Source organism: Anomaloglossus baeobatrachus, chromosome 12 (genome assembly GCF_048569485.1).
Source record: "Anomaloglossus baeobatrachus isolate aAnoBae1 chromosome 12, aAnoBae1.hap1, whole genome shotgun sequence".
Classification (NCBI taxonomy): Eukaryota; Metazoa; Chordata; class Amphibia; order Anura; family Aromobatidae; genus Anomaloglossus; species Anomaloglossus baeobatrachus.
In genome coordinates this window covers 10,996,117-11,140,295 of record NC_134364.1, presented here as the reverse complement: position 1 = coordinate 11,140,295, position 144,179 = coordinate 10,996,117, and the positions used below count along the sequence as shown (strand labels likewise).

The window sequence follows — 144,179 nt, the reverse complement described above, 5'->3', positions numbered from 1 at the left end:
CTGAGTCCGTGGTCCAATACCCCCTGTTAGAGCCGAAACTACCTCTTTTTTTTTTATATGTGCTCTTTGCCTGTAATTACGTGCCCCATCTTTTGTCCAACAAAAAATCTTTCTTTTCATAATCCTTCTTGTCCCTCAGAAGAATTTTTCTCTTTTCCTATGTTTGATCTCAGTCTGCACGGTCACCAATCGTTTATCCAGCCTCTGACTAAACACATTCCAATCATCTGCTGACATCCGTGCCCGGGTGTCCTGCTTCAATGTGTCTAATTCAGTAACCAAAGCGGTATAATTATCTTTGTTTTTATCTAAAACTAAATGCAGTAATTTTTTAGAACACTCTAATTGAATGTTTTCCCACTGCACAGTAAACGTGGGGTCTTCCTGGAAATGGGAAAGTCTTTATAACACGGAGTCCACGTGGCACACGGTCACAATCAACATATGACTGCAGGGATTGAATAGTCCAAAACCATCTGACTTCTTTTTCCGCCAGAGTCTGTATCTGGAATTCCAGAGTTTTTACACCCAAAACTTCAGTGTCTTTTTTTAAAATTACAATCTCCGAAGAAGGAGCCAGCATCAGCACGTCCAGCTAACAAGCCCGTGGGAGTGGACGGTAAAACTCCACTGCTCTCCATATCCTCCATGACACAAGGTTTTATACAGGTAGGTATTTAGAAAACCGCTGATAGCACAAAAGTCCCGGTAACATCGAGCGGTGTGCAAACAAAGACTAGAAACAACGATGGTATGATATAACAAGAGAGGAAATTAAGTCCTGCACCACCGCAAATTACCTGCAGTATCGTCTGCGGTACCGCCTGTGCCTGTGTCTGGGTGGAGAGCCTGGAAGGTCCATTAATCCAAAAGCGGGGTGCTCGTCATAGAACAAAATCCATGGATGAAGGGTGAGAGTAAAGAGACCACACTCTTGTCCGCTTTTGCTATCTGTAGAGCAGCTGTCACTATGTGACTGGAGACTTGTTTTTCCTCACACAACACAAATTGTACTGAGAGAGCAGAGATTCATGAGAAACCTGGACAACCCTTGGAAGGGGTTGTCCAGGTTTCTCATGAATCTCTGCTCTCTCAGTACAATTTGTGTTGTGTGAGGAAAAACAAGTCTCCAGTCATAGTGACAGCTGCTCTACAGATCGCACTCTTGTCCATTTTTGCTGTCTCTTTACTCTCACCCTTCATCCATATAATTAAAGCGTCATCCACGAAACGCAGGTATTTTTTAATATGCTTTATATATGGATTTTTTTATATCCTATATTAGATCTTCCTCTACTGTTGCCAAAAATAAATTAGCTAAAGTGCTTGCAACTGGGGTCCCCATGGCCACTCTACTACGTTGCAAATACCAAGTATTACCAAAGTTGAAGGCATTATGGGTGAGTACCAGATGTAAAGCTTCTTCTATACATTTAATTTGAGCTGTTTTTTCCCTATTTGTACTAGTCTGTCCACTATGACCTCCACCGCAAATTGTTGTGGGATCCTAGTGAACAGACTTTCAATATCAAGGGATACCCACTTGAAAGATGTTTGCCATTCAAAATTGTCTAGATGATGGACTAAATCGTCCGTATCTTTTACATACGATGGAATACAGATTAACAACGGGTGTAGTAGCCAATCCAAGTATTTTGATAATGGTTCTGTAAAAGAACCGATCCCCGACACGATGGGTCGACCGGGTGGTGCTGTTATAGATTTATGAATCTTAGGGACCGTATACCAGTGTGGTTTGCTAGGAAATAATGGCAACAATTTCTCTGCTCTATTTTTGACAAAAAGCCTGAAGTCACTTGTCTATTAAAAAATCCACGTAATTTTTCTTTAAATTTTGAGGTGGGATCACTTTTTAATACCTGATGTCTGTATTACCCAGCTGTGTCTGTGCTTCAGTCAAATAATGTGTCTAGCAACACCGTAGCACCCCCTTTATCCGCTTTTGTGATGGTGAGATTTTCTAGTTGTTGGATTCTTTTCAAAGCTTTTAGCTCATTTTTAGATAATTTATCTGGTAAGGTTGGATATTTTAAAGAACGCATTTCTCTCATTACAATCTCTTGAAAGAGGTCTATATTATTACCCTGTGTTGTGGGGGAAAGATTTTATACCGCCTGTAAAACCAGCTGTTTTTTGTTGTGTATCACTATTTTTTTATTACTGAATACAGCGCTGTCTGCAGCACATTGCCTGTAATCTGCCTGTGCAGTGTATTCCTGCCGCACACTTGGCTCCGTTCTGCCCATATTTTGGGGAGAATAGATCGGGGGCTTTTGTGTCTAGAATAAAGGTTGTCATATTTGTACCGTACATTATCTCTCTATAGTGCACCTCCCCTTTTCCCTGCGGGATTGTGGGTGCATACTCCACAATGCCGCTGAAGCCATGGGCCTAAGGTGCAGTGTGATTAGGTTGATGATATAAGTGACCTGTTTATTATCCATCTATTTGATTGGCAAATGGCAAATTTCTAGTCATCAGTCCCTAAGAAGAAGTTTCCTTACGAATTGTTGAGCAATTTATTACAATAGTACAGATAAGAAAAATCAACAATTTCCAAAGATAAAAACAAGAAGAACCATAGTATACGGCCAAAATCAATCAATTTATTAGCAAATTTTATTAACCTAGACATATAACATACAGAATGCCAACAGGTATTGGGAGGACAGAGAATATTGCACACTATAATGGTAGATCAGAGTGATATCCAAGGATTAATAAATATAAAGTGAGACAGTGCTTGTAAACATCCAAGGAAAGTTCTTTATATACTCAGCCTGAATTGCAGCCTATGGAATTATAAAGTGCAAAAGTGCACGTTCTAGCAATGAACAAACAGCAGGGGGAGCCTAAACAATTGATTTATATAGAGATCCAGAGTAAGTGGATAATATAATTATGCAGAGCAATTTTAAAAGGATTCGGGCTACTGCAGTGTGCAAACATGCTGAAAAAGATAATAGCCGGCGGCAAAGCAGGGCACAACAGGCAAGGAAGATAAGAGATATTAAACAAAAAGGACAGAAGCAAGAAGGCACTGGTTGTATGCAAAAAATGTGTGTTTATTTAAACATCAAGAATATATACATGAGTAAAAAACAGTCATGAAATATTTAGAAAGTACAAGGGAATTATATATATATTCATAAATAGAAACTAGTCATGAAATATTTATAAATTGCAAGAAAGTTATGTAAAAATGAGGTAGCAGAAGATGGATGGACAATGAAAGGGTTACTAAGGAACGCAATGGTAAACCCCAAATACCAACCCTGTACCCTGCCAAAAGAGTAGAGGACTAGTCGTGGGTCAGAGAGGTGAAATTGCCAAAAGGGGAGGAGATGTGTAACCTCCCAAGAAAAAAACAAAAATTATAGAGCAGAAAGCTACTAAATAGTCATGGGTGACAATAAAAGATTGGCAAAACACCACTGAGCCAAGGAAATAGTCCTGGGGCACTTAAGGTGTAAAAGTAGCCGTGGAACATGGAGGTAGGACTGCATTAAAAAATGTGGTATCAGAAGCAACCCTGAAGATTGTATAAAAGCAGTCTTCAAGAGGGCGTGTGTAGTCGTGGATCACAAGAGTAAGGTAATATTAAAATATATAGTGACCAAACTGCACACGCTCACAGAGACGCCGTTAATATAATAGATATAGTCGTGGTTCAAGAGGGTTTGCAATGAAAACACAAGATATTATTAAAAGTATTATTAATATGCAGCCCACCAAGGAGTCAGAGGGTAATTCGCCGGTAAAAAGTAGTGTCTAACAGAAGAAAGAAATGAAGAGAAATTCAGGATAGTGAGGGAGGAAGGTAAAAAAGCAGAGGCACCAGTGTCGAACACAGCAGCAATGAAAAGTGGACAGCCCAGATACATAAACCTGTAATTACAGGGAATGCCAAAGGTAAAAAATGGGGAGGGAAGTAGTGCTGCTGTGTTGGGCAGTGGCGCGACCGCAAAAAAGTTAGCGTGGAATGTAAAGAAAATAAGGTGAAAGATGGTGTAGAAAATAGAAGTGCAGGAGTGCACAGTTAAACCGGAGGAATTATCTAAAGACTGGGAGGTGGAGAGGAGACTTCAACGTCCGTTTCGCATAGGCGCTTTTTCAAGAAGGTGATATGTTTGAGTGTGCTGGCGCCATATAAGTGTCCAGCACATGTGTATTGAATCATGATAATTTCCTAACCGCTGGTGCGCATGCGCCGGCGGCGGAGGCGGCCAGAGATCGGAGCGAGACAACAAAACCACCAGGTGTAGGGCGCATGCGCGGGAGAGCGGACGTCTCCCTAACTCCCGCGCATGCGCCCAAGGTGGGCAGCGTCAACCGACCGACCTCCAGCAATCAGCTTGCTGGCAGACGCGCGCGGTCATACAGTAAGAGTAAGACAATACATTGTATATGAAGCCTTAAAACATTGGGGCACAGAAACCACATTAATAACCAATAACGCCATATAATTTGTGATAACAACAATAGCAACCGGAGATGGATCCAATCTTTACAGAAATTCAAGGATCCACCAATGAGGAGGGGGTGATGATGAAAGAGTCATGAAAATGTCATGGCCGCAGATTGAGGAGAGGATGAAGTACCTAGATATGGATCATATACAAAATAAGAGAAAAAGGAAAATATTAACATGAGACAAATTTTAAAAACAGCAATTGCGTTCACAGCAATGGTGCAATATGATATACCAGGGCAGATGGTAAACAAAAATGTATGTAAAGAATTCAATGCATAATAATATGCAGTATTCATAAAAAAAATGTCCCAAAGGGGCCAGAAAAACAAACCAGATGCACTTGTGGGATTTAAAGAAAAGGAGAGTAACTGACCGTCTCATTTAGACCATGAGGGACCAAGGTGTTTAGGGAGACAATCCACTTGGACTCCCGTTGTGCGAGAGTCTTACGCAGATTGCCCCCCCGGATTCCCCCATGGACTATGTCAATTCCTCGAACCATTAGGAGCTTGGCATTACAAGCATGATACCTACGGAAGTGGCGGGGGAGTGTCTTAAGCAAAGAGACGTCCTCCACCGAAACAGCAGCACCAATGTCCCTGACGTGCTCCCTGACTCGAACCCGTAGTTCGCGAGAGGTCAGACCAACATAAATCAGGGAGCACGGGCAGGTGGCGTAATAAACAACATGCGTGGAGGCGCATGTGATGCACTGGTCGATGGAGAAAGTTCTCTTCCCCTCAGGACAGGAAAAAGAGGCCACTCGCAAAATATTAGGACATGCCGCACAATGACCGCATGGAAAACAACCTCTGAGAGGAGGGCCTCAGCCAAAGGGGTTAGAGCGGGGGGGGATGTAATGACTATCGACGAGAAGATCTCCCAGGTTCCTTGCCCGCCTGGCCGTTAAGAGGGGCCTCCTGGGCAGGAGATCGGCCAGTACCGGATCCGTGAATAGGACCGGCCAATGTCTGCCCAGGATATCCCTCATCGCGTCCCATTGGAAATTATAAGTACCAATAAATCTAATTTGGTGGTCTGTGGTTGGCCGACGTGGTTGATGGTGAAGAAGCTGATCTCTGGGGGTATTTTTAGCACGGAGATAGCCCTTCTTTATACACCTGTCGCTATACCCCCTCTCCTTAAACCTGCATCGGAGATCGGACGACTGGGATTCAAAGTTAGTAGAGGTGGAGCAGATCCGCTTCATCCTCAAAAAAAGGAAGATAAGAGATCTACAATTAAATGAGTGAATAGGCTTACAAGTAGCGCATATTACCTCTGTCCACACACCCACGCCTCCAACGCACGTTTCGTGACAACTTCTTCAACTCCAAAATGTGTAAAAAATAAATGTATTTTATAAGTATTTAAAAATGTTTGCCAGGATTTAGTTACAGAAAGGTAAAATAATATACTTGATTAGCTTACGTAAAAAGAGATTCTGTCAGTCCATATTAATCAATAGAAATCTTCATTCATCTTTCTTGAGTTCTTGAATGGCCTCATGCTGGAAGCCTGACAGCATATGTCTTCGTGGAGGGCTGCATGGATCCTGGGTCAGTTGGCGACGTGCAGGAGTGAGAGACCCCCTCCCTCGTGTCATGATATATATATCATATCAGCTGTCCAGACCATATAGGGTATTTCAGCTGAATGCATGTTACATATGATGCAATCACTAGAAGTTTCCAGATGGATAAATATACCATACTATGTCAGCACTTATGTATATTCAATATGGATACCTTCTTATTTATTCCTTATAAGAACTTATCAATAAGCTATGCCCTCCAACATAAACAGAACTGTGAACATATATAATATGTCCTACTATAAAATGTTAACTAAATATATTAATTTTAATGTTTTTACAATTCCCCCTTGAGGTGGGTAAATTATTAATAATAATAATAATAATAATAATAATAATAATAATAATATTAACCCCAAAAATTAATTAATACATCATTAAAATAACAGATCTTTTTCCCTTATTTGTCGATAATGGATTAATATCAATAATAATGATGAATAATAATCAATCTGCATTATTCATGTTGTATGTTCAACAATATAATAATGTGGATTCATATTATGGTAGGCCGTGACTGATAATCATATAAAATACATAATTATACTTTCCTAAACCTAAAAAGATGCAAAACGAATCCGGTCACCATATGATGTCCTCTGGGTTGATGATGTCTTCTTATCTCCGATGTAATCTGGCATAAACACAGTCTCTTAAAAATAAATCCTTTGATAAAAGATGAATGGTTACCAATTTAATACAGCCCCGTATTGCGTTTATCATTGTTAGATCAAGTCCATAAACTTTATTCTTTATTGCAAAGTCCATAGCCAATGTTGATAAACCACAGTTCTACACTTATGAAGAATAGCATAGGTCTTTGATGTCTGTGCAGTGTAATTTACATTAGTCACCTTTATCCTCCATGCTGCCTGTTGTCATTCTTTGGACAGGTGTTGAGACGTTCTTGGTTTCCTTGGAGCTGGAGATAGGTCTGATTCTTAAAAGTGAAATAGTTATGCGTTAGCACAAACTCAAGCAAGGTCAAGAGAAGCTCCACAAGAGGTTTGTCCAAATTGCTGTTATTCAGAAATCATGACGCAGCTTTTAGTCCATCCACAAGGCGTATTGACGTGTATAGACTCTCAATATCTGCAGTGACCATTATCATGTCATCCTGCAGATATATGTTGTCAAAGTTAGCGAGAGCTGCTGTAGTGTCCTTAATGTAGGATGGAAGACTAGACACAATGGGCTTAAGGTTATATTCTATAAGTTGGCACACACTTTCACATAGTCCACCATTGCCCGACACTATAGGTCTTCCTGGGGGGTCTAGCATATTCTTGTGTAATTTAGGTGTTAAATAGAAAGTTGGGAGTTTAGGTTTAACTGTAGTAATAGCATCGCAGATTTTCTTTAATAAGGGAATCCTTTCCGTGGCTTCTATTATCTCATTTAAATCCCGTTGGAATTTGGGTCATGGGTCACTATATAATTTTCTGTAGCACACCTGGTCAGAAAGTTGTCTAAAAGCCTGCTTCTAAAAGACACTTGGGCCAAATGACGAAGTTGCCCCCTTTGTCCGCAGGCTTAAAGACAACGTCCGACCAGGTTGCGAATTCTGCCAATGCTTTTCTCTCCAACATAGATGTATTGGATTTTGTCTTGTGAAAGTGTGGCAGTTTTTCAATTTCCATAGTCAGTTTTTACAAATATGTCCACTGCTGGGCATACATTCAGATTGGGAATTTGTTTTTATTTCAAGCCCAATATTGAAGGCAGTCCACTCACCATTTGATTCTGTTCTTCATTCGCTAAGCTTTCCAATATTTGGACAGCCTCCCTTTCTTCTCTAGTATCGAAGGTCACATCCAGTGTATCCGTCTTTTTTTTTCAAAATGGCGTTTGAAGACCAATTTTCTGGCAAACAAGTGAAGGTCCTTTACTGCTGTGAACCGGTCTAAGTGGGAGGATGGAGAGAAAGTCAAACCCCTCTGTAACACACCCTCCTGAATATCTGAAAGTACGTGACTGGATAAAATACCCTAGGCTGGTTCACAGCACCGGCATCCCTATTTTTTCCTTGCTGTTGTGGCCGACGTCCACCATTTCTGGTACGTATATATTTATAATTAGATGTCTCGGCTTCAGATGTATTTGTAGTAACACTAGAGACAGAAGATATGGATGCGGATGATGAGGACCTTGTTAGATTTTTCTTAAAGGGACCTTTCTTGAATTGCCATCTATAAATTCTGCTGGACTCGTAATCCTTTATATCTCTGATATTTTTTCTGTTTTTGCATGCATATTTCTTTTTCATATTTTTGGGCTTCATCATCCAATTCACTAGAGAACTGGGACAACTGTTCAGTTGTGAGTCCCTTCTGTAGATTGCTAAAAGAATCCATAATCATCTGATCCACTAACAAAATGGATTTATCTTGTTTCTCAGTAATCATAAATGACAGGGAGCATTGGGCGGCAGCCTCTTCCCATTTATTGGTTGAATGTCATCTAAATCAAAAGACGGATACACTTGGATACGTAACCCTCGAGGTACAATAAAAATAAGCTGCCCCCGCGCAGCATATTCCACACTTACCGTTCTGTGGCTAAGGGCTTATCCTTGATGACTGACCCCCTCAGCTCCAGGAATGCCATTAGCTGCTCCATCTGGGTGGGGGGGAGCTGGAGTGACGCCAGCTTTTGGAATGAGATGATGCTGTAGCTTACAAGCACTTTTCTTTTATTGCTCCGGGCTGCTTCTACTAAAGCTTTGCGCTGGGACTCCATGGCAAACTTCTGGCACTTTCTCTGCAGGTGTCGGGGGATCAACTTGCTCAGTGCAGCAAAATTTGCAAGAATTAGACAGTAAATCCAATATCCATTGTACAATTGCAATGAGAAATATTCTAGAAATGTGTAACATAAGAAATATCACAAATTGTGAGGGGGAAAAAAAACAGGGATTGCAAAAAGTTCACAAGAATGCACGATATTGAAAAAAGAAATTCTTTACACTGCAAGAAAATATATATATATATATATATATATATATATATATATATATCTATATATATCTCTCATGCTAATAAAGGGAAGTAATGATCTAGATAACTACATGTGGGAGAAGGCATAAATATATATATGAACAAACCTCAATGGGTTGTGGGATAACATGTATCACATGAAGCGATCTGTTGTGCTTGTCTAATGTTCAACACTCATAAAGAGCCTGGGATCAAAAGGATAATAAAAATAAGAAACATACATAAGGTCAAGATCTTATGGAGATACAATTCTGTGACTATGGAGGGATTCTTTGAACAAACCGTACATCAGTAAACGTTGGGTACATATATCTTGGCACCCTCCTACTAATGTTCATGTGAGCAAACACCTGAAATAGGACAAGAAGGTATGTCCATTAAACAGGGGGACTATTATGTTAGAAATTGTGAAGAATATACAAAAAAATGAAATATTTCTTACCCTGTGGGTGAAAATGGTAAGTTATAACCTTTTTGGTGCAGTCTACGTGACCTAAGTATATGATAAATGAGAGGTCAAGGGACAAAAAGCTGTCTCTAACAACACGTGCTCATTGCCATGTCCATACCTGCATAGGTGGTCCACGTGGTGTGGGTGTTTGGAGGTGCCCGGGAGTGACAGGTAATGTGTCCTGTGCAGCGTTTAAATAGTGCCTGAAAGGCGCGCCTAACATGACTGTTTCCTGGTTGTGATACGCAAGGTGGTGAGGCCTGGAGCGCATCAGGTGCATGCGCCGCCTTAGACCCGAACGGCGCATGCGCAGAAGGCAGCATCCACGCCTCGATAGGGGAGGTGATAACACAGCGTGTGACGCTTCTTGCGCATATGCCGCCTGGCCCCAGGCAGCGCACGCGCAGCAGGCATCACATAACTGTGCATTGTGGAGGGACAAACTATTGTGGTGACGGGCGGAACGCATCCCGCGCATGCGCCGCCCGTTAGTCCAAACGGCGCATGCGCAGAAAGCAAACCCCCTCCCCCCCCGCGCAGCGGCATAGTGATGCATGGTGTAGGTAACCAGGTGTGAGGGAGAACAAAATACAGTGAGTTAATAAGATCCTGTGGTGCCGGTGCCAGTTTGTCATCCAGGGCAGGTGTACGACCATGGGTTTGTGAATCTCTTAGGTGCCAAGCAGTGAGATTCAAGGTCAGATAGGAAGAGAAGCCTAGGGAAAAAAAGAGAAAATATTAAAATGATGTAAGAGAATTATATCACTAAACTAAAATTTTTAGATGTATACTTTTTTTTTTTTTTTTAGATATATAAAATTCTTTTGGTAATATAGCGACTTTACATTAGTGGTATGAGACAACAGCTTGTCACTGAAGATGTCATAGATCCTGTGGAAAAATAGAGGATAAGTAGCAAATGATAATTATGAAAGGGGTTTCAAGGGAAAACCTCGTATTCCCTGTTTAGGCCCCTTGGTTCAAGGGTCTTAAGGGTATGGATCCAGTATGCCTCCCTTTCCTTGAGCATCTGGATCCTATTGCCACCCCATCTCATAGGAGGTACATGTTCTATAACCTGATATCTTAGTTGTGCTATGGTGTGATTTTGGGTAATGAAATGATGGGGGATGGGAAGTAACGTTTGCTTGCAGCGGATGGTGGACTTGTGTTTGCTGATACGGTCTCGGATACGCTGGGTAGTCTCCCCAACATATCCGAGACCGCAAGGGCATTTGATCAAATATATCACAAATGTGGAATCACAGGTGAAGAATTCATGTATGGGGAAAATGTTTCCGGAATGGGGGTGGGTAAACGAGTCCCCACGGGTGAGATTATTACATTGTAAGCACCGCAAACAGGAAAAATGACCCTTTCTTGGGGTGCCAAGAAACGTCTGGCGTGGGAGAATTTTTCCTGAGCCTAAATCTGCTCGTACAAGATTGTCTTTCAGGTTTTTAGGTCTTTTGTTGCAGAATAGTGGGGGTACAGAGAATTCTTGTATGGAGAGATAAGCTGCTTTCAGTAAGGGCCAATGCTTAAAGATAATAATTTTAAGGGGCGAAAAAGGATATGTATAGACGCAACTAATTCTTGGGACCTCCTTTCTCCTTACCCCTGAGTTATGAGATGTACAGTTACCAGCTACATCAATGGGATACCCTCTGGAAATTTCTGGCTCATCTCCTGTGTTCTTTCTCTACGCTGTACTGGATCCGACACAATCCTGTGTACCCTCATGTGTTGGGAGATCGGTAATGATCTTAGTATGTGACAGGTGACAGCTTGAATAATGGAACAGATTATTTTTGTCCGTGGGCCTAACGTAAAGATCCGTGCTAATAAGGCCCTCAGGAGATATTTGCACCAATGTGTCCAGAAAATTGATGCTCTGTGTGTCCGAGTGCATCGTAAATGTTAGACCTGGTCTAATGTTGTTTAAATCATAGAAGAAGTGGGTTAAGGATTCAAGATTGCCCCGCCAAAATATGAAAACCTCATCGATGTATCTCTTCCACGTGATGGCATATTGAATCCATAGTGCATGGCAAAATACATGGGTTTCTTCAAAGTGTGCCATATACGTTGGCGTAAGGTGGCGCTAAAATAGATCCTATTGCGGTACCCCTCCTTTGAAGGAAGAATTGGTCCTGAAACAGGAAGAAGTTGTTCTCGAATACTAGCTGAAGTAAATCAATACAGCGTTTTGTGATGGGGAGTAGGAACTGTATTTTTTGAGGAGCCAGTCTGCCGCCAATAGACCATCGTGGTGCTCTATACTGGTGTACAGGCTGTTCTAAACCTCTAAACCTTCTAAACACCTAAAACAATTCTAGGCTAATATAATACGATGCCAATAATTATATTTTAGATAAAGACCATAAAAGATGAGGACATTAGATTTCAAAAAAGAAAGTAATTGAAGATTCAATTCAAACTATAGAGCAAATATGTAAGTGATGTATCATGTTATACTGAAAATCGTTCCAAAGATTCCATTGCCTAGAATACTGGGGAGTCAAAACTATATTTGAATTAGTAATTCTATTAGACTAGGAACTTTCTTCCATAAGATTTTTAATATTGGATAGTCACAAAAAATGAATTTTTCAACCGCCTCCGCAATTCCTCCAGCATAATGAAGCGTTGGTAGTATTGAATTGATGTAATCTTAATGGGGTATAATCCCAACGAGAGGGTAATTTATAATAGGTTTCCAGAAGAGAAGTGCAAATAGGAGGAGTTGCTTGCAGTGAAAATTGCCAATTATCCTCTGGAAATTGGGAGAAAGATATTCAGCCCCAATCTGTCATAGATTTGTTTTACAATATTTGTCGCTTACTAAATTTTATTTTTGTGCTCCAAATCAGTGTTACTAGGATTGCAGAGTAATGGGTCGACTCATGTTTCTATTTAAAGGATTTTTCTAAGGATGACTCTTAAGGACATGAGAATCTTGAATTCAGAGTCAGGAATCTTATGCTTTATTTTGATGTCAAAATAAGAAATACAAAAAAAAACCCCAAAGTTTGTTTTGCCATCTTGTGACCACTACGTTTTATTTTCCCATAAATGGAGCTGCGTGTGGGAGGTTTTGCTTTTTTATTTTTAGATCCCAATTTTATTGATCAAAACCATTTTTTGATAGAATCTAAATTGTAGTCAAAAAGGTGCATCCATTTATCCCTAATCATGGCACACCGCAATAATGTAATTTGTGAGCACTGTATCGCTACCTTCAGTTTTGGCTTAAGGTTATAAAAGTGGTTTGGCTTTTATTCCAGCCACAATAAATAAACCTTACCTAGAGGTCTCCCCTGTTTGTGCATGTTGAGGGGTTGCAGCGGCAGTCTTTTAAGCAGACCTGCTCAGGTTTTCGTCATTTGCATTGCTTGTTCTTACATATCCCTCCACATTTGCAGTAGAATATGGAGAAAAGAGCACACAAGCTTGGCATTATTACCAATTGCCAAAATACAGCCCCCGCAATTTATTAAAATTCAAAAATATACTGATGGGGACCTTAGATTGTGAGCCCCAGTGGGGACAGTATTGCTGATGTATGTAAAGCGCTGTGGAATTAATAGCGCTATATAAATGAATAAATTATTATGAGATGATCTGACAGCATGGAAAAGCCTTCCCCACCCCTAAAACAAAAAAAATCATTGTGAAGCATAACGATTGTGGATGTAGTTTTGTCTCCATACTTTGACATTGCCAGTCATCAGACCTCACACGTCCAGTGTATTCTATGCTCAGCCATACCTTGGACCCCTGAGTTAGGTGGCAATGGAGAGAACCCCTAAATAATCCAGCACACATGCCCATTCTATCCTAATCTGAAAGCACATTCAATAGCATTCGATCAGGGGTCCCCCCACTAAACACTTTTTTTGGGCCGTTTCACATTTCGGCTAGAGGTGCAGTTTTTGAGTCATCCACCACTACCAAAGGCTCATCTGGTGACAACAGTGGCTGATGCATACCACGCTGCTTGTATAATTTATAGAATTTGGAGCGTCCAATTCTTTGGATTAAATTTTGATTTCGTTTGGCTATTTTTCGTTTCCCTTTTGTCTCTAAGAAACCTTGAAGTATTGGTGGGTCTGGTGAGGATGTAGAGATATCTGGGAGATGACGTTTAGTTCCTGTAATGGTTGAATTTCAGCTTCTTTCAGGTGAAGATTGCTGGTGAGGGATTTTTAATTTTGGTCTTATTTATGCACTCTTTATCTATAAAGGAGTGCAAAGGCATAATTTTATGCAGTTTTGATAGACACAATTTAAGTGCTCTATAGTTATTTGGGATCAGATGCAGAATGGTAGTAGCTTTGCATAGTTTTGGAATAAGATTCATTTTTGTAGTTTTATGCCAGAGTTTGAGGGTTGTTGTGGTGAGAGGATTTGTAATGCTATTAGATTTGAATCTCTTGTATTAAAGATATGAAAGTGCGGCGCTCCTGGAAATAAAAATTCTTTGGTGCTTGGATAGGGTCCAACCCCAAATAAGAAAATTAATCCGGCACAAAATTGGTGTAAAAAAATTTTGCAAATTTATTTGGCAAGCAAAATGTGTGAAATAACGTTTCGGTCATTAGACCTTCTTCAAAATTCACACTAGAATATAAACCAAAAGAAACAATATTTCAAAAATGTCAAATTACATGGACCTATATCAGAAAATACATGCTCAAGTGTGAATAAACACAGTCACAATTGTTGCCAATCAAGCACAAACATAAAAACAACAAGACAAAAGAGCAAGTAAATGCATTTTTTTTTAGAAAGTTACATATATGTACAAGACCATCTGAAATACAGAACTTGCAATGTATAACAGACAACGGGAGACAGTCATCCCTCAAAATGGAGAAAAGGAAAAATACACTCTGTAGTGTCATAATCTGTAATAACAGCAACATCTGTAGTCAGAAGGAAAAAGCGGAAAGTATAAAGTTCAGAATCTATGAACTCTAGTACAGACGGTAACAAAACATAATTCCTTAAAGAAAACAAGAGGTAGAGCACAAAGCATCACTGGCATACAATGAAAAATGAAACCTATGAACTCACCAATGCTTGTAATCTGGATTGAATGTGCTGTATGGAAACTGCCTCTATGGGTCTCAGATGTGTGCGCTTTGCTCATGGCGGCTGACTGTTAAATAAACCGCTCAATCATCGGTGGGTGTAAATCAAACCAATTAACCCCGTAGTGTTACCTCCGGGACTCCCTGCCAGATATGATGTAACCATGCTGTGAGTGACATGTAAGTGAACGTGTAGGATCGGAATAACCATGGAAGCGCACTAATAATTTTATTCTAAACATAACAGAATTATGATACAGAATGCTATGAGTTTATGTGGAACAAATTGAATGTGAAAAATAATGCTTTTGAAACAGATATTAATGAACACTAAAGTGCCTGCTTTCCCTAAAATATTAAAACATTAGTTTTCACATTGGATAGGTATTGGGAAGAGGGGAAAAAACCTAACCCTAAGGGAGGGAGATAAAAAATAAAAGAAAAAAAGCAGTGCAATAAAGAAATGGGGAAAAAAAATAACCCACCCATTTAATGTGAATACATTTTTTTTTTTTTTTTTTAGAATAGTAATTGCTGATGACCTAAACCCATACGGTTTTTAGAAGAGGTATGAGTGTATGAATGTAAAACAAGTGAACATTAAGATACTGGCAGGTAAATATAAATTAAAATAAAATGTAGAAAATTATAAATAAATATAAAAGAAAAAATGTGCAGAATGAGGGGGAAAAAAGGCAAAAGGGCAGGAGGAGAAAAGTATTAATGAGGGACAGAGGTTATAGGGAATATATATACATATCGGCATTCTTCATGTCAGCAGTCATGGTTTTGGCTAAAAAAATAAAAAACATCAGTCAGTTCATGTTATAAAGGGGAGAAATTATAAACACACCCCCCCCCCCCCCCGCCCAACTTGTGTCAATCTCTATTCGTGTCCCTAGGTTCCAATGTTTGGAGCGTGAAGATCCAGAAGGCCTCTCTCCGTTTTATCATTCTATCACCCCCTTGTCTGTGAGAATGAACCTGTTCCAAGACTTGAAATCTTAGTTGGCTGTCATTATGTCCACACTTTTGGAAATGAAAAGGAATTGGGAGGGCCACGCTCTCGCATCTTATCGTAGATTTATGTTGAGAGATTCTATCTTTATGTGGGAGAAACCACCCAACCAGTCAAAGTAATCCACAAGGGCAGTTAATAATATAGACGACGAGTGACGTGTCACAAGTATAAAAGCCGTTAATAGGGTAACCTCGGCCACTGAGGATGCATTACATTATTGCCCTTTAATATATTTATATAAATAGGAGAACAGGAGTCAAAAAGTGCCAAAAAAGTGAATATAATTTTATTATTGACAATCATGAGTGTGCAACCAGCAAAAAAGAAGGTAAAAACACAAAGGGGTGTGAAAAAGCAAAATCAGGACCGCCAAACTGGATGGTATTAAAAAGTGGCCAGATACATGAACAAAGTATGCAGGGGAAATATCAAAGCGAATGTTTTAAGAGCAATACATATAAAGTGCATGTGCATAAATGCTTACAAATAACCCGCTCAGACACCCCCAAAGCATAAATAGTCCAATTCAATCATGTAAAAGGATAACATATACAGAGTAAAGTGGCCAGTGCATGATCCTGAGTATGCAAAGAGGCTCCCCCATACCCCACCAACGTACGTTTCGCCTATTTGAGCGCCGTGCTCAAGTTCGGCTTCCTCAGGGAGGGAGAAGGCAGCGCCCTGCTCGTTGCAGCCTAGGGGTTTATATTCTAGAATGCACAGTTACTTCCGCACGCGTCACATCCTCAAATGACGCGCGCGCACGCCAGCAGCGTCCCGATGGGGGCGGGCCAGCCGCCGGGCAGCAGCGCGCACGTGCGAGAGCGGGGACGCGTCATCCCGCTCCCGCGAGAGCGCGGCAGCCAAGACGGCAAGCGCGCCCACAGCAGGAGGAAACGGGCGTGCCGCGCGTACAGAGGTGTGTGACCATGTAAACATAGGACCCTAAAAAGAGAGAGAGGGGCGGCAGCCGAAGAAAACAGTAAGAATAATAATGATATAACAGGCAAATCCGGTGTCTTCATATACTTGATTGTAGTCAGATGTAAAAAGTAATGAGTCCAATCGCAGAAGAAAGGGAAGGCAGCAATCCAGAACAGGGAACTAAAAAATATATACATGAAAAACATGAGTTACTGGGTGCAGAAGATGTGTACGTTAGCTTAACAATGCAACAAGGCTGGGCATGGCATATAAGAGAGAGAGAGAGAGAGGGAAAGCACAACAGAAATAAAAAGATTAAAAACAATGAGAAATAAAAGCACACAAACCCTGAGAGATAAGAGATAAAAAAATAAAATCAATCCGGTGAGGATAAAAAGTCATGCATGTCAGAGAAACGGGGCAAAACTCATTGTTTCGTTGAGTCCCTTTGGGACCAGCATGTCCAGGCGGTGGATCCAACGTGCCTCACATTGGGCAAGTATCTTTTTAAGGTTACCACCCCTGGACCCGCTGCTCACCATGTCAATGCCCCGTACCTCCAACAATGCAGAATTACAGTTGTGATAGGTCTTAAAGTGCCGAGGCAGCGTTTTAAGCAATGTAATATCCGTAACCGATTTAGCTGCCTCAATGTCACGGACATGCTCCCTGATCCTGATGCGGAGCTCACGGGAAGTGAGCCCCACATAGATCAGGGAGCATGGGCACACAGCAAAGTACACCACGTGTGTGGAACCACACGTGATGTATTTTCTGATTTGGAATGTCTGAGCCCCATCAGACGAAAAGAATGTCGTGCTGCGAACCATGTTTCTACAGGCCATACATACAGTGGCAGCACTTATAACAACCCACAGTTGGGCCCCTGGAGCCAAATGGATTACGGGCAGGGGGGACGTAGTGACTAGCCACCAGAATGTCCTGTAAGTTTTTGGCACGGCGTGCTGCAACCAACGAAGTCCGTGGAAGGAAATTCGAGAGAACGGGATCCGAAAGAAGCACCGGCCAGTGCTTACTCAGGATCCCTCTCACAGTACTCCATTCATGGTTAAAAGTGCCAATGAAGCGCAATTCGGGCTCCGAAGGACCTTTTTGAGACTTGTATGAGAGCAACTGAGGTCTAGGGGTGTTCTGAGCACGGAAGTAACCCTTTTTTTATGGCTCGGTTGCTGTAGCCTCGGTCCCGGAAACGGCGCTGGAGATCGGCAGACTGTTGTTCAAAGGCATTGTCTGTCGAACAGATTCGCCTCATCCTGAGGAACTGGCCAGTCGGTACGGCCCGGATGGTGGAGGGGGTATGAGCAGAAGAAGCATGCAGCAGTGCGTTGACTGACGTTTCCTTCCTATGGACGTCGGTCTGAACAATCCGTTCAGAACCGACTGAGATTTTGATGTCCAGGAAGTCAACGCAACTGCTGCTATGCTTATGCGTCAATTTGATGTTAAAGGTATTATTGTTGAATTCCCCCATAAATGTCTCGAGCTGCTCCACAGTGCCCTGCCAAAAAATCAAAATATCATCGATATACCTTAGCCAGCACTGCACATGGGCGCCAGCCCCCGCACCTCAGTCACCAAAAACCAACCTCTCCCAGAAACCTAGGAAGAGGTTGGCGTACGAAGGCGCGCAGGCCGCGCCCATCGCAGTGCCGCGCCCCTGAAGGTAATACCAGTCATTGAAAACAAAAAAATTGTGGGTGAGGGCAAAGCGGAGCAGCTCAAGAATAAAGTCCCCCATCCTGCAGCAGCGACTGTCCATCCCCAGGAAAAAGCGAACCGCCGCCAAACCGTCCACATGTCGGATGCATGTGTACAGACTCTCCACATCGACAGTGACTATCAAAACATCGTCCTCCACAAAGATGACGTCAATCCTGTTAAGGACGTCCGTCGTGTCCTTAACATACGAGGGGAGTGTCTCAACCAAGGGTTTAAGGTAGAAATCAATTAACTTACAAATGGGTTCACACAACCCCTCGATGCCGGACAGGATGGGATGCCCCGGAGGATTGACGGGATCTTTGTGGATTTTGGGTAAAAAATACAGAGTCGGGATTTTAGGTGTCTTGTTGGAGAGTCCGTCACACATCCTCTGGTCTATAATGCCTTTCTCCAGCGCCGCCTGTAGGATACGGGTCAGCTCTTTGGAATATGCAGCAAGAGGGCTACTGTGAAGCCTCATATAGGTCTCCCTATCCCTCAGTTGTCTCATTGCCTCTTTTTCATATTTGTCCACTGCCCAGATCACGACGTTGCCCCCCTTGTCCGCCGCCTTAATGACAATATCCCTATAGGAACGAAGTTCCTCTAAAGCAGCCCGTTGCTTATGCGTGAGGTTGTCTCTAGTCCTTGTTGGAATTTTTTTGAAATCACTAGTGACCAACCTCACAAATATTTCTAATGCAGGGCAGAGGGACAAGGGGGGGAACCTGGTGGATCTGGGCAGTAGCGAGTCAGGAAACACACCTGTATGTGTAGATGTCTGTTCGCGTAGAAGGTCCTCAAGAGCCCGAAGCGCCTCTCTCTCCACAGGGTCCATAGGACTATCTGCCTCCGCACCCCTCTTTTGATGGAAACGCTTGAGGTACTTTTCGGGCGAAGAGGTTAATATCTTTTACTGCTGTAAAAAGATGAAAGCCATTAGTCGGTGAAAAAGATAATCCTTTGGAGAGGACCTCAGACTGGGCATCTGTGAGCACACGATCAGAAAGATTAACAATTTGGAGACGGTTGTCAACGTACTGGGGTTTTTTCCATGCAGAATGTTGTTTGCGACGATCTTTAACCCTGGCGCCGACACTCTCATCCACATCGAGTGTGCCACCAGATGCCTCAGACGAAGATCCTTCGCCAGAAGCGGAGCGTGCGGAGGGAGACCAGTCCCTAAGAGGCCCTGGGACGCGAACCACGACGTCCCCTGGAGAAGCCAGAGTGCCACCTGTAGGCACTGTGCGATACGTAGTCCGTAGTATCCCTGTTGAATTTCCGGAGTTTGTAGTCTTTGGTCTCTTTGGCCTTTAATATATTGCAGCACTGTGGGCAGTTTACTCAGGGAAAAGTTCCATTTTTGGGGGGTTTGGAAGAATGTCTAGACTGGTCTGCTAGAAACGGAGCCCATGTCCACTCTCACTAATTTATTTCCCAGATTTGGAGGATGTCAGAAGCAAGGCAAGAAGGGTGAACTAAATTCCTTGACATCAGTATAACCCCAGTGCAAAATGGTCCAGTGACTCCCAATTTCCATCCTTTTATGTATAAAATACATAAAGTATGTATAAAGGGCAATCGATCCCCCTTATTCGTTTTGGAGGAGGGCATATTGGTCATCTCTCTAAGCAAATCACTAGGGTAGCCTCTGGATCGAAATTTAGATTCCAGCTCCTGTAATCTCTTCTCCTTGTTGTCAGATTAGTTAACCATCCTCTCTATTGGAAGGAATTGTGACTTGGAGTGACTTTTTAGTAGCTTTGGGATGGTAGCTACTGTAAAGGAGCACATTGTTCCGGTCGGTAGGCTTGACAGACAAATCAGTTTGTAATCAAAGCTGTTATGAAAACATTTGGACTGGGTTTCAGTTTTGGGCTCCCTCTGGTGGCCAATGCTGGTAGTGGAGTTGGCTGGCTTGATAGAGGCCAGACAGCTGATGAGGATTGGAAGTCCGGTGGTTCTGACTGGCCTATATAACTGTGTAGTGTTCTCTTGTTCCTGGCCAGTGCTCAATGTTTCCTCCTGTGTTCTAGGACATCCTGAAGCCAGCCTAACCTTCTGTTTCTACCTGGACTCATTTCAGAAAAGTCTGGTCTCTGTACCTTGCTGGTTGCTTCCATTTACTTGTTTGCTGTTTAGGTACTAAGGCATATTTTCTGATTTTTCTTGTGTGGCGTCTGGGTGGAGTTGGATCATTCCCGGCTGGGATTGTCTGTGTACATTGCTTCATTTTCTGCAGTATATTTTGTTTTGTCATGCTTAATACTGATTTCAGTCCCTCCTCTATATTGGTGTTTTGCTTGGATCCCAGTAACACCATAGTACTGATATAGTGGGGGCAGAGTCCGTGTGGACTCAGTATTTTTCCATATCAGGCGTGTTGGTATTTTCTAGGGTTTTGCACGGCTGCAGACAGTGCTCTTTCCTATCCTTTCCTATGTAGATAGTTTGGGCCTCATCTTTGCTGAATCTGTTTTTCTTCCTGTGTATTGTTTTTCCTACATCACCGTAATCTTTATATGTGGGGGGCTATCTATATCTTTCGGGGACTGCTCCGAGGCAGATAAGCTTTTTCTTGTATTTCTTTCTGTAGGAATAATTAGTTCTCCGGCTGTGTCGAGGCGACCAGGTCATCGTAGGCACGTCCCACGGCTACTTCTAGTTGTGTGTCAGTGTGAGGTCTGCAGTCCGCTAAGATTCCAACCACTCTGGTGACACTCTGGGATTCCCAGTTTTTGTCCACTTTCTGATCCACCTCGGTCACTGAATCACAACAGAACCCCTATCGTCCTTCATAATAGTAGTGTCCAGGAAATTGATCTGATTAGAATTCTAATGGATAATAAACTTTAATTCAGACCAAATACTATTTCAGGACTGATGGAATTCCAGAAGCGAGTCCATGGACCCCATCGCAGTCATTCATTTCTGGGCGTAAAACATGTCCTGAAACATGAAGACATTTTCCATCACTTCTACCTTCAGAAAGTCCAAACCGCATTCTCTGACCCCTGCTGGAAAACCATTATGAAGTAAGATTTTGTACCGCTTCCAAACCCTTATGTGTGATAGAAGTATATAAACTAGTGACGTCCCATGTGACCAGAAATGCATGAGTTCGAACCTTATCTAGATCTTTAAGGACCCTCAAAATCCCCAGTGTCCAAGAAGGAGGCTGTGTTCCTAGTGAGAGGTGTTTAAAATTTTCTGAAGATGGCGAGGGGTGATTATATGGACTCAGTACCAGCTTACTATTGGTCTGCTGGGAGGATTGATTAATGACTTGTGTATCTTTTGCAGTATGTAAAATATGGGAATAATCGGATTGTCTTTTTGTAGAAATTCAGATGTATTTTTATCAATGATGCCTTGACTCAAATAATGTTCAAGAGATCCAATGAAACTTTTAATTTGCACATACAGGAGCAACATACCTCTCCAGGAGGGATGGTCAGGGACCCCAGTTGGCAACAAGAGGACCCGAGTGCTGTCTACGTAGTCCTTTACCATTGGGCGCTCCAGCTTCCTTCTGTGAAGTAGGGTAGCTCTATGAATGCCAACTGGGAATGCTGGGTTATCGTATAGAGGAGTCAGAAGTCCCGGAACAGAAAATAATTAAAATTTTACTGATCCCAGTCTCACAAACTTAATCAGATTTACTAAAAGGGCCGAGGGGGCACTCCAGCTCATCCCCCACTAAAGGAGAGGACCAGAGCCGCGCCACCGGGTCCAATTCCGATCTAACGAGTTCTAGGTCTACCCATTTCTTGTGGCCCCTTCCATGGAATAGGTCAAAGACACAGGTTCCTAAGGAGGCGAGGCTATAAAGGCGTAGATCCGGGAGGCTTGGTCCACCTGTCTCTCTAGTTCTGGTGAGTGTGATGTGCAAAATGCGGGGACGTTTGCCCAGCCAAATCTGCTGATCATGGTCTTTAGACGTGAGAAGTATGAGGCCGGCAGCTAAAGCAGGATGGTGTGGAAGACATATATAGTCATATTGTCATATGTGCAACGAGATGGCAGAACAAGCCGCCTAATGCACTGGAGAGGAGGTGGAGAAACCGATTTCTATTTCGGGGGCTCATCATAATCATGACATGAATAATAATTGTAGCAATAGTGATATTGAAAAAATCTCTCATATGCAAGGAGGTAAGGAAAAATGAGCACTCACCGTTTTTTTGCTGTGCGATGATAGAAGTGTTTTATTCAAGCTTGAAGATTACATGCTGTGGCAAATGGGGAGGGGGTGAGACAGGACAGCACGTTAGACGACGGCCGTTTCGCACCCTCGGGTGGTGCTTCGACGGGTCTAACAACCGCAGAATGTAACTGGTAATACAAATATCCAATCTAGCTGCAACAGCATTTTAGAAAAAACACAAATGGACAAGCAAGCATCAAAAGATATAAGTGGAAAAGAAGTTGCATGTATACTTATAATCATAAATGTTTGCATAAGACATGATCTTATTTTATATTTTTTCTTTTTTTTTATTTTTGATTTATTTTTCATCATTATCCACTTATATGTTTTGACCGAAATTGAATTAAAGTTTATGTGTTAACCTCTAAGCAGAGAGAGAATAAGGAAGAGAAAAGGACTTGTATAATAGGGAGGAATTTCTAGGGGTACAGAGGAGGGGGGGGGGGGGGGAATAAGAGTCCTTATTTTTTGTTATGACCGGATATTATAATTCAATATGGAAGAATATGGTATTTTCCATAATTTTTGTGAATGTTTTGGATTTTTATTTTATATTTTTTTGATGGGGGACAAATATAAGCTAGCCCGATCAAGTCTGGGCTCTCTAGTGTTCAGCCAGCTGTAGATATTTCATTTAATCACACCTTGTCCAAAACTTTATATTCACAACTTTCAACTACAACTACCACAACTTGGCATCAGAGTACCTGGCCAGGAAAGAAGTGATTCAATACGAATTAATAATTCATAGAAAATATTTTATTCATAATTGCATAACAGAATGGTATAAGCAAAAGAGCCACCTGGGGGGCACATGGTTCAACAGAATATATATATACTGGAATATCAATTACAATCCAACAATCTATATATGAAAAAAGGGAATTTCAATGTTAGGCCATAACAAAATTATACATCAGATGGGGACACAATATTACACTATGATAATTAGGCCCAACAAGTCACCATATCCGTTAATCGACCATGAAAATAGCTTGTAAACTCTAGCCATCACAGCATGTCACCCTCCTAGTATATAAGTGATATAAGCATATAATTTTTGCCAGCAGGCATCACCATGCATATATATATCACCTGGCCATATGCCTTATTAGCTTGAATATCCAGAGACGTGACACACAACTGTGATGGCCCCAAATTCAAACCCCCCTCTCATAACTATCAACCATCAAGATTAATTCTAGATACAGACTGTAACATAGGCCATTATGGTGTATACAGAAAGGCCCCATAAACATGCATATAATGCAGGCCCACAATTTGATTTAAATCTTCTCCCTATGCATATATATCACTATGGACACCTGGCACTCAGGCTATGTGCCTTGTTAATCACTCCTCCCATACCATATGTCCACCTGTGCATCAACTATCATTAATATATAGCGTTCCAGGCTTTCCAGCTAACATTAAGCTCGATGCAGCATGGTGGACATATTGTGATAGGGAAACGGCATATTAACCAGTGCAGTATGCATCAAACATCCATTACTCCGTACCTATTTACAATATCAATCCATTGCAAGACACATTCGCCTGTATAAAGTGGCAGATGTCCATATTCCTTGATTGTGGATAAAGTACTTACATTATAAGATGACCATCAAACCATGCGTCCCACCTCCCCTGACATACGTTTCGCCGCTGCTTTATCAAAGGGGGCGTGTCAGGGTGGGGAAACGTCTGTGCTTAAATAGTTTTACCCAGCCAATGGAGAACCGTTCACGTTGATTCAATCCTATCTTCCATGACATCACTTCCGATATCGTGTAGGCGCATGACCGTGTTGCCGCCTCCCTCCATAAGGGACTTCCGGACTGCGCGCGCCGACCCGCAAGCGTGTCACGCTCTGGGTCACATGATGCTCGCCGATCCGGAAGTCCGAGGAGCGGACAACCACGCATGCGCACAACCGGACCAGCTGTCATACAATGCATGCAGTATCAATTTTGGGACAGATCGCGATTAATTACAAACTCAAGTTTATAGAATAAATACTGCAGCATAAATACTGTATTACTAATCCTAATCCATACCTTATAAACCGGCCCTACTAATATTCATCCTAATTATACACATCTGCCAATTATATATGCTTAATAACTTGTTTATATAGAAAATGTTTAAATAACAAAGACATACCAAAATCATATAACATTTATCATGTCAGTGAACATATTCAAACACGTCCGCAAGAGTGAATAAAGAATACCAATACTATTATATGCACAAAGTTGTAAAACATGCATTCATCCATAAATAATAATATATCCACTCTTGTTCATATTTATTCTTCTCCTTTCTTGCGTTGGTATCTTCACTTTATTTCCGTCTGCATGATCACAAACATGGTCTCATCAGTTGGTATGTTCATATGTAATTTTTACATCTCATTTATGGTCCTATGGCTGAGAAAAGTTAAATAGAATTATTAATCAAAAAAACCCACACTAAAAACATATCCCACCCATAAAAACAAACCACGAGACAAAGAGCACCTCCGATCTTACTCAAATGTCAACATCCAACCTCCCTACCAAATTGACTAATTTCACTCAACATTAAGATGTCAAATATACAGTGATCTCACTACCCTGATTATAAATAATCCAATTCTACATATCTGGAACGAACCGACACCACCACAAAAATTGCATCATATTACTTCACTGCCCTACAAAAAGGACCCAAAACCATTGTTTTCATTCAGCCCTTGAGGAGCCATGGAACCAAGACAATATATCAATTTACATTCTAGCCTCGCCAAAGCAAGGCCAAGATCACCTCCTCTGGGTCCCAAATTAATCTGGTCGATAACCCGAAACTTTAAACCTCTTGGGTTACATCCATGTGCTAAATAGAAATGACGCGGTATCGTTTTTAAAGTAGATATGTCCTTAACTGCCCGTGCATTGCGGATGTCTTTTAAGATGTTCAAGGGCACGGACTTTAAACTCTCGCGTTGTCAAGCCTATGTAAATTTTTTCACATGGGCATTCGGCTTGGTATATAATACCAGTAGAAGAACAATTCAGGATCTTTCTTATTTTATATGTTCTGGATCCATCATAATTTTTAAACACCTTAGTTTTGGTGCAATTGCCGCATGACTTACAAAGGCCACATGGATAAAATCCATTGAGGGGGTCATCAACCTGAAATTTTTTTCCTTGAGAGTCCCTTTCATAATGGCTGTGAACAAGTACCTGTGACAGCTCCTTTTTTAATATTGGATCTGTCAGTAGTACCATCCAATGTTTGTCAATAATAGATCTCAACTCGTTCCATCTTGACTTATACGTGGTAATGACCCTTGATGCTGACTCGTTCACTTTCCCTTGTTTAACTTTAGTACCATAGAGTAAATCATCGCGATTACTTTTCAGAGCCTTATTATAACTGCTTTTGATGTTCCGACGGCTATACCCACGTTCCACAAACCTACATGCTATGTCCCCAGCTTGTTTCTTAAAGCTCTCTATTGTAGAGCATAGCCTACGAGCTCTCAAAAATTGGCCCCCCGGTATTCCGCGTATAGTCGCAGGTAAATGAGACTAGGAGGCATGTAATAAAGAGTTCGTAGCCGTAGGTTTGCGGTACATGTCAGTAATAACCCCATTATAGCCAATACTGATCATAATATCTAGGAATTCTAATGCTGTACCACTTTTATATGTCAGTTTGATGTTAAGATCGTTGGTATTTAGATCCACCATGAATCTATCCAACTCCTGACTAGTACCCATCCATAAGAACCACACGTCATCTATGTAACGCATCCACTCCTGAACCTTTGACACTGCTGGTAAATTTTCTCCCAAAAATGTCGTTCCCAAAATCCCAAAAACAAATTAGCATAAGAGGGGGCACATGAGGCCCCCATCGCCGTTCCTTGTTGCTGTAAAAAATTTTTTTATTAAAAACGAAAAAGTTGTGACGTAAAACAAAATCCACCAGTGTCAATAGAAGTTCAGCAGTGGATGCGTTCAGATTACTGGCCCGAAGATACCACTCCACTGCCCTAAGGCCGTCTCTGTGGCGAATCGAGGTGTATAACGATTCCACGTCTGCCGTCACCATGATCACTCCCTCATCAATGTGTATGTTGCTAATTCTCCGAAGGGCAGATGTTGTGTCCTTCAAATAGGAAGGCAAGGTCGCCACAATGGGTTTGAGGAAGTGATCAATAGTGACGGAGACGAGTTCACAAAGGCTCCCATTACCTGATATTATGGGCCTACCTGGAGGGTCAGTGGGGTTTTTATGTATCTTCGGGATAAGATACATCGTAGGTAAACGTGGGTGTAATTTTTTAACTGAGTCCAAAAACTTTTTAGGTATCAGACCACCTTCAAAGGCTCTTTCCAAAATATCCACCAATTTATTCTGATATTGACTGGTAGGATTATACGGGAGAGGTTTATAACAGTTGGTATCACTTAATACGTTGTATGCCTGTTTCTCATATAGATCAGAAGGCCAGCCTACGAGGTTTCCACCTTTTTGTCGGCGGGCTTGAATACAATCCCCCGTAGCTGGCCCAGATCTTTCAATGCCTTATTTTCTTCAGATGTCAAATTAGGCTTAATAGAGAAGTTCTTGAATGGCATCTGTTCTATATCATGAGTGACAAGTTTTGTAAAAACCTCTACCGCCGGGCAGAGTGAAAGTGATGGAAAATTCTTAGATTTACCCCATAGATGCACTGGAAATTTGGTAACTTCAGCATCCTCACTTTCCTTAGCCAAAGATTCCAAAACCTCCAGTGCCTCTTTCTCAGCCACCGTACCAAATATCTCACCACCGCTAGATCTAGAATGTAAACGGCGAAGTATCAATTTACGTGAAAATAAATGAATATCTTTGATGGCAACAAACTTATCAAGGGGCTGAGATGGGGAAAAGGTAAGACCCCTCTCCAAAACATTAAGTTGTATTGGTGTCAATTCCGAAAGATTAATTACCTTATATTGGTTACGTTTCTTGTATCTCTCACTCGGGTCCTTAAAGATGTCATGATACTTGTTTCCTCCCTTCTGTTTGGCTCTTGTTCTCTGAAAAATATCGCTTGCGTCCTCCATGTCACTGGAGGAAGCATAACTTTCTGATACCGATGAATTATTATTCCCAGGCCGATTTTGCAACGCTCTTGCTTTCGGTGGTACATTGCCTTTCAATTGCCATTTATATATTTTATTATTCTCGAAATCTGCCAAATCTCTATTTCTTCATTTTACTTTCTCTATCTCTTGCTCCCATTTGTCGAGCTCTTGTTCCACTTCACTCATATATTTATTGAGTTGGTCAAGAGCCATATCTTTTTTAATATTTTTCCATTATGACCTCAATCTCATCATCAATCTTTTTTTAGAGATAAGAGGTTATTATCAATTACTATCTGAATAAATTCCAGGGAGCAAGCCTCAGTAGCTTTCTTCCACCTATCAACCAGGGTCTCGTTGTGTAGATCAAATGATGGATATGTTTGTATCCTGAGACCACGTGGGATGATTCTCTGGGAATAATAATTAGTCAATGACGTTTTATTCCACCATAATTTGACCTTTTTATGGAGTAAATTTTTATGTTGTCTTTTGTGCTCTTTATTGTCTGTGGATTTTTCCATAACGACAGAAGGGGCTCCCTGCTTAAACAATTCTGATGCCTTGGATAGCCAAAGTTTCCTTGGCCTTAAAATCCATAGCGCTATATGATTGGACACTCTGTTTATCTAAACAGAAACAACAGTTAATCACAACTTGTCCAAAACTTTATATTCACAACTTTCAACTACAACTACCACAACTTGGCATCAGAGTACCTGGCCAAGAAAGAAGTGATTCAATACGAATTATTAATAATTCATAGAAAATATTTTATTCATAATAATTGCATAACAGAATGGTATAAGCAAAAGAGCCACCTGGGGGGCACATGGTTCAACAGAATATATATACTGGAATATCTATTACAATCCAACAATCTATATATGAAAAAAGGGAATTTCAATGTTAGGCCATAACAAAATTATACATCAGATGGGGACACAATATTACACTATGATAATTAGGCCCAAGTCACCATATCCGTTAATCGACCATGAAAATAGACTGTAAACTCTAGCCATCACAGCATGTGTCACCCTCCTAGTATATAAGTGATATAAGCATATAATTTTTGCCAGCAGGCATCACCATGCATATATATATCACCTGGCCATATGCCTTATTAGCTTGAATATCCAGAGACGTGACACACAACTGTGATGGCCCCAAAATCAAACCCCCCTCTCATAACTATCAACCATCAAGATTAATTCTAGATACAGACTGTAACATAGGCCATTATGGTGTATACAGAAAGGCCCCATAAACATGCATATAATGCAGGCCCACAATTTGATTTAAATCTTCTCCCTATGCATATATCACTATGGACACCTGGCACTCAGGCTATGTGCCTTGTTAATCACTCCTCCCATACCATATGTCCACCTATGCATCAACTATCATTAATATATAGCGTTCCAGGCTTTCCAGCTAACATTAAGCTCGATGCAGCATGGTGGACATATTGTGATAGGGAAACGGCATATTATTTTATATACCAATATAGATGACTTAAAGTAGAAATTTTTAGCAAAACCAGAGTATGACTACTTTAAAATTAGAATGTTTTATTTATCAAAAATCACTTACAAACACGTATAATTAAAAAGGGGTGTTTTGAGAAAGGGAGGAAAAAACTTCCCTAACCTGACCCTTCCTCAATGACGGGGGTCGGCGTCCTAAAGTGAAGACGCCCCCGTTCCACGACGGCTTAACCCTAGTTAGTCCCTCCCTCAAGGGTTAGAAGTATCCCCTAATAGATGGAATCAACCCCAACACTGGTAACACCACAGTGAGGAAGAGGTGCTCAGTCCACAGTAGCTAATTTGTCTGTATCACTACTTGGGTGAGTGAGGGTGGGGTCTAGGGATATCGTCATATATTAGGAGTCCATGTGCTCAGTATAAAGGATAGAAATGAGAGTCACATAGATTATGACCATAATATACTTTTGTCAATTATAGACACAGTTCAGATTAGTGCAACGGGTGCCCAATAAGGGCATGATTCATATTGGATATATGAAAGTTCAAGAAATGCCCGACGCGTTTCGCCCTTGTCAATGTTCAGGGACTCATCAGGGGCTTTCCAACATATTCTTGAACGAAGTGTCCACTTTTGAACAATTCTATGACAAACACAACAAATTGAACCTATATTAGTAACAATGTCCAATGATCAAATACAGCAACCTATGTAGGGACTGAACACCAATACTAACCAGTAGTGGTACAGATTGTTCACTTCAGGCGGGTATAAGGAGATAATACACTGTCTACCCAGCTGGTCAATCATGAGGCTAGTCAGGATAGCTTGTGCACCTATGTAGATAGATACATTATCAGTTAAGGCCAAGCCAGTTTGCTAAATATATGTGCGATAACACAACCATACATACTGCAGACAGTACCTTGTCTTAATGCAGGTGCCTGTCTCACTCAGTTAAAGAATCTGTATAGTCAAAACTGGACCCTGATAAGAGGTTAAAACAGGGTTTTATATACTGCCTTAGATTTTTCAAAACACACATGGATTCAAAACATCAGTGTTAAAATACCTGAAATATCAGATCCATCATGGAATGTACGTTACGTTGCTCAGGATCAAGGCTGTGGCATAAGGCTGAATACCTCTAGTCCAAAATAGAACCAGTTCCACTGCATAAAATATACAATAGTATAGGTAACTCCAATTAGTCTCAGGAAAGGGAGGAGCCTGCTTGATGTATTATAGTAAAAAACGTGCTGCAATACCTTAAATATATCCGTCAGAGTAATTATCCTCCACTGGTCACCTATGTTGCCGACGGCCTTGAGAGGCTTATACAGCCACCAATATCAAGATAAATATCCACAACAGTCCCTGAATTAGAGAGGGGCATATTTAGACAATATGTCTCACTATACATCCCTCCTCGTTCCCATACATAACGGAGCACATACCTATTAGCTGTCCCCCCGTGTGGCCAGGAGTTACCGTAATAGATGACAGCCAACCTATAAGCAAATATATGCATATCAGCCTCCATTAGGCACACATTACTTCAGTTGCTAGTCAGGGGATGTAGTGCTCCTACCTTAAACAGGTCCGTCTGGGGAGAACCAATGTGGCGTCCAGTGATCGCTGACATAATGTAGCTATGCCGGCTATTTAAACATGTTTGGCGCCATCAAGACGGAAAACCGGAAGTGACGTCGCACAACTTTTTCCAGCCTCCCAGGACGTGTGGAAATGCTCACATCACGTCCGGTCAGGTGATCGGATGGCGTGCGCCCGAGATTCACCTCCCCAGGACCGACTAACATAAATTCCTGGGTGTTAAGAAGTTACACAAAGTGTATACGCATGCGCAGTCCAGTGCTGACGAGTAGTGCTGTCGGCACATCATAGCGCTTGCGTGGCCATAAGATGTGGTAAAGCTATATAGGCTAAACTTGCCATACGCTCACGTAAGGGGTAACAGAGCGTGAAACAGGGGACCATAGAGAATCTTTATGTGACAAGGTATCGCCATTAGAACAGTCAGGGGGCGGTGCCTATACCTGAAATTAAAGGGGAGGTTTTTAACCAAAGTTAAAACCATGCCTGGTGCAAACAGTAATGAACCCATGTAGGCAACTGGTTATAAGAACATTGGACATAGTTATTGCCACCCAGTCACGGATGAATAGTGTAGAAAATTATAAGGATAATTTGTTATTGCTCAAAGATGGCACATAGCGGACCTATGTATGCAATACAATGATAAGATATACACATTGCCAGTAAATTCATTACCGCAACTGCTGACCCCTCTTTGGTTTTTGTGGGTCTAATTATTTATCTGGAAGGTCTACTACAGACACAGTATTCCTAAAAATAATGACTAGGTAACAGTTTGTTACTGGATAAAGGGCGTAAAGCTTATTTCATTTAGGCCATCAGGATGTACAGAGTCCATCCAAAAAATCCATCTCGCCTCTCTTTGCAACAAAAGAACATCCCAGTCGCCTTTCCTCTCAGGTTCCGGTACCGTCTCTATGGATTTAAAGAGGGCACCTTCCATTTTACCTGCATGATGCTGATTAATATGCCGTGCTATTGGTGTATCACGTTGGTTACGAACGTCACCAACGTGTTCACCAATACGTACTCGAAATTGTCTCTTGGTTTTGCCAATATAGTTTTTTGGACAGCCACAGCTGAGGAGATAGATAACGCCTTGGGTCCGACAATTGGCAAAATTTCTGTTAGAGTATGTTCTTCCTGTTTTAGCACTTTGAAATGTGTTGGATGGGGAGATAAATTTGCAGAACTTACAGGCCCCACATCGAAAGGTGCCATTATTACGTGACCTAAGCCATGCGCTACCGTGCATCTCCGGTGGCACATAATGGCTTTTGACCACACTATCCCTCAGGTTGCGGCCTTTGCGGAACGTAACTGATGGGTAGGGGAGAATGTTATCCTTCAGGTCTGGGTCTTGTTTTAAAATACCCCAGTACTTTCTGAGGATTTTCATTACTTGGTTGTTTTGGTCGTCAAAAGTACCCACTAGTCTAGTCATCCCTTTTGTTTCCTTCGATGTCTTGTTGTTTAACAATTCGTGTCTATCCCTAGCTGCTGCAAAATTAAAAGCCTTATGGACAACATTTCTGGGGTATCCCCTATCGAGAAACCTTTTAGTCAGTTGTCCGGCCTGTCGCCTGAATTCCTGGTTATCTGAACAATTCCTACGAATACGTAGGAATTGACCCTTGGGAATGCCTCTTTTTAAATTTTCCGGATGGTGACTGTCCCAGTGAAGAAAACTATTGGTGGCACTAGGTTTTCTATACAGAGTAGTCTGCAGAGTACCATCTGCATCCTTTTTGATAAAAATGTCCAAAAACGCAAGTTTGTCGCCCCCTATTTCGTAAGTGAATTTGAGACCTATTTGGTTCGTATTAAGATCTTCCACAAATTTTTTAAAAGATTGAACACTGCCGTCCCAGATAACCAGTATGTCGTCTATATACCTGCCCCAGAAAAAAATCCGGGAGCAGTGGCTATCCCCATCATCCTTGAAGACGACAGTATTCTCCCACCAGCCCAGGAGCAAATTAGCATATGTGGGGGCACACGGGCTCCCCATTGCTGTGCCCCTGAGCTGGTGGTAGAATCTAGAGTTAAACATGAATGCGTTTTTGGTAAGGATAAACTGCAGAAGTTCTCCAATAAACTTATGTGCCACCATTTGGTTCCCACGCATACTGAGAAAATAATCTACCGCTTCCAACCCTTTGTCGTGAGGAATACTCGTGTAAAGGGACTCAACATCAATTGAGGTGAGTATCATATTTTGTTCAAGGGTGATGTCCTCTATTTTTGCCATCAAATCCAAGGTGTCACGTATATATGACGGCAGGCTGGTGACAAAGGATCTCAATATCTGGTCTACATATGTGCTACTGTTCTGAGTTAAAGAGTCAATTCCGGATACTATTGGTCTCCCCTTGATAGGGTTGGTTCCTTTGTGTATCTTAGGGATGGCATAAAATGTAGCTAGTTTGGGATGGCGCGGTAACAAGAAATCATACTCATTAGCCGAAATGAGTTTCTTTTGTTTTGCCATGTCTAATATTTGTTTAAGCTGCAAATAGTACTGGGGGGTAGGGTCTCCTGAAAGTAGTTCATATGAATTATGATCTTTTAATAGTTGGGTACACATGCCTACGTAGGTCTCTCGGTCAAGGATCACAATGTTTCCCCCTTTGTCTGAGGGTTTGATTACTATGTTAGTATTGTTTTCTAGGTCTCGTATGGCTTCCCTCTCATCTATAGTGACATTAGGTATTGTCGCGTGCCTTTTGGGATGAATCATTTTTATCTCATCTGTAACGATATTACAAAACAGATCGAGATTGGCATAGTCACCCAGGGGAGGTGCTTTTTTACTTTTCTTTTTTAGGGTGGAAAAAGGACCCTCACCTATATTACATGTGCCTTCATTTTCAAGTTCAATGAGAATGTCAATGTCTTCCAACATCTCCAAAGGTACCCCTAGTTGCTGACTCCTCTTTTTATTCTCTACCGCAAAGTGTTTCCTCCATTTCAGCTTTCTTATGAATAAATGGACGTCTTTTACCCAACTAAACGAATCAAAACGTGTGGTGGGTATGAAGGATAGCCCTGCTCTAAGTACTTTTTCTTCGTTGGTTGAGAGGGTATAAATTGATTAACTATTTGCAGCTCAAATTCACGATTAGTGGTGAGAGTGTTTATTTGGGTCTCATATCCACCCCACTTCGGAGGTTGTAATGGTTGGTTCTGCCTTGTTCTAAAAAAGAGGAGGAAGTTAAGGAACCAGAGTAAGAAGGTGAAGATGCTGATGGTGCGTATGATCTTACTGCATTCCCATCGTTCTGGTATCTTGTGTTCTGGTATCCATAACCTCTTCCTCGTCTCCAATTTCCTTGACCTCTCCATCGTCTCCTCTGTTGGTGTCTATATTCCCCGGGGTGATATGACCTTGAGTCTGTGTCAGATCTTTCACCGTCAGTTGACGATATTTCTGCTACAGGGGTGGTCTTAGTCAGAAAGCTGTAAGCCTGTCTGTCTCTGAAGTCTGCCAGGTCCCTGGCAAACCTCTTGTGCTTTCTGTCTTTAAGTGTGGTACGATATTTTTCCACTGATGTCTTTAAAGAAAGTTCCCTAGTCTTGAAATCACCCTCAGTTTTAGATTTGAGTGTCTCGTTAATTTGTTCTTGTAATTTCAAAGAAGTTCGTTCAAGTGTCAGCTTCTCCTCATCCCTTTAAAAGGGTCATAAAGCGGAGTGAGGATGCAATAGATTCCTCCTCCCACTTTCTGAGGAGCTCAGGGGACTTACACCTATCTGCAGGGACTAATTGAATTCGGAGTCCTCTAGGTACCACCTTCTGCTGTATGTAGTTGTCCAATGACTGTACCTCCCACCAAGACTTAATATTAGCTTTATATAGTTGATACAGCTGTTCAAATTTAGTTTTGAGTGAGGTCACTTTATTCACAGACTCATCAGCAGATGTTTCGGAAAAGGCATATTAACCAGTGCAGTATGCATCAAACATCCATTACTCCGTACCCATTTACAATATCAATCCATTGCAAGACACATTCACCTGTATAAAGTGGCAGATGTCCATATTCCTTGATTGTGGATAAAGTACTTACATTATAAGATGACCATCAAACCATGCGTCCCACCTCCCCTGACGTACGTTTCGCCGCTGCTTTATCAAAGGGGGCGTGTCAGGGTGGGGAAACGTCTGTGCTTAAATAGTTTTACCCAGCCAATGGAGAACCGTTCACGTTGATTCAATCCTATCTTCCATGACATCACTTCCGGTATTGTGTAGGCGCATAACCGTGTTGCCGCCTCCCTCCATAAGGGACTTCCGGACTGCGCGCGAGCCGCTACATACCGTGTTAACCACTGAGCCGCCATATACTGCTTTTTACCGCAGAGCCGCTACATACTGTTAACCACTGAGCCGCCATATAGTGTGTAAAGCAATGTTAACACTCACCAGGATGGTGCTGGATCTGTGAGCGGATGCTGGCAATAAGGTTGCTTGACCTGTACCTTAGATCTGCCAGTTTTTTTCTGATTTGGGTACTAGACCGCTGCACCCCAAATTTTCGGCACAGGCCCCGACTGATCCTCCTCAGCACTGCCTGCTTGTGGCGGACTGGATGATCCTGGTGTTCTGCACAGTAATAATCCCGGCTGTCCACCATTCTAATCAAATATCTCACTTCGGCCTCCCCCCCCCCCCCCCCCCACGATGTAGATCTGCTTCTGGACGCCATAGCAGGACTAGGCCGCAGCCACAACATTGAACCCGCCCGCCACAAATGAGACAGCCAATAGCATTGGATCGGCGACGTAAGTGACGCAACTGCGCCCCCTTTCCTCCCCCCCCAAACACGCAGTAGCGGAGACGCATCTGCGTTGCCGTTCTCTGATATGTGGTCACTGATGCGCTGTGAATGAATGACCTGGTCACAACATAAAGGGAACAAAGTAATACTGCTGCCAAAGCTGCATGCAGCTCTGGATTTTTTCAGCGTCCCCATTAAAGTCACAACTGCGTTCTTTGTTGATCTATACCATGCACATTAATAGGCACACTACATGGTAGCACATTATTTAAAACAATACATGACAGCACATTAGTTTGCACACTACACGGCAGCACATTAGCTAGCACAATCAATGGTTGCACAGTTGTTATCACACTTCATGGCGGCACTTTGCTTTGCACAAGTTGTAGATGCCACCAGCCTATTGCCCCGACTAAAGCCTGCTTCACGCTTCAATACATCTTCCAATCCGTCGTCTGGGTCAAGTTGGAATATGTGACGCACATCCGGCATCGTTAGTGACGTATTTGCGTGTGACACCTACGTGCGATCAAGATTAAACGCAAATACGTTGATCGCATACACGATCCTCTTACGCTAGGTGCATGAGAAAGGGGACTGTCACACTGTCTAGTGCTGCAGCCAGCTGTGGGACGCCCGTTCTACATCTTCTTTGGTTTACCAGAGACTCAGTGACTTAATCAGGAGTACCAAAGCACCGCACAACACCGCAGCACTGCGACCACCACCATCTCTCCCCGCAACTGTGCCCCGGGACACAACGCCCCTAGCCACGGAGGGGTTAACACCAAAGCTGTGCCCCAACCACGCTTCCGTAAGCACGCCACCTTCAACGCAGTGGTGGTGTCCACCTTCACCCCACACCGTGGGTGGCGTCACGGACATTATCCCCAACAACTATCCCCTTTTCACTGTCTGTCAAGGAGCGCCGCTCGAGTCCCCGGATCCGGCCCACCTTTCCAGCCAGTGGGGCGGTACATAAAGCGGGCTTTCGTTGGCCTGATAATAACTCTCTGCTGAATTTGTAAAGTCAAGACGCAAGTTTAAAGCAATAACAAATTTTATTAACATTCATAAAAATGTATTCTAACAATTATAATAATAAAGATTCTAACTTAAAAGGGTCATCTTTAAAACAAGGGGCAGATCATGGCCTGGAGGGAGAATAGAGTTGGGACATAAAAGATGGAGCATTCATGGGATACTGGGGGGGGCGTTTGGTGCTGGAAAGGCATATTGTGGAAAGGTGTAGTCACATGCCTCATCTGAGGTGTACTGTACAGTGCCTGTGGGATTTCCACCCGAGTAGAGACAGCAGATGTATCGTTTAGTTCCCCGACTGCTGCCTTACTCAGAGCCTCAAAAATAACCCTCTCGCAGTGGACCCTTTGTGCGGCATCCACCTTGCTGAGTCTGTCTGCTGTAAAGGTTGCAAATGTGTCCGTGACAGCGGTCTTTTGCACAGTTAACATTTCCTTTGCCAAAGTCAACAGATCCGCAGATGTCGTTGGGGTTGCCTTTCTTTTAGAAGCTTTACGTTGCCTTGGTTCTGCTGAGTCCTCAATTGCCTCCTCCCTCGCATCAGCAGTAGTGGGTCTGTCCTCAGTTGTCGTTAAATCAGGCTGTGGGTGCTGCAGGAACAGAAAATCAATGTTAAAGTTGAAATAATTCATATTATAATATGAAATGTCATAAATGGGGGTAAAATATTATAGGAGTGTACTTATCTGTACTGGAAGGGATCATTTATGTAAACTGCAGAATAAATTTGGCGCAAAAATAGTTAATATTCGTTATTCGACTATGGCATGTACATATAAAGTTGTAATGCTATTTACTGAGAAGCAAACAAGGTACTTACATCTACAACAGGGGAATCCCTCCGGTGCTCTGGATCCAGGTTGGGCTGCAATGAACGTTGCGCTCGTCGAGGTAGCTCCTGGTCCCTGGTAAATTCCATCAGTTCAAAGTACCATAGTGACGGCACATAGACATCTTCAGTTCCTGCCCCAGACTTCGTGGACTTCTCCACCTTGTTCAGCTCCTTTCTGTACACAGTCCGGAGCCCCTGGATTTTTTTTCTTGACTATGGCCTCTGTGACCACCTGGCCTTCGCTGTGCTGTTGGAAGAAGGCTACTAATTGAGCATAGGCCTCCCTTTTTTTAATTTTGTTGCTGTATTCCGCAGATTTGATTCTCCAAAGGCATGGGAGCGAACGATATAAAGCGATCAATTCTCGAATGAATTCCTCGCTATTATAATTCGGCCTCTGAAATAAATACAAGCAAAAAGTTAGCATATATGTTACATTTCGTTAAAGTAAAAAATACCGTTTGAACACCAGTAGTGCTTGTTGGACAAAGCAGAAACCATAACATGGCCGCTCGCTCCCATGAAATTGCAGCTCCCATAAAATGGCCACCCGCATGAAATGTTCGCCCACATGAAATGGCCGCCAGTAAATAGGACATATAGAAGAACGCCACAATACGTGTTTGCACATGCAAGTATGAGGACAGATAGAAGAAAGGCACTCTAAATGATACTATAGGTCTTGGCACATGAAACCCACATAAAATGGCCGCTCCCCTAAAATGTCCAACCGCATTAAATGTCCGCCCACATGAAATGTCCGCCCACATGACACGCCCGCTTAAAAATCCAAGTTCACCTATTTTATCTGTGGCAGTAGCAGAGATACAAAATGGCCACTGATGCATGTATGAGGACATATAGAAGAACGCCACTATAACACATGCAAGTATGAACACGTATAGTATAGCGCCCCTGTTAATGATACTTTAGGTGTCAAAAAAAGGTTGAAATACTGTAATTAAAAATAAATCCTTGCCCTATAAATTAAAATGGAAGTATGTTAGAGACCTCCAAAAGAAGCTTACCATGTCCAAGGAATACAGCGGTCTGAAGAATAAACTCCGGGTGGAGTCGCTACTGCGATCCCAAAAACACCACGCAACCAAGACCAGACGAACCGGGGACGGATGAATCCGGTGAGATCGCAACTGCGATCCAAAACTCGCCACGGAGAAGAAACGAACCAGGCAGGGGACGAAAGAATCCGGGTGGAGTCGCAGCTACGATGCTGAAAGCAAGATGCCAGCAGGAACAAAGGATGACTGAAGTGCTATGTTTGTCGCCTTTATTGAATCGGGTGGAGTCACAACTACGATCCGAAAGGTAAACACGTCCAATCGACACGCAGTAGCGGCAATTAATCGCAACAGAGGGGGCGCGGAAAAGGGATGATGAAGTTGTCACCGTTATTGAATCCGGGTGGAGTCTCAACTACGATCCAAATCTGAACTACAGGGTTTGGAAAAGGTGACGCACAATGCACGCCTACAAAACATGACAGCACAGTAGTTAGCACACTATATGACAGCACATCAGTTATCACACTATATGACGGCACATCAGTTATCACACTATATGACGGCACATCAGTTATCACACTATATGACAGCACATCAGTTATCACACTATATGACGGCACATCAGTTATCACACTATATGACAGCACATCAGTTATCACACTATATGACGGCACATCAGTTATCACACTATATGACGGCACATCAGTTAGCACACTATATGACGGCACATCAGTTAGCACACTATATGACGGCACATCAGTTAGCACACTATATGACGGCACATCAGTTATCACACTATATGACAGCACATCAGTTATCACACTACATGGCGGCACATCAGTTAGCACACTATATGGCGGCACATTGCTTTTCAAAAGACATGACAGCACATCAGTTAGCACACTATATGACGGCACATCAGTTATCACACTACATGACAGCACATCAGTTATCACACTACATGACAGCACATCAGTTAGCACACTACATGGCGGCACATCAGTTAGCACACTATATGGCGGCACATTGCTTTTCAAAATACATGACAGCACATGTTAGCACACTACATGGTGGCACATTGCTTTTCAAAAGACATGACAGCACATCAGTTAGCACACTACATGGCGGCACATCAGTTTGCAAACTACATGACAGCACATCAGTTAGCACACTACATGGCGGCACATCAGTTATCACACTACATGACAGCACATCAGTTATCACACTACATGACAGCACATCAGTTATCACACTACATGACAGCACATCAGTTATCACACTACATGACAGCACATCAGTTATCACACTACATGACAGCACATCAGTTATCACACTACATGACAGCACATCAGTTATCACACTACATGACAGCACATCAGTTATCACACTACATGACAGCACATCAGTTAGCACACTACATGGCGGCACATCAGTTAGCACACTATATGGCGGCACATTGCCTTTCAAAATACATGACAGCACATCTGTTAGCACACTACATGGCGGCACATTGCTTTTTAAAAAAAACATGGCAGCACATTATTTGGGACACTAAATGGGCAGCTAAAAACATTGCAGTACATCAGTTAGCATAGTACATGACAACACTTTTTTTAGTTAGCACAATACATTTCACCTTTATTTAATCCGGGTTGACTATGATACGGGTGGAGTCACAACTACGATCCCACCTACAACGCATTAGCGGCTACCAATCGGAACTGAAGGGTGTGGAAAAGGTGACCGATAATGCACGCCTATTGTGTCTGAGTTCCTTGTCGTCAATGAGGTCGTTTGTAGGTGTCACACACAGCTATGTGCCCTGCCCAGCAGGACATCGCCTTTGAAGAAATGGCCTGGACCATTGAGCTACGATTAGCGACCTCACAGCAGGGGCCTGATCGCTAGTAGGTGTCACACATAACGAGATCGCTAGGGAGATCGCAACTGCGTCACCAAAACCGTGACTCACCAGCGATTTCGCTAGCGATCTCGTTATGTGTGACTGGGCCTTTAGTCACTGAGCACTGGACCTTATCTGGTTAATATTTGTTTAAGCTGATGCTAGGGGGAAAAGGGAGGTGTATGCCTGCAACTCTAGTTCTCTTTATGCAGTTGCTGCAGGTCTGACCCTGTTAATTTACGGGGTTCCTCTAGCCTCAGGCACCCCACAGCCCCCACCACCACCCATGCACGTAGCTGTCTGTCTCAAACAATGGTGCTGAAGGAGAGCTTTGTTCTTTGAACCTCCTCTTCTGGTATCTGCTCCTCAGTGTCACAAACAAGCTCTGCAGGACAGCGTTTCCCTGCTTCCAGTCACCAGCTCCAGGACTCAATCACATACGGTAGATAAGTCACCACAGGGGGGAGGATTGTTTGCAGTGGTGCTGCAGGTGATAAGGCCCTGTCGGCTATGGCCTCAGCAGCCGCTCACTAGCAGAAATCCCTGAGACAGTGACTCCTGGGCAGTTCAGGGAGATGAGAGGGGTCAGGAGAATGCTCTGTTTACCTCTGAGGGAGGAGGTTTGCTGGGAGCTATTGTGTCTGGGCAGCGCTTTCCTCCAGGCCGAGGCTTCCGCTTGTGGACTAGGCCGCAACTTCTACTCTCCACAGCCCCAGGGCTTGCTGCACAGAGGGTCCCTCAATGCTGGGGTCACCGGAGGACAGCTCCCACCGCTGGGTGAGCTTTAAAATGCCTTCGGATTTTTTCACTTTTTAGCAGAGCTCTCCAGCCTCACGTCTGCTCCTTGCTCCAGTCAGGCCACGCCCCCCTCCAGATCATTTTTATCGTTCAAGCCCAAAGGGCCCATAGCATGGTATTTTATAATAGAATGTGCTTCCCTTTGGAGAAGTAATTTATGGGTGTCTCCACCCCTTGCTAGTGTTTGAACCAGCTCTAAACCAGCAAATCTAAGTAAGTTGCAATCCGCATTGTGCGTTTCTTTCATATGGTTTATTAATTTTGTGGCACCTATCCCTGAAGAAATTGAATTACGATGCTCTCTAAAGCGAACAAATAGTGGTCTAATTGTCTTTCCAATATAGTACTGTCCACATGGACAAAAGATCATAGACCACCATTTTTGTTTTGCATGTGACTGTTTTGTGGTGTGCCAAACATCACCTATTCTAAATGCCTTATCTGTAATGTGAAATCGGCAGAACGAGCAACTGCCGCATTTATGGTTTCCCACTGGTCCCATACGATGTAGCCAAGTGTTAGGGGGAATATAGTGTCTCGGGCGGGGAGGGGACGCTGCGCTCACCCACTGCTCGGGTCCGGCGCTTGCTACTGCTTGCTTGCTGGCTGCTCGGTGGCTCAAGCGGAGGACCAAATCCCGGGGACTTGAGCGGCGCTCCTCGCCCGTGAGTGAAAAGGGGATTGGTTTTGGGGATTTATTTTCCGTGACGCCACCCACGGTTGTGGTGAGGTTGTGACACCACCGCTGCTCTGGACGGGGATCCCGGGAGCGATGACAGGGAGCAGCTTGGATGTTGGTTTCTTCCCCTCCGTGGGTAGGGGGATTGGTTGTCCCAGGGCCCGGTGAGGGAGGTATGCGTGGCAGGTGGGTAACGGGACCTGGTGAGGTGCAGGGTCGCGGGGCCAGCGCGGTGCCGCACGGCACGGTAGTACTCACTCACTCAGCCAATGATGAATGCAAAGTCCTTGGTAAAACACACGGCTGGATGGACGAGGCCCACTGACTGCTGCGGTGGTTTCTGCTCCCGGAAGGTTGATGGGACCCGTCTTTCCCTGCACCTTTAGAACGTTGTTGGTACTGATGGCTTCCCACCGGTAACCCGCTCCCCAGCTCGGATGGATGCTGAGGGAGCCCCTTTTGCCCGCAGGCTCTGGCCCTGGGAACTGTAGCCTTGGCGGTGACTGTTTCCCTTCACGGTTTGAGCTGTTGCCTTCTATCGGGTCTTGACTGCTGGGAAACCCTGGAGGTTCCCTTCGCTAACGGATTTGACCTTTCTAACGGCGACTCCTAGCCTGGTCGGGGTCCGTAGGCCCTGCCGAACGGTGCTGGCTTCTCTTTGTTTCCCGATCCAATACCGGCGGGCCACCGCCCTTCCCCGGTCCTTACGGTTCACTCCAATCGGCCTTTCCTGCAGACGGTCACCACCGTCTGCCAACCTTGCTGTTTGTGCCCGGGCCACGCACCCGGACATGGTCAGACAGTTGCTCCTTTGCTACTTCTCCAAAATACACTCCTCTCCCTTTCCCTCTTGGAACTTAACTCTAAACTGCACTGAACTTCCTCTTCCTGCCTCCAGGACTGTGAACTCCTTGGTGGGCGGAGACCAACCGCCTGGCTCCACCCCCCTGGTGTGGACATCAGCCCCTGGAGGAAGGCAGCAAGGATTTTGTCTGGCTTAGATGTGCCTAGCCGGGGTGCGGGGTGTGATGTTGTTGTTGTTCCTGTGATGCCCTGGCTTGTCCAGGGCACCACATTAGCGTTTGACAGGCAGATCCCCTATATTTCTTGTGCGTCTGTATGTAATTAAAGGCTTGTTATTTGCTATAACAGCTAATTCTTTTTCCTTTTCAATGATGTGCCAATTTTTGTTAATAGATCTAATTATTCTGTCCATTGGACCGTATTTAAAGCTGAAAACAAAATGCTCTTGATTTTTATTACAAAGTTTTTGACTACCTTTATTATCAAAAGATGTTTTTCTAGATTTTTTCTGAAGGATTTTTTCTTCAGCCCGTTTTTGTGTGCCATTTATTTCTGCGGGAGAATAACCTCGCTCTTGAAACCTCTGAGCTCATTCAGCTAATTTGGTCACATCATTGTTTATTCTGTATACTCTTAAAAATTGGCTAAAAGGTACGGATTTTAACACGTGTGCAGGGTGTGCACTGTTGTGATGCAATAACATATTGACCGCTGTGGGCTTTCTATATAGTTCCCTTGTTATTTTACCTTCACATACAGACAACTTTACATCAAGAAATTCGATGCTCTGGTCTCCAAATAAATGAAAAACATGTTCTATTTGTTGAATTTAAATGAGACAAATGACTTCAGGCTATCCCCATCCCATATAATTAAAGCGTCATCCACGAAACGCAGGTATTTTTTAATATGCTTTATATATGGATTTTTTATATCCTATATTAGATCTTCCTCTACTGTTGCCAAAAATAAATTAGCTAAAGTGCTTGCAACTGGGGTCCCCATGGCCACTCCACTACGTTGCAAATACCAAGTATTACCAAAGTTGAAGGCATTATGGGCGAGTACCAGATGTAAAGCTTCTTCTATACATTTAATTTGAGCTGTTTTTTTCCCTATTTTTACTACTCTGTCCACTATGACCTCCACCGCTAATTGTTGTGGGATCCTAGTGAACAGACTTTCAATATCAAGGGATACCCACTTGAAAGATGTTTGCCATTCAAAATTGTCTAGATGATGGACTAAATCATCCGTATCTTTTACATACGATGGAATACAGATTAACAATGGGTGTAGTAGCCAATCCAAGTATTTTGATAATGGTTCTGTAAAAGAACCGATCCCCGACACGATGGGTCGACCGGGTGGTGCTGTTATAGATTTATGAATCTTAGGGACCGTATACCAGTGTGGTTTGCTAGGAAATAATGGCAACAATTTCTCTGCTCTATTTTTTTGACAAAAAGCCTGAAGTCACTTGTCTATTAAAAAATCCACGTAATTTTTCTTTAAATTTTGAGGTGGGATCACTTTTTAATACCTGATGTCTGTATTACCCAGCTGTGTCTGTGCTTCAGTCAAATAATGTGTCTAGAAACACCGTAGCACCCCCTTTATCCGCTTTTCTGATGGTGAGATTTTCTAGTTGTTGGATTCTTTTCAAAGCTTTTAGCTCATTTTTAGATACATTATCTGGTAAGGTTGGATATTTTAAAGAACGCATTTCTCTCATTACAATCTCTTGAAAGAGGTCTATATTATTACCCTGTGTTGTGGGGGAAAGATTTTATACCGCCTGTAAAACCAGCTGTTTTTTGTTGTGTATCACTATTTTTTTTATTACTGAATACAGCGCTGTCTGCAGCACATTGCCTGTAATCTGCCTGTGCAGTATATTCCTGCCGCACACTTGGCTCCGTTCTGCCCATATTTTCGGGAGAATAGATCGGGGGCTTTTGTGTCTAGAATAAAGGTTGTCATATTTGTACCGTACATTATCTCTCTATAGTGCACCTCCCCTTTTCCCTGCGGGATTGTGGGTGCATACTCAACAATGCCGCTGAAGCCATGGGCCTAAGGTGCAGTGTGATTAGGTTGATGATTGTTACTGTCAGTATTTTGTATTAGTGACTGTAATCATTTTATATGAATACAGGACATTATTTTGTATTACTGTAATAAGTTTGTATACATACAGTAAATATTTTTGGGTTGTGGAACGAATTGTCTTCACTTCAATTATTTCCTATGGGAAAATTCGCTTTGATAGGAGTAACTTGGTTTAAGAGCTCCCGGAACTAATTATGCTCCTAATGCACTGTATATACAGACAGAAATACAGAAAACCCTGAGGAACTCACCGGACTGTCTCTGCCGCCTCTGCCGTTAAATCAGGATTGAAGGGAAAAAGATCACATTCACCTCTGTGCATTAAACTCCACCCCTGCACAGTAATCTCCGCCCATGCAGTGCTTGCCCCTGTGCAGTGAACTCTTCCCCCGCACAGTAATTTCCGTTTACAAGCTGCTTGCCTTTTTGCAATAAAAGCTACCCCCGCGCAGCATATTCCACACTTACCGTTCCGTGGCTAAGGGCTTATTCTTGATGACGGACCCCCTCAGCTCCAGGAATGCCATTAGCTGCTCCATCTGGGCGGGGTGGGGGGGGGGGGAGCTGGAGTGACGCCAGCTCTTGGAATGAGATGATGCTGTAGCTTATTAGCACTTTTTTATTGCTCCGGGCTTCTTCTACTAAAGCTTTGCGCTCTGACTCGTTCGCATTCTTCTGGCACTTTCTCTGCAGGTGTCGGGGAATATATTCCTGCTCTGTGCATCAAAATTTGCAAGAATTAGACAGTAAATCCAATATGCACATAAATAAATTCTCAAAAGTATTCGGCTAAAATGTTACTTTATTAAGCAAAATTTGACATACAAAAATGCAAACATAGACAGTTTAAAACACAAATACAATCCTGCTGTTTACCAGAAGGTAGCAGGTTATTCAATCATAAACATGAACATGACCGTATATACCAACAGTGTGGCATTAAGATTGTATTTATTTATTGAGATTATAGGGTCATGTTCATAAATTTGCACTTGCAACCGAACATTTATAATTAGCTTAGGACTAGATGTGGTCCAATATGGTCACATAGAAGATAGCAATTTATTAAAGCACATATAGATCTTATATGGTGTATACTAGAAATACACATAAAGTGCTGAACTTGTGACCACAGTTTGCCGGTTTAGAACATGCAATGCTAATCTTGCTACCTTTCAGGTGTGAATAAAAGCATTTAGCATAGTGCATAAAGGCATCAATTGCATATACCAACCTACAAGCATAGAAAGTGTCCAATGAAGGGTTAATGCAACTTACACGGAGAGTAATCCAGCCACGTCTGGTCACCTCAACATATGTTTCAACAATGATATCTTCATTAGGAGGTGTGGTTAGAATGTTTAACACGTAGGTATATAAAGAACTTGTTTACCAATCATAATCGAGTGGAAAACACGTGTCTATCAAAACAGCTGTGACCGATCAAAACATTAAGATAAGTTTGGGAGTGAGGGTGACGTCAGTATACCTGGCTACTACCTCTTTCATAGCCAATTAATAGCACTGATAAATGTTGCGCTCCACCAGCGCTAGCAAATGGAGCGCACACGTGACACACGGGGCTGTACACTGCGGTCATGTGAGCGGATGTAACGGCGCATGCACATTGTGCCGTGCTCCGACAACAAAGGTTTTCAGGCCCAGGACCGTCGGAGAGACGTGTCTCCCGTTGCTATGCAACAGGCCAGCGCATCTACCCCTGCTGCGCCGGAGCCCTGCACCTCCCGGAGGACAAACACAAGGCGATGCGCTCACAGCGAGTGTATAAAAAGGCAAATAGCTATTGAAATAAGGCATAGATTTAATAAATATGCAAAGATACAGATTGTTGTCCATTCTTTAGAGAAATAGCTTAAAATAGATATTATAAAAATACAAATACATAGTCATACATCAAATTTAGAGGACTGAATACTTGTTACAATTCTGCCGCTCCCGGTGTCTACATAGTTATACTCGACCTTTGCTTTCTGAGTATCAGACACTTTCATTTCTGTTTTCCTCCGTCAGCCATGGCGTCTGCTGATCTGAGTGACGAGCTGCTCTGCTCCATCTGTTTATCTATTTTTAAGGATCCTGTAATGCTGAGATGTGGACACAACTTCTGCCGGGTCTGTATTGATCGTGCGCTGGATACACAGGACGGGTCTGGAGTTTATTCCTGTCCTGAATGCAGAGAAGAGTTTCAGGAGCGGCCGGCGCTGATGAGGAACTTGTTCTTTCTGAGTAACCAGGAAACGTTCTGCGATATGAAGATACAAGAGGAGATCACCGGGATCTGCTGCACTTACTGTGTGGACTCTCCTGTACCTGCTGTTAGATCCTGTCTACACTGTGAGGCTTCTCTGTGTGAGAAACATCTGAGGGCTCACAGCAAATCACCAGAACACGTCTTATCTGATCCCAGCACTTCTCTGGAGAAAAGCAAATGTTCTGTCCATAAGAAGATCCTGGTGTATTACTGCACTGAGGACGAGGCTTGTATCTGTATTTACTGTTCAGCAGGGGAACATCAGGGACATCGGGTGCAGATGCTGGATGAAGCCTATGAAAGGAAGAAAGATGAACTGTAACCTGTGTGTAACCAGCACAGAAGAGGAGCAGAATCATCCAGAAACAGCAGAGAGATTCCAGTGTAATCAGGTGATGAGCAGGAGGGGATTTACCTCAGGACGTCATTACTGGGATGTGGACGGCAGTAGATCAGGGGTCTGGATGGTGGGGATGTGTTATCCCAGTATAGTCAGGAGGGGAGATCGGTCACTGATTGGAGATAATAACAAGTCCTAGAGTTTGTTGAGATATAATAATCAGTATTTTGTGATACATGATGGTAAAGTGATCCAGTTACCTAGTTCACAGACTAAAAACTCCTTAATTTAAAAATTATCAATTTTTATTAACAAAAGCATTTAAAAACACTTCCACATTATATAGAAAATATTCATTGGTGCCATACAAAGATTCCAACATATATCCCCCTTATTATTCTAGTCCTATGTGTTACCCCAATTAAGGAGCAAGAACAAATGTCAGTAAGGCGCAATATAAAAATATATCCCTAAACAGTCCAATAGTCAAGGGTCCTACAGTCAAGATCCCTAAAGGCAGCACTTTTACCCTAAATTAGTCAGTTCTGCACTGAGATATAATTCCATATATACTGCCACTTCCTATATTAGTGAGGAGGCTGTCAACCTTCTACCCCTAATTGACCCGACGCGTTTCCCCTTCAAATAGAAGGTTCTTCAGGGGTCATCAAAAAGTAGTATAGAAAAATACAATTAATTTATACATTATACTCCAATCATACAGTGAATACAGACATAGTTTTTGTAATCTCCCCAAACAGAGTACATCAAACAAATGATCTTCAGATTGTACAAATGACTATTATAGTCTCCTCTGGTGCTGTCGTATCTTTAGTCTCCAAGAATTGCCAGGTAACACAGAGTTCCACAAAATATTAGCGTGGATATTACCGAACAGAGAATTCCCGTTATAGAAATATTTTTCAAATTTTTGTCATCTCATTCGGGACAATGCTGTATATTCAAGATGAATGATGATGTCACCTGAAAAATTAAAAGAATTTTGTGTCCCAAACAGTTCATATTTTCAGGTGTAATTACCATCAGGAATCTCACAGTCAATAATCATGGCAGAAGGAGATACAGATCTCCGGAGGGTGCATAGGAGGAGAATAACACATAGAGGTCCATCAACTCAAAGCCAGAAACACCTATGTGCCCATATAATCAAAAATACCTATTAAAAACATGCCCATTCATAATTCCCCTTCAGCAAGCTTTTTCCTTTTCAGTGTCCGTGTAGATAAATGGACTAGAGTCCTATGGAATATGGTGCTGCATATATCTCTAAAGTCAAAACATACCCCTCAGGTTGCAATTGGCATGTCCTGGTCCAAATAAGTTTAAAACTCTGCATGATGAAAGGTGAATGAAGAGTCCATCACAATACATTCACAGCTCTATAGTACATGTCAGCAGTTAGAATATCTCAATGAAGCCTGTTACTCACATATACCAGCATGTAGTTGGGGCTCCCTGTGCTGTTCAGAGCGTGCCCAGCCTCTGCAAAATCCACGTGGAGACAGCGTTCACTTCCTACTTCCTCCAGTTACAAGTCATATGCTCTGAAGGGGCCAATCAATGCTACCCTCCACTGGAGATCCGCCCATCAACCAGAATGACACACTCCTCGTGTTCATCTACTCGCATATTGCTGCCTCAGAGTCCATGTCACATGCTCACAGAGGACCAGTCACAGCCGTCCCAGTTGCTAATCTGTTTACATAGCAGGGTAAAAAGCACGCTGTTTCTCCTCATTGAGAAAATCACTATAGCCTGGTTGTGTATCACCCCCACCCCCAATCACATGCCATAATAGGCCAATTAGGGTGGACAGCTCTGGGAAAACTGCCCACAAATCAAACACAACACAGGTCCCGTCCATCAATGATTCCAGGACTCAGCATAGAGCAGTGATCTGGGTGAAGATTCAGGCGCAGCCAACAAGCTGTGATCACAGCGCTTCCAGTTCTATTCAGCCAGTCAGCACAAAATAAATCATCTATACAAAATTGTTTCCTTTTTATTTTGTTTTTTTTTATAAAAATCATTACATTTAATAGTGAACCACTGGATCAAAAATTAGATATAATTGCAGAGCCATGTAATATTCACTAGATCATGAATATAACAGAGCTGTTTAATATTAACCGCTGGGCCATGCATAATATAGAGCAATCCATTCAATATTACCCGCTGGGCTTTTCAATATAGTCCGCTGGACCATACATATTCCAGAGCTATATCAGTATTATTCACTGGACCATGTAAATTGCAGAGCAGTTTATTTAATATTTCACTACTGGACCATGCGTATTGATGGCAATTTATTTAATATTATCCCCTAAAGCCATTTATTTACTATTGTCCGCTGGACCATGATTATTAAGGGTTATTCATTCAATATTGTACGCTGGACTAAGTATTAAATAAATTGTTCTTTGATATACAATCTGCTGGACCATGTATAGTACAGTGAGGGGCTGCTGACTTATATTGAATATAGTTTATTTTTGAAAAAACCTAATCCTACAGAAATCCCCATAACAAAGGGGATCTTCCAAGGAAATGGACATTCAAAGATAGGGTGATGGAACATGGGAATATAACATAATCCATGGCCAAATATTCATAAACCCAAAATCCTTATGGAATAATAGGGACAGAACAGACCTGGTTTAGAACTGGGACTTTATAAAATTAACCAGGCTAACGGGGAGGCCCAAAGTGGTCTCAAGCAGGAAATTACAAAAAACATCCAAAGTTGAGTTGTTCATTTAACCCGTTTGGGTTTACAGTTTTTAGTCTGTGAATCCACCTTGCCTCCTTCTGTAATAGTAAGCGATCCCAATCACCGCCTCTCATCCTCTGATCGACTACTTCGATCATATGAAACTTGCAAGCTCTATTATCGCCTTCATGAAACGTCCTTACATGGCGTGAGATGGGAGTGTCCCTCTCATTCCTAATATCTCCTAAGTGCTCCCCTATTCTTTTCCTGAACTCCCTTTTTGTTTTCCCTATATATTCTATATTACAAGAACAAACAAATCTATAAATGACCCCTACTGTTTTGCAGTTTGCAAAATGCCTGATGTCATAAACTTGTCCTGTCACTGAGCTCATAAAGCTTCTACCCAATTGTATGAAGGCGCAAAAAGAACATTTCCCGCACCTAAAGCTATCTTTGCTCCTGTTCTCCAGCCATGTCGTGTTCTTAACTGCCCCATGCTCGCTATGTATGAGTTGATCCTTTAAGGACCTCCCTTTCTTGTATGTTATTGCTGGAGTTGCTGGAATAATGTCATGTAGTATTGGGTCTGCCGTAAGTATTCCCCAATGTTTTATTAAAATCTTGCGCACTTCCTCTGCCCGATTATCAAATCTACCTATTATCCGTGTGATCCCCTCCTCCTCTCTTTTCCTGACATTCAAGAGTGTTTCCCTAGATTTTAATTCTGCAGACTTGAATGCTTCACTTAGGATATCCCTGGGGTAACCTCGTGCTGAGAATCTATCCCTCAATTCTGAGGCTTGTTTATAGAACGTCATATCTTGTGAACAATTTCTGCGAACTCTCAGGTATTGTCCTCTGGGTATACCTCGTTTCAGGTTAAAGGGATGGTGGCTATCCCAGTGTAGGAGGCTATTAGATGCTGTAGGTTTACGAAATATGCTTGTCTGTAGTTGTCCTATATCATCTTTAGTTATAGCAAGATCCAAAAAATGTATACTCTTTCTATTATATTCCGATGTGAACCTTTAAATCTTAATCATTACAGTTAATCTCTGACACAAACCTACAAAAGGAGTCCTCGTCACCTGACCAGAATACCAGGATGTCATCGATAAAACGATACCAAGATATGATATCATTCCACCACAGTTGTTCCTCTCCTCCAAAGATGACGGTATCCTCCCACCAGCCCAGGAAAAGGTTAGCGTATGTGGGGGCCACTGGGATCCCCATAGCCGTACCCCTGGTCTGGTGGTGGTACCGCCCCTTAAACATGAAATAGTTATGCGTCAAGATAAATTTCAGAAGGGAAAGTATAAAATCATTATGTGGTTTGAACTGTATACCCCTCGAGTTCAAAAAGTGTTCCACAGCAATCTGACCCCAGTTGTGGGTTAACGAACTGTAGAGCGCTTCTACATCGATAGATGCTAATAGTACTCCATCTCCTAAAGTAACCCCATCTATCTTTCCAAGCAGATCCATGGTGTCTCTTAGGTAAGAGGGAAGGGAGAGGACGAAATTGCGCAAGACTTTATCCACATAAATACTACTGTTCTGGGATAGAGAATCTACCCCAGATACTATTGGACGCCCCTTAGTGGGTCCATCCCTTTGTGTACTTTAGGTAGACAGTAGAACACTGGCACAACTGGATGTAAGGTACTCATAAAATCATTCTCATTCTTGGATATAAGCTTATTATCCAAGGCATGCTTCAGGATAACATCTAGATCTTTTTTAAAAATTCTTGTTGGATCATTGGGAAGGATCACATATGTCTTTTTGTCACTTAGTAGATCAGTGCACATTTTCTTATAGATATCGTGACTTAGGATAACTAGGTTGCCACCCTTATCCGATGGTTTCAGGATGAGATTTTTATTCTGCGAAAGGTTCTCCAAAACCCTCCTTTCCTCAAATGTCAGATTATCATGTCGTTTATTTATGGGGTTTACTTTCTCTAGATCTTTTGTGACTAACTCTAAAAATATATCAACACTAGAGGTATCTGTTTAAAGGTGGCATCCGTGTACTCCTAGGCCTCAATTCAGTAAAGGGTCCTTCTCCACTTGGTCTTGTATTTTCCTCTAAAAGGTCATTCAGAACCCTCAAACTGGGGAGGTCCTCCTCTGATATTCCCAGGGCTTCACATTCTTTCCTATCATGTAACCTAAAAAAACGTTTCCATTTAATTTTTCTGCAAAATAAATTGATATCCTTGGTCCATTCAAAACTATCATATCTATTTGTTGGAACAAAGGATAACCCTTTATTTAGAACAGTAGTCTCTAATGATGTTAAATGATGAGAGGTCAGGTTAATAATCTTACTATCCCTAATCATTTCCTCACTCGCTGTGTGGGACGATTTCTCAGATCGTACTCGTACGGGGGTCTTCCCTGTTCCAAAAAAGAGGGAGTATTGTATGAGAATGATGAGGATGCTCCAGAATTCCATTGTTTTTGTCCTTTTCCCCATTTTCCTTTCCCTTGTCTTTGTTTTCTAGGTTCAAAGGCAATAGAGTTAGGAATACGACGTATACTAATTCCCCTATTCCCAACTATAGAGGGGTTTCTATCAGTCTGACGTGTCAATGTCTGAGGAAGAGGCCTCAGTAAGCACCTCTTTGCTGTTCTCACCCAAAAATGGGTAGGCTCTTTTTTCCCTAAAATCACTGAAATCCCTGCTAAACTGTTTTTGTTTTCTCTCCCTCAGAGAAGATTGAAATTTCTCAATAGTAAATTGTAGGGTGGCTTCCTTTCTATTAAAATCAGGGTCGTAACTGATCCAGTTACCTAACAAGATCTCCAGTGATAGTCAGGATCTGTCTGGATTATGGGGCCGGGCAGTTGTCCTTTTATGAGCTGTGTGACCCCATCAGACACTTACGCACCTTCACTGCCGTCTTCTCCGAGCCCCTTCATGCTGTATTATGTGTAAGTGATGGTTCTATAAAGATATTAGGGGGAAGCAGCAGCAGGAAGAAACCATCACAATATAAGAAACTGGTGATAAAGAATATAACAGTGAAATGATGTTACTGTTGCTGATTATCTGATGCTAATATATCCTCCTGATCATATATCTATACACTGCTTATAATTCCCTCTCAGTTACTAGAAGACATTTTTATACCTTTGTTCTCTTCTTCTACAATGGAATCTCTGATAATATTTTCTTCAGTTTTCCTCTATAAATGAGGCGACTAGTAAAGGTCCGATCGGCTTTTTTCTTGTCATCTTTGGAAATTGTTGAGCAATTTATTACAATAGTACAGATAAGAAAAATCAACAATTCGGTGCAGTGCAGCAAAATTTGCAAGAATTAGACAGTAAATCCAATATCCATTGTATAATTGCAATGAGAAATATTCTAGAAATGTGTAACATAAGAAATATCACAAATTGTGAGGGGAAAAAAACAGGGATTGGGGGGGGCGGAGCCGGACATGGCTGAGTGAGGACGCTACTTGCTAGAGCTCCTCTAAATAATCCCCCATAGAACCGGTTTATTAGCCACAATGGGCAAATCTGCAGTAAAAAAGAACAAGCCCGGTAAGCCCAGCACCTCGGGGAAGCCTCCTGCACCCCAGGGCACCATCGGGGCCTATTTAACACGCTCCCGGGAGCCTGAGACCGGCTCACTGCCACAGAAAGAGCTGCGGCCTACAGGGCCTGAAAGAAGCCCTGCCACAGCGCCAATGAGGGCAGCAATCCAGGGGACCCAGAGAAGGGGTGAGGAGATGGAGATCCCCCGTGGCCCGGGAGGACCCTCCGATAGTCCAACGGCAGCGGCAGGAGCTGATGTACCCCCCGCAACTGGGACGGCATTACCTCCAGCGGCGCCATTCCAAGATGGCGGCCGCGATCCTGGGACGCTAGCAGGCAGCCTAGGGCTGGAGGACAGGTTTCCCGCGGCAGCGACCCTACCTGCATCACCCTCCGTTGTGCCTCCGCTGCGTCCGGGCGGCTCCGGCGACATGCCTGCAGCCGTACATCGTGAAGCTGGGAGTGCGGCGTGCGGGAGCGGGACGCATGGGTGCTCGGGCCCAGGAGATGACTCACCGCTGCGAGCCCGAGCACTGAAGAAGCAGATGACACAGGGAGAAGCTGCAGCTCTGACACCACCGCTCGTGTCCACACAAGCAAGCGCAGGGACCAGAGGTGAGGAGGGAGCAGCAGTAAACCCTGCGGGCCGGCTGTACTACAGGAATCAGGTACAGGGCCCACAGTTAGACCTGGGGAGCGGAGTGCACTCTAGTGGGGGGAACAACACCCCCAGTCACTCACCAAGAGCTACACAATCCTCAGGGGGAGCAGGCATTGGAGGAGGGCCACCTACATCTCAGATGGCTACCAATGAGCCCTGGGGGACACCTCAGAGAGAGGCGCATTCACCAGATACCTGGTCCACTGGGTCCTCTTGGGCTGAGAGTCCGACAGCCACCGTCAGGGACCTAGATAGGGGCCCATTAATCCCTGTGAATGGGGGACCCAGAATACTGGGGGCACCCCCAATACATCTCACATCTGCACCACAAGTATGGGACGGCATCAAAAATCCCCAGAACACGCAGACGCTGACATATGGACCGGCCCTTCAGGACTCTTTTTACGCATACCCAAATATGTTTCACGCGGCCGCCTCAATGGGCGACGAGCGCCCGGCATCTCTGGCAGACCTACGGTCCCTGTTACAAGCAATCCCCACCAAGAGTGACATTGCAGCTCTAGCTAATCAAGTAGTGGCGGAGTGCAAACAAGAATTTATTCAGCTACGACAAGATCTCTCTTCACTTACTCACAGGGTAGATACCCTGACAGAGCAACAATCTGATTCTCAGGTATCTATCCGATCTATCCAAGAAACTGCTGAAAACCAATCTAAGCAACTATTTGCCCTTCAGCAGCATGTGGATGACCTAGAGAACAGAAACAGACGAAACAATCTGCGGATTAGAGGTCTTCCGGAATCTATTGCTGCCCCTGATATCCCTGCTGCTCTTCGTTCCATCTTCAACAATTTGTTAAAGAGGCCACCGGGAGCTCCCCTTGAACTTGATAGAGCCCATAGAGCTCTACGCCCTCCGGATCCGGATGACTCCCGCCCAAGAGATATCGTATGCAGAGTACACTTTTTTGCTGTAAAAGAGGCCATTCTACAGGCAGCCAGGAGAAAACAGAACTTATCATACAATGGCTCTACCTTTCGCATAATGCCTGACCTCTCACGACACACTCTGGCCCAACGTGCGACTCTTAAACCCCTCCTTGATGTCTTGAAAGAGAGAGGTCTGCCATTCCGGTGGGGATTTCCGTTTTCCCTATCGGTACAGAAGGACTCCCGATGGATGACCCTGCGTTCTCCAGAGGACCTCCCGGCTTTTATCAAGAGTCTGAATCTGCCTGCAATGTCTATTGCAGCCTGGCCGACTACACTACTCCAGCCGTGGGTGCCCAGGGGACGGCCTACCTCCTCTAGACCACCTCCACCTACTGAGTCCAGCAAGGGGTTGCCTCCGAGAGGAGAACGGGGTCGCAGGGCGGGCCGCCCGCGTTAGCTGATCCCGAGGAAACCAAAGGCTGGCAACACCTGTATGACTTATACCTCTTACAGTAATGAGGCTCACGTGGCTTCCACATGATACCCTCCAGTCTATTCATAGCCCGTATCCCATAAGAATTTATTTCCTTTACCGGTGTCTATGGTTATCCATAATGTTTTTTCTTTCTTAGTATATATGGAGCTCTGCTCGGATATGTCGGACTTCCTTTCTCCCCAAATAGATTGGGATCCTCTGTCCTGCCTAGATGAGGCGGATATGTTCCCTAGGAACGTTTGTTCGGATTCAGTTAACTATGATAGGCTTTTTTTTTTGCCTGTTGTTGTTCTTCTTGTTTTTTTCTCTTTCTTCCTTTTTTTCCCACTACCTCTTACTTTCCTCAAGTCTCCCCTTCTCCATATCTTCGGCGGCCGGGCTGAACGTGTCCGATTCTCTTTCTTAAATATCTCTAATGACTTATTCTCTTATAGATGGCGGACTTAACCATCGCTTCTTTCAATGCCAGGGGCCTCAATGTTCCGGAGAAAAGGACACAGATATTGTATCATCTTCATAAACAGAAGGTGAGAATAGCGTGTTTACAGGAGACACACTTTAAACAAGGACATGCCCCTATTCTTAAAAATAAATATTACCGGACATGGGTATCCTCGGATAACCCTGACTCCAGCTCAAAAGGTGTGGCAATAGCCATCCATAAATCCCTCCCACATCAAATCATAAAGTGCACGACAGATAGTCTTGGCAGATACATTATTCTCTCACTGAGGGTGGGGACCCACATCTTCACGATAATTAACGCGTACGCCCCAAATCAAAAACAGGATAGTTTTATTTCCCGCCTGATCAGTACCGCGATCCCCCTGATACAAGGTACGGTGATTTTATGTGGGGACCTTAATATCACCCTGGACCCTACTTTAGACAACTCAAAAGGGAAATCCAGTATTGCATACACCACTATATCAAACGAATTAAAAAAGCTTTACTACGCATGCAGCTGTTCGACACCTGGAGAATACAACACCCATCGGACAGAGACTACAGTTTCTATTCCCACACCCAGGATTCATATAGCCGTCTTGATTACATACTGGTACAACATAGCGCGCTCCCTTGGGTCCAACACACGAGAATGGATAATATATTATGGTCAGACCATGCGCCGGTATATTGCACGATTGAGATCCCCTCCCTTACGGCTCCTAGGGGGTCGTGGCGTCTGAACGAGTCATTGCTACTGGATGAGCTTTGCGTTTCGGATATCCAGACCTCCATTGCAAGATTCATGGAGGACCACTCAGTAGATGACACAGCCCCCACGTATAAGTGGGAGGCACTGAAATGTGTCCTACGTGGCATTTTTATTAAGCATGGGTCTCGAATCAAGAAAGAGAAAGCCCAAGACATAGTAAAAGCTCTCCATAGGGTATCTGAGCTGGAGCTCATCCACAAGCAAGCTTTATCGGCCACGAACTTACGGGCACTCCTACAGGCTAGATTCGAGGTTAAGAAACTGCTTGATTCCTCATATCAGCGTTTGATACAGGTAGGGAAGGGGAAGTTTTATGAGTTTGGGGATAAACCCGGCAGGTTGTTAGCAAACGCGTTGAGGGAGGGCAGAGCTCACACCCTCATTCCCTGCATCAAGAACTCACGCGACGAATTACTTTACGCCACCCCAGACATCTCAAATACCTTTCATGACTATTATTCCAAGTTGTATAATCTACCTGTCGAGCCCCATAGACCGAGTGATGTAAATCCCTCAATGCCCTCACCTTTTAGATGTCCCGACAGTTCTATAATAGACAACCTGGAAAGTCCATTTTTACTGGAAGATTTATTGGCAGTGATTCGCGATACCCCGGGCAATAAGTGTCCTGGCCCTGACGGGTTCCCCGCCAAATTTTATAAATCCTTCTCGGAACAATTAGCGCCTCTAATGCTCCTTTCCTTCAATTCAATCTCGGACTCAGTCCCCTTTCCGCCCCACTCCACCACAGCTCATATTTCCCTAATTCAAAAGCCCGGAAAAGATCCCATGACATGTAGCAGTTATAGACCAATATCACTACTTAACGTAGATTTACAAATTTATGCCAAGCTTTTGGCAAACAGACTTAGCCCCTTGCTCCCTAACTTGATCCACCTTGATCAGGTTGGATTTGTCCCAGGTAGAGAGGCAAGGGACAATACCATAAAAACCCTGGATTTAATCCAACATGCACACAATAAAAAGCTGCCCATGATGTTACTGTCTTTGGATGCTGAGAAGGCTTTCGACAGAGTCTCCTGGCAGTCGTTATCACAGACCCTAGACCATATAGGCCTGGGGCCAGTTTTCTCGTCTAAAATTATGGCGTTATATCACTCCCCGACTGCTCTCCTTAGGATTAATGGCACTCTGACGAAACCCTTCTCCATCCGAAACGGGACACGACAGGGTTGCCCCTTGTCACCGTTACTATATGTATTAGTCATGGAACACTTGTTGTCAGCCATCCGGGCTAACCCAGACATAAGGGGAATTAGGATTGCCAATCAGGAGCATAAATGCGCTGCTTTCGCCGACGATCTTCTGGTATATTTAAGTAGCCCCACCACATCCCTCCCGTCCTTAATGTTGGAACTAAACCGGTTTAGTAAGTGGTCCAATTTTAAAATTAATTTTGATAAATCAGAGGCCCTAAATATCTCCTTGCCCCAATCGACTGTAAATGTTATAAAACCAAACTTCCCCTTTAGATGGCCACCCCATGGTAGCATCGGATACTTAGGCATCAAGATTCCATCTGACCTATCCAGACTCTTTCAATTAAACTACCAGAGTTTTCTGTCACGGCTCGAGGGGGATCTGACTCGGTGGCATGGGGGCACTCTTTCATGGTTTGGCAGGATCAGTGCACTCAGGATGACGGCCCTCCCGAGATTGCTATATTTGCTGCAGACGGCCCCGGTCTATATACCGGCAACCTATTGGGCCAAGATGCAGCGCATGTTCGGTAGATTTGTCTGGTCTGGAAGACGCCCTCGTATTGGAAGTGGCGTCTTGACTAGGACCAAAGGTGCAGGAGGAACGGGGCTGCCCGATTGTAGGCGATACTACTTGGCGGCAGCTCATGCCAGGGTTTTGGATCTTCTACATAATTCTAGCTCTAAACTGTGGGTTAGCCTGGCACAAGAAATATGCCCCTTATCAATTCCGACCCTGCCGTGGACCTGGCCACTCCTCACCAAACATAAGATTGAGATGTCTTATAGCACCAAGCAGACTCTGAAAACGGTGCACTCTGGGCCGTCACGTAATCTCCTGATCCAACCTAGAGGGCCCCTTATGCCACTGACGGACAACCCGGAGTTTCTGCCGGGGGCATCATCCAACAATTTTCTAGGAAGCACGAAATTGAACCCCTTGAGGCTAAATCGAGTGATTCCGAGGGGGTCCATTATCCCACTTCAGGAGATAGTAGAGAGTTGTAATTTTAAACTACGTTTTCATTTTGAATATGCCCAACTCAAGCACTTCTTGACTTCCCAAGATACTATCATGACTCACCCCTCACCCCAAACCCCTTTTGAAAATCTATGCACTGGTTCCTCTAATACGCGCCATGCTATATCAAGGGTGTACAAGCTTCTGACGAGTACAGTAGAGGCGTCGCCTCCTCGCTTCTGTAAAGCTTGGGAGTTAGAGCTCAACCAACCGATTACCGGGAGCCAATGGGAACGTTGTTATCGCCTGACCCACAGGTCCGTGATTGCCACTAGGATGCAGGAAACTAGCTATAAAATACTTTCCAGGTGGTACAGGGTTCCGGCGTCTCTACACGCGTGGTGCCCCGAAATACCTGACTCTTGCTGGCGATGTGGAGCCTCGGGAGGCACCATGTACCACATCTGGTGGCACTGCCCGAGCCTGTCGGTCTTTTGGAGCAAGGTACTGGCAGCCATACGGGGGGCCACAGGAATTGTGGTCCCCAGTCGCCCGGAGGCAGTTTTACTGTATATCTTTGACGTATCAGAAAAGGTTTTTAGGAAATCGATCCTAGGCCACCTTCTCCAGGCCGCCAAGACCGTGATTCCTCGGCGGTGGAAAGATCCTAACCCCCCGACGGTAGATGAGTGGATAACAGAGGTAAATGTTATTCACCGCATGGAAATGGTGATGGCCCAATCTCGAGGGCAGACGGTGGAAACGGCCTCCAAGTGGTTCCAATGGGACTCCTTCTTGTCTAGTAAAACACTTCTTGAACTACTTTAACCTCCGGACGGGGGGCACTCTGGCCTTTTCTTTTCCAGATAGTTCACACCGCACTTTTGACAAATTTTCAGCTCAACGGACATTGCATCAGTCCCGGTCGCCTCACTCTGCTTTCTATTCTCTCCCTTCTCTGCACTACCCCTATTTCTCTAGACTCTGTGACTTCCTCTTGTTTGAATATCTTCTCCTTGATTTATCGTTTTATTGTTTTGTTTTTTTTTAAGTGATTATCTATGTTCCATTTATACCATCCATAGAATGTTGCGAAGCCGGCGAAGGCTTGGTTTAGCATTAACTTCTGATCTGTTTCATTTGCAATAGTATGGATGTATGTTCTAATTTTGTATTTCCTGGAAAATTAATAAAATCTTAAATTGGAAAAAAAAACAGGGATTGCAAAAAAGTTCACAAGAATGCACGATATTAAAAAAAAATTCTTTCAACTGCAAGAAAATTTATATATATATATAATATATACACACACATCATGCTAATAAAGGGAAGTAATGATATAGATAACTAAATGTGGGAGAAGGCATAAATATATATGAACAAACCTCAATGGGTTGTGGGATAACATGTATCACATGAAGCGATCTGTTGTGCTTGTCTAATGTTCAACACTCATAAAGAGCCTGGGATCAAAAAGGATAATAAAAATAAGAAACATACATAAGGTCAAGATCTTATGGAGATACAATTCTGTGACTATGGAGGGATTCTTTGAACAAACCGTACATCAGTAAACGTTGGGTACATATATCTTGGCACCCTCATACTAATGTTCATGTGAGCAAACACCTAAAATAGGACAAGAAGGTATGTCCATTAAACAGGAGGACTATTATGTTAGAAATTGTGAAGAATATACAAAAAAATGAGATTTCTTACCCTGTGGGTGAAAATGGTAAGTTATAACCTTTGGTGCAGTCTACGTGACCTAAGTATATGATAAATAAGAGGTCAAGGGACAAAAAGCTGTCTCTAACATGTGCTCATTGCCATGTCCATACCTGCATAGGTGGTTCACGTGGTGTGGGTGTCTGGAGGTGCCCGGGAGTGACAGGTAATGTGTCCTGTGCAGCGTTTAAATAGTGCCTGAAAGGCGCGCCTAACATGACTGTTTCCTGGTTGTGATACGCAAGGTGGTGAGGCCTGGAGCGCATCACGTGCATGCGCCGCCTGAGACGAGCGGCGCATGCGCAGAAGGCAGCATCCACGCCTCGATAGGGGAGGTGATAACACAGCATGTGACGCTTCTTGCGCATATGCCGCCTGGCCCCAGGCAGCGCACGTGCAGCAGGCATCACATAACTGCGCATTGTGGAGGGACAAAGTATTGTGGTGACGGGCGGAACGCATCCCGCGCATGCGCCTTTCGATGGTCCAAGCGGCGCATGCGCAGAAAGCAAACACCCCCCCCCCCCCCGCGCGTGTCGGCATAGTGATGCATGGTGTAGGTAACCAGGTGTGAGGGAGAACAAAATACAGTGAGTTAATAAGATCCTGTGGTGCCGGTGCCAGTTTGTCATCCAGGGCTGGTGTACGACTATGGGTTTGTGAATCTCTTAGGTGCCAGGCAGTGAGATTCAAGGTCAGATAGGAAGAGAAGCCTAGGGAAAAAAAGAGAAAATATTAAAATGATGTAAGAGAATTATATCACTAAACTAAAATAATTTTTAGATATATACATTTTTTTTTTAGATAGATATATAAAATTCATTTGGTAATATAGCGACTTTACATTTAGTGGTATGAGACAACAGCTTGTCACTGAAGATGTCATAGATCCTGTGGAAAAATAGAGGATAAGAAGTAGCAAATAATAATTATGATGGGGGTTTCAAGGGAAAACCTCGTGTTCCCTGTTTAGGCCCCTTGGTTCAAGGGTCTTAAGGGTATGGATCCAGTAAGACTCCCTTTACTTGAGCTTCTGGATCCTATTGCCACCCTGTCTCATAGGAGGTACATGTTCTATAACCTGATGTCTTAGTTGTGCTATGGTGTGATGTTGGGTAATGAAATGATGGGGGATGGGAAGTAACGTTTGCTTGCAGCAGATGGTGGACTTGTGTTTGCTGATACGGTCTCGGATATGCTGGGTAGTGTCCCCAAAATATCCAAGACTGCAAGGGCATTTGATCAAATATATGACAAATGTGGAATCACAGGTGAAGAATTCATATATGGGGAAAATTTTTCCGGAGAGGGGGTGGGAAAACGAGTCCCCACGGGTGAGATTATTACATTGTAAGCACCGCAAACAGGAAAAATGACCCTTTCTTGGGGTGCCAAGAAACGTCTGGCGTGGGAGAATTTTTCCTGAGCCTAAATCTGCTTGTACAAGATTCTTTCAGGTTTTTAGGTCTTTTGTTGCAGAATAGTGGGGGTACAGAGAATTCTTGTATGGAGGGATAAGCTGCTTTCAGTAAGGGCCAATGCTTAAAGATAATAATCTTAAGGGGCGAAAAAGGATGATATGTATTGACGCAACTAATAATTGGGACCTCCTTTCTCCTTACCCCTGAGTTATGAGATGTACAGTTACCAGCTACATCAATGGGATACCCTCTGGAAATTTCTGGCTCATCTCCTGTGTTCTTACTCTACGCTGTACTGGATCCGACACAATCCTGTGTACCCTCATGTGTTGGGAGATCAGTAATGATTTTAGTATGTGACAGGTGACAGCTTGAATAATGTAACAGCTTATTTTTGTCCGTGGGCTTAACGTAAAGATCCCTGCTAAGAAGGCCCTCGGGAGATATTTGCACCAATGTGTCCAGAAAATTGATGCTCTGTGTGTCCGAGTGCATCGTAAATGTTAGACCTGGTCTAATGTTTAAATCATGGAAGAACTGGGTTAAGGATTCAAGGTTGCCCCGCCAAAATATGAAAAAATAATCGATGTATCTAATTCACGTGATGGCGTATTGAATCCATAGTGGATGGAAAAATATATGGGTTTCTTCAAAGTGTGCCATATACGCGTTGGCGTAAGGTGGCGCTAAATTAGATCCTATTACGGTACCCCTCATTTGAAGGAAGAATTGGTCCTGAAACAGGAAGTTGTTCTCGAGTAGTAGCTGAAGTAAATCAATAAAGAGTTTTGTGATGGGGAGTAGGAGCTGTATTTTTTGAGGAGCCAGTCTGCCGCCAATAGACCATCGTGGTGCTCTATACTGGTGTACAGGCTGTTCTAAATCTCTAAACCTTCTAAACCTAAAACAACTCTAGACTAATAGAATACTATGCCAATAATTATATTCTATATAAAAGACCATAAAAGATGAGGACATTATATTTCTAAAAAGAAAGTAATTGGAGAAGATTCAATTCAAGCTATAGAGCAAATATGTAAGTGATGTATCATGTTATACTGAAAATCGTTCCAAAGATTCCATTGCCTATAATACTGGGGGGGAGGGGGGGATTGTTCAGCGTTGCGTGATATTTTAGTTTTCAAACTCATGTTGGGCTATAGAATTAATTTGGGAAATGTTTGGAGGGAGGGGATTATTCCATTGGGCTGCAATTAATGATTTAGTGGTAAGGAAAATATGAATAAGAGAATGAAAGGATGGATCTAATAGGTCTAAATCTAATGAAAGGAGGGCCAATTGGGAGAGTCAAAACTATATTGGAATTAGTAATTCTATTAGACTAGGAACTTCCTTCCATAAGATTTTTAATATTGGATAGTCCCAAAAAATGAAATTTTTCAACCGCCTCCGCAATTCCTCCAGCATAATGAAGCGTTGGTAGTATTGAATTGATGTAATCTTAATGGGGTATAATCCCAACGAGAGGGTAATTTATAATAGGTTTCCAGAAGAGAAGTGCAAATAGGAGGAGTTGCTTGCAGTGAAAATTGCCAATTATCCTCTGGAAATTGGGGGAAAGATATTCAGCCACAATCTGTCATAGATTTGTTTTATAATATTTGTCGCTTACTAAATTTATTTTTGTGCTCCAAATCAGTGTTACTAGGATTGCAGAGTAATGGGTCGACTCATGTTTCTATTTAAAGGATTTTTCTAAGGATGACTCTTAAGGACATGAGAATCTTGAATTCAGAGTCAGGAATCTTATGCTTTATTTTGATGTCAAAATAAGAAAAAACAACAAAAAGTTTTGTTTTGCCATCTTGTGACCACTACGTTTTATTTTCCCATAAATGGAGCTGCGTGTGGCAGGTTTTGCTTTTTTATTTTTATGTCACAATTTTATTGATCGAAACCATTTTTTGATAGAATCTAAATTTTAGTCAAAAAGGTGCAGCCATTTATCCCTAATCATGGCACACCGCAATAATGTGATTTGTGAGCACTGTATCGCTACCTTCAGTTTTGGCTTAAGGTTATAAAAGTGGTTTGGCTTTTATTCCAGCCACAATAAATAAACCTTTCCAGGAAAGGAGAAAATACGAGTTTTTATAGTGCAAGCAATACATAATTTATTAGTGACTATGGTGACAGAGACTTGAAAGGGTTAATATGAAAATTTAAAAGACCGGATCAAACAAGGCATTAAATGCACCTGATAAAATAAGCCCAATATATCCACAATGAATGTCCCTCCGTTTACAACGTATTTATACTTTAGAAGCAATAGTGCAACCAATAGAACATACATAAATGTACTCAGGTATAATACAGAGAGAACAATAATAAAACACTAATGGAAGATGACTATATCAGGGCTAGTGGCAAGTCCAAGGGTATATAGCCAAGGCATATCACTATGTTGCTATAATTCATGGTAAGTCCAGGGTTTTTGCAAGTATAGTGTGAAGATCATGCCAAGGCAAGAATCATACCCTTTGTTTGCCAAAACAACGTTCCGATGGCAGGTGCTGAATTACAACTTTGGTCCGGAGAGGAGGCCCCAAGACTGCCCGACGTACGTTTCGATGAGGATATTCAATCTTCTTCGGGGGATGGGATGCCATGAAGTGCGTACCAGAAGTGCCGGTATTTAAATGGTGGCGGTAATTTTCCGAACCCGGAAATCACATAATGGCGCATGCGCAGATCCATCCGAGAAGTCTCGCGCGATGTACTGCCGTCACGCTATATCGCGCATGCGCGGGAGCGGGGACGCATCACCATAGCTCCCGCGCATGCGCGAAGCACAAGACTGTAGCGACAATCGCGGAGACAAGGCAGAGGATCAGGGCATGCGCGCATGAAAGCCGGGAATGGATACAACATACAAACATGTAACACTAAGAGTGACAAGAATTGCAGTGAGCGCCTGGCACAATGTGAAGTTAAATGGATCCTCACATTGAACACCATGGTCCCTAAGGGACTCAATGAGTCCATTAGCTACACTCCCTTTTTATAATATAGCTATCATTGTCATCATTAAAATTTATACTTTATTTCTTTTGCTTTTCATTCTAATTAGCTTTGATCTCCTCCGAGTGACCACCCTTTGCCTCACTGCAATTCTTGTCACTGTTAGTGTGATTTTTATTCTTTTAATTGTTCTTGTGGTCCCACTATTCTAATGCTGGTTTTATCTGGTCCTCTTTCCATATAGGCATCCTATTCACCTAACGATGTTACTTTGGACCCTTTTGGAAAACGCTTTCATGCGGTAGTCTGAATACTTTAATGCACATGCACCTTTTGCATGTTGTATCCATTCCCGGCTTTCATGCGCGCATGCCCGGGTCCTCTGCCTTGTCTCCGCGATTGTCGCTGCCGTCTTGTGCTTCGCGCATGCGCGGGAGCTATGGTGACGCGTCTCCGCTCCCGCGCATGCGCGAGATAGCGTGACTGCGGTACATCGCGCGAGACTTCTCGGATGGATCTGCGCATGCGCCATTATGTGATTTCCGGGTTCGGAAAATTACCGCCACCATTTAAATACCGGCACTTCTGGTACGCACTTCATGGCATCCCATCCCCTGAAGATTATTGAATATCCTCATCGAAACGTACGTCGGGCAGTCTTGGGGCCTCCTCTCCGGACCAAAGTTGTAATTCAGCACCTGCCATCGGAACGTTGTTTTGGCAAACAAAGGGTATGATTCTTGCCTTGGCATGATCTTCACACTATACTTGCAAAAACCCTGGACTTACCATGAATTATAGCAACATAGTGATATGCCTTGGCTATATACCCTTGGACTTGCCACTAGCCCTCATATAGTCATCTTCCATTAGTGTTTTATTATTGTTCTCTCTGTATTATACCTGAGTACATTTATGTATGTTCTATTGGTTGCACTATTGCTTCTAAAGTATAAATACGTTGTAAACGGAGGGACATTCATTGTGGATATATTGGGCTTATTTTATCAGGTGCATTTAATGCCTTGTTTGATCCGGTCTTTTAAATTTTCATATTAACCCTTTCAAGTCTGTCACCATAGTCACTAATAAATTATGTATTGCTTGCACTATAAAAACTCGTATTTTCTCCTTTCCTGGATATGATCAGGAGTTTGTGCTACCCGTGTGGTTCCTGGGTATACAGGGACGCTGGGCATATTTCTAGTATGGTTTTCTGGAAATTTGTTATAACAATAAATAAACCTTACCTAGAGGTCTCTCCTGTTGGTGCATGTTGAGGGGTTGCAACGACAGTCTTTTAAGCAGACCTGCTCAGGTTTTCGTCAGTTGCATTGCTTGTTCTTCCATATCCCTCCACATTTGCAGTAGAATATGGAGAAAAGAGCACACAAGCTTGGCATTACCAATTGCCAAAATACAGCCCCCGCAATTTATTAAAATTCAAAAATATACTGATAGGGACCTTAGATTGTGAGCCCCAGTGGGGACAGTATTGCTGATGTATGTAAAGCGCTGTGGAATTAATAGCGCTATATTAATGAATAAATTATTATGAGATGATCTGACAGCATGGAAAAGCCTCCCCCCACCCCTAAAACAAACAAAAAAAAAATCATTGTGAAGCATAACGATTGTGGATGTAGTTTTGTCTCCATACTTTCACATTGCCAGTCATCAGACCTCACACGTCCAGTGTATTCTATGCAAAGCCATACCTTGGACCCCTGAGTTAGGTGGCAATGGAGAGAACCCCTAAATAATCCAGCACACATGCCCATTCTATCCTAATCTGAAAGCACATTCAATAGCATTCGATCAGGGGTCCCCCCACTAAACACTTTTTTTGGCCCGTTTCACATTTCGGCTAGAGGTGCAGTTTTTGAGTCATCCACCACTACCAAAGGCTCATCTGGTGATAACAGTGGCTGATGCATATCACGCTGCTTGTATAATTTATAGAATTTGGAGCGTCCAATTCTTTGGATTAAATTTTGATTTCGTTTGGCTATTTTTCGTTTCCCTTTTGTCTCTAAGAAACCTTGAAGTATTGGTGGGTCTGGTGAGGATGTAGAGATATCTGGGAGATGATGTTTAGTTCCTGTAATGGTTGAATTTCAGCTTCTTTCAGGTGAAGATTGCTGGTGAGTGATTTTAATTTTGGTCTTATTTATGCGCTCTTTATCTATAAAGGAGTGCAAAGGCATAATTTTATGCAGTTTTGATAAACATTTTAAGTGCTCTATAGTTATTTGGGATCAGATGCAGAATGGTAGTAGCTTTGCATAGTTTTGGAATAAGATTCATTTTTGTAGTTTTATGCCAGAGTTTGAGGGTTGTTGTTGTTGTGGTGAGAGGATTTGTAATGCTATTAGATTTGAATCTCTTGTATTAAAGATATGAAAGTGCAGCGCTCCTGGAAATTAAAATTCTTTGGTGCTTGGATAGGGTCCAACCCCAAATAATAAGAAAATTAATCCGGCACAAAATTGGCGTAAAAAAAATTTGCAAATTTATTTGACAAGCAAAATGTGTGAAATAACGTTTCGGTCATTAGACTGTTATGGACAAGATTATGAATTATGAGTATATAAGAGTTACATGGAGATATCCATAAAGAACAAGATTTAAGATGCTGTTTCAGACTGTGTACCCCACCTAGTTCTGCATTTGGACATAAGACTCAGACAGTCTGGGCTATTCTTGTGACAAGTGAATCATGCTGACATTGCTTAATATAAATGAGGAACCAAGCACATTACAGTAAATTGTATATCACAGAATAAGCTGTTCTACTTTATCCAATAGGAGACGTGTTACGTATTCTTGGCACCTAGCCAAGAAGCCGGTTATATATATCTGTACAAACTTCCGGAATAAAGGAGTCTTACTTTCTATTCATATCAGAGTACGTCTCTCTGGTGTGTGTGAAAGAGTGTGTTTATGCATGCTACCACAAGTGACTCATAATTTGGACTGCAGACAGTTTAAGAGGGATGCATGACTGAATGGCATCAACCTAAATTAAGGCCTTATCATTTGGCGCCCAACGAACCTTAGGACTGAGCTCTGGATGGCGGACGGCCGTGCTGACACCTTCAGTCGAAAGGCAACTACGCGAGAGGTGGAGAATAGATGCGCACTCCAGCTGCAGGTGAGAACATTTGTATAATCTCACCTTGCAACCTCATGCGTGTACTTGCATTTCGAAGGGGGGGGTTGGGCTGTCCCAGTCTAGACACCTAATGACCGCCATCTCGCATGAGATAAGCCGTCCTAAGAGATCTCACACAAAGGTGGTCAGGTTCACCTTAAGCTGTCTGTAATGTAATTCTAAATCACATGAAATGTAATGTGGTTTGAGGTTTTGTCTGCTCGTTGGAGAAAAGCAGAAGTTCTATGTTTTATTTTTCTCTGACTTAACTGCAGGGGAAAATGAGGAAGTTGTTATATACGCTGGATATATGGATATATATGGTTATATCTGCAGGTGAGATCAGCCACCTGGATGGTGTATATAGTGTCCTTATTATGTCATTGTGTTGACCTGTGTCTACCTGTTGAAATGTCTGTCTATTTGCAGCAGGTGGAGTACTTGCTGGTATCGCTCTAATCACTGTGTTTGCAGCAAGGCTGGCTGCAAAAAGAGGAAGTTCTATGTGCTTTGTTCGTACTTGCTGGTTTACGCAAAAAGAGGAAGTTGTGTCACGGGAAGGTACTTTGATATATTGAAGCCGTTTCTTATAAAAAAAAAAAAAAAAAAACCCTCTGAAGCTGTACTTTAAAGTATGCTGTTTGTGTATACTGTGAGATACACTGGTGTGTAACGTGTCCGGTCGATAGTCAGTAATTGAGAAGACTGAAGGCTAGGTACCGAGTTACGGTAAGCGCCCTGACTGTATCCTGGTGCGTCTTCCACAGAGAGGAGACGATAGGGGGATTGGTTTTGGCCGGTACAGCGTCATGGTAAGAGACCCTGACTGTATCCGGTGGAATTTGATGTTCTCCGCGATCCTAGGTAGGAGCAACATTGGCAGAATCCCTTGACTTTGGTTTTAAACAGTATTATTGATGTTCTGGACGGACCGTTCAAACAAGGTGTATATAGTGTGAACAGAGGTTACTAGTACATGAAGTAAGAGATAGTGAGGGTGAATTTAGTTTCTATCACCCATGTGACACTTCTTCCTGGTAGGACAACCCGTTTGTGTTGTGGTTTGTGGACTGAGGTAGAAATTCTGTGTATTCTGTGGATGTGTATAGTCGCTGGTCCAGGAGAGAAAAGTGGATTACGGCAGATCAGACATCCAGGTTGACGTGTTAGTTTAGGGAGTTTACCCTTTGAATATGGGGTCTAATCAGTCCACACCTGTCAAGTTAACGGCAGAAGAATTAGTAAGCGAACGAGAAGGAAGGAAGTATGTTAAAAATATGAAGTCGCTCTTGAAGGTGGCAGGAATCACTGCCAAAAAAGGGAGATTAGAGGAGCAGGAATGGAAAGATGTTTTGTTAAATAAGCGAGGGATCTTGAAAGATAAAGATCTCCTTATGGATGCTGAGGCATGGTATAGAACGTCAAAAGATGTTAGGAAATTGGCATGGAAAGAGGAATGGGATGGAGATAGTAGATATTTCTATATTGCACCAGATCAGAAAATGGCACCTCAGGAAGTGGCCAAGCCCATTAGGAAACAACGCCTCCATCCTCATAAGTCGTCCCCAGAGGGTTGGACTTGTGTAGTTTGTCCCCCTGCCCACCAAACGCCCTCCTTAGCCTGCCCAGACGTCATTTCAGGTCGGGCCGCACCTAGTTCCCTTTTCCAGCCATCTTCAGTCCCAAGGCCACTGGCCTATTTGTTGCTGGAGCAACAGAAGACACCGAGGGGGGGGGGGGTCAGGAAGATGACAATGATTTAACAATGATCCACCCCACCACCAACACTGTCCCTAGTAGAGGTAAACCACAGGTGCTGTCCTTATTTGAGGACGTCAGGCCACACATGGCATCGCACCATTATTCCGATAGTCTCAGACAAGAACGCCTTAAATATGTGACATGGAAGCCTCAAGAGGCTGCAGTCCTTGCGAAGGAACACTGAAATATATACACCTATGAGTGACGTGTCATCAATAATTGATGTTTGATACCTTGGACCTGATCTTCGGGGATAGAAGATTTGAAAGGGGGGGGTTGTCTATGTACAGGTGCAGTGTTAAGGAAAAAGTGGGTGAAAGAGCCCTGACTGTTACCTGGTACGGTTTTCATGCTAAGCAGTGAGTTGAACGTTGTATGCGTACTCACTGGTCTTGTTTTAGTGGATGTCAATGTATTCTTACCTAGAATTGAATACATTGGGGAAGACCCCTAAACTTTGGTCTTAATCGGAATTATTGAGTATTCGATAGACCGTTCTCATGGAGGTGTATGTATATCGTGAATTCTCTCCCTAACATAATATCTCATATATAGTTTAACCTGAAAGATGTTTTCACCCAAATTAAAGCTGGGAATTCTTTCTGGCCAGTAATGGAGCCAGGTTTGCGGGTTTACAGTGAGGGTGTATGTACCTTATCACCCAAGTGACACTGGAAGATATTTTATGTATAATGTACGCAGTTTTTGGTGTATAACACCGTAGGGTTGAAATTGGGAAAAAAAAATAAAAAGAAGGAAGTGTTAGTTTCTATTTCAGTGTCCTGTGAATATACGTATGTTGAAATAGAGAATTCTCCAAAGGGGGGAGATTAGATGAGAATTGATGAGTAATTCTGAATCTAGCAACTACACTATGTGTATTTTACCTGTCTGTGAAAATAAGAAACATTAAGCTGAATAATAGGGTGGACTTGTGTGCTGTCTGTGGAGCACTGGGTCCACATAAGCCCATCCCAGTATTTCTTGTTCTGAATGTAGATTTCTTTCTGTCACTCAGTGTTTTGCTCAGCCCTGGGTGGGGTATGGTATGGGGATAGTTTTGCTCAGCCCTGGGTGGGGTATGGTATGGGGATAGTTATCAGGGTCTGACAGGGGATAGGGATACGGTGGAGGCTCGGCCCTGACCACCATCAGGTCTACCGTCGAGATGAGGGCGAGTACAGGGTCCCTAGTTACAGGGTCAGCCCAGGGGTCCCTATATAATCCATATTCCCAGTGACAGATTGAATACCTCCTGAATGTAGATGTCACAATACATGTCACTCCCTCCCAGGACTCTTCAGACGCCATTTTTGGCCAACACCTACTTCCTCTTTTAGCGGCTGTTTCTTATCGGTAATTATTTTCAGTGGACGTTTTAACTCAGACACTACATAGTTCATCTTCAGACGCCATTTTAGTCCAGCCGACACCCAGTTCCCCATTTTTGTTTCAGCAGCTACAGCCACTGCTCTGTTTATTGCTGACATAGCAGGGACTGCAGAGGGGGGATATAGGGACCTGAAACACACACTCCGTTTTTGGTCATATATGGAGTAGTTCCCAATCGTGTTCCCACTCATGAGGTTATTGCTGATAGTCCTGTGGAAACTTTTCCCTTCACTTTTGCATGTTTGTTTTTGCTGTATCTAGTATACAGTTTTGTAGACCATATAGACTGCTCACTATTAGTCCTGGTGGACAGTGAATATTTTTCTGCCTATGGCAGTTGCTGCTTAGCCTAGTTTTGAGATATTTTCACTTGTATGTTATCCTGCCTGGTATCTTGCACAAGAGTTCCCTGATAGAGCGGGTGGAGGTTCATGTGGTCCCAAGGGGACATTGATCATCAGGAGTTGACATATATTAGAGTTTTCGTTGGCAGCACCCAGTAATCCTTTGTGTCTAAGTTTGCAGGGTCTGACAGGAGAGAGGGATACGCTGGAGGCTCGGCCCTGACCACCATCAGGTCTACCGTCGGGATGAGAGAGTGCAGGGCCTCCAGTTACAGGGTCAGCACAGGAGAGGTAGAGTAGATAAGCTCCACTGTTTTTTTTTACTAGTTGTGTATACGTAGTCAGGGGGTGCTGCTTGCTAGTTTCCAAACACTCTTGTGCTTTTCTCTTTCCCCGGGATTTAGGGGATCTTAGTTTTTAGAATTTCAGTGTTCTCCTGACCCCAAGCTACACTCATTGCTCTTTCTTACAAACCTAGGTATAGTCCTTTTTGTATCAGGTCTCCGAGAGCCCATATGCAAACTACAGCTGGTAACACCTGAGTTAGTCAGTCATCAGAAGAGTATCATCACGTCATCTCCAGCCCAGAAGTCATTCTACATGTTTGCCATGGAAGAAGATAGCAGTCCTTTGAGCACTACTCAGCCAGATTGAACACCTACCTAAAGCACCAGTTGAAGATCAGTGCCCGTATGACATCACTGCTCCCTGACAAAGTCACCATCTCCCGGTGTGCGGTCCTTAATCCTGCTGAACTTCTCCCTCTTCCAAGGGGGGAGTGTCCCACCTCTGACACCTGGGTGGAAGAGGTAGTCGACTCTGGCATAGCTGAAACTCTGGATTCGATACCGTGACGGATACATCTTTGATATCTGTGGTATAAGATTCCCAAAGGATGATGTATTCAGTCGCACAGGAAAATCTTTCGGAATCCTATCATCGGTCACATTAAAGATGAGCTTTCCAGCAGATTGATAGACAAATCCAGCGGTATTAAATAGATAATCAGAGATTGCAAAATACACCATGAGATTATGGTCATCTGGTATGGACAGAGGCTGTGGTGAGAATGGTGGGGGGGTGCGCTTAGACTGCTCAAAAAATTCTCCCTTCAGCTGTACATCCAGATAATCCGCGCTCACAATTGGAGGTCCCGTCAAAGAGTAATCAATAGAGGCAACATCATCAATTTTAGAAGTAACTGGCAGACTTCTTAATACTGGCTCCAGTTGATTTTTAACTGCGTCATTAACTTGTGAACAAATCATATTTTGCATATAGTCTCTTAAGGATGATGCGATTTTGTCATCAAACAGGTTAATGAGCCAATCAAGTCCGCCAGAAAAATGTACTTGCGTATCTGCAATGTTGGCACTGCAATCAGATGAAGATACTGTTGGTCGACCAGAACCATCGCTTCCTAAACTCAGGCCCACAGAAACTGAGATTCCCAGGACCTTTAACTCAGTCACCATCAGACGATATGAACAGATAACGTACTCCCCATCTTCCATGTACTTCAATGTAGGCTCCAGAGATAGTTTCAGGCCAACATTGGGAAGAAGAGTGACTTGTGAACTAGGCAACTGGAAATTGGTTATCACCATACTATTGATGTTGTACTTTACATTTCCCAGAACTCCAACACTGTACGATCCTGAATAATCCGGCAGCCGAATAGTCGAGAGCTTCTGTTGTAGAACAATAATCCCTTGTTGACGGGAATAATCCAGCCCTTTCTGGGTGATTCTCACAACCAAACCAGGATTAACCGAGTCTGTTGCTCCAAGAATTACCATAAAGAGAGCCAAGGTTAATGCGTAGCTCGGTGCCATCTTCAATACATGTAATCTTGGCAGTAACTAAATAGCTGCTGTAAATGCAAGGGGGGAGTGTCCCACCTCTGACACCTTGGTGGAAGAGGTAGTCGACTCTGGCATAGCTGAAACTCTGGATTCGATACAGTGACGGATACATCTTTGGACCCTGACTTAACCCCTTTGCGGATGGATCAAGATGTGCATCAAGAAGACGGTTCCACATGGGTATGGTGCTGGTAGCAGAAGACGCTGTGCTGATAGAGCAGTCGCTACCCGCATGCCTGTCTGTGAAGAAGCAGATGTATGTGCTCTCGCTGAAGCCTGCAAGATGGCAGCCAGCATCTACTCTGTATGGAAGACAAGAGACTTGATCACTGCCAATGGAACTGTAAGCCGCCATGAGGCCATAGAAGAACAGATGGAAGCTTTACTATTGCCAGACAGTCGCGGTGAGCAGGGTTGAGGCCTACATTGGAGGAGTCAAGGGAAGCAGTAAGAAGTGTCCTCACTGACAGAACATCCAAAGAAGCCCCAAGACCACTTACCAGAGAAACAGTCAGTCAATCTGTGCTTTTTGAATGACCCCGATGTGAAGAAGAAAGGAAAGATGGAAAGTCTTGAGAAAACGTTGTCCTGACCCTACAAGAGCAAGTCTCAGAAGAAGAAGACGACTGAGATAGGGTGCAGCTGTGGGCTCCCGGAGACCATAGAAAGTGGCTAGTGACCTGCTTTCACTGCCAGCCAAAGAGATATGGCAGGCCTTAGACACAGAACTGACTCTACACACCCCATACCAGCCACAGAATAGAGGGAAGGTTGGGAAGATGGGGCAGTGTAGAAGGCAAGGGCAAGAGTCTTCCCCTTGAATTGTTCAGTGTCAGACACACCCCAGCAGGGACCACTAGGTTGAGACCCTATGAAATCCTGTTTAGAAGTAGCCTCAGATACTTCAACTAAGCTTGTTGTTTGTTTAAACATTTGCCTAATACACGTTTTTGAGTTTTCTCCTCCAGATCCAACCAGATCTAGATTTTCCTCTTTTCCTTTTCTCTCTCTCTCCTCTTTTCCTCTCTCTTTTCTCAATCTTTCTCTCTTCCTCACTTCTCAATCTTTCTCTCTCTCTTTCTCTCGCTCCTCTAACTCTTTTTCTTTCGGACGAAGATCCATGCATTCCACTACAAAGAGAGGTCTCTCTGGTGTGTGTGAAAGAGTGTGGTTATGCATGCTACCACAAGTGACTCATAATTTGGACTGCAGACAGTTTAAGAGGGATGCATGACTGAATGGCATCAACCTAAATTAAGGCCTTATCATATAGGCATCCTATTCACCTAACGATGTTACTTTGGACCCTTTTGGAAAACTCTGGAAATTTGTTATAATAATAAATAAACCTTACCTAGAGGTCTCTCCTGTTGGTGCATGTTGAGGGGTTGCAACGACAGTCTTTTAAGCAGACCTGCTCAGGTTTTCGTCAGTTGCATTGCTTGTTCTTCCATATCCCTCCACATTTGCAGTAGAATATGGAGAAAAGAGCACACAAGCTTGGCATTATTACCAATTGCCAAAATACAGCCCCCGCAATTTATTAAAATTCAAAAATATACTGATAGGGACCTTAGATTGTGAGCCCCAGTGGGGACAGTATTGCTGATGTATGTAAAGCGCTGTGGAATTAATAGCGCTATATAAATGAATAAATTATTATGAGATGATCTGACAGCATGGAAAAGCCTCCCCCCCACCCCTAAAGCAGACAAAAAAAATCATTGTGAAGCATAACGATTGTGGATGTAGGTTTGTCTCCATACTTTGACATTGCCAGTCAGCAGACCTCACACGTCCAGTGTATTCTATGCTCAGCCATACCTTGGACCCCTGAGTTGGGTGGCAATGGAGAGAACCCCTAAATAATCCAGCACACATGCCCATTCTATCCTAATCTGAAAGCACATTCAATAGCATTCGATCAGGGGTCACCCCCACTAAACACTTTTTTTGGGCCGTTTCACATTTCGGCTAGAGGTGCAGTTTTTGAGTCATCCACCACTACCAAAGGCTCATCTGGTGATAACAGTGGCTGATGCATACCACGCTGCTTGTATAATTTATAGAATTTGGAGCGTCCAATTCTTTGGATTAAATTTTGATTTCGTTTGGCTATTTTTCGTTTCCCTTTTGTCTCTAAGAAACCTTGAAGTATTGGTGGGTCTGGTGAGGATGTAGAGATATCTGGGAGATGACGTTTAGTTCCTGTAATGGTTGAATTTCAGCTTCTTTCAGGTGAAGATTGCTGGTGAGTGATTTTTTAATTTTGGTCTTATTTATGCGCTATTTATCTATAAAGGAGTGCAAAGGCATAATTTTATGCAGTTTTGATAGACACAATTTAAGTGCTCTATAGTTATTTGGGATCAGATGCAGAATGGTAGTAGCTTTGCATAGTTTTGGAATAAGATTCATTTTTGTAGTTTTATGCCAGAGTTTGAGGGTTGTTGTTGTGCTGAGAGGATTTGTAATGCGATTAAATTTGAATCTCTTGTATTAAAGATATGAAAGTGCAGCGCTCCTGGAAATTAAAATTCTTTGGTGCTTGGATAGGGTCCAACCCCAAATAATAAGAAAATTAATCCGGCACAAAATTGGCGTAAAAAAAATTTGCAAATTAATTTGGCAAGCAAAATGTGTGAAATGACGTTTCGGTCATTAGACCTTCTTCAAAATTCACACTAGAATATAAACAAAAAGAAACAATATTTCAAAAATGTCAAATTACATGGACCTATATCAGAAAATACATGCTCAAGTGTGAATAAACATAATGGTCACAATTGTTGCCAATCAAGCACAAACATAAAAACAACAAGACAAAAGAGCAAGTAAATGCATTTTTTAGAATGTTACATATATGTGCAAGACCATCTGAAATACAGATAACTTGCAATGTATAACAGACAACGGGAGACAGTCATCCCTCAAAATGGAGAAAAGGAAAAATATACTCTGTAGTGTCATAATCTGTAATAACAGCAACATCTGTAGTCAGAAGGAAAAAGGGGAAAGTATAAAGTTCAGAATCTATGAACTCTAGAACAGACGGTAACAAAACATAATTCCTTAAAGAAAACAAAAGAGGTAGAGCACAAAGCATCACTGGTATACAATAAAAAATGAAACCTATGAACTCACCAATGCTTGTAATCTGGATTGAATGTGCTGTATGGAAACTGCCTCTATGGGTCTCGGATGTGTGCGCTTTGCTCATGGCGGCTGACTGCTAAATAAACCGCTCAATCATCGGTGGGTGGGTGTAAATCAAACCAATTAACCCCGTAGTGTACCTCCAGGACTCCCTGCCAGATATGATGTAACCATGCTGTGAGTGACATGTAAGTGAACGTGTAGGATCGGAAATACCGTGAAAGCGCATGAATAATTTTATTCTAAACATACCAGAATTATGACACAATGCTATGAGTTTATGTGGGACAAATTGAATGTGAAAAATGCTTTTGAAACATCTATTAATGAACACTAAAGTGCCTGCCTTCCCTAAAATGATATTAAAACATTAGTGTTCACATTGGATAGGTATTGGGAAGAGGGGAAAAAACCTAACCCCAAGGGAGGGAGATAAAAAATTAAAAAAAAGCAGTGCAATAAAGAAATGGGGAAAAAAAATAACCCACCCATTTAATGTGAATGTTTTTTTTTTTTAGTAAAGTAATTGATGATTATCTAAATTGGAATTGGAAAAATTATAAATCCCCCCCCCCCCCAACTTGTGTCAATCTCTATTCGTGTCCCTAGGTTCCAAAGTTTGGAGCGTGAAGATCCAGAAGGCCTCTCTCCGTTTTATCATTCTGACGATCACCCCCTTGTCTGTGAGAATGGACGTGTTCCAAGACTTGAAATCTTAGTTGGCTGTCATTATGTCCACACTTATGGAAATGAAAAGGAATTGGGAGGGCCACTCTCTCACATCTTATCATAGATTTATGCTGAGAGATTCTATCTTTATGGGGGAGAAACAACCCAACCAGTCAAAGTAATCCACAAGGGCAGTTAATAATATAGACGACGAGTGACGTGTCACAAGTATAAAAGCCGTTAATAGGGTAACCTCGGCCACTATGAAGATGCATTACTTTATTGCCCTTTAATATATTGCAGCACTGTGGGCAGTTTACACAGGGAAAAGTTCCATTTTTGGGGGGTTTGGAAGAATGTCTGGACTGGTAGGCTCAGTTTCTAGCAGATGTCCACTCTCACTAATTAATTTCCCAGATTTGGAGGATGTCAGAAGCAAGGCAAGAAGGGTGAACTAAATTCCTTGACATCAGTGTAACCCCAGTGCAAAATGGTCCAGTGACTCCTAATTTCCATCCTATTATGTATAATATACGTAAAGTATGTATAAAGGGCAATCTATCCCCCTTATTCGTTTTGGAGGAGGGCATATTGGTCATCTCTCTCCTAAGCAAATCACTAGGGTAGCCTCTGGATCGAAATTTAGATTCCAGCTCCTGTAATCTCTTCTCCTTGTTGTCAGATTGGCTAACCATCCTCTCTATTGGAAGGAATTGTGACTTGGAGTGACTTTTTTTTAGTAGCTTTGGGATGGTAGCTACTGTAAAGGAGCACATTGTTCCGGTCGGTAAGCTTGACAGACAAATCAGTTTGTAATCAAAGCTGTTGTGAAAACATTTGGACTGGGTTTCAGATTTGGGCTCCCTCTGGTGGCCAATGCTGGTAGTGGAGTTGGCTGGCTTGATAGAGGCCAGACAGCTGATGAGGATTGGAAGTCAGGTGGTTCTGACTGGTCTATATAACTGTGTAGTGTTCTCTTGTTCCTGGCCAGTGCTCAATGTTTCCTCCTGTGTTCTAGGACATCCTGAAGCCAGCCCAACCTTCTGTTATTACCTGGACTCATTTCAGAAAAGTCTGGTCTTGGTACCTAAACAGCAAACAAGTAAATGGAAGCAACCAGCAATGTACAAAGGCATATTTTCTGATTTTTCTTGTGTGGCATCTAGGTGGAGTTGGATCATTCCCGGCTGGGATTGTCTGTGTACCTTGCTTCATTTTCTGCAGTATATTTTGTTTTGTCATGCTTGGTACTGATTTCAGTCCCTCCTCTATATTAGTGTTTTGCTTGGATCCTAGTAACACATAGTACTGATATAGTGGGGGCAGAGTCCGTGTGGACTCAGTATTTTTCCATATCAGGCGTGTTGGTATTTTCTAGGGTTTTGCACGGCTGCAGACAGTGCTCTTTCCTATCCTTTCCTATATAGATAGTTTGGGCCTCATCTTTGCTGAATCTGTTTTCTTCCTGTGTATTGTGTTTTTCCTACATCACCGTAATCTTTATATGTGGGGGGCTATCTATATCTTTGGGGGACTGCTCTGAGGCAGATTAGCTTTTTCTTGTATTTCTTTCTGTAGGAATAATTAGTTCTCCGGCTGTGTCGAGGCGACCAGGTCATCGTAGGCACGTCCCACGGCTACTTCTAGTTGTGTGTCAGTGTGAGGTCTGCAGTCCGCTAAGATTCCAACCACTTTGGTGACACTCTGGGATTCCCAGTTTTTGTCCTTTTTTTCTGATCCTCCTCGGTCACTCAATCACAACAGAACCCCTATCGTCCTTCATAATAGTAGTGTCCAGAAAATTGATCTGATTAGAATCCTAATGGATAATCTGTAATTCAGACCAAATACTATTTAAGGACTGATGGAATTCCAGAGGCGAGTCCAAAGTGCCTCCCCCCCCCCCCATACGCAGAATGTCCTCTATAAATCTCTTCCAGCATAAACTGTACTGTTGAAATAAATTATTCGTATAAATGAACTGTTCCTCAAATTATGGCATATAGCTATTAGCGTAGGGGGGCGCAACATAGGACCCCATCAGTCATTCGTTTCTGGGCATAAAACATGTCCTGAAACATGAAGACATTTTCCATCAGTACTACCTTCAGAAAGTCCAAACGGCATTCTCTGACCCCTGCTGTTAAACCATTATGAAGTAAGATTTTGTACCGCTTCCAAACCCTTACTATGTGTGATAGCAGTATATAAACTAGTGACGTCCCATGCGACCAGAAATGCATGAGTTGGAACCTTATCTAGATCTTTAAGGACCCTCAAAATCCCCAGTGTCCAAGAAGGAGGCTGTGTTCCTAGTGAGAGGTGTTAAAATTTTCTCAAGATGGTGAGGGGTGATAATATGGACTCAGTACCAGCTACTATTGGTCTGCCGGGAGGATGGATTAATGACTTGTGTATCTTTGGCAGTATGTAAAATATGGGAATAATCGGATTGTTTTTTTGTAGAAATTCAGATGTATTTTTATCAATGATGCCTTGACTCAAATAATGTTCAAGAGATCCAATGACACTTTTAATTTGCACATACAGGAGCCACATACCTCTCCGGGAGGGATGGTCAGGGACCCCAGTTGGCAACAAGAGGACCCGAGTGCTGTCTACGTAGTCCTTTACCATTGGGTGCTCCAGCTTCCTTCTGTGAAGTAGGGTAGCTCTATGAATGCCAACTGGGAATGCTGGGTTATCGTATAGAGGAGTCAGAAGTCCCGGAACAGAAAAGAATTAAAATTTTACTGATCCCGGTCTCACAAACTTAATCAGATTTACTAAAAGGGCCGAGGGGGCACTCCTGCTCATCCCCACTAAAGGAGAGGACCAGAGCCGTGCCACTGGGTCCTGTTCCGATCTAACGAGTTCTAGGTCTACCCATTTCTTGTGGCCCCTTCCGTGGAATATGTCCAAGACACGGTTCCCAAGGAGACAAGGCTATAAAGGCGTAGATCCGGGAGGCTTGTTCAATTTGTCTCTCTAGTTCTGGTGAGTGTGATGTACAAAATGCGGGGATGTTTGCCCAGCCAAATCTGCTGATCATGGTCTTCAGACGTGAGAAGTATGAGGCCGGCAGCTAAAGCGGGATGGTGTGGAAGACATATATAAAGTCATATTGTCATATGTGCAACGAGATGGCAGAACAAGCCGCCTAATGCACTGGAGAGGAGGTGGAGAAACCGATTTCTATTTCGGGGGCTCATCATAATCATGACATGAATAATAATTGTAGCAATAGTGATATTGAAAAAATCTCTCATATGCAAGGAGGTAAGGAAAAATGAGCACTCACCGATTTTTGCTGTGCGATGATAGAATTTTTATTCAAGCTTGAAGATTACATGCTGCGGCAAACGGGGAGGGGGTGAGACAGGACAGCACGTTAGACGACGGCCGTTTCACACCCTCGGGTGGTGCTTCGACGGGTCTAACACCCGCAGAACATAACTGGTAATACAAATATCCAATCTAGCTGCAACAGCATTTTAGAAAAAACACAAATAGACAAGCAAGCATCAAAAGATATAAGTGGAAAAGAAGTTGCATGTATACTTATAATCATAAATGTTTGCATAAGACATTATGATCTTATTTTATATTTTTTATTTTTTATTTTTGTTTTTGATTTATTTTTAATCATTATCCACTTATGTGTTGACCGAAATTGAATTGAAGTTTATGTATTAACCTCTAAGCAGAGAGAGAATAAGGAAGAGAAAAGGACTTGTATAATAGGGAGGAATTTCTAGGGGTACAGAGAAGGGGGGGGGGGGGGAAGAAGAGTCCTTATTTTTTGTTATGACCGGATATTATAATTCAATATGGAAGAATATGGTAATTTCCATAATTGTTGTGAAATTTTTGGATTTTTATTTATTTTTTTTTGATGATGGGGGACAATCATAAGCTAGCCCGATCAAGTCTGGGCTCTCTAGTGTTGAGCCAGGTGTAGATATTTCGCCTGCTGCTCTGTTTATCTTTATAATTATCGTTTATTTGACTCTTCCCTTCCTCTGTTACTCTTTAACTTCTTTAATTTTTTGTTTAATACTGCTTTTACATAAGTTTTATATTTTAGCATTTTTTCCATTTTTTTCTATTTTTTTTTTTTACCTAACCTATGTTATGACAGGACTAAATGGAGGCAACGTATAGAAGTATCAGAAACGCAGAAAGGAGCCGGATTAAGTACTTGCATATAAAATTCCCTGTACTCTGGATTATTTCAAAACTGCGTTTTGTCTCTCTCCTGAAGTGTCCATTTAATATGAATATTCCTTGTCAATAATTAAGTAGGGACAAAAGAGACTCTATTGAAGTATGTGCCTTATTCCTTTGATCGTGACATACTGGTTATTTTTTAATATAATGCCCAGTAACTCTGATGGATAACAGGAGAGAGGAAAAGAGCAGAGGAACTAAGGCATGAAGACAGAGACCCAGACTTATGAAAAGGAGAAGCAGAGGTGGGCAAAATTTAAAAAGCACATCTGTGATCTCATTCTCATGGTAAAAAGGTGGTACAGAATATATTAATCTATGGGCAAAAATTGCAGTGTAAATTTTTAAAAAAACCATGAACTTTTTTTTTTTTTATTAAACAAACCTTTATATTTTATTCTCAGTTGAACATGGGCATGGCTTGGGGGCCGGTTATAAAAATACGGCCATGTCACTGCGGTCATTAAGGCCTAGGGGACCCATGGCTTTAGTTTCAATTATTAATCGAGATTTTTTTTGCAATAGCAACTTGTGAGTGTCTCCTCATTTCCTGAGGGGGACACCTTCAAAATGCCTGCAAATCTAAGAGCCTCTGGGTTCCCTGCATGATGTTCCCTTACATGCTGAATTAATCGAGGGGAGCCGTTCCCGGAGTGGATGGATTTAAAGTGTTCGCGGAAGCGCACATACAGACAACGGATAGTTTTTCCGATGTAGAAGAGTAGGCAGGGGCAGAAAATAACATACACTACGCTCTTTGTCTTACAGGATATGAAATCCTCTACAGTGAGTGTGATGTCTCAGATTTGTTAATATATTATCAGTAAGGTGAAGGGGGCAGAATTTACAGTTACCGCACTTGAAATTTCCTACTAATGGGGTTTTATTCAACCAAGTGGTTTTTTCCTCCTCCCATCTGTTCTGTACTAAAATGTCGCCCAGGTTCTTACTACTTTTATAGGTGATGAGGGGGCCTAAAGCGACCCAGTCTTTCAGGTCTGGGTCATTTTCCAAGACATGCCAATGTCGTCTTATACCGGCTTTTATATGTTTGTCTAAGGGACCAAATTTAAAACAAAATAAAAATTTCTTACTGTTGCTATTTTTTTGACTATTTTTCCTCGTTAGGTCAACTGTAAGGGTTTTATAGTGTCTGATCTAATTTTCTTACTTTCAGATTTCAAAAGGGTACGTGACTTGGCGGTCTCAATAATGGAGGAGGGATATCCTGTGTCTTTTAGGTGGTTTTCAAGATCTGAGAACTGTTTGTCCCGAATTTGATTATTATTGATCCGATCTGTGTGCAAGAATTGGCTGAAAGGTAATGATCTTTTTGAGTGAGGGGGTGAAAGCTGTTGAAATGTAGCAAGGTGTTTTTTGCTGTTGATTTCCTAAAGACTTCCCTAGTTGAGACACCCATTGTGTAGGGTTAGTTTTACGTCCAGAAATTCAAGTTCACTACCCCCAAAAAACGCTAGTAAATCTCATATTGTATGTGTTGTAAGTGTTGAGATGGGTTACAAAATTATTGAACTCCAACTCGGATCCATCCCACACTATAAAAATGTCATCAACATATCTAAGGGATTTCTTGATATGTTTTAGAAAGGGGTTCTGCAAATCGTAAATCATTGTTTTCCATGGCCGCCAAAAATTTCCAAAAACGCATGCTACGGGGGTCCCCCATAGCGGTACCACCGCATTGTTTGTACCATTGTGTGCCGAATTTAAAGGTATTGTTTTTTAGAACGAGAAGGTGCTTCCTCGAAAAAATTGATGGTTTTATGTTCTATATGTAGCATGGATAGTAAATCCCGTATTGTTTTTACACCTTGATCCTGTGGGATCCTGGTGTACAGGCTCTTTTATGTCAATAGATGTAAGATGGAAATTTTCCTGACACTCAAATGTGTCCAGTACATCTACAAACATATTGGTGTCCCTAATAAAAGCCGGAATATCTTTCAATATGGGATTCAGTAACCAGTCTAGATATCGTGAAATTGGTTCAAAAACAGAATTAATACCGGAAACTATAGGCCAGCCTGAAGGTACAGTTTTATTTTTGTGAATCTTCGGTATGCAGCACCAGTGCGGTGAGGTTGGATGCGAGGGGAGTAATTTTTCAGCCTCCTTCTCAGAAAAGAAACCTTCTGTGACTTTTCTTATGCAAAAAAATGCGCAATTTTTCTTTGTCTACATGTAGGGTCAAACAATAATTTTGTGTATGTAGAGGTGTCGGACAGTTGTTTGTTAGCCTCCGCCAAGTACATAACTTTTGGCCATATGACCATCCCGCCTCCTATATCGGGGTCTTTGGAAGATTACATCATCTTATGATTTGATGGTTTTTAGAGCATTTTTTTTCAGCTGCGGTTAAGTTTTGAGGAGCCTCATGATATATTAGGGCTTTCATATCACGCTTAACCAAATTCTGAAAAAGATCAATGGTATTCCCTGGTGCGACAGGGGGGCAAAAATTAGATTTTTTTTTTTCCCGCCAGAGAACAGAACCTCTGGGGCTGGTGTATCCTGTGTTACACTTGTCAGAAATGTCAGCATTTGCTAATTCTAACAGCAAGGCGTCATCTTTACTGGAACCTAAAGCATTATCGGCTTGAAAACAGCCGAGGGGTCCGATGGCTATGGGGACATTACTGGTGTTTTATTTTTGTTCTGGGATTTTTTCCTTGCTGTTGTGGAATTTTGCCAAATGCATCTTTTGGCAACCTTTAAATAAATCAAAGTCACAAAAACTGAATTTTTCAGGGACACAGAAATTAAGTCCTTTGTTAAGGAGCGACAGAATATTTTCATCAAGAAAGATGGGTGGAGAGATTCCAAACTGTTCTTTTTTAAAACTGTTTTCTTCTTCTAGTCCCTCCATGACACTTGTTTTTCCCTGCCGGAGCAAGAGTAACTTGGTTTAAGAGCTCCTGGAACCAATTATGCTCCTAATGCACTGTATATACAAACAATAGAAATACAGAAAACCCTGAGGAACTCACCGGACTGTCTCTGCCGCCTCTGCCGTTAAATCAGGACTGAAGGGAAAAAGATCACATTCACCTCTATGGTGCTAACAAAAAAAAGCCCATAGTGTATAATGTATCACCAGAAGGAGAAGACCTCGCATCACCTCCTGTCATAGGTGCTCAGGAGAAAAATATATAACAGTCAATGGAGATTAACTCCGACACACTATTAATTTCCAATAGAAAGAAGGAACGCAGTAGTTGGATAAAAAATCCCTTTCTTTTATTTTGTTAGTGTCACACGTGAAAAAAGTGCTGTACAATTGTCCGCCGGGTGTCGACATTTCGGCTAACAAGCCTTCATCAGGTCGGACAGACTTAACCTTAAACTGGAATCATAATCAGGTGAGTATGATAGTAGCTGTGAGATCACATAAGGAGACTACCTGTATAGGGTCCCTGGGGGTGCCGGCATATAAGATCACATCCTATAGAGGTATAATTGGCGGAGGGAAAGAGTCTTGGCAATCGTGTGTGTCTCCTGTTAGAAGTGGCTGTTGAACCTTAGGAATGTAGTAGCTACTTCAAAGGGACATTAGGGTCCAGGGTTCAGGCTTTGGATTCAGGACAAGGGCTCGGCTATAGTTGTAGCTGTAGTCTCTATGTTGTGGCTAGGATGTAGGTTCACTGGCTGAAGGACATACTGTGGGTATGCATAAAGCGTGTGGAACTTGGGTCCAGGGTTCACGCTCACAGTCAGGGTAATATGCCTGATGATTGCTTCAGTTACATGACAAGAACCTGTGGTGCCGCAGAGCCAAATCGTGTGTCCTCTGCGGCACCACAGGTTCTTGTCATGTAACTGAAGCAATCATCAGGCATATTACCCTGACTGTGAGCGTGAACCCTGGACCCAAGTTCCACACGCTTTATGCATACCCACAGTATGTCCTTCAGCCAGTGAACCTACATCCTAGCCACAACATAGAGACTACAGCTACAACTATAGCCGAGCCCTTGTCCTGAATCCAAAGCCTGAACCCTGGACCCTAATGTCCCTTTGAAGTAGCTACTACATTCCTAAGGTACAACAGCCACTTCTAACAGGAGACACACACGATTGCCAAGACTCTTTCCCTCCGCCAATTATACCTCTATAGGATGTGATCTTATATGCCGGCACCCCCAGGGACCCTATACAGGTAGTCTCCTTATGTGATCTCACAGCTACTATCATACTCACCTGATTATGATTCCAGTTTAAGGTTAAGTCTGTCCGACCTGATGAAGGCTTGTTAGCCGAAACGTCGACACCCGGCGGACAATTGTACAGCACTTTTTTCACGTGTGACACTAACAAAATAAAAGAAAGGGATTTTTTATCCAACTACTGCGTTCCTTCTTTCTATTGGAAATTAATAGTGTGCCGGAGTTAATCTCCATTGACTATAATGTATCACCATCAGCCATAAAGTGAAGGGCAGAATACTGAGGGAGAGTTCAGAGGAAAACCAAAAAATCCCATCTCCATGTGTTTGGGGATTCACTGGACTCTTCAAAGATCTGCCCCCCCCTGAATTCTTATTGGGGGGTATGACAGTTACAGCTTCATCTTTTAGAGGAAAGTGTCCTGTATAACTTGTGCGGTACCCCAATAACCCAGACGCCAATGTACATCACACAGATTGTGCCCACCCATCTGAGCGCTGCATTGGAGTTGAAAAGGCCACGAAAGGCCAATATCACTCACTGGAAAGTGTGTAACCCCAAATCTGAAGAATCGCCCCAATTTCTCAACTCAGCAATCAACTGCGTATCTTTCTGAATGAAGGATCTCCGCCAAAAAAGAAAAACCGTACTGCTGGCTGCCCACCCCGCACAGTAAACGCCACATGCCTGCGGTAAACTCCGCCCATGCAGTGCCCGCCCCTGTGCAGTAAACTCTTCCCCCGCACAGTAATTTCCACCCACAAGCTGCTTGCCTTTTTGCAATAAAAGCTGCCCCCACCCAGCATATTCCACACTTACCGTTCCGTGGCTAATTGCTTATCCTTGATGATTGACCCCCTCAGCTCCAGGAATGCCATTAGCTGCTCCATCTGGGCGGGGGGGGGGGGGGAGCTGGAGCGACGCCAGCTCTTTGAAGCAACAGGAGAAAATTGCTGAAAAGCTACAGCGTGATCTCATTCCGTCGTCTTCTACCACAGCGGTGATCTCGGACTCCTCGGCATACTTCCGGCACCACCTTCGCAGGTGCTGGGGAAGATATTCCTGCTCCGTGCAGCAGTTTTTGCATACCAGGAAGGATCTCATTTTTCAATTTGACAATAAATGAAGTTAACTGTAATAATCAGGCCTGGCTCTACTATATAAATAAGTAGGTGCTCTGAAAAACAAATGTCCAATAGATAGAAAAAATCTGGCACACTAATAAAGATATTCTCAAAAAGATTCTTTTTAGACTATTTTAATTCAATTGTGTTATTCTTGGGAGGATATCAAAATAAACAAATGTTCAAAGTCCAACGTTACGACCACAATCTTTGGTCTTTTTCAAGGACTTTAACATACAGGAAAAGTAAAAAACTAGAATTACAGACAGTAAATCCAATATCCATTGTACAATCGCAATGAGAAATATTCTAGAAATATGTGTAACATAAGAAATATCACAAATTGTGAGGGGAAGAAACAGGGATTGCAAAGAGTTCACAATAATGCACGATATTGAAAAAAGCAATTCTTTAAAATGCAAGAATAAAATGTGTGTGTGTATGTTATGTATGTATGTATGTATGTATGTATGTATGTATGCATGCATGTGTGTGTATATAGTTGTCGCGGGCGGAGGAGGGGACACCGCGCTCTCCCACTGCTCGGGTCTGGCTGCTGCTGCGGCCTCTGCTGCTCGGTGGCTCGAGCGATGGGCCGGATCCCGGGGACTCGAGCGGCGCTCCTCGCCCGTGAGTGAAAAAGGGATTGGTTTTGGGGATTTATTGTCCGTGACGCCACCCATGGTTGTGGTGATTGTGTGGACACCACCGCTGCTCTGTATGGGGATCCCGGGAGCGGTGACAGGGAGCAGCTTTGTTGTTATTTCTCCCCTCCGTGGGTAGGGGGTTGGTTGTCCTGGGGCCCGGTGATGGGGCAGGGATGGATGGCAGGCCAGGTGTGGGGCCTGGTGAGGTGCAGGGTTGCGGGGGCAGCGCTGTGCCGCACGGCTCGGTGGTACTCACTCAGCCTGAGACGTTGACACAGTTCTCGGTAAAACACACGGCTGGAAAGACTGTTCCCACGGACGGCTGCTGTTGCTTTTCCCCGGTAGTTAACGGTGACGGTCTCTGTCCCTGCACCTAATGAAATGTTGGTAGCGATGGGTTCCCACCGGTAACCCGCTCCCCGGCTTGGATATGGGCCGGAGGAGCCCCTCCTTTGCCCGCAGGCGCTGGCCCTGAGTAACTGGTGCCTTGGCGGTGGCGGTGTCTCTCTCCTACGGTTGGACTGTTGCCTTCAATCGGGACTTAGTTGTTGGGAGACCCAGAGGTCCCCTTCACTGACTGATTTAGCAAATTCACGGCGACTCCTAGCCTTGCCGGGATCCGAAAGGCCCCTGCCAATGGTGCTGGCTTCTCTTCGTATACCGCTCCGGTACCGCCGGGCCACCACCCGTCCACGGTCCTTTCAGCAACCTCCGATCAGCCTCTCCTGCAAACGGTCACCGCCGTCTGCTGACCTTGCTGTCTCAGTCCGGGGCACGCACCCGGACCAACTTCAGGCTTCCTCAACTGTCACTCTCTTCCACCTTAACTCCTCTCTCTTGCTCCTCTACCACTCACTTCAACTTCACTAACTGTTCTGCCTGGTTTTCCCGCCTCCAGGACTGTGAACTCGGTGGGCGGAGCCAACCGCCTGGCCCACCCCCTGGTGTGGACATCAGCCCCTGGAGGAAGGCAACAAGGATTTTTGGGTAGCTTCGGTGTACCTATCCGGGGTGTAGGGTGTGGTGGTGTCATGACCTGTGACCCCTGGCTTGCCCATGGCGTCACATATATGTATAATATGTATAATATATATATTATATGTATACACCATGCTACTAAAGGGAGGTAATGATCTAGATAACTACATGTGGGACGAGGCATAAATATATATGTGAACAAACCTCAATGGGTTGTGGGATAACATGTATCACATGAAGCGATCTGTTGTGCTTGTCTAATGTTCAACACTCATAAAGAGCCTGGGATCAAAAAGGATAATAAAAATAAGAAACCTACATAAGGTCAAGATCTTATGGATATACAATTCTGTGACTATGGAGGTATTCTTTGTACAAACCGTACATCAAAAAACGTTGGGTACATATATCTTGGCACCCTCCTACTAATGTTCAGAGTGTGAATGATCCTCTTATCCACTCTGTAATAAAGCTGTATGACAAATGACATGGATTTCAGTGCTTGGAAGCAGTGCATAAGGTGAAAACATGTAATGTCGTGTTACACAAAAAGGTAAATGCTACCATTTACGTACTCAGTCCAGTTAAAGAACCGTAGTGCCACCAGGGCCGTTCTTATGATAATTGAACTAAAGGTTAATTACACCCTAAGGCACTGACAGATCTCTGTGAAATCTGTAGACTCCAATTTGTATAGCCTGTAATCTAATGTCATTGATACAATGCAAAAAGCCAAGTTCTATATTACCAACTGACATGTGTGTGGAAGTAAGGTAATCGCCTGTTAATGGATAGGGGTATACCTATTTGCTTATGGGAGACCCCAGTCAAGTTAATGTGAGCAAACACCTGAAATAGGACAAGAAGGTATGTCCATTAATTAAACAGGGGGACTATGATGTTAGAAATTGTGAAGAATATAGAAAAAATGAGATTTCTTACCCTGTGGGTGAAAATGATAAGGTATACCCTTTGGTGCAGTCTACGTGACCTAAGTATATGATAAATAAGAGGTTAGGGGACAAAAAGCGGTCTCTAACACGTGCTCATTGCCATGTCCATACCTGCATAGGTGGTTCACGTGGTGTGGGTGTCTGGAGGTGCCCGGGAGTGACAGGTAATGTGTCCTGTGCAGCGTTTAAATAATGCCTGAAAGGCGCGCCTAACATGACTGTTTCCTGGTTGTGATGCGCAAGGTGGTGAGGCCTGGAGCGCATAACGCGCATGCGCCGCCTGAGACACGAGCGGCGTATGCGCAGAAGGCAGCATCCACGCCTCGCTAGGGGAGGTGATAACACAGCGTGTGACGCTTCTTGCACATGCGCTGCCCGGCCCCAGGCAGCGCACGCGCAGCAGGCATCAGATACACTGTGCATTGTGGAGGGACAAAGAGTATTGCGGTGACGGGCAGAACGCATCCCGCGCATGCGCCGCCCGATGGTCCAGGCGGCGCATGCACAGAAGGCAAACCCCCCCCCGCACGTTGGCATAGTGATGCATGGTGTAGGTAACCAGGTGTGAGAGAGAACAAAATACAGTGAGTTAATAAGATCCTGTGGTGCCGGTGCCAGTTTGTAATCCAGGGCTGGTGTACGACTATGGGTTTGTGAATCTCTTAGGTGCCAGGCAGGGAGGTTCAAGGTCAGATAGGAAGAGAAGCCTAGGGGAAAAAAAGAAAATATTAAAATGATGTAAGAGAATTATATCATGAAATTAAAATTTTTAGATATATAAAAAATTCTTTTGGTAATATAGCGACTTTACATTAGTGGTATGAGACAACAGCTTGTCACTGAAGATGTCATAGATCCTGTGGAAAAATAGAGGATAAGTAGCAAATGATAATTATGATAGGGGTTTCAAGGGAAAACCTCGTATTCCCTGTTTAGGCCCCTTGGTTCAAGGGTCTTAAGGGTATGGATCCAGTATGCCTCCCTTTCCTTGAGCATCTGGATCCTATTGCCACCCTGTCTCATAGGAGGTACATGTTCTATAACTTTATGTCTTAGTTGTGCTATGGTGTGATTTTGGGTAATGAAATGATGGGGGATGGGAAGTAACGTTTGCTTGCAGCGGATGGTGGACTTGTGTTTGCTGATACGGTCTCGGATATGCTGGGTAGTCTCCCCAACATATCCGAGACCGCAAGGGCATTTGATCAAATATATGACAAATGTGGAATCACAGGTGAAGAATTCGTGTATGGGGAAAATTTTTCCGGAATGGGGGTGGGTAAACGAGTCCCCATGGGTGAGATTATTACATTGTAAGCACCGCAAACAGGGAAAATGACCCTTTCTTGGGGTGCCAAGAATTGTCTGGCGTGGGAGAATTTTTCCTGAGCCTATTTCTGCTCGTACAAGATTCTTTCAGGTTTTTAGGTCTTTTGTTGCAGAATAGTGGGGGTACAGAGAATTCTTGTATGGAGGGATAAGCTGCTTTCAGTAAGGGCCAATGCTTAAAGATAATAATCTTAAGGGGCGAAAAAGGATGATATGTATTGACGCAACTAATAATTGGGACCTCCTTTCTCCTTACCCCTGAGTTATGAGATGTACAGTTACCAGCTACATCAATGAGATACCCTCTGGAAATTTCTTGCTCATCTCCTGTGTTTTTGCCCTATGCTGTACTGGATCCGACACAATCCTGCGTATCCTCATGTGTTGGGAGATGGGTAATGATCTCTTAGTATGTGATGGGTGGCAGCTTGAATAATGTAACAGATTATTTTTGTCCGTGGGCTTAACGTAAAGATCCGTGCTAAGAAGGCCCTCAGGAGATATTTGAACCAATGTGTCCAGAAAATGGATGCTCTGTGTGTCCGAGTGCGTCATAAATGTTAGACCTGGTCTAATGTTGTTTAAATCATGGAAGAACTGGGTTAAGGATTCAAGGTTGCCCCGCCAAAATATGAAAACATCTTCGATGTATCTCTTCCACGTGATGGCGTATTGAATCCATAGTGGATGGCAAAATACATGGGTTTCTTCAAAGTGTGCCATATACGCGTTGGCGTAAGGTGGCGCTAAATTAGATCCTATTGTGGTACCCCTTCTTTGAAGGAAGAATTGGTCCTGAAACAGGAAGAAGTTCTCGAGTACTAGCTGAAGTAAAGCAATACAGAGAGTTTTGTGATGGGGAGTAGGAACTGTATTTTTTGAGGAGCCAGTCTGCCGCCAATAGACCATCGTGGTGCTCTATACTGGTGTACAGGCTGTTCTAAATCTCTAAACCTTCTAAACCTAAAACAATTCTAGACTAATAGAATACTATGCCAATAATTATATTTTATATAAAGACCATAAAAGATGAGGACATTATATTTCTAAAAAGAAAGTAATTGGAGAAGATTCAATTCAAACTATAGAGCAAATATGTAAGTGATGTATCATGTTATACTTTGAAATCTTTAAAACTATTTTCACCATTGCCAATACTTGGGGGGGGGGGGGGGGGAATTGTTTAGCGTTGCGTGATATTTTTCAAACTCATTATGTTGGGCTATTGAATTAATTTGGGAAATGTTTGGAGGGAGGGGATTATTCCATTGGGCTGCAATTAATGATTTAGTGGTAAGGAAAGTATGAATAAGAGAATGAAAGGATGGATCTAATAGGTCTAAATCTAATGAAAGGAGGGCCAATTGGGAGAGTGAAAACTATATTGGAATTAGTAATTCTATTAGACTAGGAACTTCCATAAGATTTTTAATATTGGATAGTCACAAAAAATGAAATTTTTCAACCACCTCCGCAATTCCTCCAGCATAATGAAGCGTTGGTAGTATTGAATTGATGTAATCTTAATGGGGTATAATCCCAACGAGAGGGTAATTTATAATAGGTTTCCAGAAGAGAAGTGCAAATAGGAGGATTTGCTTGCAGTGAAAATTGCCAATTATCCTCTGGAAATTGGGGGAAAGATATTCAGCCCCAATCTGTCAGATTTGTTTTACAATATTTGTCGCTTACTAAATTTTATTTTTGTGCTCCAAATCAGTATTACTGGGATTGCAGAGTAATGGCTCGACTCATGTTTCTATTTAAAGGATTTTTCTAAGGATGACTCTGAATTCAAGATTCTCATGTCCTTAAGAGTCAGGAATCTTTTATGTTTTATTTTGATGTCAAAATAAGAAACAACAAAAACCGAGTTTGTTTTGCCATCTTGTGACCACTACGTTTTTTATTTTCCCATAACTGGAGCTGCGTGTGGGAGGTTTTGCTTTTTTATTTTTATATCACAATTTTATTGATTGTAACCATTTTTTGATAGAATCTAAATTGTACTCACTTTACCTGGCACCCACAAGCTTGTGCCCTAACAAGGGCAGACCACAGCTAACCCTCACTTAATACCCCTATACCGTTCCTAGCCTTGTCCCGACGTGTTTCATCGTGTAGGAATCATCAGGGGACTCCGGTATTGTGGTACAGGTCAGAGGTCCTATGCCCAAGCTCCCAAAAAACACATTGGAACCAGAGCATCAAAAAAAGAGGGTATTTAATAGGTGGCAATCAAACCACATAAGGGCCAATCATTAAACTCACCAATGGTGATCCAGGACTCCAGGCGGATCCAATGCATGTAATCAGTGCCATAAACAAGTTAGATAATAAAGTCTCCCCACGTGTCAGATGCTTAGTCAAAGTAAATTCACACTGGGTTAGACACGCTAGAGAGCGTGGATAGGCACATAAGGAGGAGAGCCTCCACAGCCAAAGTGCACCCAGGTCCCGGTTCGAGACACAGATCAACACCATGACAACACGCCATCATATCAAAATCATGCAAAAAACTTGCACAAAAAATCTGCCACCATGACTCCCACAGCAACCAGAGGCATCCAAATGTATTTATATATATCCCACGGAGTGAACCGCTACACAAGATTATTATGACGAAGCCATATGTTTGTTCTCTCTCATTATTATAATAAATGGACCATGCAAAACACAAAATGGGGAGAACTAAAATGTGCAGTTATGATAGTAGTCTGGTTCCTAAACCACCACGATTTTATTAAGACCCATAAGGGACTATAAGCGTATTATAATTCTATTCAGTTATACATTCTTTAGAGAGAGTTCAATCCTTGCCTGAATAATACAGAGGTATACTTGGATTCAAGCTCCAGATATGAGGACAGATCAATTCATTATTCATCCTTCATGAACTATAGGGTTACAATTTCCATATATGTGAATTTAAGGTTATCGTTGGCAAGTAATTGCCCCCCCGGTTTCAGATAAAACTGGCGTATTGGAGGTGTTCATTCAGTCCTTTCGGAGAGGAAGTACCCAGTGAAGATCCATTTGGTCTCTTGTTGGAGTATCCGCCTGTCCCAGTTGCCCCCCCTCTTTGGTTTAGGGACTACATCAATGCCTATAAAGCGAATAACAGTGGGGTCTCCACCATGCTTCATCCAAACATGTCTAGCTAAGGGTTTATCCCTTTTATGCTCAATGTCGCCAAGATGGTCTCCCACTCTGCGTCTAAATTCGCGAATGGTCTTGCCCACGTACTCAAGACCACATTTACATGTATCCTTGTAGATTACTCCCGGAGTACGGCAATTAATAAAATGGCGTATTTCAAAGTTCTTATTAAGCACGTTACTCTTAAATGTGTTTCCAACCTCCAAGTAAGGACATGCTATACATTTCGGACATTAGAAGCAGCCTTTTATCTCCCTGGACAGCCAATTAGACTCTTGCTGTCTCTCAAAGTGGCTGTGTACCAGCCTGTCGCCCAGGGATTTCCCTTTCTTGTAGGTGATTGCTGGTCGCACAGGTAGAAGGGACCCCACATCTTTATCAATAAGAAGAATGGGCCAATGGCATTCCAAGATCTTACGGACCTCAGTGGCACAGTTATCAAATGTTGTGATGAATCGAGAGATGCTGTCCTGATCAGACGGCCTGTCCCGGTTCTGCAACAACTCCACTCTAGGGACACTCTTAGCCTCATTATAGGCCTTTCTCAAGATCTCCTTAGGGTAACCCCTGTCTTTGAGACCCAAATTGAGAGAGCTTTGTGACAAATTCAAACACCCGCTTATCAGAGAAGTTCCTCCGTAACCGGAGGAACTGTCCTTTCGGGATCCCCCTCCTCAAATGGAAGGGATGGCTGCTCTCCCATCTGAGGAGGAGAGAGTGGCCGTGGGTTTGTGAAAGGTGGATGTGGAAATATCGCCATTCCTTTTCTTTTGGATAAAAATATCCAAGAAAGGAAGGCGATCCTCCTCAATCTCGTACGTAAATTTGAGGCCGATGTCATTTTGATCTAGGCCCGCTCCATAGTTCAATCCTGGAACCTGTCCATACCACAAGTATGTCATCTATTAAACCTAAAATACTACCCAGAAAGAACAAACGAGATGCATTGAAGTATATAAATTTTATTGTATTTAAAAAAATATTTTTTAGTTTTTTAAAATTATCATTAAAAGGTAGTACAGCAGAATAAAGTGCAAAAAAGAGGGTGCCAAGGATAGACACCATTAAAGTATACAGAAGGAAACTGTCAATTCATAAACCTGATAACATTAATTCATGACAACATATCATATATTCCAATACAAAGTTTTTACACAAAAGAGGATACAGGTTATAGTATATGCTTGGCAACTGTGATAAGATGGTATTAATCAAGCAGGGACGTTCAAAGTGACTTCATATTGTAAAGAGCTTTAAAATAAAGCCCATATTGATCAGATAACGATAACATCAAGGAACATGCCTGCCTACAGGAATAGCATACACAGTGCCAAATTGAATTATAGCCTCACCATTCACACCCTGACTCGTTTCGCCCTGGCTTTCTCCAAGGGCGCATGGAATATAATGATCAGTATGGGGTATTTATAATGCCAAAATAACAATCAATTGAACTGGGAAATAGATAGGATTAAAAGATAAACCAATCAACATGCATTGAATACGTTTTAGGGTATTATCATTGGTGCTTTTGAAAGATGCGGACCATATTAGCATAGATAATAAACTCACCGCAGGTGAGCTTTATAAATGAGCTAAGCCTCAGCCTTCAGAAAATCCAGAAAGCCGGAAATGAAAGTGACGGTGTAAGGATAAAATATATCCCTGTGATTGAAAAAAGGTTCCATTTCAAAGGAAGTGACATGTGAAAGGTTGCACAAACTAAATGAGCGCTCTGCGCATGTGTGTAGCAACTAGAAATGGTGTCCCCGCTTATCATTAAGATTCCGGAAAACCGGAAATGACGAAGAGGGGAAACATTTACATTGAGAACGTAATTTTGGAACGCAAATGCGCTCCACAAGACGGAAGTGACATGTAAGTGTACAAGTGAAACTAAAAATAGAGTCCCCAATACCATCATTAAGGTTCCGTAAAACCGGAAATGACAGAATGGGGACATTCACACGAAAAGCGCAATTGTGGAGCGCAGATGCGCCCCACCAAACAGAGGTGAAACTTAAGAATACAGGTGGAACATGAGAATACTCCACCTGTACAAAAATGTGATAGGAAAGAAACCACATTTTCGGCTTTTTTTATAAAAACTGTGGCGTCTTAATGTAGTAAAATACTGTTGTATTATACACAAATACAAAGAAATTCAGAGCATTAATGTATAAATATATGCTTAGTCCATACAAGAAAATAAACACCAATGCACAGAAAAATTCATGGGGCTAGCTAAAATCAATATACAATAAATGAATAATATTGCATAGTGTTCAATGATGCTTATCAATGTAAATATAAATATGAAAATAAAAAAATATATATATATATATCATGTTGGCATTGGCATCATGTTGCCAATTATCAATAGTCTTTCAATTTATTAATAAATTACAGAACACGTCAAACTGTTTTTTGAGGCTTTATAGGCATATCTTTTGTTTTTCTTGACATTGCTACATACTTTAGTGTCTATGCCATTTTCCAGTAACTTTATTCATGAAGGAGGGGCCTTCATAATGTATTGTTTGGGGTTTTATTGTATATTTAATCATTCGTAAAAGTGAAAACAGGACAGCAGCATCTCAACTCTAAGGGTATGTTCACACGCTGCTTCTTCAAAGATGTCAATCGCTGACTGGTCACCCACTGAGGGGGGGGAATTTTGTGCTTTTATTTTTCAGATCCGTAAAGGGACCTTTTACCCTGAAGATTGGGGTCAGGGACACCAATACTCTCCAGTAAGCGGACAGAAGCTTGTGGGTGCCAGGTAAAGTGAGTTTCCCTAGGGACGTGTAGGGTCAGTAACGACATGAAAATTGGAGGACCCACACAGAGGAAACTCTGATGCACCCCAAGCTACTTGACATGGGTGAGATTGTTTCAATTTATTCTCATCTATACCACACAATACTATACTGTCAATCTCTCCTTTGATGACCTGTATACAATAGCCGCGGGGTTCGTGGTGGCAGCGGGTGAGTTGTGCAGCAGAACGGTGCAGTGAGGTGTTTTGTTTTGTTTGTGTTTTTTTTTTTTTTTTTTTTTTTTTTTTTTTTTTGTTTTTTTTAAACCTTCAGATTTTGTTTTAAAACCACTCTATTAATTATCAGAAAATTTTGACTTTTCTGGAATAGTTTGGCCTTATGATGATGAAGGAAATATTTTATTTACAGCTTTTTTGAAAACAAAACATATATGCAAAAAAACCACCATATCTATCCTTACCTAATTACCCCTCTAATCTCTTGACCTTATAACTTCACCACATGCCTCCATTTCAGGAACTTCCACACTCCTTCGGCCACATCCTCTCCATCTTTTCTTATCCCACAGGTACACAGTATACATTTTATCTAGTATCATCTTCAGACATCAAGCCACAGACACACTTTTCCTCCTAAATACATACAAGTTTCTAACATCCCATAGGACTTCCTTTATTATGGCTAGCATAAGGAATAGAATTCTTTTGCTTTTGCATACACACTCAGTCCAAACATAGCCACACGAAACGACAAGTCCCATCCCCTTCCACACATCACGAGCCACCCCACAATTCCAGAACAAGTGCACAATACTCGCTGCCCGCACACTCCTCTCTTGGACACAGCTCACTCCGCACCACACCCCTGTACTTATAGAATTCTCTCACTGGTATTGCCCAATGCCGTGGCGGCACCAGGGCGGCAGCGGCAGCAGCAGCGGCGGCGGCGGGTGACTCGTGTCCCGGTGCATTTGTGCAGGTGGAGGAGTGATTTCATTAAATCAAGATGTCACCGGAAGGGGCGGGGGCTTTTGGCCATATGACCAACCCGCCTCCTATATCTGGGTCTTTGGAAGATTACATCATCTTATGATTTGATGGTTTTTAGAGCATTTTTTTTCAGCTGCGGTTAAGTTTTGAGGAGCCTCATGATATATTAGGGCTTCCATATCACGCTTAACCAAATTCTGAAAAAGATCAATGGTATTCCCTGGTGCGACAAAGGGGCAAAAAGTAGATTTTTTTTTTCCGCCAGAGAACAGAAGCTCAGGGGCTGGTGTATCCTGTGTTACACTTGTCAGAAATGTCAGCATCTGCTAATTCTAACAGCAAGGCGTCATCTTTACTGGAACCTAAAGCCTTATCGGCTTGAAAAAAGCCGAGGGGTCCGATGGCTATGGGGACATTACCGGTGTTGTATTTTTGTTCTGGGATTTTTTCTTTGCTGTTGTGGAATTTTGCCAAATGCATCTTTCGGCAACCTTTAAATAAATCAAAGTCACAAAAACTGAATTTTTCAGGGACACAGAAATTAAGTCCTTTGTTAAGGAGCGACAGAATATTTTCATCAAGGAGATGGGTGGAGAGATTCCAAACTGTTCTTTTTTTTTTTTAAATTGTTTTCTTCTTCTAGTCCCTCCATGACACTTGTTTTTCCCTGCCGGAGCAAGAGTAACTTGGTTTAAGAGCTCCCGGAACCAATTATGCTCCTAATGCACTGTATATACAAACAATAGAAATACAAAAAACCCTGAGGAACTCACCGGACTGTCTCTGCCGCCTCTGCCGTTAAATCAGGACTGAAGGGAAAAAGATCACATTCAACTCTATGGTGCTAACAAAAAAAGCCCATAGTGTATAATGTATCGCCATCAGCCATAAAGTAAAGAGCAGAATACTGAGGGAGCGTTCAGAGGAAAACCAAAAAACCCCATTTCCATGTGTTTGGGGATTCACTGGACGCTTCAAAGATCTGTCCCCCCCTGAATTCTTATTGGGGGGTATGACAGCTACAGCTTCATCTTTTAAGAGGAAAGTGTCCTGTATAACTTGTGCGGTACTCCAATAACCCAGACGCCAATGTACATCACACAGATTGTGCCCACCCATCTGAGCGCTGCATTGGAGTTGAAAAGGCCACGAAAGGCCAATATCACTCACTGGAAATTGTGTAACCCCAAATCTGAAGAATCGCCCCAATTTCTCCACAACTCGGCAATCAACTGCGTAGCTTTCTGAATGCAGGATCTCAGCCAAAAAAAAAAAACGTACTGCTGGCTGCCCACCCCGCACAGTAAACACCACATGCCCGCGGTAAACTCCGCCCATGCAGTGCCCGCCCCTGTGCAGTAAACTCTGCCCCGCAGAGTAATTTCCTCCCACAAGCTGCTTGGCTGTTGGCAATAAAAGCTGCCCCCGCGCAGCATATTCCACACTTACCGTTCTGTGGCTAAGGGCTTATCCTTGATGACTGACTCCCTCAGCTCCAGGAATGCCATTAGGTGCTCCATTTGGGCGGGGGGGAGCTGGAGTGACGCCAACTCTTCGAATGAGATGATGCTGTAGCTTATTAGCACTTTTCTTTTATTGCTCCGGGCTTCTTCTACTAAAGCTTTGCGCTGGGACTCCATGGCAAACTTTTGGCACTTTCTCTGCAGGTGCGGGGAAGATATTGTTGTCTGTGCAGAAAAATTTGCAGACCAGAAACTAAAAACTATATATAAAAAAACCCTACTTGTGTCAAAATCTCTCATGTCCCTAGGTTCCAATGTTTGGAGCGTGAAGATCCAGAAGGCCTCTCTCCGTTTTATCATTCTGACTATCACCCCCTTGTCTGTGAGAATGAACCTGTTCAAAGACTTGAAATCTTAGTTGGCTGTCATTATGTCCACACTTTTGGAAATGAAAAGGAATTGGGAGGGCCACTCTCTTGCATATTTTTCTTTTCATTATTCTTTTTATTTCAAATCTGTTTTATTGATGAAACTGTTGTCAACATACAAACATATCATTTGTGCAATTACAATACATAAACATCATTTTCTCAATGCCGGGATAATATCCAGAAATTGTTACATTACTAAATTTCTTGGAATTCTTCAAATTATCTTTGTGCTATTACCATACAACCACTTGTAAATTATAGGTCAGAATTTTACTTCTTTTGACTTCCCGTATCCTAATATACTCATTCTCCTTGTATGTCTATTGTCTTATGAATTATTGATAAATCTTTTCATATAAAAAATGAAACTAGAAAAATGCAGATTAATGTTCAGAAAAGAAAGAAAGAAGAGGAAAGATATAAGCATAAATAAGAGGAAATTAGAGAAAAGGGGGGAGGGGGGGGAAAGCAAGAAAAGAGAAGAAAAAAGGGGGGGGAAGGAATGAGACTCCCCACCGTTTCTCAGCTCAAAAAGCTCGCCAAACTCTCCACAAACTCTGGGGACTCCATGAACATAATCCATGGTCTCCAAACTGTAGTAAATTTTTCTGTGTTCCCATTTAGTTCTGCTGTCAGCTCCTCCATTCTCTGGAGGTTTGTCATCTCCTCCAACCAATCCAGCACCGTAGGGCATCTAGTCTGTTTCCAAAATCGTGGGATAATCATACGGGCAGCCGCCAGGCAAAATCGCAACATGTCCCTTTTTTGTGTTTTAATAGCTCCTGGGAGCATAGAAAGAAGGGCAACCTGGGGGGATTTTTCTATTTCACCTCCGCTCATCTTTTTGTACAGGTAGAACACTGAGTCCCAAAAGGGTTGCAGCTTAGTACAGCTCCACCATATGTGTAGCATTGTACCTGTGTCTGTGCCACACCTCCAGCACACATCAGACACAGAGGGAAATATAGCATGTAATTTAGTCGGGTAATGGTACCACCTTGTGAGAATTTTATAACTTTTCTCTTGAGCGGCGCACGCCAAGGAAAGCTTGTGGGTCCACAGGTACGCTCTGCTCCAATCGTCCTCTGGAATATCCTCTCCCAGTTCCTCTCCCCACCTACAGACAAAGTGAGGTTTATCCACCCTATTTCTCTGGTTCAGCATTTTATAGATGAGTGAGATGCCATGTCCAAGTGATGACCCCTGTAAAAATATTTTCTCAAAAGGAGTAGGGGGTGTCCTCATCCTTCTCTCCCTGTCCTGGTACGAGAGGAAAGATTTCAACTGCATATATTCCATCCAGGAAATCTCTCTCCCTGTGGCCTGCATGGAAGTATAAGTTGGTAGGGTGTGTCCCTGGAGCACGTGACAAAAACGGGTATCATCCGCCCGAGTAAATCCCCCGAATCTATGGGAGTGGAGTCCTGGGGGGAACTTCTTATTACCGAATACGGGGGTAAGTGGGCCCTGCTCCTGAGAGAGAGATCCCTTTTTTATCTCTCCATCCCACATCCCCATCGCTGTCCGCGTGAACTCCATTCCTTTCGCTATCTGGATCCTACTTTCTTTCTCTAACCATGGAAGTAAATGTAAGGGAGTTCCCAGTATATCCTGTTCAATCACCACCCATTGTTTCGAATTACCATGAAAATGCCAGTCCAGTAATCTCGTTAGGATAGCTGCCTTGTAATATAACTGAAAATTTGGGAGCCCCGCCCCCCCGTCACTTTTGTGTCTGGTCAGAGTTTTAATTCCTGTTCGGGGTCTCCTGTTCCCCCAGACAAACCCAGACAAGGCTGTCCGGATCTTGGAGAAGTAACTTAGCGGTAGCTGTATGGGTATTGTCTGAAACAGGAACAGGAACCTCGGTAACACATCCATTTTTATCGCGTTTATACGCCCAAACCACGTCAATCTCTTTTTGTCATATTTCTTTAAGTCCCTGATTGTCCTTTCTAATAAGGGGAAAAAATTGTGATGTACAATTTTTGCTGGATCCCTAGGTACCATAACTCCCAGATATTTTAAAACTGACGGTTGCCACTTAAAAGGGAAGTTTTGTGATACTCTCGCAAGGTCTTCTGCCGATAAAGTCACGTTCATGGCCTCTGATTTGGAAAAATTTACTTTGAAGTTGCTTAAGTTGCCAAACTGTTCGAACTCCTTAAGCAAGGACGGGAAGGATATGTGTGGTTGGGAAATGAACATGAGAAGGTCATCCGCGAATAGAGCCAGCTTACGGCTCTCCCCCCCCCGCCTCTATCCCGTGGATGCTTGTGTTGTTTCTCAGGGCGACCGCAAGGTGCTCCATGACTATGACGTATAAGAGGGGCGACAGTGGACATCCCTGTCTCGTTCCATTGTGGACCAGAAAGGATGATGATAGAAACCCATTTGTCCTGACTTTTGCTGAGGGTCTCGTATACAGGGACGCAATTCTACCCAAAAATTTCTGACCCAAACCCACCTGTCTCAAGGCTGCCATCATAAAGCTCCAACTGACCCGGTCGAAGGCCTTCTCCGCGTCCACTGAAAGTAAACACATGGGGAGAGACTGAGCCCTCGACCGAGCCATCAGGAGGAACAATTTGTTGGTGTTGTCCCGTGCCTCCCGGCCTTTTACAAATCCCACCTGGTCTGTATGTATTATCCCAGGCAGGGACAGGGCAAGTCTGTTGGCAAGTGCTTTAGAGAAAAATTTCAAATCTAAATTAATCAGTGAGATGGGTCTGTAATTTGTAACCAGCAAGTGGTCCTTTCCCGGTTTGGGGATAACACATATGTGTGCTTCAAGAGACTGTGCTACCCACTGGGAGTTTTCAGATATGGAGTTAAATACTTTGGTCATGAACGGGGATAACTGAGTCTGAAAAATTTTATAGAACTTGGGGGTAAACCCGTCCGGACCTGGGCTTTTGCCTGAGGGAGAATCCCTGATAATAGATGCCACTTCTGTCTCTGTAAAGTCTGCTTCTAGGTTTTCAACCTCAGTATTGGGTATAGTCGGCAGGGCTGTTTTAAGTATGTAATCATTTATTTTAGTCTCCAAAGCTTCTTGTGGCATATCCCCAAATTTGCCCCTTATGTTGTAAAGGTCACTATAATATTTTTGAAACTGCTCCGCTATGTGGATTGGGTTCTGAGTCAAAAGGCCGTCCGATTTTTTGACCGTAGGGATGTGACTGGGGTCCCCCCTCGGATGTAATAACCTAGCTAGTGGTCTGCCACATTTGTCCGCATATTCATACATAAATCTTTTTAGTCTATTCCTGTGGCGCTCGTATTGTCGGTCCAGAATGGATTTAAGTTCCTCTCTGTTTTTAACTAGCTCTGTCAGTGTCACCGGGGATAATGTCTGCTTATGGATCTTCTCTAGGTCTGAAATATTCTGAAGTAGAGACAGAATGGTTTGGGCTCTCTCCCTCTTAATCCTAGCCCCATGTTTGATCAGAATCCCTCTCAACACACACTTTAGTGTCTCCCATTGAACAGGTAGGGTAGTAGTGTCTCCTGAGTGTATCTCCAAGAATTCATCTATTGTGTTCTGCAGGTCTTTCAAGCATCCCTGGTCCCTCAGCAGACTATCATTCAACCGCCAAGACCACGGCCTCCCAGGCCCATCCGGCATAGTGAGGCTCAAAAATATGGGGGCATGATCTGACCAAGAGATACTGCCTATAGAGGCCTGTATCTGCCATGTCAGGGCCTTCTGACTTACAAGGAATAGGTCTATGCGGCTGTATGAAGAGTGAGCCGGGGAAAAATATGTGTAGTCACGGTCTACTGGGTGTAGTGTTCTCCATGCATCCACTAATCTGAGTTCCTGTATACAACGTTTAACCTTCGTTAGTTTCCTTATTGAGAGAAAGTTATGTCCCGACGTTGTGTCTACCTTAGGGTCCAAAGTGAAGTTTAAATCACCGCCCACGATCACGGTCCCTTCTGCGAATTCATCCAGTGATGACAGGAGAGAGGAGCAGGTCGTCGCCGGATCTCTATTCGGTAGATACCAATTGACAATGGTAAAGATGGATGAGTTAACATTAATTTTCAGGAATATAAATCTTCCCTCCGTGTCCACCCGTGTATCTAGAACTGTGTGCACTAGGGACTTATGGATGCCTATGGACACTCCCTTGGATTTTGACTCTGGGTTGGAACTGTGGACCCAGTTAGTGTAATATCTGTCTCTAAAGATGGGGAGGTGGCCCGTTTTAAAATGTGTTTCTTGGATCAATAGTATATGGACTCTTTTTTTTGTGCATGTCAAAAAATATCTGGGAGCGTTTTTGCGGGATATTAAGTCCCCTCACATTTAGTGAACCCCAATTAATCTGCGTCATTTCAATGCGGAGGAACGGTGGGGACTCTAGGGATAGGTTCGGGGATTAGGGAGAGAGAGAGAGAGATGTGCAGGCAAGTAGGATAGGAAGAGCAGGGAAAGAGAAGAGGAAATAAAAGAGAAGAGGTAAGAAGGTCGAGAATACAAAAGAAACTACCAACAAAGCAGTAGAAACCAAAGGCAAGGAGGTCAGAGTGCCTCCCGCCTGCAAGGTTACAGCAAGACCCTAACGTCGGGTCTAAAAAGACTAAAAGTAACTGTATAGGTATAAGAGAATACCAAACTGTCTAACCTAGGGATGGTGAGACTACGCCACTCCTTTATGGCGTGTTATCCCAATCAGGGAGGGAACTTTCTACAAAGGAGCCCCCTGCCCCGGACTAACAATAAGCAATTATTCAACTTAGTTTGTCAGCCAGAGCCCTATGTAATGTGAGGACACAAGGTCTAGAGAGAATATTGTGCTATACACCGTCAGGGGGTGCCCCCCCGCCCCCTCTTCCAGGAAGGCGGGAGGGAACCCCCCCCCCTCATAATCAGAAAGACTTAATCCCCCTGGCAAAAAAATTATAGCAAAACTGGGAGGTACATTCTATTGAGAAACAACCCAATGAATTTTTGTTTATGAACCAATAACTCCTTAAACATCAGACTGGTCTTCCTCTTCGAGGGCCACGCATCCGATCACCATCTGGGGCAGCACCCCATACCCCCATTGGAAACACCGGCCATTCCTCTATAGGCACCAATGGAATGTCCAGGGCTGCAGCAAACGATGGCATATCAGTCGGGTTCCTAAGAACATGCATTCTTCCCGCATGTCGGACCTGCAGGCGGAAGGGAAATCCCCAGCTGTATTGAAACTCATACGAACGGAGCATGTCCAGGAGAGGTTTCAGTGCTCTCCTTCTTTGTAAAGTGAAACGGGATAAGTCCTGCAGAATCTGGACTTGGCTCCCCTCGTATGCTGGTGAAACTCCACTGCGCAGCTTAAACAGGATGGCCTCTTTAAGGACATAACGGTGGACCCTGCAAATCACATCTCGTGGTCTGTCATTCTGTGTAGGTCTAGGGCCAAGCGCTCTATGCACTCTGTCTAGCTCCAGGGGTTGGCTTGATGGTTCACCCAGGATCTCATTAAACATCACTTGGAGGGCTCTCTGGAGATCCTTAGGTTCAACAGACTCTGGTAAACCCCGGACCCTTAAATTGTTTCTCCGGCCCCTGTTTTCAGCATCGTCCATTGCTTCCACCATATATTGTATTTGGCAGGAGTGTTGATCCAAAATGGCCCCTTGTGCCTGAGTGGTGTCTTCTATATTCTGTATTTTAGCTGCCTGTATTTGGTTCTGAGTGTCCACTCTTTCCACCTCCCCCCTCAGGGCTGACAGCTCTGTGCGGTATGCCTGTTCCAGCCTTGCTATATATGTCTCCATATCTTCTCTGGTGGGCATAGAAGAGATGTGTGCCCGGATTTCATTAAGTTCTGTCAGCACTCCTGGTTCATGTGATCTTATTGTACTTGTGGCAGGCTCTAACTCTGCTTGCATTTCCATATCATACACACTTTGACTCAGGCTGTGTCTCACTGAAGATAGGAGATTTCCACTAGCAGGGCCCTGTTCCCCATTTGCAGCATTAACAGCCTCTGCTTGAGATTTATTATTGTCCTCCTTCTGTGACAGGGTTAAGGGCACCTCTCCCCCCTCCTGAGGCCTCCCCACTGCAGGTCTGCAATCAGCAATGGTGGGGGTTGTACCCATGCTCCCTGCTCCAGGGCTCCCCTGTACCTGGACACGCTGGCTGTCTGGGGTTATCAGCTGCCTCTCCTCCACTGCCCGGGTGCTTTCCTCCCTCTGTCTCTGCTGCTGCTGGGGCTTCCCCTGCCTCTCCATCTTGGGAGATGTCTGCAGTGCTGTCCTCTGCTTCGGCCCGGTAAGGAAGCCTCTAATTCCCTTCTCCTCTGTCCGTGACGCTCCTCTGCTGGGCCCCTGGGAGCTCTCCCTTCTCCTGCGCTGCATATCCTTTTCTTCCAGGCTCTTGGGCTGGTTTAATTGTCAGTAATGTAGTCCGGTGGCAGGAGCTGAGACAAACACGTCCTCACTCCTCCATAGCCAGGACACGCCCCTCATTATTCTTTTTATTATAGTGAAAAATAGCATATGAAACACAATGCATACCTTCCAAGTATTGTTCAGAGAAACAAATAGATATAACCTAAAACAATGAATAAATGTGAGAAAATATAAGGCACTCAAATCCTGGAGGGAAGGATTTAGATCCAAAGTTCGGTTCACAGTTCTGGATAATCATTATTCCCTTGTCGGCAGTACCTCAGTTAGGGGTGTTTACTATTTGCAGTCCATGTGAAATCAACAAACTTTTGTGAATAATAAACATTAGTGAAATGAACATATGTAAAACATGTCGATAGTAGGATAGGGGAGGTGTAAAGAAAGGTAAGGATGGTTTCAAGAAGATAGTGAGAGACAGGAGGTGTGAGTGGGGTTTAATCTAGATAAGAAATATCATGGCTGGCTCGGGGGAGGGGGGTGGGAGCAGGTCAAGACACCACCAATTCAAAGTACTCGGAGGATTCTCGGAACTTCAACCAGGGGGCCCAGATGAGTCTAAATTTATCTTGAGTGATAAGCTAAAGCTGCCAGCTCTTCATGTTATAACTGGTCGATTTTGAGCATCCAAGTTTGGATAGTAGGTATACTTGTCGAGGGCCAAAGGGGGAGATGAGCAGTTTGGCCACCGCTAATAGGAATAGGAGGAGAGTTTTTGTTTGGAGTGTTTTGTGGGTTGCTGACCAAGTTCAGGAAGATTAGGCTGGGTTGGGGGTTAAAGGACAGTTTACAGATCCGCTTGGTGTAGGTAATCACATTTTCCCAGAAGGGCTGCAACTGGTCGCACTGCCACCAAATGTGGAAGTATGTGCCTCGTTCTCTATTGCACCTCCAACATGACTCGGAGAAGGAAGGGAACCATGTGCTAGTTTGAGAAGGTGATACATACCCTCTGGTAACTAATTTGTATAAGTTTTCTTGTAGCTTCACGCAATGTGATTGGCCAAAGGATCTCTAATAAATTTAGATCAAATCTCCTTCTGTAAAATTCCTGCCTAGATCTTTTTCCCATAATGATATGAATGCCTGTTTCTGCGGGAGCTTATTTAAGACCAGTATTTGATATATTTTAGACAGGACTTTCTGAGGGCATTTTGTTTGCGTAATCATAGATTCAAAAGTGGAAAGGTCCCTTCGGGGCAGCCCATTTGGTAAGTGATCCCGTACCGCTTACTTTAGCCTTTCATATTGAAGGAAGTTGAGTGAGTTTGGGGCTATGATCTTATTAAGCCGAGTCAGGGGTGTGAATGTTCCATCCTCTAACACTAATTCCACTGGCGTAGTGAGTGTATGAAGCTGATCAGGAGTGCGTGATTGTGTGCTATCTGAGTACAACCCCGGCAAATCCATTATTCGGATTATCGGGGAAGGTGGGGGAATAAGATAATCTGCATGTTTTGTCCAAGTTTGAAGCGCGTTCTTAAAGATTAAATTACCCGTTGTCGGGCCTCGAAGAAAATGTTTTGCTGAGTGAAGGATGGGTCTGAAGTTCATCGGACTGATGGAGTCTGCGATCAAGGTCCAAAGTTTAAAGATTTGCGAGTCCAATCTATTATCATTGATAGTATTGCTGCTGTGTGATATTTTTGTGGGTCTGGTGTCGCCATTACTCCTTTAAACCTAGGTAGTACTAGGGTATTCTAATTCAACCTCGGGTGCCTACCCTTCCAAATATAGTTGATGAAGAGGGTTCTAGCTTTATGGAAAAAGGTCTGTGGTACCTGAATTGGTAACATCTGTGATACATAACTAAATTTAGTTAACACAGAGCTTTTTAATAGGCTTTTACGTCCCATCCATGAGACAAATGGGGCTGACCATGAGGCTATTACTTTTAACGAAGATTTTAATAACGGGAAAAAGTATAGAGACTAAAGAAGGCCAATGTGAGCATATCTTTATTCCCAGGTATGCAAATTCAAACACTGCACTCTCATATAAGGTAAGATAGAAAAAGAAACCAACAGATTCGTTTTTTCAAAGTCAAAAAATGTTTTAGTATTTTTTATTTGTGAAGCAAATTCAAGTGGAGGGGGACGTTTCGACCTAAACGTAGGCCGCCTTCACGCCAATTTACACTGAAAAATGTTAAAACAAATGTAATCACTATTTATAATATACATTTTCACTTATCTAAAGACAATATACATATATACATAATAGTGAGAATTCCATGTCAGGATTGGATCTTTTTAGAAGACCGTACAATACATATCAACAGTTACCCAAGGATATAGATGAAGTGCAACAGCCTCAGTATGAAAAAAGTGAACAGCATACCTCCATAGAAGAAGAGAACTAATTCTTTGAGCTGAAAACTGCAAGTGCAGATAAAGGGGAGGGAACCCCGTGTCTTGCCTTTTTGTATTTTAGTCACGGAGAGCCAGTCCTGTGGACAAAGCGTATGTAAATGAGTGACCGTTATAGGTACGTCTGATAGCATACCTATGGTATGGTAGTGGGCAAATGTATTACGTTACCTGGATGATATTAATATAAGATCTCACAGTGTGAGTGTTCTGAAAGGGTTTGTAAGGGGCAGCCGTATAGGACTTGTGATCCCTTGGCATAAACCTCCAGTCCCTTAGTATGAAATAAAGAATAATGATCAATACCTCAGGAGAATTTGTCAACAGGCATGTAAATCATTTGAATGCCTTCCTCAAAGAATTTTCTATAATCAAATCAGCAAATATAAGGATGATATGACGATCTGTCCAAGGTATAACATAATTTGTGGTTGTCCCAAAGTGTGTGACCTGTAGATCAGGGAATGTATATGACTAGGCATCATATGTTAAAAATAAAAATACGCTCAATTACCTTATTGGACTTCACATGGAGTTTTTTACTATAGTTTTTACTATGTGATGAGCCAAATCCTGTGGTTTGTAGTGCCTTTAGGGAAATGGGAATTAATTACAAGTTTGTATCCATGTGTGGACATAACAATATGTCATATTTGATTGATTCGTTTATGGCAGTAATGCAGATTCCATTTTTCACATTTCACTCTTACATATAGCTATTGGATTTTTCAAGTCAGTATTCACACAGCAGTTTCTGCTATTTCATGTATTCCCCTTACATAGTCACTGGTGTGCATACCTTATCTCCCCATAGTGATGTTTTTTAGGTTTTTGCACCCAGTTCGGACTTAGGAATAACGTTTGGAACACCATTCTATTTGTTGGACATAACAATATGTCATATGGTGTCATTACCTTAGGACTGTAGTGATTATTTAAAGCCACGTGTTGCAAGGAATTGCTGATAGGTGATTTGCTACCATCTGGAAGTGAGTGTTAGTAACAGGAGTTAGTATATTTCAGTTAGGATTGGAGAGAGTCTCCAGGAGCAGCACATATTACCTGTGTAGTCCTCATTCAGTGAATTTACAAGAAAAAGGGGGGTCCCTCTATAGGGTAAGGAACTTAGTGCATGGTTAGTGGTTTATAAAAAGGGGCACAATCGGAATGAAGGGTTCAATCGGAGACATACCTGGTGTGCCGTCTTCCCAGACTGTGGCAAAATGCGGTGTGTGGCTGGGCTTGCAGGCTATTTAACTCTGCAGCCCGGAAATAGCGTTAGACGCCCGAGCATGCGCAGTAGTGATCTGCGCTTGAATTAGGGCATAAAGGGTACCGTTAGGTATGTAATAGGAGCTCCCGCGCATGCGCAGTACGCAAACCTGTATACAGAAGAGTCTAATAGTGCTGGGAAGACGTTTATTGTGCTTCTGAGTGATTTGGCTGTATGGCTGTTGCAAAGAGTGGTTAGGGGAGCGAAAATTGGGAATATGTAGGAAAATAGAATCCTAGGGAGAGTTGTAAAAAGGGGAAAAGAATAGAGAGCAAAATTGTTGATATATTATAACAAACATAGCAGATGCACAAGAACAGGAATATATCAATTAGGGATGCAATATTTAGGGTACCTGATCCATATAGAAGTTGTTTAGAGTAATACATTCCAACATCTAATGAGTCATATGCAAATATTTTGAAATACATAATACAGATATGGCCTAAAGGGAAGGTTAGATTAATTTATACACAGCAAGGGTCCCAATATGCTATGCAGTGCATAACCATAACTATATTGTTAGTGCTATATAGAGTGCTGGTTTATACATTACCGTCTATCAGTGAATATATCATGGAAGCAGAAAAGGTGATGGTGCCAATTCTTAGGTTTTCTGTAAGGAATATCACGATAGGATTAGTATAGAGCTGAACATGTCATGCGTTCTGACAAAGAAAATAGTGTTATAATTATAATGGCCAATCAATCTCTCTATTGAGCCCTTTTGGTGTTAAGGTTTGCAATTTATGGATCCAGAAGCTTTCCCGCTTTTTTAGGAGCTCAATATGGTTGCCCCCATGTCTAGGCCTATGTACCTTGTCAATAACTTGATATCGCAATTGTGCTACATTGTGTTTGGCCTCGTGGAAATGGTGGGGGATGGGGAGCCATAGAACTAAGAGAAAAAACGGTGTGCAAATTACCAGGGATACACCTGTATAACAATACAAAAAAGGTCTTTATAACATATTATGTAGACACAAACATGTTAAAACCACTTAAAAAGGCATATAAAGCCTATATGAATCATATTTATCCCCTGTAAAGGATAAAAAACAACCCCCTGGCACAATAAAGAGATCACAAGGTTAACCCAGTAAGGCTGTAGCTAATACATAGGAGATCCTAGTAGTACAGCATTATAGTGGATTTAAGTGTGTTGGATTAAACAGCAAATGTAATTACACAGAATAGTATAACCACCAAATACCATAGATCACAATAGCAGTACAAGGTATCAATATAGGTAGCAGCCCAGATAGCATAGAGCTGATGTAGACATATTAGAATACACAAAAAAAAACACTTGCATACAGTAAAACAATCACCAGATGACAAGGATCATGATATCAATACAAGGTATTAGCATGGATAGCAGCCAAGGAAATACAAAGACCCTAGGATGACCAGATTACCAGCCCATACTGAGGACACCATGTAGAGGTTCAAATAATAGCCAGGGTGGGGTAGAGAAGTCCCCACTCGTATCGCTGTCCCCTAGGACAGCTTCATCAGGGGTAGAATGTGCCCACATAAAGGGCTGGGGTTTAAATAACCCAAAACATTAATGTGACAGCTGTTTGAAAACTCACCTAATGGTAAAGAACGCCACGTTCAGCGTGTGCCCGGCGTCCCGGAAGTCACACGCACGCTAACCAGGGTAAATTGATTTAAATCACGCCGATTTAAATCATGATTTAAATCACTGATTTAAATCAAAAGGTTTTTTTTTTAATATAAATCACGATTAAAATGAGAAGTGAGAGCAGTGTGCATGTGCGCCCATAGTTACACGGACGAAACTAGGGGCAACGATCTAACGCCAGGGTGAGGGGGGGACCCCAAAGTAAGTAAAAATCTTTTTTGTTTTACTATATGGCAATAGGTAGGTGTTTAAAAGCAGCATGTCTTAATTGTATAAACTATTAATAGCCTCCACATTTTGTTCATACTGCCCCTTTAATTCCACACTTCTAGCTTGGTTTCAGTTTTGGTTTAGTTTCTTTTTCCCTGCATTCAGTTGACATGCCCAAACTTGTTGGATAGTCAGTAGTACTTGGCTCAGGCTGTAGTAACATCAGCAGTGCTTGGCTCAGGCTGTAGTAACAATCAAACTTCATAAGTGATCTGTGTGAGCCATGGCAGCAGGTCGTAAGAGAGACCCTATTTGGGTTCATTTTGTTGAGATGCCAGCAGCAGATCTTGGAAAGAAAGGTGCAAGAGCAAAGTGCAAATACTGTCAAAAGGATATCCAAGGACTTGTTTGCCGTTTGAAATCACATTATGAAAACTGCAACCAGAAGGGAAATGAAGATGTTGATAGTGATACAACTAATGTCAATGAACCCCCACAGCTTCTTATGCACCAGGAGCCTAGTACTAGTGGTAAGTCTGGCAATTAATTTACAACCTATTTTTTTAACAGAAATGCAGAAAGCTACTGCAACCATAGCTGATGCCACAGAAGTTTGGAAAGATTTAGAAGGTTCTCTAGATCTCTTGAACCTCTCAAACAATGTAAAGGTTGCAATACAGCACCACAAGGACCAAGCATTAAAAGAAGAACACTATTTAGCCAATATCTTGCATCCCATCTACAGAGGGAAAAAATTATCTGAGGCGGAAATCAACTCTGCAATGGAGTGGCTCGCCAATACTAACCATGACATTGTGGCAACTGTGCTGAAATTGAAGTGTGAATCTGCACCATTTCAAAAATACATGTTTGCAGATAACGTCGTTAATGAACTAAAACCACTGGACTGGTGGAAGTCGCAATCACTTGTTCTTCCAGCAAAGATAATAAATCTAGCTACTCAGCTACTGACTGCATCGGCTTCATCCGCAGGAGTAGAGAGATTGTTTTCTTCATTTGGTTTTGTGCACACAACAGTCCGAAACCGCTCAGGAACTGCTAAAGCAGGACAACTGGTTTTCCTATTAAAAGTCCTAAATAAACAGTAGGCTTAAAGGACTGATGTATTCACTGAAGATGTTTGCTTACTTTAAACGTTAGAGATAGGCTATTGTTAAAAAGTACTTACTCTCTGTAGTTCAATTCTGAGTGTTTAATAGTGCAAATAAAAATTATTAGGTTTCATAATCAACTGTTTTAATATTTTTATTTGTGTAAAACAATTAGATTTGCAAAAAGACAAAGTTTTGCTTGTGTACAACTTGATTAAAAAATCTGATTTAAATCAAATGATTTAAATCAAAAAAATCTGATTTAAATCAAAAAAATCTGATTTTTTTTGATTTTTTTTAAAAAAATCAAGATTTTTATCCACCCTGACGCTAACGTCCAATCAGGGAGAGTAAAAGAATTGTTGAGTGTTTTCGGGCACCGCGCATGCGCGGGACTCCGAAAACATGGCGGCCGCCATGTATGGAGACAAATGCTCAAAAGTGCCTTTTTCCAGGGAAAAAGTGATATTCTGTATCAGAAATACCTTATTTTTAGGGTCCCCCCTCAAAATATAGGATAGGTGAAAAGCAAATTGACCAAGTTACCAAGAGCAAGGAAAACAGACAGTTTTAAATAGTGTCTAGATCCCTCCCATTCATAAATCGCTCAAATCTGGGCCCATATAATCTAGAAAAGAATTTAATTATATTAAATATTATATGCATATAGTAAAATCACCAGGGTAGCTCCCCAATTAATGGAATATGGATCCCCCCCAACATATAGTTTGCATACAAAAATTACATACATTTTATTTTTCTTTTCTTTTCAAGGCCCAGACTAAAGAAAGTTACAAATGTGAAGTAAACCACTTATGCCTAACACCAACCAGGATCACCCAGAGTCCCAAACAGAGGGAAAAAAAAAATCACCTCTGTTTGTAGAACCCCGTAAACAGCAGATCCTCATTTATACCAAATGGGGCAAGACAATTTAATTGGAAAATCCAGGCCGATTCACATCTAAGAAGATCCAAGGTGGTATTACCACCTCTAATATTGACTTTGATTTTTTCCAGTCCAAGGATCCTTATGTTAGAAGTCCGCCCGCCATGTTCCTTTTAAGAAGTGCATAGCCACTGATGATATAGTTTTTCCTTTTTCAAGATCCACTTTCGCTGTTCCAATGGTAGATAGATGTTGCTGTATCCGTTTCCGAAGCTCTTGTCCGGTTTGTCCGACATATATTTTGGGGCATCCGCAAATCAGTCCATAGACCAAATTCCTAGTCCTACAGTTGAAAAAACCGCGGGGACTCTGTAGAGATGGAAACATGGTACAAAAGATTAGGTCTCTTGCTAGCATGAGGGGACAAATACTGCAATTACCGCATGGATAGGAACTTTCAACGGAAAAGCCCCCATTCGTTCTTTTTGTGGGTCTGCAGAAGTAACTGGCTGTAAGACAATCCTTGAGGTTTCTAGCCCTCCTGGCCACCATACCCGGTACATCAGAGATAAATTTAGTGAGTGCTTGTTCACTTTGCAGGATTCCCCAATTTTTCTGCAATATATGGCGTAACTCTGACCACTGATTATTATACACAGTAATAATGCTAGTCTTGTATTCTGCTCTAGTTTGATCTTGTTTAGCCAGTACATCTCTCCTATCCCTAGAAGCAGAATGTTGAAAGGCCTGGGAGATTACCTTTTTAGGATATCCTCTTGCCAAGAATCTTTTAGTCAGATCTTGGGATTGTGCGTAGAAATCTTCCTCCCTGCTGCAATTCCTTCGAAGGCGTAAAAATTGACCCTTCGGGATTCCCCTACGTTGGTGCGCTGGATGGAAACTTGAATAGTGTAAAAGACTAATAACTGAGGTCGGTTTCCAGAAAAGGTCCATTACGAGTCTTGAGTTCAGCACGGAAACCTTCAAATCCAGAAAATCAACTGTGGTAAGTGATAGATGGGATGTGAGAAAAATATTGAGTGAGTTATTATTCAATTCCGTAATAAACTCCTCACAATCCCCCCCACGACCCAGTCCATAGCATAAAGACATCATCCAGATATCTAAACCACCTGTAAACGTGTCTTCCATAGTTGGTCATATTCCGGACTCTCGTCTCCTCCCACCATCCGAGAAATATGCCAGCATAAGAGGGGGCACAGCGCGCCCCCATCGCGGTCCCTGACACCTGCTTATAGAAGACCCTGTCGAACACAAAATAGTTCAAATTAATGATCATAGATAATAGGTTCAACAGGAATTCATCATGTTCTCTAGATCCCGTACCATTCTTGGTCAAAAAGTATGAAACCGCCCCCACACCCAAATCATGTCTGATATTGGTGTAAAGGGACTCTACGTCCATAGTTACCAAAATGGTACCTTCTGGAATGTCGAGATCTTCCAGGCGTGTGATGAGGTCCGCCGAGTCCCTGATGTAAGAATCCAACTGAAGGGCAATGGGCTGTAAATAGAAATCTAAGTAAAGACATGACTGTTCAAGAATCCCTCCTATTCCAGCAACAATCGGTCTACCTGGTGGATTAATCAAAGATTTATGCACCTTCGGGAGCATGTAGAAGGTTGGAATCGTTGAGTACTTGGTCGTAAGAAATTCGAGTTCCCTTTTGGTAATAATTCCTTGATGATGTGCATGAATCAGAAGACGGTCCATCTTGGATTTAAAAATCAAGGTAGGGTCAGAAGGGAGAGGTTGGTAAATATCTCGATTAGATAGTTGGCGTTTAGCCTCATCAATGTACATGTTCACAGGCCATAAAACAATGTTACCCCCCTTATCTGCCTCTTTTATTACTAGGTCCTTATTCTCTCTAAGGTTCCGTAGAGCTCTTTTTTTCTTCAACAGAGATGTTATTCTGTCTGTTGTTGTCTATTTTGAGAGCACGTATATCTCTACATACGGAATCAAAAAAGATCTGGACCGCAGGGAAGAGAGAGAGACGGGGGGTAACTTGCGAAGGCAATCTGCCTGTAAAGGTTCTCTTACCCTGGGGGTCATTTTGCTCCTCCATCAATTGGGGAGCCATAGTTTCTCACATCTGATGGTGGACTTATGGCTGGCAATTCGGTCTCCCACATGTTGAATGGTCTCTCCGACATATAGTAGGCCGCAAGGGCATTTGATTATATATACCACGAAGTTACTCTCGCATGTGAAGTACTCCTTAATCCGGAAACTTTTACCTGATCTGGGATGTGTGAAATGGTCCCCTTTTTTATTACATTCGAGCAAGACTGGCAGTTGAGGCACGGGAAAGTGCCAGTGCGTTTGGGTGCTAAGAATGTTTGTGGGCTCAATTTATCACTGCCAATATCGGCCCTAATTAGAGTCTTTTATATTTTGGGGTCTCCTTTTGCACATAAGTGGAGGAAGTATAAACGATCCTATTGTTGGGTATGCCTTCTTTAGTAGTGGCCAATGGTAGGTAATAAACTTGGGGGGCCACTTAAAGGGGTATTTATTTCTTAGGGTATCCATTGTTGCTTGAGGGAGCTGTATACCCAAAGCCTCCGATTTGTCCAAATTAATTTTGAAATTTCACAGTGAGCCAAAATGTTTGAAGATATCCAAGATAGCCGGAAATTCATTGAGGGGTTCCGTCAACAGGAGAAGGTCGTCGGCGAAGGCTGCCGCTTTGTGTAGTTCCAGCTATGGAAGCCCCTTTATTGTCTGGATGCTGTCGGATTCATTGAATGAGGGTCTCCATCACTAAGATGAACAGAGATGGAGAAAGCGGGCAGCCCTGCCGAGTTCCATTGTTAATGTTGAATGGGCTAGAAAGATCCCCATTTATCCTAATACGCGCTGTCGGGTGTGTATACATCTGAAAAATTGCTATGAATGGGATAGGAAAGGCGAAGTGCCGTAGTGTTTCTCTCATAAATATCCAATCGATCCTGTCAAAAGCCTTTTCTGCATCAGTGCCTAATAGTACTAAGGGTCTGCGGTGAATAAGGGCATGCTGCATTAGATGGAGTATGCGTATGGAGTTATCTCGTCCCTCTCTTCCCTTCACAAAACCCACTTGTTTGGGCGAGATAAGTGTAGGTAGAATGGTACTTAAACTGTGTGCTACAAGGCTCGCAAATAATTTCAAATGATTATTCAACAGTGAAATCGGTCTGTAGTTGCTACAGATTTCAGGGTCTTTTCCCTCCTTATGTATGAGGGTAATATGTGCTTCTAATGACTGTTTTGGAAAAGGGGAGCCCTGTAGCACAGCATTAAAGAGGTGAAGGAGATGAGGGAGTAGAGTTTCTTTAAAGGTCTTGTAATAAGAGATTGGGAGGCCATCTGGGCCAGCGCTTTTCCCTGTGTGGCACTTTGACAGGATCGACTGGAGCTCCTCAATAGAAAATGGCCTGTTCAGGTTTGTTATATGGGTTGTGTTGAGCGTTGGAAGACATAGTTCTGACAGAAAAGAGATTATGTCCCGTTGTCTTTTATCTGCTTGTTCTGGTGTCTCATGCTCTCGAATGTGATACAAGGAGGAGAAATATCTGCTAAAGGCATCAGCAATAGCTTCAGTGTCTGCAAGTTTTTTTGTTGTTTGAATCTTTTAAAGAATAAATGTACGTACGTGCTTTCCTTTTTTTGATCAGGGAAACCATAAGCTTAGATACTTTGTCTCCATGTCCAAAGAGGCGATTCCTCCAGTTAATGTAAAACTTTGCAGACTGTTTAAGATATCTCTGAGCCTTTGTCTTAATTGTGTTAAGGGATTGAGGATGTTTGGTGACGGAGAGGTTTTATGTTGCAGTTCCATTTTTTTTGTATCTCGGAATACAATGATGCCACCTAATCTTTTCTGGATTTATTTAAGAACGAGGATATGGAGATAAACTCTCCGCATATTACTTCCTTGTGCGCTTCCCACACTGTTGGAAAAGGGACTGTGTATCTTGAGTGTTAATATCAAAGTAATTTTTCCGGGCTTTCGTAACACGTGTCTTATACTGAGATTGAGACGAGAGATTCATTTAGTCTCCATGTCCTGTTCCGGACCCTCTCCCCAAGTGTGATTCCCAGTTTTAAGATAGATTGGACTGAGTGGACGCTAGTAATAAGTTTGGCATGTATCATGGAAAGAGCTAAGAAAGGAACAAATATGTAGTCAATTTGGCCATATGAATTTTGTGCAGGTGTGTAATGAGAGTAATCTTTTTGTTGGGTGGAGGTGTCTCCAGGCATCGACCAGTTGGGCCGAATGCAAGGATTTATGTATACGCAGCAGCGCCTTTTTTAGGAATAGAGCAGGGGTGGGGAACCTCCGGCCCGCGGGCCGCATGCGGCCCGCCATGACCTTTTATGTGGCCCCCGGGCAGATTCCCGGGGGAGGCAGTGCTGGTGCTGTCACCGCAGTTTGCTGCCGCCGGCCCTTTAAATCCACACATTGCTGTTTGTGCTGCAATGTGTTCTCCCGTCGGCCAGTGCCAATTGTGGGCGGGTCTACAGCAGCCTCAGCTTCCAGCCTTGTGTGTCCGCCCCCTGCCCTCCGGAGATCAGTGCCTGCCTTCTCCTTCTGATGCAGTGTCCGGCTCCTGCACTCCGGTGATGTGAGTGCAATTCTGCTGTGAGTCCAGCGCCGACCCTCTGCTGCTATGTGCCCTGCCCAATGCTTTGTGCCTCCTCACACCAGTTCTGTAAACCTTCACCCCCAGAGTTGCATGAAACTCTCAGCGCAGTGTGGCCCCCAATGTCGTGTGTGCACCCCTCCCCCAGTCCTGTGTGCAGCCCATCACCCAGTAGTCCTGTTTGCACCCCCCCAATCCTGTGTGCACCCCTCCCCCAGTCCTGTGTGCAGCCCCCCAATGTCCTGTGTGCACCCCCACACAATCCTATGTGCAGCCCATCACCCAGTCCTGTGTGCACCCCCCAGTCCTGTGTGCACCCCCCAGTCCTGTGTGCACCCCCCAGTCCTGTGTGCACCCCCCAGTCCTGTGTGCACCCCCCAGTCCTGTGTGCAGCCCCCCCCAGTCCTGTGTGCAGCCCCCCCCGTCCTGTGTGCAGCCCCCCCCGTCCTGTGTGCAGCCCCCCCCGTCCTGTGTGCAGCCCCCCCCAGTCCTGTGTGCTGCCCCCCCCAGTCCTGTGTGCTGCCCCCCCCAGTCCTGTGTGCTGCCCCCCCCAGTCCTGTGTGCTGCCCCCCCCCAGTCCTGTGTGCTGCCCCCCTCCAGTCCTGTGTGCTGCCCCCCCCAGTCCTGTGTGCTGCCCCCCCCAGTCCTGTGTGCTGCCCCCCCCAGTCCTGTGTGCTGCCCCCCCCAGTCCTGTGTGCTGCCCCCCCCAGTCCTGTGTGCTGCCCCCCCCAGTCCTGTGTGCTGCCCCCCCCAGTCCTGTGTGCTGCCCCCCCCAGTCCTGTGTGCTGCCCCCCCCAGTCCTGTGTGCTGCCCCCCCAGTCCTGTGTGCTGCCCCCCCCAGTCCTGTGTGCTGCCCCCCCCCAGTCATGTGTGCTGCCCCCCCCCAGTCATGTGTGCTGCCCCCCCCCAGTCATGTGTGCTGCCCCCCCCAGTCATGTGTGCTGCCCCCCCCAGTCATGTGCTGCCCCCCCCAGTCATGTGCTGCCCCCCCCCAGTCATGTGCTGCCCCCCCCCAGTCATGTGCTGCCCCCCCCCGTCCTGTGTGCTGCCCCCCCCAGTCGTGTGTGCAGCCCCCCCAGTGATGTCTGTGCCTCCCCCCCCAGTGATGTCTGTGCCTCCCCCCCCAGTGATGTCTGTGCCTCCCCCCCCAGTGATGTCTGTGCCTCCCCCCCAGTGATGTCTGTGCCTCCCCCCCAGTGATGTCTGTGCCTCCCCCCCCAGTGATGTCTGTGCCTCCCCCCCAGTGGTGTCTGTGCCTCCCGCCCCCCCAGTGGTGTCTGTGCCTCCCGCCCCTCCAGTGGTGTCTGTGCCTCCAGCCCCTCCAGTGGTGTCTGTGCCTCCAGCCCCTCCAGTGGTGTCTGTGCCTCCAGCCCCTCCAGTGGTGTCTGTGCTCCCAGCCCCGCGTGTGGTGTCTGTGCCCCCAGCCCCGCGTGTGGTGTCTGTGCCCCCAGCCCCGCGTGTGGTGTCTGTGCCCCCTAGCCCCGCGTGTGGTGTCTGTGCCCCCAGCCCCATGCCCCCAGTTAATTAATTGCTTCACCCAATATAGCAGGGTCATTTAAACATTGATAATTTTGTGCGGCCCCCGAAGGTTGGTAGAAATTTCCAAATGGCCCCCGACAGAAAAAAGGTTCCCCACCCCTGGAATAGAGGATCTGTTTGTGGAGGAATAAAGTTCCAGATTAAGGGCCACATTTATATCACCTCCCAGGATGAACGTACCCTCAATAAAATGTTTAGCTTCCTTCAAAACCTTTGATATCCAGACATCCTGCTTAGTGTTCGGGGCATAGATATTTCCTATTGTTACTAGTGTATGTGCTATTTTCCCTTTGATAAATACAAATCTGTCCATATTGTCTGAAAAGGTATCCAGCAATTGAAAGGGTGTGTGTTTTGAGAAGGCAATGGCTACTCCCCTGGCTTTTTCGTAGTGGAGTATGAGTGGAACCATGTGTTGTAAAAGGCTTTATCAATGTTCGGTGACTTCTCTAGCATAAAGTGCATTTCTTGTAGCAGAAGTATGTCTATCTTTTCTTTTTTAAGGTGGGCTAGAATTTGTGAGCGCTTGACGGGAGAGTTAAGGCCTCTTACATTGTTAGGCTATGTGCGCACGTTGCGTAATATCATGCAGTTAAGCTGCGATCTGCACCGCAGCGTAACTGCATGCGTCCTGCGTCCCCTGCATAATCTATGGAGATTATGCAGGAGCTGTGCGCACGTGGCGTCTTAGAGCGCAGCGCTTCGGCTGCTGCCCGAAGCGCGCGTTCTAAGAAGTGACACGTCACTTCTTTCCTGCGCTCTGCCTGCAGCACCCGCTCTGTCTATGGGAGGAGCTGCAGTCATAGCGCATGAAATCGGCTTTTTTTTTTCTTCACTACGGACTGTTTTTGCAGCGATTTGAAGCGCATGTGTGCTGTTCAAATCGCTGCAGAAATTTCTGCAGGGACAGTACACAACGTGCGCACATAGCCTAAGAGGCGAGTGTCAGCAGGTTGTGGTGTTTAGCCATAGTTAAACTGTGTGGATGCCCAGCTCAACCCACTCCCACCTTGGATCTCGAGCCAATGTAAAAGTGATACACAGAAAAAGGCAAAAGAGAGAGTATTAAGAGAAGGGGTATAGAGGGGGGAAGGAGTGGCATAGGAGAGGAGAATGGTGTGTGTATAGCAGTCTCTTCCTTCTGAACCGTAACCATGGGGGATTTCTTGGGGTTCATTCAAATAAGCGGACAATTTTGGTCTGCCAGGGAGAACCCAATAATTAAATATAACAATATATGCATAAGTTCAACCAAAATGAAAAACCTTTTAAATCTGTAGGATAAGAGGGAGAGAACAAGAGACAACAGGTCAAATATTCAAATTTGTCAGAGGTATACTCATCACATATGCAGTCTTTATTCAGATGGAACAGGCGCCTTCCGTCAAACAGCCTCGTGTCTGGTTTGACAGAGGTGGCCTGGTAGGTCTTCGTCCGGTGCGTTGACTTTTCGGATATTCCACGGTTTCCCATGGCTGCTGCGTGGGGAGTGGTGGAAGATGTAGAGCAGATTGGAGGAGATTCAGATCCGGAGTAGATCCTGGTGGGATGTCCAGTTCCGCGCAAAGGTTGGAGAAGTCCTTGGGAGATCTTGCAGTGAACTACTTCCCCTTGGCCGAGACCAAAATACCGAAGGGGAACAGCCAACGGAATTGTAATTGTTTCCTCAGTTCGTCCGTGAGGGGTTTAAGGAGGCGCCTCTTGGCTAATGTAGAAGGGGCTATGTCTTGGAAGATTGCAATGTTAGATCCTTCATGTTGGATGATAGGGTCTGATCTGGCTTTTTGGAAGATTTTGTCCTTAAGGCGGAAATCTAGGATTCGGCAGATAACCTCTCTGGGAGGATCGTTGGGATTGGGTTTTGGGCGTAGTGCTCTGTGCACCCTCTCTGATTTAACTGGTGTTTTTCTTCAGCATCCAAATAGTTTGAGAAGAGGGCAGTTAGTGTTTTAGAGATGTCCTCCGTGATTAGTTTCCAGAAGACCCCGTAGATTGTTGCGTCTGTTCCGGTTTTCCAGGTCCTCTATTGCGGCATAGATTTTATAGATGTGATCATCATGTATATGAAGGTTGGCTTCCAGCTCTTGGGCATATGATATGATGGCCGTCTGAGACTGCTCCAGCTCCTCCACTCTGTGACCCAGTTGGTGAATGTCACTTTTGATGTCAGATCTTTTGCCAGAGGTGCTAAGGCTGTTTTTAGTAATCTGGTAATAAATGCCCTGGAGATTGGCTTGTCTGGGCTATCAAGCAGTTCTGCTTCTGTGTCAGACATCTGAATTGTGGTGAGGTGTATGTTGTCCTCCTTTGCTCTGTTGTTTATTTTTCTGTTGCTTGTTTACGAATTTGTCCATCTTTCTTGTGGGGTTTGGATGCGTGATATACCTCTGATGCGTCTTTCTGGCCAAACTTAACCATGGTTTTATCCTGTTAATCTGTAGGTTGAGCTGGGGTTCTCCCAGGTAGCAGAGAGATTGATTTACTGCATTCCTCTAAGACCCAGTACCTGCTTGTCCGTTGAAATCAGATGCTTGGTTCTGGTGTATGTTCAGTGACCAGGCTTCCTGAGACAAGCAGTAAAGAGATCTATGTAAGGGGATATCTTCCTCTTATGTCCTACTTGCTAGGATGTAGATCGTTTCCTCTTCACAATATAATCAGGGGTGTCCCCTTTTAAGGCCACATCACACTAAGCAACATCGCTAGCAACATCGCGGCTGAGGCACAACTTTTGTGACGTAACAGCGATGTTGCTAGTGATGTCGCTGTGTATGACATCCAGCAACAACCTGGCCCCTGCTGTGAGGTCGCCGGTTGTTGCTGAATGTCCTGGACCATTTTTTTTAGTTGTTGCTCTCCGCTGTGAAGCACACATCGCGGTGTGTGACAGCAAGAGAGCAACAACTGAATGTGCAGAGAGCAGGAGCCGGCTTCTGCGGACACTGGTAACTACGGTAAACACCGGGAAACCAAGAAGCCCTGTCCTTGGTTACGCAATATTTACCTTCGTTACCAGCGTCCGCCGCTCTCACACTGTCAGTGCCCACTCCCTGCACGTGTAGTAGAGTACACATCGGGTAATTAACCCAATGTGTACTGTGGCTAGGAGAGCAGGGAGCCAGCGCTAAGCGGTGTGCGCTGGTAACCAAGGTAAATATTGGGTTGGTTACCCGATATTTACCTTAGTTACCAAGCGAAGCATGCTTCCACGTCGCTGCTGGCTAGGGGCTGGTCACTGGTGAGATCTGCCTGTGTGACAGCTCACCAGCAACCCGTGTAGCGACGCTCCAGCGATCCCTGCCAGGTCAGGTTGCTGGTGGGATCGCTGCTGCATCGCTAAAGTGTGACTGTACCCTAAAGGTCCAGTCACACTAAGCAACTTACCAGCGATCCCAACAACGATAGGGATCGCTGGTAAGTTGCTAGGAGGTTGCTGGTGAGCTGTCACACTGCGACGCTCCAGCGATCCCACCAGCAACCTGACCTGGCAGGGATCGCTGGAGCGTGGCTACACGAGTTGCTGGTGAGCTCACCAGCAACCAGTGACCAGCCCCCAGTCTCCTAGTTACAGCACACATCAGGTTAATTAACCCGATGTGTGCTGCAGCTAAATGTGCAGAGAGCAGGGAGCAGCGCACAATGCTTAGCGCTGGCTCCTTGCTCTCCTAGTTACAGCACACATCGGGTTAATTGCCTGATGTGTGCTGCAGCTAAATGTACACAGAGCAGGAGCCGGCACTGACAGTGAGAGCGGCGGAGGCTGGTATCAAAGGTAAATATCGGGTAACCAAGGACAGGGCTTCTTGGTTACCCGATGTTTACATTGGTTACCAGCCTCAGCAGAAGCTGGCTCCCTGCTCACTGCACATTAGTTGTTGCTGTCTCGCTGTCACACACAGCGATCTGTGCTTCACAGCAGGACAGCAACAACTAAAAAATGGCCCAGGACATTCAGCAACAACCAACGACCTCACAGCAGGGGCCAGGTTGTTGCTGGATGTCACACACAGCAACATCGCTAGCAACGTCACAAAAGTTGTTCGTTACCAGCGATGTTGCTAGCGATGTTGCTTAGTGTGACGGGGCCTTTAGTCACTGAGCACTGGATCTTATCTGGTTAATATTTGTTTAAGCTGATGCTAGGAGGAAAAGGGAGGTGTATGCCTGCAACTCTAGTTCTCTTTATGCAGTTGCTGCAGGTCTGACCCTGTTAATTTACGGGGTTCCTCTAGCCTTAGGCACCCCACAGCCCCCACCACCACCCATGCACTTAGCTGTCTGTCTCAAACAATGGTGCTGAAGGAGAGCTTTGTTCTTTGAACCTCCTCTTCTGGTATCTGCTCCTCAGTGTCACAAACAAGCTCTGCAGGACAGCGTTTCCCTGCTTCCAGTCACCAGCTCCAGGACTGGATCACATACGGTAGATAAGTCACCACAGGGGGGAGGATTGTTTGCAGTGGTGCTGCAGGTGATAAGGCCCTGTCGGCTATGGCCTCAGCAGCCGCTCACTAGCAGAAATCCCTGAGACAGTGACTCCTGGGCAGTTCAGGGAGATGAGAGGGGTCAGGAGAATGCTCGGTTTACCTCTGAGGGAGGAGGTTTGCTGGGAGCTATTGTGTGTCTGGGCAGCGCTTTCCTCCAGGCCGAGGCTTCCGCTTGTGGACTAGGCCGCAACTTCTACTCTCCACAGATAGCCCCAGGGCTTGCTGCACAGAGGGTCCCTCAATGCTGGGGTCACCGGAGGACAGGTCCCACCGCTGGGTGAGCTTTAAAATGCCTTTGGATTTTTTCACTTTTTAGCAGAGCTCTCCAGCCTCACGTCTGCTCCTTACTCCAGTCAGACCACGCCCCCCTCCAGATCATTTTTATCGTTCAAGCCCAAAGGGCCCATAGCATGGTATTTTATAATAGAATGTGCTTCCCTTTGGAGAAGTAATTTATGGGGGTCTCCACCTTTTGCTATTGTTTCAACCAGCTCTAAACCAGCAAATCTAAGTAAGTTGCAATCCGCATTGTGCGTTTCTTTCATATGGTTTATTAATTTTGTGGCTCCTATCCCTGAAAAAATTGAATTACAATGCTCTCTAAAGCGAACAAATAGTGGTCTAATTGTCTTTCCAATATAGTACTGTCCACATGGACAAAAGATCACAGACCACCATTTTTGTTTTGCATGTGACTGTTTTGTGGTGTGCCAAACATCACCTATTCTAAATGCCTTATCTGTAATGTGAAATCGGCAGAGCGAGCAACTGCCGCATTTATGGTTTCCCACTGGTCTCATACGATGTAGCCAAGGGTTAGGGGGAATATAGTGTCGCGGGCGGGGAGGGGACGCTGCGCTCACCCACTGCTCGGGTCCGGCGCTGCTACTGCTTGCTTGCTGGCTGCTCAGTGGCTCGAGCGGCGGGCCGGATCCCGGGGACTCGAGCGGCGCTCCTCGCCCGTGAGTGAAAAGGGGATTGGTTTTGGGGATTTATTTTCCGTGACGCCACCCACGGTTGTGGTGAGGTTGTGACACCACCGCTGCTCTGGACGGGGATCCCGGGAGCGATGACAGGGAGCAGCTTGGATGTTGGTTTCTTCCCCTCCGTGGGTAGGGGGATTGGTTGTCCCAGGGCCCGGTGAGGGAGGTATGCGTGGCAGGTGGGTTACGGGACCTGGTAAGATGCAGGGTCACGGGGCCAGCGCGGTGCCGCACGGCACAGTAGTACTCACTCAGCCAATGATGAATGCAAAGTCCTTGGTAAAACACACGGCTGGATGGACTGGGCCCACTGACTGCTGCGGTGGTTTCTGCTCCCGGAAGGTTGATGGGACCAGTCTTTCCCTGCACCTTTTAGAACGTTGTTGGTAATGATGGCTTCCCACCGGTAACCCGCTCCCCAGCTCGGATGGATGCTGAGGGAGCCCCTTTTGCCCGCAGGCTCTGGCCCTGGGAACTGTAGCCTTGGCGGTGACTGTGTTTCCCTTCACGGTTTGAGCTGTTGCCTTCTATTGGGTCTTGACTGCTGGGAAACCCTGGAGGTTCCCTTCGCTAACGGATTTGACCTTTCTAACGGCGACTCCTAGCCTGGTTGGGGTCCGTAGGCCCTGCCGAACGGTGCTGGCTTCTCTTTGTTTCCCGATCCGATACCGGCGGGCCACCGCCCGTCCCCGGTCCTTACGGTTCACTCCAATCGGCCTTTCCTGCAGACTGTCACCACCGTCTGCCAACCTTGCTGTTTGCCCAGGCCACGCACCCGGACACGGTCAGACAGTTGCTCCTTTGCTACTTCTCCAAACTACACTCCTCTCCCTTTCCCTCTCGGAACTTAACTCTAAACTGCACTGAACTTCCTCTTCCTGCCTCCAGGACTGTGAACTCCTCGGTGGGCGGAGACCAACCGCCTGGCTCCACCCCCTGGTGTGGACATCAGCCCCTGGAGGAAGGCAACAAGGATTTTGTCTGGCTTAGATGTGCCTAGCCGGGGTGTGGGGTGTGATGTTGTTGTTCCTGTGACGCCCTGGCTTGTCCAGGGCACCACAATAGCGTTTAACAGGCAGATCCCCTATATTTCTTGTGCGTCTGTGTAATTAAAGGCTTGTTATTTGCTATAACAGCTAATTCTTTTTCCTTTTCAATGATGTGCCAATTTTTGTTAATAGATCTAATTATTGTGTCCATTGGACCGTATTTAAAACTGAAAACAAAATGCTCTTGATTTTTATTACAAAGTTTTTGACTACCTTTATTATCAAAAGATGTTTTTCTAGATTTTTTATGAAGGATTTTTTCTTCAGCCCGTTTTTGTGCGCCATTTATTTCTGAGGGAGAATAACCTCGCTCTTGAAACCTCTGTTTGAGCTCATTCAGCTAATTTGGTCACATCATTGTTTATTCTGTATACTCTTAAAAATTGGCTAAAAGGTACGGATTTTAACACGTGTGCAGGGTGTGCACTATTGTGATGCAATAACATATTGACCGCTGTGGGCTTTCTATATAGTTCCCTTGTTATTTTACCTTCACATACAGACAACTTTACATCAAGAAATTCAATGCTCTGGTCTCCAAATAAATAAATGAAAAACATGTTCTATTTGTTGAATTTAAATGAGACAAATGACTTCAGGCTATCCCCATCCCATATAATTAAAGCGTCATCCACGAAACGCAGGTATTTTTTAATATGCTTTTATATACGGATTTTTTATATCCTATATTAGATCTTCCTCTACTGTTGCCAAAAATAAATTAGCTAAAGTGCTTGCAACTGGGGTCCCCATGGCCACTCCACTACGTTGCAAATACCAAGTATTACCAAAGTTGAAGGCATTATGGGTGAGTACCAGATGTAAAGCTTCTTCTATACATTTAATTTGAGCGGTTTTTTCCCTATTTTTACTAGTCTGTCCACTACGACCTCCACCGCTAATTGTTGTGGGATCCTAGTGAACAGACTTTCAATATCAAGGGATACCCACTTGAAAGATGTTTGCCATTCAAAATTGTCTAGATGATGGACTAAATCGTCCGTATCTTTTACATACGATGGAATACAGATTAACAACGGGTGTAGTAGCCAATCCAATTATTTTGATAATGGTTCTGTAAAAGAACCGATCCCCGACACGATGGGTCGACCAGGTGGTGTTGTTATAGATTTATGAATCTTAGGGACCGTATACCAGTGTGGTTTGCTAGGAAATAATGGCAACAATTTCTCTGCTCTATTTTTTTGACAAAAAGCCTGAAGTCACTTGTCTATTAAAAAATCCACGTAATTTTTCTTTAAATTTTGAGGTGGGATCACTTTTTAATACCTGATGTCTGTATTACCCAGCTGTGTCTGTGAAAATAATGTGTCTAGCAACACCGTAGCACCCCCTTTATCCGCTTTTCTGATGGTGAGATTTTCTAGTTGTTGGATTCTTTTCAAAGCTTTTAGCTCATTTTTAGATACATTATCTGGTAAGGTTGGATATTTTAAAGAACGCATTTCTCTCATTACAATCTCTTGAAAGAGGTCTATATTATTACCCTGTGTTGTGGGGGAAAGATTTTATACCGCCTGTAAAACCAGCTGTTTTTTGTTGTGTATCACTATTTTTTTTATTACTGAATACAGCGCTGTCTGCAGCACATTGCCTGTAATCTGCCTGTGCAGTATATTCCTGCCGCACACTTGGCTCCGTTCTGCCCATATTTTGGGGAGAATAAATCGGGGGCTTTTGTGTCTAGAATAAAGGTTGTCATATTTGTACCGTACATTATCTCTCTATAGTGCACCTCCCCTTTTCCCTGCGGGATTGTGGGTGCATACTCAACAATGCCGCTGAAGCCATGGGCCTAAGGTGCAGTGTGATTAGGTTGATGATTGTTACTGTCAGTATTTTGTATTAGTGACTGTAATCATTTTATATGAATACAGGACATTATTTTGTATTACTGTAATAAGTTTGTATACATACAGTAAATATTTTTGGGTTGTGGAACGAATTGTCTTCACTTCAATTATTTCCTATGGGAAAATTTGCTTTGATAGGAGTAACTTGGTTTAAGAGCTCCCAGAACTAATTATGCTCCTAATGCACTGTATATACAGACAGAAATACAGAAAACCCTGAGGAACTCACCGGACTGTCTCTGCCGCCTCTGCCGTTAAATCAGGATTGAAGGGAAAAAGATCACATTCACCTCTGTGCATTAAACTCCACCCCTGCACAGTAATCTCCGCCCATGCAGTGCTTGCCCCTGTGCAGTGAACTCTTCCCCCGCACAGTAATTTCCGTTTACAAGCTGCTTGCCTTTTTGCAATAAAAGCTACCCCCGCGCAGCATATTCCACACTTACCGTTCCGTGGCTGAGGGCTTATTCTTGATGACGGACCCCCTCAGCTCCAGGAATGCCATTAGCTGCTCCATCTGGGGGGGGGGGGAGCTGGAGTGACGCCAGCTCTTGGAATGAGATGATGCTGTAGCTTATTAGCACTTTTTTTATTGCTCTGGGCTTCTTCTACTAAAGCTTTGCGATCTGACTCGTTCGTATTCTTCTGGCACTTTCTCTGCAGGTGTCGGGGAATATATTCCTGTTTTGTGCATCAAAATTTGCAAGAATTAGACAGTAAATCCAATATGCACATAAATAAATTCTCAAAAGTATTCGGCTAAAATGTTACTTTATTGAGCAAAATTTGACATACAAAAATGCAAACATAGACAGTTTAAAACACAAATACAATCCTGCTGTTTACCAGAAGGTAGCAGGTTATTCAATCATAAACATGAACATGACCGTATATACCAACAGTGTGGCATTAAGATTGTATTTATTTATTGAGATTATAGGGTCATGTTCATAAATTTGCACTTGCAACCAAACATTTATAATTAGCTTGGGACTAGATGTGGTCCAATATGGTCACATACAAGATAGCAATTTATTACAGCACATATAGATCTTATATGGTGTATACTAGAAATACACATAGTGCTAAACTTGTGACCACAGTTTGCCGGTTTAGAACATGCAATGCTAATCTTGCTACCTTTCAGGTGTGAATAAAAGCATTTAGCATAGTGCATAAAGGCATCAATTGCATATACCTACCTACAAGCATAGAAAGTGTCCAATGAAGGGTTAATGCAACTTACACGGAGAGTAATCCAACCACGTCTGGTCACCTCAACATATGTTTCAACAATATCTTCATCAGGAGGTGTGGTTAGAATGTTTAACCCGTAGGTATATAAAGAACTTGTTGACCAATCATAATCAAGAGTGGAAAACACGTGTCTATCAAAACAGCTGTGACCGATCAAAACATTAAGACAAGTTTGGGAGTGAGTGTGACGTCAGTATACCTGGCTACTACCTCTTTCATAGCCAATTAATAGCACTGATAAATGTTGTGCTCCACCAGCGCTAGCAAATGGAGCGCACACGTGACACACAGGGGGCTGTACACTGCGGTCATGTGAGCGGATGTAGCGGCGCATGCACATTGTGCCGTGCTCCGACAACAAAGGTTTTCAGACCCAGGACCGTCGGAGAGACGCGTCTCCCGTTGCTATGCAACAGGCCAGCACATCTACCCCTGCTGCGCCGGAGCCCTGCACCTCCCGGAGGACAAACACAAGGCGATGCGCTCACAGCGAGTGTATAAAAAGGCAAATAGCTATTGAAATAAGGCATAGATTTAATAAATATGCAAAGATACAGATTGTTGTCCATTCTTTAGAGAAATAGCTTAAAATAGATATTATAAAAATACAAATACATAGTCATACATCAAATTCAGAGGACTGAATACTTGTTACAATTCTGCCGCTCCCTGTGTCTACATAGTTATACTCGACCTTTGCTTTCTGAGTATCAGACACTTTCAGTTTCATTTCTGTTTTCCTCCGTCAGCCATGGCGTCTGCTGATCTGAGTGACGAGCTGCTCTGCTCCATCTGTTCATCGATTTTTAAGGATCCTGTAATGCTGAGATGTGGACACAACTTCTGCCGGGTCTGTATTGATCGTGCGCTGGATACCTGGGACGGGTCTGGAGTTTATTCCTGTCCTGACTGCAGAGAAGAGTTTCAGGAGCGGCCGGCGCTGATGAGGAACTTGTTCTTTCTGAGTAACCAGGAAACGTTCTGCGACATTATGAAGATACAAGAGGAGATCACCGGGATCTGCTGCACTTACTGTGTGGACTCTCCTGAACCTGCTGTTAGATCCTGTCTACACTGTGAGGCTTCTCTGTGTGAGAAACACCTGAGGGCTCACAGCAAATCACCAGAACACGTCTTATCTGATCCCAGCACTTCTCTGGAGAAAAGGAAATGTTCTGTCCATAAGAAGATCCTGGTGTATTACTGCACTGAGGACGAGGCTTGTATCTGTATTTATTGTTCAGCAGGGGAACATCAGGGACATCGGGTGCAGATGCTGGATGAAGCCTATCAAAGGAAGAAAGATACTGAAAAATGTCCTCCACAAACTGACCACAAAGAGAGAGGAGACTGAGGAAAGAGTCCGGAGTCTGGAGGAGCGCAGGAGAAAAGCTCAAGAAAAAGCAGCTGGAGAAGCCAAGAGAGTCACTGCCCTGTGTACAGACATCAGAAGACGGGTGGATGACCTGGAGAAGAAGGTCCTGAGTGACATCTCCAGGCAGGAAAAGGAAGAGTCACTGTCTGCTCTGATCCCTCAGCTGGAGATAAAGAAGGACGAGCTGTCCAGGAAGATGAGGCACATTGAGGAGCTGTGTAACATGACTGATCCACTGACCATCTTACAGGAACCAGACACCAGGGACTTGTGTGATCCTGAGGAGGAGGGAGGTGATGAGGACACAGGGGGACATGATAAACAGCTCAAAGATGGGGATGACCTGGATGTGGCTGTGATCTCACACACATTACACACATTATGTGAGGTAATAACAGGTATAAGGAGCGGGATCTATGTGGAGGGTCCTGCAGACATATTACTGGATGTAAACACAGCTGGTAATGATCTCCTTATATCAGACCACCTGAAAACTGTGACCAGCACAGAAGAGAAGCAGAATCATCCAGAAACAGCAGAGAGATTCCAGTGTAATCAGGTGATGAGCAGGAGGGGATTTACCTCAGGACGACATTACTGGGATGTGGACGGCAGAAGATCATGGGATTGGAGGGTGGGGATGTGTTATCCCATGATGACACAAAAACCATTCATACACAAACCAAATAATAACTGACACTGGACACAGAATTCATTGGTAAATTATTGGCCGTGCTAATTTATTAAGAGTAACCTGAATTTTTAACAAACAATTAACCCTTTGTATTAACATTCCCAACACATATATAATTCCATAAACCAGAATCCACTCAGACATCTGAGCGATTTTCCCCCACAAGGACACTAATTGCTATTAGTGTCCCCCCCACACTATCGCACAGCCATCTTTCAACAATTCCTTGTAAACCCAAATTAAATATATCAACACCTATGTCAGACAGGTGTACCCCGTCACTTCTATATAACCCCAATAAAAACCCTTCCAAATCCACATGGCGGAAAGAAAAATCACCAATGACTCTACAAAACTTTTCCATGGTACGATTGATCCTTTTTCTAATTTTTTCAAAAAATGGAAAACCTCCCGATGTCCATGCAATCCTAGGGATAATCTCAGAAAAAACTAAACAAACATTAGGCAAAAAATTTTTTAATAAAAATAATGTCCCGTTGCATTTGTGCTATCAGCTCCAATGTTTTTATCTTACCAACATCGTTACCACCTAAATGTAGGATAATTAAGTCCGGAACTGGAGTAGAATACATCTTTTTCTTCAGCTCACTGACCAATTGAGCCCATCTCATTCCTCTGGAACCAAACCAATGAATATTAATGTGATCAAATGAAAATGTTAAATTTTCAGTGTATGTACGCATTGCAGCTCTCTTCTGAGCCCAATATACGTATGAATGCCCAACATTTCAAACGATCATGGGTTCTGAAAATTCAAGCATTCAAGAATTAAGCAAGAGCTCTGGGCGAACATAAATTTTATAGCGACCCGAATTCCACCTACCCAATTGCATGATTTTCTTTCCAGTCAAACCCAACGAAGCGGCGACAGTAGCAGCGCCAATCCGGAAGGAATGAGAAGAAATTTTATAATGTCCCATACCTAAATGTATTAAGCACCGCTTTAACAATGCACCAAACTGAAATTTCATAGCTGGTAAACCAGAAGAATGAATGAACAATGGACCTTTACTCGGGGGGCGCAACGAGACCCAAAGCCGCAAGTTCTGCACTGAACAAACAGGGGAATCCTTAACACAAGATAACTTGATCCAATGCCCTTTTCCCCCTTTGATCCGTCTTAGACACCGCAATAAAAATAAAACAATACGATTTGAATACTCTAACATCTTGTAATTTCAAACCCCCTAACTTATTTTTACTAAGTGGCATCAATTCGCCAATCCTAAGAGCAGCAAAGAAAGCCAAAGCAAACGCAGCTCTAAATAAACTGGCCTCAAAAAAATCTATACAGACAACTCCCAGAGCCTGCCATAATTTTAATAGCATATCAAACGAAATCGGGCGCCTATTGTCCGGACGGCAATTATCCCTTTTTAACCCCTTTTAAGCACTTGCCTGACAGCAAAGAAGGAAATCAAAGACTCCCTACCATACAATTTAAGAAAAAATGAAATGCCAGCGAGCGCAGAATAACTAATGCCATTGGACAGCCCAAACTGTATATACTCCAAGGCACTTGACACGTCGGCAACATAACCACAAAAATTCCTTGCTCTACAAAATTCCAACCATCTCTCCCATGCGGCGGCATAAGCCTTCCAAGTGCTTGCCGCAATAGAGTTCCTAATAAACATTAGGATCAAGTCCAAAGAATGTCCCATAATTCCACCGGGAAATAGTCTTATCCCTTCCTCCGGCAACTCTGTGTTTCTGGACTCTAACCGCTGAAAAAAAGAGGGACATGAAAATTCTAAGCAATCACTAACCAAAAACGCCTTCAACCAAATGTTGAATCTAAAACAAAGAAAAACTATCTGCCTCAATACCTTCACAGCCCATAGACATTGTGATGATAAAGTATTGATGCAAAAAACTACCCCTTTATCCGCCGACTGAAATGCAATGCGCCTATTGGCTAAATCATTACCCCATAATGACAGAACCACCAAAATAGCAAATAATTCAACCACTGATCGCTTATCGTTCAAACCCAATTGACACCACTTTACCGGCCATGACTCCGCACACCAACTCTCCCCAAAAGTTACTAAAAAACCCGCACCTGTATCCACCTGAAGTTCAACTTGCAATTCTTTTGCCAAGCAAAAAACCTCCTGAAAGCAGCTAATACCATTAAACTCCAACAAAAATCTCCGTCAAACCATCAAATCGGATCTCATCTCGGCTGAAACTCTAATATGTGCATTGATGGATGACAAACCACTCATGCTATCATACAACCTTCTACAAAAAACACGCCCCATCGGAATGATTTTCAAAGCAAAATTCAAAGAACCCAATAAGCACTGCATCTCTCTCAGCGTGACCTTCTTTTTACTCACCATGGACTCCACCAAACCTTGTAACTTTATTAACTTATCAGCTGGCAAGCTACACTGCATAGCTACTGAATCAATAGAAATCCCTAAAAATTCTAAATTGTGACAAGGCTTCTGCAATTGGAATTCCAAAAAACTTCATCAAAAACAAAAACCTATTTAACAAAACAAAAAAACATCTGAACTTCCAGAACCTACGAACAAGAAATCATCCAGGTAGTGCAAGATTCCACCATTAGGCACAGACTCCTGCACTACCCACTCTAAAAATGAAGAGAAACATTCGAAATAAAAACAAGACAAAGAAAACCCCATGGGAAGGCACCTATCAAAATCTTCCCCCAAAAGAAAACCCTAAAGAATTAAAACCCCTTGGATGAACAGGTAGTAAACAAAAAGCTGATTTTATATCCGATTTGGCCAATAGCGCTCCCTGACCAAACTTTCTTAAAAGATCAACCGCCATATCAAATGTAGCGTAATGAACTGACGCTACAGCTTTATCCACTTCATCATTGACAGATTGCCCCTTAGGGTATGACAAATGATGAATTACCCTAAAGGCACCAGCCTCTTTGTTAGGCACGATACCTAAAGGTGATAACTGAAAATTTGGAAAAGGAGGGCTATCAAATAGACCAGCTATCCTCCCTAAACTGAGCTCCTTAATAATGTGCTTCAACATAAACTCCTCATGTGACCTAACCGCTTTAGCCATGGGAGCATTTTTTCCCATTTCACCGGAGTCTGAGCTTTTAAGAAAAAACTCACGGGAGGTGTTGCTAGGCTGCTGGCCCACCTGCAGCCCCCTTTTAAAACATTTGAAAAGTGGGTGAGAACCCCCACATCCTGAACATTCTTGTTTAAATCTACAATTGGTCAGCCACTTGCATGCCGATTCGTTAAAGGCAAAACAGAAGCCTTTTTTAACCGGCAAATTAGCGTTCTGTCTGACCAATCCAGATCTCTGGGGTAACATGAGGTTAAGCCAAAGCCCAACATCCTTGTTACCCCATCTCATATTAGAATGAATCGCCATGTTTTGACGAAATGATTCGTCATATGCCAGCCAACCTACACCCCCGAAGTTGCGGTAAGCCTCCAGCACTGCATCCAAGTGCTGAAAAAGCCCACTGCAACAACTGTGATCTTTTTCCCCTAATACTGCAGCATATATCGCAAAAGCCTGCAACCAATTGTGAAACGACTTCACCACCTTCCTCTTATCACCGTCGCTTTCACCCTTGGCATCCAGGCTAGTGCGATACCGCTCCTTACCCATAGGTAATAATGCAAATAAATCAACATATTCTCTATTCCATATTTTTTCTTTCAAACTAACTGACAAATGAAAGCCCAAAGGAGAGGGCTGACACATAATGGCTTCCTTAAAAAGGATTGAGGAATACCATTATGACTTGTGATTGGATTTAAAGTGTGTGTACTATGGTGTGTGTAGTTACCCTCCCTGTTCAAGCACTCTGCCATGAAACTACCAATCAACTCCCTTAAAGCATCAACATCATGAGACATTACATTACTAACACATGGTAATAATCTCTCACCGCTCCTAGAAGGCTCCTCCGGCACCGACGAGACCTCCTGCCGATCTTCGACGTCGCCTCCAGTTACTGCAGCTGGTTCAGCCGATCCAGTTGCCTCGCCGCTCTCGCTATCCGATCCATCCGACGACCAAGCCTGCAGGACCGCCGCCGCACCATGACAGCTCTTTTGCGGTAGCGGCGGCGATACCCTGCTGCCCGGCCGCCGGTCACCGGATGATAGCTGGAATGGGCTTCCTGCTTCCGCCCGTGGACCAGAAGCACCGCCCACCTCGGCGCCACTTCCGGTCGCTTCCAGATGACGCGGCCGGTTGAAATCTCGCGATGTCCGCGAGCGACTTCTCCCGGCGGCATTCTTCTCTGGCTCTGGCAACGCGGCTGCAGACGTCTTCTTCGCCCGACCCGAAGAACGGCCTCCGGACTTCCGACCACCGCTGGATCTTCTGGCAATGGCCGGCGGTGAGTAAACGTCTTTGCTTCTTCTGTGCCTTTTCGTCCTCAGCGTCGGCGACGACCGAGCCCAAAACATCGGCGACGGCAGAACCAGCTCCAGCCAGGCAGGTCTTCATCAAATCAGCGCCGTCGGCTTCTCCCGTTCGCTTCAGCACCTGCTGGATCAATTCTTCCATTCTGAACTTCTTCCTCTTCATCAGCTGGACTAACCCAGCTGATGAAAAACCAGGGTATTTATAACTAAAATGCCCGCGCAATAATTTCAAAGAACCAACCCCAGCTGTTAAAACTGGCGCGCAAACAGCTGATTGGTCCCCAATCAGCTGCTCTGGTTACCAGGCAGAAAAACCCACTTACCACAGCAGCTTATTAACCCTTTCACTTATAGAACCTTATTAAATTGTATTAGGCTTTGTGTTATCATGATAATCCCTGTGCTAGGCGCTAACTGCATTAAACAGTATAGTCAGGAGGGGAGTTCAGTCACTGATTGGAGAGAATAACAAGTGGAGTTTGTTGAGATATAATAATCAGTATTTTGTGATACATGATGGTAAAGTGATCCAGTTACCTGACAAGATCTCCAGTGATAGTCAGGATCTGTCTGGATTATGGGGCCGGGCAGTTGTCCTTTTATGAGCTGTGTGACCCAATCAGACATTTACGCACCTTCACTGCCTTCTCCGAGCCCCTTCATGCTGTATTATGTGTAAGGGATGGTTCTATAAAGATATTAGGGGGAAGCAGCAGCAGGAAGAATCCATTTCACTATTATATTCTTTATCACCAGTTTCTTATATTATGATGATGTTACTGTTGCTGATTATCTGATGCTAATATTATATCCTCCTGATCATATATCTATACACTGCTTTTAATTCCCTCCCAGTTACTAGAAGACATTTTTATACCTTTGTTCTCTTCTTCTACAATGGAATCTCTGATATTTTCTTCAGTTTTCCTCTATAAATGAGGCGACTAGTAAACGTCAGATCGGCTTTTCTTGTTATCTTTGGAAATAGTACAGATAAGAAGTTTCCTTACGAATTGTTGAGCACTTTATTACAATTGTTGATTTTTCTTCTTAGTGACTGATGACTAGAAATTTGCCAATCTAATAGATGAATGATAAAGAAAAGGTCACTTATATCTGACTCTGTTCATCTGATGATATTCCACAACAATCCCAGATATTAATGGAGGACAGTAACGATATCTAATTCTTGGTCTCGGTCACACTGATTGTACCTTTATGTTTTTTTTCTTCTGGATTATTCTAATTAATAAATTTGTATTAAAACAATATTTTCTTTCTTAATCTTGACTATTAATTTAAAGTGAACAGCAAAAAGACAATAAGAGATAAAACTAACTTGGATAAGTGCAAACAATAAAACGCATTCGGCCGTTTCTAGAATTACATATAACATAATATTCTCCAAGATCATATAAAAAATTACCTCATATAAGTAAAAATACAGTGAAATAACGAGATGGAGAGACTTCATAGTGATAGTGTAGTTTAAAGCATAAAAAGAGTATACTTTCCACAGGCGTATCTAGGGGGGGTGTGGCTCTGGCGGGGCATCTGTCCCAGGTGCAGCTGTCAGGAGCGCTGTTGACCCGCCTGATGCAGCAGTCTGAGTCTCCTCGGCAGCTGTGTGTTGCCGCCCCAGTACTGGCCGCACGCTATTCTGAGTCCCGGCTGTGTCGGCTAACAGCAGAGACTCAGAGAAACTACAGTGCCCGGCTCCCACTGCTCAATTGTCCTTGTATCTGTCAGATGCAAGGACGATTGCAGTACCCGCCGGTCCTGACTTCCGGGTCAGAGAGATGTCTGTAATGTGATCAGGTCAGCTGATCACACTGCTGACCCGGAAGTCAGGGCCGCAGCGCAGAAGCGGCAGAGAGCGTCGGTGATGAGTGCTCCAGTGGAGCTGAAGACATCACCAAAGAGGAACATTATGGGGTGAGGGGGCGAGGTATCTATGGACACAGAATGGGGAGACAGAGGGTGGGGAGAGGGTACTATCTGTGGACACACTGAAGGGGGAACGGAGGGTGGGTAGGGGGCAGTATCTATAGACAGCATGGGGGAGGGAACGATCTGTGGACACAGTATGGTGGGAACAGGGGGAAGTATCTCTAGAGACAGTATGGGGAGAGAGGATGAGGGGTGATGTATACAGACATAGTATAGGGAGCGAGGGTGAGGGGTGATGTATACAGACATTGTATGTGGAGCGATTGGGGGAATGTAGAACAAACGGAAAAGAAATTTTGAGGACATAAAATAAAAAACGACATGGTATGGGGCGTGAGGGGGAAAATATATGCATACAAAGGAGGTAGTGAGGAGACAGGAAGTGTTAAAAATATACTCTTAAATATATTTTTCTTCAAATACGTGAGAAGACGTATGAAAAATGGACTCCAAAATGTGTAAAAAATAAATGTATTTTATAAGTATTTAAAAATGGTTGCCAGGATTTAGTTACAGAAAGGTAAAATAATATACTTCATTAGTTTACGTAAAAAGAGATTCTGTCAGTCCATATTAATCAATAGAAATCTTCATTCATCTTTCTTGAGTTCTTGAATGGCCTCATGCTGGAAGCCTGACAGCATATGTCTTCATGGAGGGCTGCATGGATCCTGGGTCAGTTGGTGACGTGCAGGACTGAGAGACCCCCTCCCTCATGTCATGAGATATATATATATCAGCTGTCCAGACCATATAGGGTATTTCAGCTGAATGCATGTTACATATGATGCAATCACTAGAAGTTTCCAGATGGATAAATATACCATACTATGTCAGCACTTATGTATATTTAATATGGATACCTTAATATTTATTCCTTATAAGAACTTTATCAATAAGCTATGCCCTCCAACATAAACAGAACTGTGAACATATATAATATGTCCTACTATAAAATGTTTGATAACTAAATGTGTTAATTTTAATGTTTTTACAATTCCCCCTTGAGGTGGGTAAATTATTATAATTAACCCCGAAAATTAATACATCATTAAAATAACAGATCTTTTTCCCTTATTTGTCGATAATGAATTAATATCAATAATAATGATGAATAATAATCAATCTGCATTATTAATGTTGTATGTTCAACAATATAATAATGTGGATTCATATTATGGTAGGCCGTGACTGATAATCATATAAAATACATAATTATACTTTCCTAAACCTAAAAAGATGCGAAACGAATCCGGTCACCATATGATGTCCTCTGGGTTGATGATGTCTTCTTATCTCCGATGTAATCTGGCATAAACAGTCTCTTAAAAATAAATCCTTTGATAAAAGATGAATGGTTACCAATTTAATACAGCCCCGTATTGCGTTTTATCATTGTTAGATCAAGTCCATAAACTTTATTCTTTATTGCAAAGTCCATAGCCAATGTTGATAAACCACAGTTCATAAGTGTAGAAGAATAGCATAGGTCTTTGATGTCTGTGCAGTGTAATTTACATTAGTCACCTTTATCCTCCATGCTGCCTGTTGTCATTCTTTGGACAGGTGTTGAGATGTTCTTGGTTTCCTTGGAGCTGGAGATAGGTCTGATTCTTAAAAGTGAAATAGTTATGCGTTAGCACAAACTCAAGCAAGGTCAAGAGAAGCTCCACAAGAGGTTTGTCCAAATTGCTGTTATTCAGAAACCATGACGCAGCTTTTAGTCCATCCACAAGGCGTATTGACGTGTATAGACTCTCAATATCTGCAGTGACTATTATCATGTCATCCTGCAGATATATGTTGTGAAAGTTAGCGAGAGCTGCTGTAGTGTCCTTAATGTAGGACGGAAGACTAGACACAATGGGCTTAAGGTGATATTCTATAAGTTGGCACACACTTTCACATAGTCCACCATTGCCCGACACTATAGGTCTTCCTGGGGGGTCTAGCATATTCTTGTGTAATTTAGGTGTTAAATAGAAAGTTGGGAGTCTAGGTTTAACTGTAGTAATAGCATCGCAGATTTTCTTTAATAAGGGAATCCTTTCCGTGGCTTCTCTTATGATCTCATTTAAATCCCGTTGGAATTTGGGTAATGGGTCACTATATAATTTTCTGTAGCACACCTGGTCAGAAAGTTGTCTAAAAGCCTGCTTCTAAAAGAGACACTTGGGCCAAATGACCAAGTTGCCCCCTTTGTCCGCAGGCTTAAAGACAACGTCCGACCAGGTTGCTAATTCTGCCAATGCTTTTCTCTCCAACATAGATGTATTGGATTTTGTCATGTGAAAGTGTGGCAGTTTTTCAATTTCCATAGTCACTGTTTTTACAAATATGTCCACTGCTGGGCATACATTCAGATTGGGAATTTGTTTTTATTTCAAGCCCAATATTGAAGGCAGTCCACTCACCATTTGATTCTGTTCTTCATTCGCTAAGCTTTCCAATATTTGGACAGCCTCCCTTTCTTCTCTAGTATCGAAGGTCACATCCAGTGTATCCGTCTTTTTTTTTTTCAAAATGGCGTTTGAAGACCAATTTTCTGGCAAACAAGTGAAGGTCCTTTACTGCTGTGAACCGGTCTAAGTGGGAGGATGGAGAGAAAGTCAAACCCCTCTGTAACACACCCTCCTGAATATCTGAAAGTACGTGACTGGATAAAATACCCTAGGCTGGTTCACAGCACCGGCATCCCTATTTTTTCCTTGCTGTTGTGGCCGACGTCCACCATTTCTGGTACGTGTTTATTTATAATTAGATGTCTCGGCTTCAGATGTATTTGTAGTAACACTAGAGACAGAAGATATGGATGCGGATGATGAGGACCTTGTTAAATTTTTCTTAAAGGGACCTTTTTTGAATTGCCATCTATAAATTCTGCTGGACTCGTAATCCTTTATATCTCTGATATTTTTTCTGTTTTTGCATGCATATTTCTTTTTCATATTTTTGGGCTTCATCATCCAATTCACTAGAGAACTGGGACAACTGTTCAGTTGTGAGTCCCTTCTGTAGATTGCTAAAAGAATCCATAATCATCTGATCCACTAACAAAATGGATTAATCTTGTTTCTCAGTAATCATAAATGACAGGGAGCATTGGGCGGCAGCCTCTTCCCATTTTTTGGTTAGTTGAATGTCATCTAAATGAAAAGACGGATACACTTGGATACGTAACCCTCGAGGTACAATAAAAATAAGCTGCCCCCGCGCCGCATATTCCACACTTACCGTTCCGTGGCTAAGGGCTTATCCTTGATGACTGACCCCCTCAGCTCCAGGAATGCCATTAGCTGCTCCATCTGGGTGGGGGGGAGCTGGAGTGACGCCAGCTTTTGGAATGAGATGATGCTGTAGCTTACAAGCACTTTTCTTTTATTGCTCCGGGCTGCTTCTACTAAAGCTTTGCGCTCGGACTCCATGGCAAACGTCTGGCACTTTCTCTGCAGGTGTCGGGGAAGATCGACTTGCTCAGTGCAGCAAAATTTGCAAGAATTAGACAGTAAATCCAATATCCATTGTACAATTGCAATGAGAAATATTCTAGAAATGTGTAACATAAGAAATATCACAAATTGTGAGGGGAAAAAACCAGGGATTGCAAAAAGTTCACAAGAATGCACGATATTGAAAAAAGAAATTCTTTCAACTGCAAGAATTTATATATAAATATATATATATACACACATCATGCTAATAAAGGGAAGTAATTATATAGATAACTACATGTGGGAGAAGGCATAAATATATATGAACAAACCTCAATGGGTTGTGGGATAACATGTATCACATGAAGCGATCTGTTGGGCTTGTCTAATGTTCAACACTCATAAAGAGCCTGGGATCAAAAAGGATAATAAAAATAAGAAACCTACATAAGGTCAAGATCTTATGGAGATACAATTCTGTGACTATGGAGGGATTCTTTGAACAAACCGTAAATTGGTAAACGTTGGGTACATATATCTTGGAACCCTCATACTAATGTTCATGTGAGCAAACACCTGAAATAGGACAAGAAGGTATGTCCATTAAACAGGGGGACTATTATGTTAGAAATTGTGAATATACAAAAAAATGAAATTTCTTACCCTGTGGGTGAAAATGATGTAGACTGCACCAAAGGTTATACCTCGTGACGTCAGTATATGATAAATGAGAGGTCAAGGGACAAAAAGCTGTCAATAACAACACGTGCTCATTGCCATGTCCATACCTGCATAGGTGGTCCACGTGGTGTGGGTGTTTGGAGGTGCCCGGGAGTGACAGGTAATGTGTCCTGTGCAGCGTTTAAATAGTGCCTGAAAGGCGCGCCTAACATGACTGTTTCCTGGTTGTGATACGCAAGGGGGTGAGGCCTGGAGCGCATCACGTGCATGCGCCGCCTGAGACACGAGCGGCGCATGCGCAGAAGGCAGCATCCACGCCTCTATAGGGGAGGTGATAACACAGCGTTTGACGCTTCTTGCGCATATGCCGCCTGGCCGCAGGCAGCGCACGCGCAGCAGGCATCACATAACTGCGCATTGTGGAGGGACAAAGTATTGTGGTGACGGGCGGATTGCATCCCGCGCATGCACCGCCCGATGGTCCAAGCGGCGCATGCGCAGAAAGCAAACACCCCCCCCCCCTTCCTGCGCGTCGGCATAGTGATGCATGGTGTAGGTAACCAGGTGTGAGGGAGAACAAAATACAGTGAGTTAAAAAGATCCTGTGGTGCCGGTGCCAGTTTGTCATCCAGGGCAGGTGTACGACTATGGGTTTGTGAATCTTAGGTGCCAGGCAGGGAGGTTCAAGGTCAGATAGGAAGAGAAGCCTAGGGAAAAAAAGAGAAAATATTAAAATGATGTAAGAGAATTATATCACTAAACTAAAATAATTTTTAGATATATACATTTTTTTTTTTTAGATATATAAAAAATTCTTTTGGTAATATAGCGACTTTACATTAGTGGTATGAGACAACAGCTTGTCACTGAAGATGTCATAGATCCTGTGGAAAAATAGAGGATAAGTAGCAAATGATAATAATGATAGGGGTTTCAAGGGAAAACCTCGTATTCCCCGTTTAGGCCCCTTGGTTCAAGGGTCTTAAGGGTATGGATCCAGTATGCCTCCCTTTCCTTGAGCATCTGGATCCTATTGCCACCCCGTCTCATAGGAGGTACATGTTCTATAACCTGATATCTTAGTTGTGCTATGGTGTGATTTTGGGTAATGAAATGATGGGGGATGGGAAGTAACGTTTGCTTGCAGCGGATGGTGGACTTGTGTTTGCTGATACGGTCTCTGATATGCTGATTAGTCTCCCCAACATATCCGAGACCGCAAGGGCATTTGATCAAATATATGACAAATGTGGAATCACAGGTGAAGAATTCATGTATGGGGAAAATTTTTCCGGAATGGGGGTGGGTAAACTAGTCCCCACGGGTGAGATTATTACATTGTAAGCACCGCAAACAGGGAAAATGACCCTTTTCTTTGGGTGCCAAACGTCTGGCGTGGGAGAATTTTTCCTGAGCCTACATCTGCTTGTACAAGATTGTCTTTCAGGTTTTTAGGGCTTTTGTTGCAGAATAGTGGGGGTACAGAGAATTCTTGTATGGAGGGATAAGCTGCTTTCAGTAAGGGCCAATGCTTAAAGATAATAATTTTAAGGGGCGAAAAAGGATATGTATTGACGCAACTAATTCTTGGGACCTCCTTTCTCCTTACCCCTGAGTTACGAGATGTACAGTTACCAGCTACATCAATGAGATGCCCTCTGGAAATTTCTGGCTCATCTCCTGTGTTCTTACCCTACGCTGTACTGGATCCAACACAATCCTGTGTACCCTCATGTGTTGGGAGATTGGTAATGATCTCTTAGTATGTGACGGGTGACAGCTTGAATAATGTAACAGCTTATTTTTGTCCGTGGGCTTAACGTAAAGATCCCTGCTAATAAGGCCCTCAGGAGATATTTGCACCAATGTGTCCAGAAAATTGATGCTCTGTGTGTCCGAGTGCATCGTAAATGTTAGACCAGGTCTAATGTTGTTTAAATCATGGAAGAACTGGGTTAAGGATTCAAGATTGCCCCGCCAAAATATGAAAACATCGATGTATCTCTTCCACGTGATGGCATATTGAATCCATAGTGGATGGCAAAATACATGGGTTTCTTCAAAGTGTCCCAT

The 144,179-nt window shown here is 43.4% G+C and overlaps 2 long non-coding RNA genes and 1 pseudogene across 3 annotated transcripts; all 3 read right to left on the bottom strand.

Annotated features, from left to right (window-relative positions):
* Positions 1 to 45,562: 45,562 nt before the first annotated feature.
* On the bottom strand, positions 45,563 to 48,867 carry LOC142257754 (uncharacterized). 2 transcript variants are annotated; one of them, XR_012727650.1, is made up of 3 exons: positions 48,780 to 48,867; positions 47,405 to 47,524; positions 45,563 to 47,283 (listed from the first exon to the last, which is right to left on the bottom strand). It is a non-coding gene; the product is annotated as an uncharacterized LOC142257754 (long non-coding RNA). The 2 variants fall into 2 exon arrangements; XR_012727651.1 differs by lacking the exon at positions 48,780 to 48,867 and adding an exon at positions 48,221 to 48,306.
* Positions 48,868 to 51,649: 2,782 nt separating this feature from the next.
* Positions 51,650 to 73,685, bottom strand: LOC142258136 (bactericidal permeability-increasing protein pseudogene; annotated as a pseudogene).
* Positions 73,686 to 108,790: 35,105 nt separating this feature from the next.
* On the bottom strand, positions 108,791 to 128,830 carry LOC142257857 (uncharacterized). Its single transcript, XR_012727668.1, has 3 exons — positions 128,753 to 128,830; positions 110,420 to 110,479; positions 108,791 to 108,864 (listed from the first exon to the last, which is right to left on the bottom strand). It is a non-coding gene; the product is annotated as an uncharacterized LOC142257857 (long non-coding RNA).
* Between the last annotated feature and the right edge of the window lie 15,349 nt (positions 128,831 to 144,179).